Here is a 144,179-nt window from a genome sequence, read left to right on the forward strand (position 1 = left end):
GTGCCCACCCACTAACCAAGTCTTCCAAGACCGAACGAAGTCTCAGTGGGATGTGTATGGGAGGAGTTGCCAGATTGGGGAGGCAGTGAATATGATCAGAACACATTGTATGACATTCCCAAAGAACTAATAAAAATGAGATGTAAAAAGGAACACACACACACACACACACAAACCCTATACTGCTTACCCAGTAACTATACTAGCACATAGACATGGAAATGAACTGGGGTTTACAAGTTGCTAACATTGACATTTTGTTATTCCTTTCATTTTAAACTCGATTTTGGTCTTGCTTTGCTTTCAGCCCCCAGCAGGCAGTGACCATCTGAGCTGACTTCTCTTCCAATTGTGAAGACCCCATTGCTTACTTGTCTCTATTGAGGACCACTCTGGCTGTTTGGTCAGGAAAGAGCTGGCTTATGTGAGTCACAGTTACTCTGTTTTTCCAAATCAAGTGTGTTCTGCCCCCATACACACAGCCCTAAGACAAAATTAGGTTGATGCCTCAATTGCTTTGAGTCTTGGGTCTTCATCTCTTATAAATGAAAATTACCTATTCTTTTTGAATGTTTGAAATATGTCACCCAATCTTTTAAAAGATAGAAATTTCAAGCTTTCGTTGATAAAATTTAAAGCTATCATTGACCTCCACGGGTCTCTCTAGTCCCAGCTTACATTTGCATGTAGTAAACTCATGGGTGTCCCATTACCAGTGTTTCACATTTCCATCATTGCTCTCTGATTTTCTCCCTAAACTTGTTTGTTTGGTAATTCTCTTAGCTCTTGAAATGTGTCTCATTTTGTTTTTCAAATTAAGACGATTCAAATATCTTCTTGATGAATTGTTCTTGCTGTAATGAAAGGTAATTCTTTTAATTTTAATTATTATTTTCTCTGTATCACTAGTGTCTCTTCTCTTTCATTTATATCTTTACATGTATTTATTAAGGATGCTTTTGGGTCTCTCTGTTTTGGGTGTATTTTTATAAGAAGCATGTGATGTTTAAATGCTATTGATTTTCTGACTTTAATATATCTTTATTACATTCAGTAATGTACATCTTTAGAGTAAGGACTACCTAATTTCCTGTACTCCATTTATCAGCACCTTCCTTTGTGTGTTTTCTTCTTCCATGTTCTCTAAGAGAACACTGTCCTTCTTTCTTCTTTTCATTCCTCCCTGTTCCCTCCTCCCTCTCCCTCTTCCTTAGTCCCCCACTCCCTCCCTCTCTCATTCTTCTTTTTGTCTTGCATCCTTCATAGTTTTCTCTAGGCATCTGGGGGATTAGATTGTATTCCTTATTCAGTTGGTTAACTGAAAGTATTTACCTTTTGTTTCAGAATAATAAATATGAAGCCAAGCCTGGTGTTGTGAGCCTGGAATCCTAGGTACTTAAGATTCTCTGCAGAGTAAGTTCAAGGCCATCCTAGAGAACTTAGTGAGACCACACCTCAAAATAAAACAATTGAATGCATTGGAGATTCAGCTTCGTGGGAGACATGTGTCAAGCAAGCAAGAGGAACAAGATTCAAACCCCAGAACGGCTATAAAATAACAAAATAACCAGTCCTCACATCTCTGTCTTATTTCTGCACAAAACCAGGGCTCTGGCTAATTTAACCACAAACAAAATGACTCTCTGCCTCACCCCATCTTTCATGTTACTCTTTTCTTGGGTTGAGTTCATTGTATAAAGCACACAAATTAATTATGAGTGCTTATCGTCAATAATTAATTAAATCTACTAACGTATTTCATCAATATCTGTTGCAACCCCTTTCCCCTCTGAGCTTGATTTCATTCTTGCTGAAGTAAGTCTGTAAGGCTTCTTTCGGTGAAGATCTTCAGGCAGCAAATGTTTACTCTTTGTTTATTATCTGAAATTAGCTTCAACTTTCTCCTCCTCTTTCTTCTCCTCTTCTTCTCTGAGTCTCCATTGCCCCAGGCTACCCATGAACTGCTCATCCTGCTTCTATCTCCCAAGTACTGCGTTATTTCCTTTATTTTTTATTCTTTTTGTTTTTTTCTGCTTCTAAATAATAGTCATCTAAGTACAGCATTCAAAACATGATAATGTTTCCCTCTCATAACTTTGAGCTACTCAAGACTGTTCTCAAGGCTGGGCTTGTTTTCTCCGACGGAGCCCTCTTCTGTCCCTCAGCCTTTCTCGTATGAAGGCTGTCTCAAAGCTCTCTGGGCTGTCTAACTTTGCTGGTGTTCTGTGGTTTTTCCTACAGTGTATTACTGATTTTTGTTCTAATAAATTCCCAAACCACCCTTTCCATCTGAGGACTTCTTTGTGCCTTCAGTCTGACGTGGTTCTTAGATATTATTATCATCAGATAACGATTGCCTACTGTGGCCCTTTTCTCAGCTTTTGGGATTTCAAATAACATTGATGTTTAGTGACTCCAGAAGAGTCTGGGAATGTCTTCCTGCCTGTTTTTGCCCCTTGCTGTAACCCATGCTTTCTTAATGCTGTTTGTGGGATGTTCTTGTTCTGCCTTCTGGGCTTACTTCTGTTGGCATGTTCAACTGAGTATGATTTCAAATTGGTTCATCAACAATTTCCATTCTGATTTACATTTTTCAAAGTCCCTTCTGGTCCTATTTCACCATGGCCACTTTGACCTTCTGCTTCTTTGTGTCCCAGTTCCTTGTTTTTTAAAAATAGATGTGTCTTTTAAAATAAGTAAATGACTGAGGTATAACTGTGGTCTAGTACTTGCTGTAGAATCCTTTTCTCCTCTGAGGATTTTAGAAATGCTATTTTTACTTCCTTTGGAGCAAGTGCATTTTCTGGTGACTGTGGCATGTTTGCTCAACACCCAGTCACTACTGACTCCTGGGCTTGCTGTATTTCTAGTCTGCAGAGAGGTGAGTCCTTGAGCCCCTTTCTACTTCCAACCTGACTTAACTGATCGTCTCTTACCATATGACTCCTCTGTGCTGTGTTAAACTAAAATCCCATCACTAAGAGTTGCTACTGATACTGTGGGTTCCTTAACTGTTGTAATTGTGGGTGGCCTTGGGCACGAGGGTGTCTCATTTGTCTCATTCTCTCCAGAAAGACAGCTTCTACTGAAGAGCAAACATCTGTGGCCTAGGTGTCACCTTTCAGACATGGGAACACATAGGCCTCCTGTAGGCAGAGGCTCTACAGGAGGCCTATGTGTCCCACAGAACACGGGTAGAGTGGCCACTGGGTTCTGCAGTGTTTTCTATGGGCCTCACATGGACGCCTCAGGCTGGGCCCACTTTCTGTCTGTTGTCCTGACTCTCAGCATGCCTCGGTCTCTCTTCCTGTCAGTACTGAGGACTGAACAAAGGGGCTCACATATTCTAGAGCAAGTACTGTACCATTGAGCTACATCCCCAGGCATTAAAAATATTTCTCTTGATAACTGGTCGCATTGAACTTAAACTTACAATCTTTTTAAAAATATGTATTTATTTATGATGTATTTATTTATTTATTTATGTGTGTTTCTGCATATGCACACCACATGCCTGTAGGTATCCAAGGATGTAAGATGGTTCCAGATCCCCTGGACCTGGAGTAAGATGATTGTAGGCCACCATAAGGGTTCTGGGAACTGAACTTCTTCAAGAGCACTATTATTCTTTACCACTGGGCCATCTTTCCAATCCTCCTAAGCTGACAGTTTTCAGACCTCAGCCTCCCAAATACTGAAAGCATAATTTCTAACACTTACAGACTATTTGGATATAAAACAACCGTTTCTTATTTGTTATTTTGTTTAATTGTTTATCCCTTCCAATTACAAATAACTGTAAATCCATTAAACAGAGTTTATGGTCCTATCTGCAGCCTAGCTTAGATTCCTGTGATGATCTATATATGCTTGGCCCAGGGAGTGGCATTACTAGAAGTTGTGACCCTGTCAGACTAGGTGTGTCACTGTGGGTGTGGGCTATAAGACCCTCACCCTAGCTGCCTGGAAGCCAGTCTTCCACCAGCAGCCTTCAGATGAAGAAGTAGAGCTCTCAGCTCCACCTATACCATGCACCTGCCTGGATGTTGCCTTGATCCTGCCTTGATAATAATGGACTAAACCTTTGAACCTGTAATCCAGCCCCAATTAAATGATGTCCTTGTAAGAGTTGCCTTGGTCATGGTGTCTGTTCACATCAGTAAAACCCTAACTGAGACAATTCCCCAGAATAGAGGGATCTGGGTCAAAAGTCTAAGTGAAGCTATTATGATATGTTAATGGTTACTAGTTTTTTTCCATAATGATTAATTGTTTTCTGTCTACCTGTTGTGGATGTGGTGCAGGTGTGGAACTGGTTAGAGGGCTGTGGTCACAGGTATGAGTGTGGATATAGGTTTGGAGATATAGATACAAATGTGGAGATGAATGTGAATATGAATATCAGAAACAGGGGTGTGGGCAGAGCAGGGATGTTGCTGGAGAGTGGAGCATGTAAAGGTGAGATGATAGCCTACATTATACTGGTGAGCAGGAATTAGGAAGGGATGGTGTAGAACTGCCTCCTCTCCTTCCTCCCTCTCTTCCTCTGGCCCTTCCTCCATTCTCCTCTTCTTTCTTCTTTTCCTCATTCTTTCTCCCCTATATCTACTTCTGTCTTTTTCTCCCCTTTCTTCTTTCAATGCATTGCTATATAGAGTAGGTTGGCCTTGAACTCTTAATTCTCCTGCCTCACTCAGCCTCCAAAGTGGTGCTGGCTAGATATCTAAGACTAGAACTATCTATGATCATTATAAAGCACTGGAATGACACAGAAAATCATAAAGAAAATCAAAAACTTAAGTTTCTTTATATATATATATATACATATATATATATATAGCAACTGTCATATACTTATTTTACATTAATGTGATAAATACAATATTGAATGTAATTGTTTTTTTTAATTTTATCTTCCCCCTCAACATATGGTTATCTCTCTAGCCACTAAATTTCTCTGCAAACCAATCTCCTGTGTTTATTATTTGTCCACATTTCAATGTCTGTCTCCTAATTTGGTCAGTCTTACCCCTGTGTAAGTCACATCCAGTCTTAAGACTGAAAAATAGCGCAGTGATTCTTTGAGGTCCTGTGGTAGTCCTCTGTCATCAGCCCTCACTCCCTGTCCAGCTATGCACCTGTGTCAGACCAAACTGATACCTGCACAATTGAGCCTGGGAAGGGGCCTGATTGGGGAAGCCTGCATCTATTTATTGGCTGACAGGGCTGACAGGAGACAAGTTGTACACATGGACAGGGTGACCACACAAGCTCCAAAAGCCTTGTCTTGGGAATGTTTCTCTCAGAGAAAAGGACACTCATGAAAGGGTTTCCAGAAAATACAGGGTATCTGTGAGTATGGATCTGTAAAAAGGAGTCAGGAGAAGGCAGGCCAAACGTGGAGACTCAGTGAATCAGCTCCATGAGAGGCAGAGGTGCTCAACAGGAGGGTGGGAACGTGAGTGACCAGAAAAGCATCTGGTCTACAGATGAGTAGCCAATTTCCCAGGGTGCAGGGTGCATTTTCTGATTACAGGCCACAAGAAGGAAGGAAGTATTGTGGACTCTATGAAACACTGAGGTCAAATCAACTCTTTCTCACTTGAGTTGCTTTCGTCAGAGTTCCTTCATATATATATATATAATCATATCGATGAGAAAGTAACTATGATATGGGGTGATGAACAATGTCAGAGAAGCTATGAGAGCCAGGGGTAGGAGGTCACCTTTGCCATGAGAGCAAAGGACAGTGGAAAAGAAAGTGATATGGGAAGATTAGAATTCTTCCTAAGACATGTGACATTGGGCCTGGCTAGCCCAATGGCTAGCCCTAGACATAGGGTCTGGTTAATTCCACAAGTCCAGACTTCATAAGAGAATCCCAGGCTGAAGATATGTGGCTTTCAAAGCCTTGCATTACAGTGGCTGAGAGGAAAGAGTAAGGAGGCTAGAGTCAGCCCTCAGGGACTCATGGGAATATCAGGATGAGATCTGTGGCACTGGACTGGAGAGCACACAACGGGTGCAGAGTGGGACCCAGAGCTGATAAAGATCTCAACAAATCAGAGAACACAATCCAGACAGGCGTGGGCTGAAAAGAGGATCGAGAGGGAGATGGAGATGTGAGGTACAAAGTCCCAGAGTGGGACTCCACACCCCAGCCAGAGCCCTCCATGTCTCAGCACTGCAGCAGGAGATCAGCTTGCATGGGTCGTGGTAGGGTCTGGGAACACCTGTGCTGCTCAGGCCCAGGGACTCCAGGCAGCTGGTTCAATGACATCATCTAAGCCCTTTAAGCCTCGACAGGAACCCACACAGATTGCAGCAATGTTGACACCATTGTGTGGGTCCCTCATCAGTCCCGGGGTTAGAGTAGCTCTCCTCCTTGGAGAGCATGCATGCCTATCGGAGCAAAGTCTGGAACCAGAAGGAACTGCACTCAGTGCAGTAAAGCCAGCTGGCATCTAACAGCAGGTGCCACCCTGGGGTGGGTGGCAGATGGAAGGCAGAGCCCAGGTGTCCCATTGTGCCTTCCTGATGGAGGCCTTAGACGTGTATACAAAGGAATTCAAATTAGTAGTAGAGGAAAAAAATCACTGGGGACTAGCAGGTGTCCAGTGTTCCAGTGAGCACCCCAGTGTCACTAGGAGGCTCCTCAGGGCAGAGGAGCCATGCATTTGCCCCTTTTGCATTCCAGTGAATGGTCTCAGCATCACACACCACAGCCAAGAATGGATGCAAGCTGTAAATCAAAAGCATAAAATATATGAATGGAGAGAAAATGCATTCTGGCTGTAAGAAGAGACATCTGTTGGGCTCCATATAATATAATTAACAACTGGAACCAAGTGGAAGCAGAGGATTGCCCTGAGCCCCCTGGGAAGAAGCCTGTTTATTGTGATGACCTCATGAGGCCCAGGAAGAAATTGACAGGGTCATCTGAGACCACCAGGAGGGAAATGCTTATGTTGGTAAAAGGGATGTTCCCTGTTTAAAAATGTGTGTACACCACTCAGAAACAAGGAGTAGCTGGGCCAGCTTGTATAGTAACATCATTCTGCTTCCTGACACTTTTAGTGATGGAGCATTAATGTCTCTGTTGCCTCTTCCTTTCCAGGATGTCCATGCTCACTGGTCCACTCCCTGAAGGCCCCCCAGTCTATGACAAGATACCATGAGTTCTCTCCTTCTGTTAAGTCAGACCACATGTGACACCGAGAGACAGGAGCAACTTTCAACTGCCCTTTCTTTTTGTTGGGATAAAGAAACAGCTTGAGAAGCTGTGACAGTGGCAAAGTTCCTCACTGATTATGCAGGTTTCACAAGCTATGCCTAGGTCCCAGCCCTGAGCACACCATGGCTCAGTGCAGTAGCCATTGTCCTTGGAGGCGACCGGATCAGATGACTGTCTTAAGGAAGCACATTTATTGTCTCTTTTACTGAAAAATAACTTAGAATCAAAGGACTGGACTGCACACTTAATGCTAGGAAGTCTATGTGGGGTTTGAGACAACTCAGAGCAAGAGGCTTTGACCATTGGTTTGTGGCAGTGAGCTCCTGGTAAATGAACCAAACATGTAAACAAGTTTAATTAATATTTTTCTTTCAAGTGTGTCTTGGATGAATGTACTTAGGAAGGAGGAAGGAGGGTTCATTGTGAATTGTCTTTCAATCTCCAACTTCTTCCAACCAACCATCAAGCATCCAGATGACAATGCTGGGCAAGTGCCAGGGTTTCTGGAGTGTTCCTGACTGCTCATCTTTAGATGGCTTGAGCTTCTTCTGCTGAACTCTAACAGACTTGTAGTCCTTTCTTCTCAAGAGTTTGAGGCAGGGTGTCTTTGAATTCTCTCTCTCTCTCTCTCTCTCTCTTTCTTACACACACACACACACACACACACAACTAATATTCAATTATAGGAAACCTGTATAATTCACAGAATTGCTATAACTGTAGCCTGCGGCAACCATAGCACATGTGTAGTAGTAGATGGCCATTGTTGACTAACCACACTAAATGTCTGGCTGTGCCACAACAGTGGTTTCCCTTGAAGGTCTGCCATACCTGCATATCCTTTGCACCAACACAATTCTTCCATGCATAAGGTTTCAAGCAGCTATAATCCATTACATTGGTTAGATAACTTGCTCCTTTGGCTTCAACAGCCTTTATTTTTTTCCTGCCATCTCAAAGATCTTACTTCACAAGCTTTGGTTTGTACCTCTTGGTAAGAGATCATATATGTATCTGAAGGCCCAGATGACTCTCTGCATTCCTATGTGTACCCTGGGTCTCTTTCTCTGCAAATGTCATTATTCGTGATAGTAGTCACCAATGAAGCCCTGATTCCCCTACTTCCACCTCTGAGGTATCTATACCCACTTGGAGGTTACTCTCTAGGTAGGTGATTCATCTGCAGCATGACATCTTCACCCTCTTTCATACTTTTATCCTCTGAGTGAGTGGGATCACCCACATCCATCCTCCAATTTAGGAATCCTAGAGTCATCCTTGGTTTCTACCCTTCAGTGATTAGACATGTCCACCCTCCATTTCCCCACATCCTGTGAAAGCCCCTCCCCAAACTGCAGCTGCCAATGGCTTGTGTCTGCTTGGCCACTGCTCCACTTTCTTGTTGTTCCCCTTTCACTCACTTACCTTCTAAAAGTTCAACCTCTTCTTCCTCAACAGCTGTCCTGGGTCTAGATGATATGAAGTTCTGGCATAAAATATGAATCTGATTTCTGTTGCTATAATACTATGTCTAGGACTAGGTACTAGACAGTTCAACGAGATTGGGTAGTTATTGCTATAACAGAATGCCTGAGGCTAGGTGAGTAAAAGAGAATGGATAGCTATTTGGTTCATGCTTCTGGAAGCAGATAAACTCAAGAGCATGGCTTTAGCATGTTCATGAAGATAGGAGCTTCACCCGATTTTCATAGCATTTTCATCCCTTTGGGAGCCAACCTAACTAAGCATCCTTCCTAGTAAGGTCCGTATTCATTCTCAAAGACATAGACCCTGTAGCATAACACTTGTCTTCAGATCATACCTCCCAATGTCACCTCACTGGACTGGGATTTGAAACATGTAAGATATGAACTTTGAGATGCACAGTCAAATAGATGCGCACATCATAGCATTTTTTAAATCCCGTAATGACACCTTACCATAACCTGGAGCCTGTAATTGGCTCTTCTCTGTGTCCTGCTGTCCCTCCAAGTCACCATCTCTTGGTCCTTTTCTTTAGCCTCCTTTCTTGTCACATGCTGCTTCCATAGAAGTTTCTATTTTTCCCAAGCTGCACTGCTTTCCACACTGTCTCCCAGACTTGTGCTGTCTGGACCACACACCATACCACCCAACAAACTCCAAGTAGTCATGTCATATCTTGATGTCACCCCAATGCCATCTCTCTCTCATCAGAGAAATGTACTGTTCAGTGCATGTCTTAGACCTCCATCTCCTGCTTTGGATCATGCATGTTTCTTTTGTTTCTTGTTTTCTCCAAAACAAACAGTGTTTTATGCATCCAAGACAGCAAGATGCACACCAAGTCTTGCCATTTAGGAAGCATCAATAGATATCCATTGTATGAGCCAGTGGAGACTCTGTGTCTTTGAATATGGACCCTCTAGGTACCTCACTTATCCCTGGATGTGTCTCACTCCTATGGTCTTCTCCCCTGAGATTCACATTTGTGTGCCAATTACTTTTTCTGAATTCTTGTTACTAAAATTACAAGTGACTGGGTCTCAGCCACCATCTTTTCCCAGGGCTAGTAGCAATCATTCCCAGAGGCCTTTCTTCTGGTTTCTCTCTTGACTTTCCAACCCATCACTGGCTCTGAAGGGACTGTTGCCACGAGTCCTCCAGATGTTTGAAAGAAACCAGCTATGTGTTGAGTTTCTCAGCCATCAGTGATGAGCAAAATTCCTCATCAAAAACAGTTGCCAAGGAGAAAACAGCCTAGAAAGAACTTTGTGATAGATACTCTGACTACAATAAAGTAAGAATCGAAAGAGATGGGGATAGCATGGTAAAAACTCTTAAATGAAAATGTTCATACTCTCTTTTTTTCTGATAAAATAATCTGACTTGGAGGAAATCATGTCCACCAAAATCAAAACAAACCAAGAAATAGGATGAGACTTGTCTTCTCTGGCACCTGCCCTGAAGGGTGGTCTTGAGACACAGCTCTGGTGGGTGAGATAGAGAGGGGGTTTTCTGAGGGACACTGATTCTTCAGGTGCCTCCTAGCTCTTCAGTTCTTCCATCTAGCTTTCTGAGATGTGAACAGGAGGCTTAAGTAGCCTGTGATTGCCATAAATATCCAATGGAATGGAAGTTCTAATAAGGGTGACAGCAAAGGGAAGATCTGAATTGCAAGCACCGAGCACCCCCTGAACCCAGGTTCTATCTTTTCTGCTTTGTGAGGAGAACTCAACCTCATAAAGCTCCTTTCTGCCATAGGCCCTGTCATATCCTGTAGTGCTGGGAATGGTGATGCAAAGCCCTCTTTCCAGTATTCCCTTCTCCATGCAGGCAGCACACTACTGTGCAGCACAGCAGTACTGTGAAATCCCTGCCTGGTCTGCTGTTCCACATTAACTACCCATAACAGTCTCTGGCTCATTGCACCAAGTCCTGTGGTGTCTGTTTGCCCTTGTTTGAGTGACATCATTTGAGTGTGGGATTGGAAGCTCTTTTAGTTCTGATCAGAGCCCAGCAATTGAGTATGCTCTCCAGTATCCTGATTATTTTGGCTCTTTTACATAATCTCCCTCTTCTGCCATTTTTTTTTCTTCTGAAGAACTAAAACTTATACTTACCATCTCAAAGAAGGAATATAGTCTGTCTCAACAGATAGAGTGTGCTGATGTTTATTGGTACTATCTGGTCCAGGGCATGATATGAACGCTTTATAAATCCTGGCCACCATCAGCAGTTACCACCTTCCCTTTGGGTCCATTCACTGGAAAGTATTTAGGTCTTTCTGAGTTTGTGTTTCTCAAACCCCTGGTTTATAGACATCCATCCTCACACATTTTAAGGAATGTTGATAGAGGCATACTGTCCAACCATTGGATGGTAAGCTCTACATCAAGAATGTTCTAAAACATCGTTGAGACTCAATAAGTTTGGCTAAGAAGAAACCTACATTTGAAAATGATGAATACCAGTAAGTGAGAAATGTTGGGATCAGAGATAGACTCAACTCATGCTCTGGTCTTTCTCCAGTCTCCAGGATTTACAACTTATTGAGGAATGACAGTGACCAAGTCAATTGAAGAAGTTGACATGAAAATCTCCATCTTTGTTTTATCTGCCAGTAAGATCATGATGGGGCTGGTTTTACTCTTGGTAACCTCAATAATTTTTAATATTTCAGAGATTCAAATTTTGTTTTCCCAGTGGTATCAGTTTGGTTAGAATACTTTTAGAGTAGTCTCAAAAGTATTCTAAAGTATGTGATACAAAAGAAGGCACAAAATCCACATGCACCATTGTTCCTCTTATTTCTATCAACTGATGAGTACCTCTCAGCCAACAGAAATGCAGCTAATGGAATTCGGGGGGTGGGGGTGGGTTGAGGAATGAGGCCACCTGACAGAGCAGCCTTTCCTGGCCTGTGGGCACCATGGAGACTCACAGGGCCATGTTGAGCCAACATTGCATCTCCGCTGCCGGCACCAGTTAGAACAGCTTATTCCTGTTTCCCAATGAGTTCTGACTGAACGCCATCAACCATATGACAGGGTCTAACAAATATCAGCACTCTGCCAGGTTCAATAAACACCCTTTTCAGGGTAATGGTCTTTAATGAGGACACCAGCCATCAGCTAGGTTGGGAACACACTGTAATTATTACTGGGCAAAGATGTCTGGAAGGAGACCTGTAAGAATAAGGATCAGGACAATGCAGGGGGGAGGGAAGCTCATAAAGAAAAACTACACGAGCTCTAAACTTTGTGCAGGCAATAGGAAAAAAAATAACTCAAGTTTTAGGAATCATTTCCAAAACAATGTCAACAATTTATCTAGGGATCTAGGGGTTAAATAGTCACTCATGTAATCCGTGCCAAATTTTATACGTCTATAATTAAGTCAATGAGAGAATTGGTAACTTGCTTGATGGAGCACTTGGCTAAATTGGATCTATTACATGGAGCGAGGAGCACCTTCCATCAAAATAATCCTTTAGGGTCTGCCGGGAATGTCATGGATGCTTCCATCATAGCAGCTGAGACAGCCTTTGCCCCCAAGGAGCTCAATATATTATGGCTGTGTTTGTGTATGGCTCATCTTCCCAATTAAAAGACCGAAAGGTTAGACATCACCTTAGACACAGCCCATGAGCACAGAGGAAGGGGGGCTGCTTCACGTTGGGATGGGGATGTAGACTTGGCTCATTGAAGGAGATGTATTGTATTGCATTTATTCATGGAAGACTAATTTGTTGATTGCATGCACTGTTCAGGAGCTGAAGTGGCCCCGGGGAGGCAGGAGTGACTGAGACTCAACCCTGTCCACTTGATGACAAAGTCAAGTGTGGGAGACTTAATAGGTCTAGAGGACAGGGAAGATTTTGACAGGTAAGAGAAGGCAAGGGAAGGGTGCTTTATAAATTGACACAGTACAAGTGACTGAGATGGTGATTTGCACAGAGGAAACAGTCAATATGGAGAAAGGGCTCAATTGTCACTGAGTACCTAGTGTGTATCCCAAACAAAGTGACCAGGGCTTTGCAAATTTTGTACTAAGAAGAGCTCACAGCAACTAGAGAGTATTTTTTATTATAATTTAATAGATGCAGAGATAAAAGCTGGAGATACTTAATAAATCTCCTAGATGCATGTGTCAGGTAAGGAGCAGATCAGAATCCACCTACAAGTCTTTCTGGTAGGGTTTCTACATGGGTCATGGCTAGCTCTCCAATCTGCCTATAATATGGGTTGTATACAAAGAGAAAGGACAATCAATCAGGAGCCATTAGAAGCAGGACTAAATAGGGCCACCAATACTGAACATATCTACTCAGATAAGTGACATGTTTGGTAGAATGAATGATCAGGCAGTATGTCCTGTCAATGGCTTAAGGTTGAAGAATGCAATCAGGAAGGTTAGAGAGGTCAGCTGGGAAGGTGAATGCTGAGTGTTTCTGTTGGTCCCATGGAGGCACTAGAATGGCTGGGGAAGCGAGATGGAATGGCTAGGGATTCAGTCGTGGCAAGGAGATGAGGGAAGGCATCTCATGTAGGAGCTGGCTCTCTTCCAGGGTCCTATCAGCAAACTGTTTAAGTCAATTGGTGCCCCAGGGAGACAAGTACTCTCTTTCCCCACTTGCCTTCAAATAGGTTAATAGGCTGTTTTCAATCCCAGCCTAAATATATAGACAACAGTAAATGAAAACTAGAAAACAAAAATGGGCTTTAACAGTGTACAGGATGACTCCAAAACAAGAGGAAGTGGGAAGCCTGGGTACCTGTTGAAACCATTGAAATGACAAGTAACACTTGCTATGAAAGTGTGCAAAGAGGACACCCTGGGGGGCCTGTGGTCAGCATGGTTTTTGCAAATGGGCAACAAATTTTGGGAAGTTATGTGGCCACCCTAGGTGAAGCAGATGGCCCAGACTTCCTCTGTTTCTGGAACTGTGATAGTCAAATCAAACAACTGTTTCTGAATATGGCATCATCCCTCAGATAGCAAGAGTTTTCTGGGTCTCCTTCCAGTATAGTGTGCACTGAGGAGAAGGAAGCATGTCATTGAGTAATACTACTCAAAGACAACTGTAATTAGAATATTAAACCTGCTATAGACAAATATACTCCAAGCTCAAACAGAATGCACAGGCAAGCCCTTCTTTGTTACTTTGTTATCAAGTAAGCGGAAGAGACCTAGCAGCTAAATAGATCCTGGTTTTAGGCTGTACAACTTGGCCTTGCAAGATTTGTTCCCCAACACTGCCTCTTTCCTCCCTCCCAGAAACAGACCATAATGCAATGCTTAGGGCATGGGTTGATTCGTTTTTATCTTGGTATTTTAAAAATGCAGATATTTTAAATGAGGGCACACATTAGCAGCAGAGTCTTCTGGAGATTGCTAAGTACAATGGTTTGTGCTGGCAATCCCAGCACTTAGGAGGCTAAGGCAAGAAGATTGCCAGTTCCAGGAGCGTCTGGGCTACATAGCTACATAGTGATATCCTGTGTTAAATAAATAAATAAATAAATAAATAAATAAAATTAATACATAAACAATAACAGTAGGCAGTGATTTGAATACTCTTTATGAAGGAGATACTTCTACAGAAAGTACCATATAGGCTGTAACATGAGTCTCTACCAAATCAATTAAGGATACCCGGGGCAAAGGCATTAAGGAATCTTTCCCTTATCCACATGACAACTGAACATTGAAATCAGCATATTTCTTGGAATATATAGATTTATTTTTTTCTGAAAGAGGTACTCTGACTTTTAAAAGAATCTTAGCCTGGCAGTTAGTTCATAAAGTTCTTGGTTTCCCCAAGTTCATCAATGAAAAAAGGGAATCTACAAGTAATCTATATTCCAGGAACTATTTTTAATAGGTGATATATTGGTTTTTCTCCTTTTATTTTGGATACTGTAGGTGATTTTAATTGTAGTTACACTGAGAAACTAATTTTCTTTTTGCCTTCCAGAAGAAGTACCCTCTTCATTCTCATAATTATTTACTATTACATATTTGTGACTTACTATTATTATTATACATTAGAGAGTAAACTAAGTTCCTGCCCCCCAAATGAATTGGTTGATGTAACAGTAATGTAAGTGCATTGTTCAGCTCTAAGCTGCTAGATTATCAGATAGTAAAGTAAATTTTTAACAACATAAGGGAAAATATATTTAATTATCAAGATTTTTGAAACAGATGACATGTTCAGTTCAACACAAGAATCATGGCGATTGATTCGTCTGGAAGCAGACAGCCGAGCCTAAACATCTAGGAACAATTAAAAAGTGGTGGTTTTTGAAAATTACTCCCAGAAGTTTCAAAAATCTTTCGTTTTAGTCATTGTGGTCCAGTGAACCATAAAGCCATTATGGAGGAACCAGAGTACTAGGGAGGAAATTGAAACACAGCAGTAATTAACAGTAGGGATATGTCAAAATAAAAATGAATTGGGAAGAGGATGGCCATTGCGTGTTCAGCATAGGAGAGGAACATTTACATATCCTCAAAACCAAGCAGAAGAGTCGTCGACACTCAGCATGCACACAGGTTCAGCCCGTCATCTGCAGGCTTGACAGGAAGAGCTAGGTACTGTTTTTTAAAATGTGTAGGAAAGTGTCTTCAAAGGCTTACTTGTCACTTAAACAAAACTAGTCTATTCTTTTTCTAAAATACTTTAATTAGCATTAATGCACATTTCTATTTGTTTTAGGATTGAATTAACAACCTCCATTTTAGATCTCTGCCTCTTACTTCTGTATGCTTAATGCCAATGAAGAATAATTGAGAAAACACCAGAAAAGGAGCCCCCATTGCAAACACAGATTTCCCTGTGGGTTCCCGAATACTTTACAGCAAATGTTAAAGATTTATTGCACATGAACATCAAACATGGTTTTACTACAATTCTCATTTGGATCAAATTGACACATTTTACACTCATTTTAGCCTAATGAGATTCTTTCTCTACACATTATATTCCAAGTGACCCTGTACATGAAATCTGTAACATGGAGCAAACCCATTGATAGAACAAAGTCCTACTCTTACTGGTTTCTTAATTTACTAAAGAGAAAAAAAAAAGCAGTTAAGCAAAATCATCAGTCTTCAACAAATGAACATTTTAATCGATGCTCAATAGAGGATTCAGACGCAGTGAGCACTGTTATATTTGAGGTCTAAATGCAGCATTGGCAGCTAAATTCGCCTCTGCTAAGATTATAATCTGAATATCCAATGGTTCAGGCGTATTTCATAATTCAAATTGAGGGACTTAGTCATGACAAAGCTACAATCTGAACAGGCATAGGAAATTAGATTTGTGGTTCATTTTTAAGTCTTTGCTAACAGGCTGCCAGGATTCAATATTTACTCTTGAGCACAATTGCTTATTCTCAAAGTCAGTCTTAGAAAATGTTCTTGCTGCTTAATCCTGAGGATGAGGCATGGGATGACGGAGGGCTGTATACAACAGCTGCCAAGCCTTCCGAGAAGCACAGTAGGTGACCTTGAAGTGAGGTGAAAGGAAACCAGAAAATGTTAATTAAAATTATTAGCTCTGTTTGAGGTGCTTATCTTGTTTACTGCTAAGGTGTTGCTCCCTTCTGCATAATCAGGGGTAATTTCCCTTACTTTCAAGTCTGTAATTTTAAATATCACAAAGTTTTATCTTCTAGATGAAGTAGTTCATTATTGGTCTGTACATAACTGCTTGATGTTTTAATATATGTGACTTCCACGACTCTTACAATTTATCTACAAGTTTTGTATATATTTGTAGTGGTGGATTGTGAGTGGCACATGAATTAAAATCTTTTCTTTTTTTTTTTTTTAAAAAAAACTTTTGTTGGGATTTCAACATTGCTCTGGGTTTTTGATGTGGGGACAGAAATTGTATTGATCTGCCCACTCATATTTCTTTCTATGTAAGACTTTGCAGGCCAGCAGTACTGGCAAGAGAAACTTCTCTGAAGTCTCTTCTATTTGGAAACAAAATACTCCTGTCACTTAATCCAAACAAAAACAAAGTATATTTTCTCAAGTTGTCAAATAAACAAAGAAATGAGTCTTTTATGCTATCAAGTATTCCTAATGTAAGCAGTCCATTCTGATGGATATTGGTAAAAAAGAAGACCATATCACAGCTTTTTTTTTAAATGTCATATTAACCTTAGCTATCAGAGGTCTGAATGCTTAGCTATAATTGTGTAACCTTCAGATTCAGTTTCCTATAAAACCATCCCTTTCAAAAAAGTTTTCTCATTGGAAAACACAGACAAGTCTAAGGTAGAATTGCTTTTTCCTTGTTTATATAAACAGATTGTGGTGTTTTTTTTTTCTCTTAAGCAACCTGATAAGAGACTATAAAAGCTGATTCTTTTTGCAGAAAATCAGTGATTAGGTTAAGGCATCCCAGGATACATGATTTAAATTATAGCAAAACAGTGCCCAGCATCAATACCAAAGTGCCTCTTCAGTCTGTTTCTCAGTGCTGACTGTCTGGAGGCCTGGCTGTTTGCAAAACAAGGCAAGAACTATGAAGCAGCAACTGTACAGAGTACAGCTTGTGTCCCTGAGACCATCAATGACTTCTACTTAGAAGAGCCTGACACCAAAATTACGAAAATGGAATATTCTAGAACAGGTTAGAGTTTAACTTTCCTCAGTTCTTTAGGGAATGCTGAAAGAAGACTCCTGGAGGAGAAATTAGATCAGTATGGAGTTCGTTACAGATGTTCCCTGAAGGATACTGAACTGCCTCTTGAGAGTTGACAACCTCCCAGAGAATGTCCTCAACTGCCCAAGATTAAGACCCTACTCCAATGCTGCTTTCTCTCACATTCAGTAATTGGGAGGCTCTGCATCCCCCACATTGGGATCCCTTCAAAGTCTCTAATGAAAAAAATGACAGGGGCCTAATAAAGAATGTCTGAGAGATCCACTCATCCACTGACCAATCCAGAGATGGGGCTGCTCTGCTTGGGCACAAAGCATCCTCAGGTGGCCTTACTTGTCTCCTTGAAGGTGCCAGTCCCCACTTGCTGCTAAAATCAACCAGGATGACTCCTTAGCCAAACCCCATCTTCTGTCTTTCAAATGTCCCTCAGACCTCAACATGCCAACTTAAAATCTCACCTCAGCTTTCTCTGTGCTCTCAGTGGATGCAAATACTTGCACAGGTCTCTCTTCAGACTCTTGACCCACCACACAGCCCCTGCAGACCCTCTTACTTGTATCCTTCTAGCCACTCACACAGTCAGCCTATACCACTGCCCTTTATGTCTGTTCCATAAGACATACTCCTGGTCATCTGTCTACACAGGGTCCTCCCCAACTCTCTGGCACCTCAGCCTTCTAATGTGCTTAGTTTCTTGGTTACCCAGTCTTCATGTTTAAGGGAAACAGAGTCATTCTGGTTTTTTGGTTTTTGTTTTTGTTTTTGTTTTTGTTTTTGGTTTTGGTTTTGGTTTTGATTTTTATTAGTCTCTAGGCTTTCCTCTGGAAAAGCCTAGGATCTTGCTCTCTTCTCTATTTCTAACACTAGGAAGGGACTTTCTAGAATCCATATGAGCAAGGTGCATGTGTGAGAGGTGTGTTGTAGTTTGTGTCAGCAAAGGAGATGGGGTCTGGCCAACTCCAGCTGCTCTTTCTCAGATCAATCTCTTTCCTTCCTATCAAGGCCTTGCCCCTCATCTGCCTAATAGATCTTGTGATGGCTTTCCCATCTTCTCAGAAGCATCTGGAACGGTTAAGTCCTGTAAAGACACTGCTTGTGGCTTTGCTCAACCATGGCCTTGTCAGCTTAGTTACCTTGGTCATTATCCAGTGGATGGGTGAGCTCCACACAGTATCATCCTATGACAAGACAGGGGTTCTACAAAGACTTAGTGCACTCAAACTGTATACAGGCTAGAAAAGGATCATTCTGGGGAAAGGGGCAGTGATCACAACCCCTTTCGATGGGTGGGGACAGTATGGCCTTCCTATACTTACTTTGTGTCCCTGACCCCAGGGTTTCCTTGATTCCATGTACTGATGCCCATCAACCAACGAGGCCTTTCTCATACCATGGCTTTCAATGAGCCTGTCTGTGGACTATTTCTCCTTATTTAGAGAACTCCCTTTTTGATTAAAGTAACCACAGATCACCATGAGAGAGGCCCTTCTATATCCCTCATTCAGTGACAGCTGTTGTCCACTCGATGGTACACATCACTGGGGCCCTTCCTGCTTCTGCTCTCAGCCCTTTCTCACCGCCAACTACTACTCTTGGGACAATATTGATTGTGAAGAAACTGCCAGGAAAGCTACTCATTATATTTCATAAACAAATGGACATTTTAGTTTCAGGCTGGAGAGTTCTGAGGATTCTAGCTGCCATGACCAATAATAAAAATTAGTCCCAAGAAATCTGAGACTTAGAGGGGAAAAATGAGTTCCCTCAAGAGCTTGGGGGCAGGCGTCCCATCTCATAGATCAGCAGCCAAGCTGGGAGAGGGGCGCTGGCTTATTCGCTCAAGGATCCCCTTGAGCCATAGCTTTGTGACTTTCTCTTAGCCCAATGCAAATACTATGTTGTCAAGAACTATCAGATGCTACCTAAGAAAATGTTTTTAGGGAGAAACAAGGACCACTTTGATCTGGGGCAGTTTCTCTTTCTGCTTTTTAAGCCTTCTTCATATTGACCACTCATCACTGAGATGGCAAGAATTCCTGGGTAGCTTACAACCCAGTTCATTATCTTATGGGTTCACTGTTAATGGTTCCAGGGGAAGCCAGAAAGATTGAAGAATGGCTGTGGGTGGAGGAGACTGAAGGGAAGTTTTAGAAAAAGACAATGATGACCCAGAACTCAAACCACTAAAAACCTCTTTGAGAAGGTACATTTGGAGACCTTATTCTCTCCCATCTCACTTTCCCCACTCCCATTTTCACAACCACAGCCTCGGGAGTCTCTGAAAACCAGAGGAAAAAAAATTGTTCTCCTGCAAGAATACTGGCTTCCTCAACTCCGCAGTGATAAGCTCTGTCAGAGGGGAGTTCCGAGGGTGACCGTGTGTGGCTCCACAGTGGCGCCTTTGAGTGTGTGAAAGATGAGGCTCTTGGAAGGAGACTAAAGAAGAGAACTTGGCTGCCTCAGCTAGAGAGATTCTTGGCTGTGGTCGGGGGCAGCCTCCTTCCTCTCCAGATGGAAGGCATGGTTGGGACTTACCCAGGACTGTAGGCTGAGGTACCCTGATTCCTACCCTTAATCATACATAGTCTTTTCCTAAGAAGTTCCTTCCAATCTAGGACTTCAGACAATCGTGTTCCGTGGCATCTAAGACGCTCATGCAGTGTTGACTCCTTTGCCTGTCAGGGGACTCTTCAGCCTGTGTGCAGATCCACACTCTCAGGTGGAGTGTCCGGCAGGCAATCCAACCCTCACAAACAGAAGTCCTGCCTTCACTTGTACAAACTTCTTCATCTCCTTCCCCTCTGGAAGCCAGAGTTAGCTCTTTTTTTTTTTTTTTTTTTTTTTTTTTTGTGCTGCTGCTCAGACCTGAGACCTGGATGCACATTGCTTCATAGCCATCCATACATAGTTCATGTTCACTTGTTTCCTCTAGCCTCTGTACCATCGACCTGATGCTGGTCACCCATTTGGGAGACTTCGAAGAACCTTCAACACACCCTTCCTTCCATAATAGCACCCTTGTTGTCACTATGGCTAGAACAATCTGTCCCAGTACAGTTTACATCCTCTGAACTCTTGCCCACCCTCTCCCTTCAGCCCTGTGCAGGCTGCAGGCCCAGTTCCTGCCCATCCCTAACCTAGGCTGCCTCACCGACTTGTTATATTCCTGCATTATAGAAGGAGGCTACCCTTCTGTCTTCCACATACATGTGCTTTGCTTTCAGGCTCTGTCGATGCTTCTTGTGCTCATAGTACCACTCTGGTGAGCTTTTCAAGTGGACTGGTTGTCCCTCCTTCTCACTCATGTCTAAGACAGGCAACATCTCCCAAGCAGGGGCCTCCAAGAATCCTAACTGAAATCACATCGCCTGATCACTTGGCCTCTGCTTTTCTCCTTCTTATTCTTATTGGTGAATATTCATCAATCATTGTCCACATGGTATGTTATAAATGTATTTTCCTTTAAGAACATAGTGGACTTTGACCATATGTTCTCTCCCTGCCACTCTTAACCCTCAACACCCTGGCTAGTCTCCCTTTCCCCAAGACTACAAGACTTCTATTTTTATGTCTTATAGGCACAGAATTTGTAGCACACAAAAGTAGAAATGGGATTACTAAAGAGGAAGAGACCTGAAGGGATACATAGAGACAGACAGAAGGGGAATCTAGTTAGTTAGAGGAAGGTGTTCAGCAAGAGGGGTTAAGAAGGGCAGCATTAAACCAAATAAACAAAAATTTTGGAAACTCTCTGCAGCCACACATACCAAGACACCCATACCAACCCCAGTACTGTCAGGTGAACAGAAAGAGAAAATACTGTGCATGTGTACAACTGAGAGGAATCTGTCACAATGAAGAGTGGAATCCTGTCTTTTACAATAACATGCATAACCCCTCCTCCTCAAGGGGGACATCATGTTAAGTGAAAGGAGCCAGGAACAGAATCAGAGCAGCTCAGGAACTCCCTCACATGTGGATGCTAGAGGGGTTTGTAGAGGAGCTAAGGACAGAATGGTTGTGTTCATGGGTCAGAAGGAAAGACTCTGCTAATGGGACAGTGTCCCATTTGGGAAGGAGAAGTAAGCCCATTCTAGTCAGGCCACTGCGGCTATCAGCAATGCACTGTGCATTTCCAATAGCCAGGAGAAAGGATTGTCAATTTTCTCCAAGTTAAAAAAAGAGATAGAACATTTTAAGATAGCGGATCTGCCAATCACTCCAATGTCTTTAGTGTCCTGTATCCACACATTGAATCATTTCCTTGTCTGATGTGGTTGTTTGAGCCTGTGATTTTAGCACCAGGAAGGGTGGGGCAGGATTGAGTGTGAGTCCAGCCTGGGATACATAGTGAGTTCTTGGGCATCCTGGACAGTGTATGAAATGCTGTCTAAAAATAAAATAAAATTAAATTAAATTAAATCAGGCCAAGGATCATTTAGCAGAGTGTGTTTTTAGCACACATGAAGTCTTGCGATCCATCTCTATCATTGCACATAGCAGTGATACAAGCTTTTGGAAGGCAGAGTTAAGTTATTTCAGGACTAGCCTGAGATATATGAGACTTCTATTTCATCGAGAAAGGGAGAGACAGGGGGGGGGCATTATGAATATTTGAAGGAAAAGAAGAAAATATTGGTTATACTTTTAAAAATAAACAAAAGATAAAGCATCCCACCATACTACATAAGCATATTGATTATTAAAGGTCATAAAAGTAACAGGAATGGGAAAGTCCCTACAGAAGCCAGCCTACCTGAAGGCTGGAGGTGTGGCTACTGCTATATGGCTTGAGTAGTGTGGAGAGTGTCTGGGTTTGATCTCCAGAAACAAAAGGACGGCTTAAATAAATAAAATATCTCTTAGTCAAAGAAACCCACGGGTATCTATGAATTTACCAGAAGACAGGGCCCTGACTGTTTTACTGCTCAAACTCAGGACCAAGTGTCAGCCCGTCACAGTGCCTGAAATCATTAGTAAAAGTAGCAAGATGTACACCGAAGTGAGAGTGCCCATTGCCACTGAATTGCGCATTTGAAAACTGTGACAGCTTCCACACACCCTATACATATATGCATGCAATAACAGCTAATGAAAAGGGGGGGTCTTGGATTTGAAAAGGAGCTGTGAGGGCTATAAGAGAGGGTTTAGAGAAAGAAAAGGAAAGGAGACATGTTGTAATTATAGTCTCAAAAATAAAACCAAATAACGAAATTCATGACAGCTCAAACAAGTCCCATTTGAACTCATTGGGACCAAGTCTTGTCATGAGAAGGGAAGCAGACACAGGTCCTGCCCTAGCTGAGGACCTATTAGCAGCCTGATAGTGGCCAGGAGAGGGAGAGTCAGGTTATTTTGAGAGTATAGACCCTAGCAGTTTGCTATGCTCCAATGGAAGGCCACACCTCCAAGAATGTATACAGGCAATTCAAATTGTCCTTGATGGATATAAAACAAAAGAGGAAGACACAATGTCGGGTGGGCAGGGAAGTGGGTGGTGGACATGGGTGGACTTGGGAGAGAAGCAAATATACTTAAAAGACAGGGGCCGGGCGGTGGTGGTGCACGCCTGCAATCCCAGCACTTGGGAGGCAGAGGCATATATATGGATTTCTGAATTTGAGGCCAACCTGACATGGGAAAATATCTCAAATAATTAACACAAAATTAAAAATTTTTTAGTGCAGGTGTTGGGTGGCCATAGCACACACCTTTAGTCCCAGCATTCCAGAGGCAACGGCAGGCAGATGTTTGAGTTCGAGACCAGTCTGGTCTACAGAGTGAGTTCCAGGGCAGCCAGGAGGGCTACAAAGAGAAACCTGTCTTGAACCCCACCTCTCCCCCAGAAAAGCTCAAATACCAATTGTTACATTACGCTCATTATGTTCCAGTAAATAAACTTCGTTCCATGCATTTGATCATAGCTTCCCCTCCCCCCAGTAAGTTGATGCTGAAACCACAAAAGGAAGCAGCAGGGCGTCTGCCTCTGGGCTGGGGCCTTCCTCAGGGCAAAACCTAGCCAACACTGGAACAAGACTAGGTGTTCAACTCTATACTCAGACAGCAGGCACGTAGATCTTCGCACTTAGGAGGTTTTCCCGCACCATTGGAGGATTACACAGTTAGTTCTCATAGATTTAGCTGAGACCCAAAGCCTAACAATGGCTTCCAAGCCAGCGGGTTTTGCAGGTTGCCTGATAGATTACGCTGTCGTCTTATGTTCTTAGTGGGAAATACCTTCGCATGAGAACGAAATGCCCTGCTGACCGGGGAAGGAATAATCAGGGCTAAGCCTGCACAGCCTGCAACTGAGACCATGGCTGGTGGGACCATCTCTTCCTCCTGCCATCTGCTCCGTGTACCGCCTCCATCATTCCAGCTCTGTCCTGAACTTCCTATAGGTGTCTTTGAAGCAGAGGGGAGCCATGCGCTCTTAAGTTATTCTTAATTTGTTTTTCGCATGCTTAAAAAAAATGTCGAGAGTTGAGCATGCCGCAGTTTTAGAGAGAGTTCTGCGCAGTCCCAGTGGGCATAAGATTAAAACCAGCAGTTGGTCTCTCAAGCTAAGTAGCAGAGAGAAGACTTTCCCAAGGATATTTTTCATGTTCACAGCAGTTTTCCCATTTAGAAACACAGAGCTCAGACTTAAAACAGCAATCGGAAAATAAGCAAAGTTACAGGTGACGGAGAAACCAGGATAATTCATGAGTTTCATAAGAGACACAATTAGAATTCTTCCCTCCAGCCACAGCCCTGTGCTGCTAGAGAAAGAAAATGCCTTAGACCTGGGAGTTTCTCATCTGCATATGATCCTTCTCAAATTGGGTTAAAGTTGGGGGCACCTAATCAGATATCTGTTAGAAATATCTCAAAAGTGAGTCCCATTGAGGTTGAACTATGACTGTGCCTAGCTAGGTGCATCTGGAAAAATGCTAGATCTTTCATTTGGCTACACAGCACAGACAGAGAGCATGGCTCAGTGTGTGCTTGCCATTGCAAAATCCTGGGCTTTCCATTGAAATCATAACATCCAACACTTTAATCATGACAGAGTCTTTTCTTTATCCTCTCTCTCTCTCCTCTCTCTCTCTCTCTCTCTCTCTCTCTCTCTCTCTCTCTCTCTCTCTCTCTCCTCTCTCTCTCTCTCTCTCTCTCCTCTCTCTCTCCCTCTCCCTCTCCCTCTCCCTCTCTCTCTCTCTCTCTCTCTCTCTCTCTCTGTGTACATGCACATGTGTGTGGGTGGATGGAGAGCAGAGGATGTTAGGACATCCTCTTCTATTTTCTTCTCTGTCTTATTTTTTTGAGACAGGTTCTCTCCTTGGCTTGCAGCTCACCATTTTGGCTAGAATGACTGGCTGGTAAGTTCTGGGGTTCCACCTGTCTCTGCTGCCCCCTCCCCCCACTGTGTTCTTGGGTTACCTACACCTGAGCTTTTACATTTAATTCGACATAGGCCTTCTTGACTCAGCTGACCTCTGTCCTCTGATTGTCCTGTGGTGGGGGTGCGTGCATATCTGGGCATTTGCAGTTGGTATTCTCTTTGTTCCTTGGTTCTTGAACTGTTACTTGAAATGCTGAGACTTTGTATGCAAATTTATTCAACATATACAACTGGCTTCCTTGAGCGAAGTGAGGTGAGGGTTTTCTCAGGTCAGGAGTCAGAAGAGCTGGCTAATCAAGGGCTTTTCATTTAGGCAAAGGAGATTGCTGCAGAAGGCAGAGAAGGGTTAAGATCAAAGGGAAGGAGCACTCATTTACAGCATGTTTTCATGGCTCAAACCACCTCACACCATCCATGGCATTTGGCCACAATGGAGAGAATTTGGAGAGCAAGTGAGGTCAGGTGGGAGTCTTGGAAGAAAAATACAGAGAAATGCCATAACATCTGTGCAGTTCAGTAAAAAGGTCAGCACCTGCCATCTTTTTGTTTTCTCTCTTGTGTGTGTGTGTGTGTGTGTGTGTATTCATAGGAAATGGTGTGTACATGTGTATGCATGTGCATATGTATGTGCATATGTATGTGTATGTGTGTGCATCTGTGTGTGTCTTCAGCAGCTCTGAAAGTGTGAAGAAAGACAGAAAACAAACAGAAGCCCTCACAAGGGAGCTGGGGATTAGTTCATCTAAATAAAGCACCTCTTCCTACGCACAGATGCAAGGAGACAGGAGCCTCATTTCAAGGTGAAATTGTTTTTTATTGTGTTTTGTTTTGTTTTGAGCCCCTTCTATGAATTGGTTTGCAAAAACAAAAACAAAAAAAAACCCAAAAAGCAAAAAAGAGAAAAGAAAGAAAGAAGGAAGGAAGGAAGGAAGGAAGGAAGGAAGGAAGGAAGGAAGGAAGGAAGGAAGGAAGGAAGACAGCACAACTCATGAGAGGCCACCCTTTCAATACAATGAGCTTCAAGGAAACTCCAGGACACAGACCTTAAGAATTGTCAAGCCCTCTAATAAGGTGTGTACTGCAAATCTGGTCCTCGGCATTGGCCTCTCTTCTCTCTCCTCAGTTTGTAGACAGGCATCTTTGCTGTAGCCTCACATCTTCCTCATCTGCCCCATCTGTCCTTATGAAAGCCCTGTCCTGCTGCCATAGCATGCCAGGCTCCTCTGGGCCCTATCTGATTACCTCTCCCTTCTGTCCTTCTGGGACGCGGTTTGATTAGGAATCCTGCCTCGTCAGATAGAAAAGATGTCCCACTCTTGCTGTTCAGGAACCTAGGTTATCTTGTCCCCTTGAGCTGCTTCCTTTTGTAATGTCAGTCTGCCTGGTGCCCCTTCGCCATCCTTAACACTTCATCCTTGTGGACCTCTGTTCACTGATCCGCACTCTATTCTTTGCTTGTAAATTGCCCCCACGTGTCCTTTTGGAATCAGTGGTGAGTTGTAACCCAGTACCCTGCACTTTCCCAGCTCCCCTTGAACGGAGTCCACCTTCACTGCCTTTAACAGGCATTGGATGAATGTTTGCATCAGCCCGGCCTCTGGATCTATTTCTTCTTCTTAGACTGACACTAGCCACATTGGAAAACCTTACCACCACCCTTTCGGGAAGACCTTCTCCAAATGCAGCTTCACCAAAATACCTGGAGTTAGACCTTCAGCATTTGGCATATGGAATCAGGGGACTCATCTTAGCACAGATGCCCTTCAGGCCCCCACTGTTGACTTCTGCGCTGTCATTTATATGGGCTACAGGGGACATGAGTGTCCTATTCAGCATCCATTTCTCATCCTCCCCCTTTCTTTTCCTGCTAAGCATTTGGTTCCTCTTCCAGCTGCCTCCTCACTTTGCGCTCTCTCCTAAAGAGCATTGCAGTCCAGTTAGGGAGGGTTGGGGACATACCTCCAATGCCACTTTGACAGAATTTCCTAAATGGTTTGTATCGCCAGTCATAAATATAACTGATTTATCTTTCTAATTTTAATTGAAAATTAATATATGTACTTACTAAAAAAGTGTCAATCAGCAAGAGTAGAGCAACAGTAAATCAGGGGGGTAGAAATCACTATGCACATGGGAGGGAAATAGGGCCATTGTCCCGTGTCAGAACTCAAAGTGACAGGCAGAGAAACTCTAGAGTCAAAAGGTGATTTCAGATCCTGGCGATCTGGTCTTGTCTTCCCTGAGCATCTCAGTCTACACCTGGTGAACATCTGTGCCTTCTTCATTTGACTATGCCAGTTACCTGTAATAGCTAGGTGCAAGCACACATCTGAGCTCTTCCAACCTGAGAACAAAACTGCAGCCTCCCCTGTGAAGGTCATCTGCTCTGCTCCATTCACACTCTGTCTGCCAGCTCCCTTGGGATGTTCTCTGTAAAGCCGAGCAAAGGGCAGAAAGAGAGATGGGTGCTGTGGCAGCTCCCGCACTGCTCTGTCTCTTCAGTGCTTGCTGCCGTCTCCTGCTCTGGGCTCCCTTACATTTCCCATGAGTTATTGTTACTACTACCTTCATTTTGTATGCATTTTGGAGATAATTTCCTAAATGGTTTCTATCACCAGTCATAAATATTGCAGATTAATCTTTATAATTTTAATTGAAAAATTAATATATGCACAAGCAAAGAAGAAGTGAGACCCAGCAGAGGGCATAGCCATACCCCAAACTCTAAGAAGTCTCCTGTCGCTTTCAGTCTTTATCCAGAACTTTCTGGAAGAGAACCTACTTTCTCGAAAATGCAAAGAGGTTCCTTAGCTCTCTAGGAATTCTTATTGTGATTAGCTAAACCCTCCAAGTATTGTACCTTGGCAGTGGAATAAGAGGTTCTTAGTTCACATATAGAATGCCATAGATGGTTCTCCTTTGTTTTCCTTCTGTCTAGGGCCTGGCAGACCTTCCATGGCTACATTGTTCTACCTCTTATTATTCTGTTCCAGTCACCTTTGTCTTACATGGCTTAGCTTTGTTCAAGAAGTAATTGCTGCCCCTACTTGCTGTAGACAAGGAAGTTTTTTTTCCATTCCTTCCATTCCTTTTCTTTCCCTTTCCCTTCCTTCCCTTTCATTTTCTTTCCTATCTCCTGTCTACTTAGACCCCCAATGCAAGAGATGATGTCATTCAGACTCAGGGTGGTTCTTAGCTCCTCAGTTAATCCTCTCTGACTATAGCTTCAAAGACACCCCTACCCCAGAAGTTTCCTAGGTGATTCCAAATCCAGTCAAGTTGGCAATAAAGACTGATCACCACAGAGGGTAAGCGGAACCTCAACTATTCAGTGAGGTGAGGCGAGCCAAGGCAGGATCCAGTGTGGTTTCCACTGGTACGAAAAGAGCTTTTACATACCAGCTTCTGGCAGAGTAGTACTAAGTGAGGATCACAGAATAATAGGAGGAAGGGGCAACAGAATGATATTTATTTCAATGACCTTCAGAGGGAGTAAACAGAGAGTAATAGAAAAGGAAGATGTGATTGATTGCTTGATTAATTGATTGACTGATTGATTTAGTCAGCAACATAATTAGAAGAAATGAGTAAATAGTCAACATCTACTTGGACTTTCAAATCCTTTTACCAAATTACATGTTGGAGTAATCTGAACAAGCAATACCCTAAGGATTCATGCTTTGACAAGCTCAAGGGTTGAAGAGCTGCTTCAGAGTTAAGGTCCTTCTGACTTTATTGTATTTCCCTGCCAAGGAATGGGGAGGCTCTCTGAAAGTCCCTTATCTCACCAAAGGCAGACATGCTATGGTCCTGACCCCTCTCTGGGAATCACAGCAAGGACCATGAAAGAAGAAAGATGATTAAGCAAGATCTCATCCCAAGACCCTTGTCCTTAGGAACAGAGCCCATTTTGCTAGTGAGGAAGCCGGAATCTGTGAATCCCATACTTCAGAGCAGGACACCTCAATTTCCTTCCCCTGTTCCTAACTGCAACCACCTAAGGCACCTCAAAGGCCTCCCTCTCTAGCTATTGTTCCTCTTTACAGCTTGGGTAGTATCTGAATCCCACTGCCTGGACTTCTAGGGCATTACACTTTGTATCTGGGCTCAGGAGTCACTCCTGTCCCTTTCTTTCCTATAATTTTGCCCACCTGCTCCTCTCAGAAAGTATTGAGAGAATGAACAGGAGTCTTCAGTTCCCTGTGCTGTGTTGTGGCTCCTCAGAGCCTCCAATACAACATAGTGATCTTGCAACAGTGGAGGAGCAGAGTGGGGGAAGGATGGAGGCTGGAAGGATAGGAGATCTTGCTTCCCTTTGATCTACCAACACAATCAGTGGTGGGAGAAATGTCAGAACCTTATGTGGTCACTCTCTAGCCTTAGAGTTTAAGGTATCGCTTAGGGAACATTGGAAGTAGAGGAAGTGTAAAGACCACATAAGCCAGAGAAGCTGCTGCAAACATCTTTTGGAGACAACATGCAATTGCATTCACGAGCACCCTGCAGCCTTTGTTATCTGTACAAGTCCTTCACCACAGGTAGCCCTCCACCTTTCATCATGGAAGGGAGAAGAGTTCTCAAGGCTCCACTCATCCATAGGGAACTAATGACAGCAGTGGCTAGGGAGCAGTGTGTCACTTGATTCAGCGGTAGAGGCTCTGCTAAGTTGCCTGTGCTTCACAAAAGAACCTTCCACCTGCACTCCTGTAGGCAGCCCTACTTCAACTCAGTGGGTCACACACATAAAAGACAAAATATGTAGCGATGTAGTTTCTTACTAAGGAGAAGTGCTCAGTGTCAGAAAGAGAGGTGGGGAGATGGGACCAAGGAACAGACTCGAAGAGACGACAAGTCATTATGAACATGGACAAAACTATCAATAAAAATAAATCAACTGTGGCTTTTCAGAAGATGGGGGTGAAACCGAAGTGAGGCTGGGACCCTTCCTCACGTTTCTTTGTTTGATGGGTCTGATAAATGAGGGTAGCTCTGCCCTAGCTGCCCCTTGATCCTAAGAAAATGGTGGCCTGTGAGAAAAATGAAGTAGAAGGGACGAATTAGGTGGTAGAGAAGGGAGGCAGGAAAGGGGGCTTTTTCTGCCCCTTGTCCCACTTAGTAGATTTAGCACAGAACCACCATGGAGAATTCTCTAGAAGTGTATGTTCTCCAGCATGGCCCCTGGGTCTGCAGAGGGCAGCAGTGCCCACTTACCTCCAGAAGCCCAAGCCTTCAGCCTATCACTTCCCAGGGCAGCATCTTTAGGGAATGTTCTGACTTACAGGATTAATGCCATGTTCTTCCAAGCAATTCTGGATCCCAAGGATCCAGGATGGGTAGAGGGCTACAGACCCAGCTTGCAATCCTCCAACACATAACCACCCCACCCCCCACGCCAACCCATCTCGTGCAAGACACAGGATGCTCTGCAAGCTCCAACTGTTCTTTCCAGTCATGCCTGGTCAGTGTGGCGACTTGGCAAAAGTGTGTCAGGGCTGGAGCCAAGTACGAGTCCACGTGCTCTGAAAATCGCAACCTTTAAAATCCTCTCTGAGGTGGGGATCTAATTAAACGCTGTGTGCTTGAAACTGGTTCAAATTAGTTTATCCATTTCTGACTGTTGTTTCCCACGTGAGCACACACACTAACAATGTGGAATGTACCACGACTTCTAGCATGGTCTAAAATAAAATACTCTTACACTATTTAGGATTGTTTTTTTTAAAAAAGTAAATAAATGGAATGATTGCCCTTAAATTGGTAAACCAATTCCAGCCACCATAAAGTCTTAAAAAGCCAGGCGTCTTCTAAAACTCCTTTATGAGCACACATGGAGAGACCGCTGCAAATGTTATTGTTTGCGAATAAGATGTAAATTAGGGCTCTTGTGTTCACCTGCGAGTTTTTCTCCAAAGCCAGTGATCGCATTTGAAAACTGCAATTCTCAACAGAAAGAGAAAAGTTCAGTGCTGATTGCTGGATATTTGGACCTCCCAGTGCAAACATTAACTGGCTGAGAGGCCCTCTGGAATGTAATGAAGGGAACAATGTTGGGCTAAGAGCCAAAGCCCGCAACACTGGCGCCTGGAACCGAGGGATTTGCCTCCTGGTAATAGGAGCTGAGCGAGGCCCGGCACTTCTGTTAGACTGGAAATGACATACTGTGATCCTTGACTTAGCCAAAGGGATTTTAAATGGAGGGGAGAGCTGGCAAGACACAATCTCCTGCACATTTCAGTGTTTTCTAAAACAAGCAGAGGAAATTGGGAGAGGAGAACGAGTCTATTACATCTGATCCAGTTTGGGTCGAGAGTGGAGCTTTTTAACTGCTGTTATTATTTTTCTTTCCGGTTCTTTTTCATTGTGCCCCACCACCCAGAAGCACAGACATAAAGCAGAAACTCGAGCCGGCTTTCATTCAAGCAGAAGGGCACCCCAACATCGCGTTATTGACAGGAGTTCTGAAAACCCTGACAGCTGCAGAAATTGTGCTGTTGAAGCTCAATTCCCCGGAGTTGGGAATAATATACTGATGGTATTAATTCTGTTTGGAATTGTTAAAATAAGAAAAGGTTACGGGGCTGAGGAAGGGACCTGCCTTTTTCTTCCTGCGAACAAAGGCATACCTTGTGTCTTCCCTGGCGTCCTTGGAATGTCATTTCCAACCTTCTGAAACTGTATCTGATTATCCATGTGGCAATTAATCATAATTAAGCAGGCCTGAGGTTTGGAGAGGTACAAAGGAGATGGCTAAGAGCTGGCTCTGGCTCGGAACAGCCCCCTTTTCCATTGGCCCACACAACCTCTGCTTCAGAAGCCCAGAGAAAAGGTGGCACAGAGAATCGAGGTGAGGGGGACACCCTGCATAAAATTTCCAGGGGGTGGGGTGCTCAGGGCAGATCACAAGCTTCCTTCTTGTCCCTTCCCTGGGTGACCGCCATTCCCTCCAGGTTCCAGCATGCTGGAAGCCAGGTAACGAATTCCTTTTTTAATGCCAAGTGATTTGGAGCCATTCATACAAGCCAGATTTTTCCCATTTATTACAGGAAAACATTCAATCATTATATGCTGGCACAGGATCAGGGGCACATGGAATTCTCTTCTGCCCGCTCCACCCCCAATGAGCATTTTAAAAGCTTAGCAAGCCCAGAATGCCTTCTTATTAAAAATTTTTATATATTTATAATTAAAATACAGGGCTGGCATTGGAATCGTTTTAACAGATGTAATCGGACACGCAAGGCTTTCCCAAGCCCAGGTCAGGCGAGAAACAATGGCTGCTTTAACGCTAGCCTCGGCTCAGGTTTCTGTTTGCACATGGGCCCAATTTGTACCATTTATGATTAGGTTTAAGTGAGTTGATGTGCGATTTACTTAGGAGAATTGCCATTTCAGAATACATTACGATAGTCCCCATATAGCCTTGTGGCTGAAGCTTGTCGCTTGTCCTTCCTGCAACTGGACTTTTACTTTGCTGACTGTGGCCTTTCATCGTGGCAGCCAGCCCCTGCCCTCCGGCTGGGTTTCCCCTTAGCATACAAAGTGTTGAGGCATTGTTTAAGCAGAGGATGCTGTGACACCAATGGCTGGCCCTGAGATTTAAGCCTACCTGGCCAGCAGAAAGAAGTGATGTTCCAACAGAGGTTCCAGTCTCTCAAAGCCTGCACTTTCTCTCTGTTGGTGCTCACAGAAGGCGCAGTTCCCAGAGAGCCTTTGTAGTCCAGGCTGTAGTCTGCTATCCTGCAGGGGAAGAAGGCCTACCCAGCGGTAGGGAGTTTGCTTGTCACCATTTTTCCACTGTCCATGATGGTCTATTGAACTGGGGAGTCTTTTAATATCACAGTGCAAACAAGTGGCAAATGCCCTGCACTTCCTTTTCAATAAGCAAGTCACTTGTGGTAAATTTTACTGTAAAAGGCAATGATCCCAACTTTCTGTCCCCAGGGTGTACATTCCTACCACAATGGGTGACCATCTCCACCATACCAGTACTCCTCTGGAAGAAGAGTCCTTTCTCTAGGATCTCAGTAGTAGCTACTCCCCACCCCAGTCACTTCTAGTGTCCTTGGTACCTGCACTGATAGGCAAGTGTTTCATGGACCACATTATAAAAGCCTTGTGGTCTGAGTGCCAATACTCCATATGTTTGGAGGGGGGGTCATCATTTCTTGTGCCCCCAGACACAGACAGCTCATACCTTCCAGTGGTCCCTTGGACATATTCATTATGCTCCCGATCTCAAAGCAGCTATGACCTTCCCCAGGTTTTGAAACTCCTTCATCCAATCTTGACCCTTAGAGGTAGTGAAGCTTCACTTTGGCTTTTGTGGATATTTCTAAAAGGATATTCAAACTTTTTTTTTCTTTTATGTGATGAGGTGAAGTGTGTGGAAGGTTCTTATCCCCACTGGTTGGCAAACTCTGTACTTTGATTTTGTCAAGAGGTTTGCTCAGGCTAGCTAAGAAAGGTGACTTTTGGGGTCTTCAGAAACCAGTTCTCAGTTGTTCCACAGTAGATCACCTTCTCTTCCTGGGTTAGGCATCTGTAGAGGTTAGAACCTACACTGTGCTGGCTTATCTGGTGTCTTTAAGCTGGACCATGCCGGTCAAGAGAACAGATGTCAGGTGCTATGCCCCTTGTCTCCCCAACATATTCACACCAGAGCTGACCCCATGGTATTCAGCTGCCCTGGCCCCTTTCCCACTTTCCAGCCCATTACTCTTCTCAAGTGGTAAGCACAAGGCGCCTCCTGAGGAAAGGACATATACCCAAGGGATGTAGGTACCAGGGCTCGGGAACTTGAAACCTGCCTTTCACTGGAGAAAAGCCCTGCCCTCTAGTCTTCACTTCTTCCCATTTGTATCTGGTTTGACATGTGACCAGCAGCTGGAAATCCCATAAAGAGAAATTAATAACTTCAACTCCAGTGCCTTCCAAAATCAACAGTTATGAGAGGAGAAGAAGATAGACACCTGACCCATTCACAGGGTTTCTCCTACTTCCTCAGCCTTCGAAGATAATCACAGTCTGAAGAACAGATAAGATAAACAATGTAAAGGATGGGGAGAGGATCAGAATTTGAAATGCAGCTTGGGGATCTGGTTATTGCCACAGTCCTCTGGAAACCAAATTATTGTGTGGTGAATTTAACAGCATCATGCAAATGATTGCCCTGAGAGATGGTTTGAATGAGGAATAGCCCCTCCAGGTTGAATACTTGGCCTCCCAGTGAGTGGTGCTGTTGGGGAGGTTTAGGAAGTAGAGCCTGGCTGGAGGAAGTTTGTCACTGAAAGTGGGTTTGAGTGTTTATATGTTCTCCCCACTTCCTGTTTGCTATCTCTGCTTTATGCTTGTGGTTAAAATGCGGCATCTCAAGATCCTGCTCAGTCACTATGCCTACTGTCTGCTGCCATAGTTTTGCACTACAATGGACTCTTATTCCTCTGGAACCACGAGGCAAAATAAAATCTCTTCTCCTAAGCATCTGCAGTCACAACAATAGAGAAGTAGCTAATAGATTCTACCAGGGCCATGTGTTTGGAAGTCTGGGGACACAGAACTAGGGACCCCAGGTCCTCATGTTTGGTACCCCGAGAATGAATAGAGTTTCATATGACTAAAGAGATGCTATAAAGGATGAGTGACAAGCCATGAATAAATGTGTCCCAGGTTATTTAGTGCTTGACTCCATGGACCAGCCTTTAAACAGAGGATCCTGGGATCCTGGTGTAAGCTAAAGTGACCTTCTCAACTCATAACTGAGGAAGAGTCAGGAACTAAGTAATTGTTATTTTCATTAGAAATTTTACTCCCCAAATAAGAGGTGTCTGCAGAGTCTAGATGGTCCATACCTTTCCAGCCTCAGTTCGCTAGGAGATGGATGAAGAAACGGGGGTTAGGGCATGGTCATTGGCTTGCCATTAAGTTCTTCTCACTATACTTTGAGAACAATTTTCTCTTAGGAACGGAGACAAGGAAGGTAGCCTCTTCTGTCTAGATCTTTCTGCCTCTCCTCTCCAGGATGAGAATCAGCATGCTGTACAGAAATCACAATGGGAGGCAGGAACTCATGGAAGGGTTTGACTGGGTAGGTATGTGACTCTGCCTGGTATTTTCCTTTGAAGTTGCCTGAGTTAATATCAGAACTAGAAGGCTACTTAATAGAAGCTCTCTCTTCTTTAGAGCCCAGTGCCATTGGGACGGGAGAACCTAGTGTCATTGGAACAGGCTCTTGTGTCAGCCCAGTTCCACCTTCATGCTGCCCCATTTCCTAACTGGAAGCTGCCAATTTAGGAAAGAATATATGGTGACTTTCCAGGGACACAACCATGCCCCTCTCCCAGGCATGGGTTACCAAAGATCTTTAAACTGTGCTAGTCCTAACTACTTATCTCTAGGGCCTCTGGGGCTCCTCAGGTGCTGACAATGTCTTCACCTCATTCATTCAGCAGGTGCCAGGAAAGTCTGGCCCTTGTAGTAACATGAGTGACACATAGAGCATATGAACCTCCAAGAATGGGAAGATTACAGCCCCCACAAGACAGAGTGACTTGGCCCTTTTGAGTGATGCAGTCACTATAGGACAAAAACTTTATGCCCTGGGGTTACTAGTTGAAGAGACTGAGGCAGTCAGTGCTTAACTGGGACCTGAGCCCTGGGAAGGGGGAGTCTAGTCCAATGCCTAGCTACTATCTGTTATGTTCTGCTACTCCACAGGATGGAAAATTTTCACTGGTTCACACAGTGGCTTTTATGAGTTTTATCAAAATGTTTTTCTGTATCAGCTGGAAATTTTTAGATTATCTGCATTAATTTTAAATAAAATATATCTAAACTGATTGCAAAGAATAAATATATTACCAGCAGGGTCAGAATTAGTAAGAAACAATTGGGAAAATAGGCAAGATATGGTTGGAGGAACATAAGACTATATTGGCGTCCCATTTTTCTCTTCGCCAATTGCTTTCCTTCCTCCAATTTTATTTTTAGATTTTATATATATTATACATATAAGTATATATAATATATATATAAAGTGTTTATATATATATATAAAGTGTTTTGTCTACTTTCATAATATGTACCATGTGCATGCATGGTGCTTGAAGAAGTCAGAAGAGGATGTCTGATTCCCTGAATTAAAATTGATGACCCACCATGTAGGTGCTGGTAACTAAACCTGGGTTTTCTGCAAAAGCAGCAGGTGCTCTTAACTGCTGAGCCATTTTGGAAGCCTTCTCCTACCCCCTTTTTTGTGGGAAAACAGGATATCATTTTGCATGGTCTGACATTCAGTTCTGGAGTTCACCGTATAGCTAAGGATCACCTTGAACATCTGATGCTCCTGCATCTACTTCATAAGCACCAAGATCACAAGAATACTGTAGCACACAGTTTATGCTGTGCTGGGGATGGAACCCTAGGCTTTGTGCATGCCAGGTGATGTTAGGTCATGGGAGTTACCAGAGAGACAGTGGAACAGAGTGATTTGGGGGAGGTAGCGAGAGCCCTCGATGGACTTTGTTGTGGAATCCTGGCAGGTGTCTTTGTTTCATATGTGCCCATTCTGGTTATTCTTTCTACAGACTCTGAGACAGAGCTAATTATGTGGCCTGGAACTTCCTCCCTGGGTGCCCACATCAGAGAGGATGCTAGCAGAAGATATGGAATTTTGGCCACACACACACACACATAGTTCCATACCCGATTCCACTGCACCCAGCAAGAACCCCAAGCAACTTGTAGGGTAGTACTTGAGCTGTGTGAGAAAAACCGAACACTTAGCCTTCATATATTTTTAATCAGAACACCAGAATTTTGGCACTTGAAACTTTTTTCCTCCCCCTGAAAGCTTCTAATATGTAGTAACAGGGACCTCCTGTCCCTCCACTAGGGGTGACCCACCTGTGGTCATGATTTGCATCATTACAGAATTGCTCTAAACATAGGCCCAAACATTTGTGGAAATATCAGGTCATAATGTCAAAAGGTTGGCCATTTCTGGGTTTTCAAGTTCATCAGACTTTGAAAAAAAAAGGACATTTTGTAAAGGAAGAAAGCCAGGAGGTGGTGGCGCAAGCCTGTAATCCCAGCACTCTGGGAGGCAGAGGCAGGCGGATTTATGAGTTTGAGGCCAGCCTGGTCTACAGAATGAGTTCCAGGACAGTCAGAGCTATACAGAGAAAGCCTATTTCGAAAAAAAAAAACAAAAAAACAAAAAAAAAGAAAGAAAGAAAGGAAGGAAGGAAGGAAGGAAGGAAGGAAGGAAGGAAGGAAGGAAGGAAAAAATGTAGGCTTTAATTGTTTCGTGGAAAAGACTCAGAAATACTCTGAAAATGCCCAGGAGTAATTGTGAACACCATGTTGATATGACCATATTAAGCATGAGCTCTTCAACTTAGGAGCACAATTCTTAACTCAGGTCCACCCTCTGTAGAGTCCTGTGGCTTTCTGTCATGTCCTGCATATGTGAACCACCTTGCTATTTTGAGAGTTGAGGCACAGAGCAAGTCACTTTGATGACTGACACTATGCACCCCGTAATGGCCATTTTGCCAAGAAGTTCAGTTTCCAGCACAACATGGAGTTGTGCTCCTGTGCTCAAGCCTGTCTCTGTCTGCTGTTCCCCACCTTCGCCAACATTTAGTAATGTCAGTCTTTCCAACTTTGGGTGCTCTGGTGACTCATGGGATGCAACACCTTCTCATGTGCCTCTTTCCTGTTTTTATAACTTTTTCATTTGTGAGGCATTTAATGTGTTTTGCCCACATTTTAAAAGTAAGCTGTCTTTTTCTTAGTGAATTTCAATAGTCCTTTCTGCATGGTGGAGATAAGATTTTAACCAATCTGCATGTCCATCACAAATACTTTCCCCAGATTGTGGCTTGACTTCTCATTTTCTTAGTAGAGTTGGCTGGTGTTGTGGTTGCAGATACATCTTGTTGATGTTCAATTAAGAGATCAAAAAGCAGATGCTCTTGCCATGTAGCCCCAGCTAGTCTGGAACATATGTCCAGTTCCCTGCCCTTTCTGAATGCCACACCCTGGTTTTTTATGACTGTTTTGTATAGAACCTTTGCACACTCTCCTCTAAATTCTTCCCTGACTCAATCTTGTGGAAACAGGACATTTTTTCTTTTTCTTCCTGACATTTCATAGTTTAAATTTTCATTTTTAGACCTGTAAGCCACCTCAGACACATATTTTTTGGCATAGGACGTGGGGGGTTAAAGTTGACTTTTTCTATGATACTTTCCTGGCTGCCCCAACACCGCTAGATGAAAAAATGAGACTTCCTTACTGAATTTCTTTGGGCTTTTATCAAAAGTCGCTTGACCATACATATGTAAGGCTATTCCTGGGTTTCTAGCTGTGCCTCTTTGATCTGTTTATCAGCCTGTACATCAAAGCCACTCCAGCTCTCTAGCTGCAGCTGACAGAGCTTGATATCGGGGAGAGAGAATTCTCCCTGCTCGTTTTCAAGATTGTTTCAGCAACCCTAGATGATTTTGATTACAGTGTAAATGTTAGCAATATCATGTTAATGTTTCAGAAATATTTACAGGCATTTCAGTTTGGAGCATGTTGAATATATAGATTGATTTGGGGGTGGGGGTTTGTGACACTGAATTTAAAGTCCACAAACTGTATTTCTCCATTTATTTAGCTGATAAAAATTTCTTTCACAAACTGTCCTTTTAGTTTTCTGTATAAATGTCTAGAATGGATCATAGGTTTTTATTAAAGTCATTGCTAAATATTTTGTGTTTTTTTTTTCAGTGCTACCGTGAATGGGTCTGATTATTGGGATGGAGGCGTACTTTGTATGTGGCCCTGAGCAGTTGCGCATTCTGTCCATCTTGTTTATAATCTTGCTCAGTTACTTACCAGTTCCAGCATGTTTTGCGTCCCCTATGGAATCCCAGAGTACTACCAGGTTACCAAAGTCAAATCACTTATACCTTTTATGAGTTTGTGGCTTCTATATCTTAACTTTGTATTGCTCTGTTCACTGGAAGTGTTAAGAACAAGTACATCACATTACAACAGGCTTAGAGGGAAAGCGGCTTCATCATGGGCCCAGGTGGTAGGTGTGTTTTATGGATGCTCTATCTAAAGGAGCAAGCACATCACTGCTCTTTATAGCCCAGGGGCTCTGTTTCACTTGCTCATCAGCAACTGCCTTTGAGCTTCAACAGATGCCTTTGTCTGTTTATAATGAAATGGTCATTTCCCCCCTTTATTTTTGGAAAACTGGGAAGAGTTAAATTTGCAGATATTTGAATCTTCCATTGGCCATGAATTCCAGAGATCAAAATCTCTTTCGAGGGATGTCATGAATCGATTGGAGATTTTTCCCCAAAGGTTCGGGTGCTTGAATACTTGCTCCCTGGCTGGTGGTGCTGCTTGAGAAGTTCTCAGAACCTCAAGAAGGTGGGAGTGGTGAAGCTAATAGAAAAGAAACTGGGGAAGACCCTAGAGGACATGGGCACGGGGGAAAAGTTCCTGAACAGATCACCAATAGCTTATGCTCTAAGATCAAGAATTGACAAATGGGACCTCATAAAATTACAAAGTTTCTGAAAGGCAAGGGACAGTGTTAAAAGGACAAAACGGCAACCATCAAATTGGGAAAGGGTATTCACCAACCCTACATCTGATAGAGGGCTAATATCCAATATATACAAAGAACTCAAGAAGTTAGACCCCAGGGAACCAAATAACCCTATTAAAAAAATGGGGCACAGATCTAAACAAAGAATTTTCACCTGAAGAAATTCGGATGGCAGAGAGGCACCTTAAGAAGTGCTCAACATCATTAGTCATTAGGGAAATGCAAATCAAAACAACCCTGAGATTTCACCTTACACCAGTCAGAATGGCTAAGGTCAAAAACTCAGGAGACAGCAGGTGTTGGCAAGGATGTGGAGAAAGAGGAACACTCCTCCACTGCTGGTGGGGCTGTAAGATGGTACAACCACTTTGGAAATCAGTCTGGCAGTTCCTCAGAAAACTGGACATGAGACTTCCAGAGGATCCTGCTATACCTCCCCTGGGCATATACCCAAAGGATTACCTGGCATGCAATAAAGGCACATGCTCCATTATGTTCATAGCAGCCTTATTTATAATAGCCAGAAGCTGGAAAGAACCCAGATGTCCCTCAAAGGAGGAATGGATACAGAAAATGTGGTATATTTACACAATGGAGTACTACTCAGCAATTAGAAACAATGAATTCACAAAATTTTTAGGCAAATGGTTTGATCTGGAAAATATCATCCTAAGTGAGGTAACCCAGTCACAAAAGAATACACATGGAATGCAATCTCTGATAAGTGGATATTAATTAGCCCAGAAGCCCTGAATACCCAAGGCACAAATCGCATAACAAATGGCTCCCATGAAGAAGTATGGAGAAGGTCCTGATCCTGGAAAGGATTGATCTAGCATTGGAGGGAAATATAAGGACAGAGGAAAAAAAGGAGGGAGGTGATTAGAGAATGGGTGGAGAGAAGAAGGTTTATGGGACATATGGGGAGGGAGGATCCGGGAAAGGGGAAATCATTTGGAATGTCAACAAAGATATAGAAAATAAAAATATTAAAAAAAGGTGGGAGTGGGGTCTCTGTGTGGGGGTGCATTTCTTTCTTTTCATGAGACAAGGATCTCAGTTAGAATTGTATCAATTCTCAAAATAATCAACAGTAAGTCAAATTACAGAATCAGACATGTTTTTACCATTCATTTGAAGAAAACTAATACTCAACTTCTGTTGTCAGACTTCAAAGAAAATACATATCTATTTAAGGGATGAATACTACTTTGGTACTCTACACTACATGTAAAACTAATAAAAATCCCAACACTTTTATTTATTTTTCACTTTCTCCAGTCCTAAAGTTAAAAAAAACATGGCATTCTGGTAAATAACAAGAAAAAAGTCTGAAGGTAAAAATAAATGTAGTCGAGCAGAAGCCTTCTGAAATGCTGCATGCACTGCATAGCTGGAATAGATTAAGAAAATAGTGGTTGGCTTAATGCAGCTAGTAAGGGAGGCTATCGGTAATTTCTGGTGCACAGATAAATTTAGTATATAACACATGTGGCATTGAGGGCAGCGAGAATGCCAGGATTGTGCCATTCAACAGAAGCTTGGTTGAAATCAGTAAATTGTTTGTCAAGAACTTTAATTGGGAACCTCAACTACTGCGTTACAAACCACTGTACGTGTTACTCAAAAGTGCATAAAGGAGTTGAAGGTGAAAATTTCAATGTAAAAAATAATTGGAGCAGAAAATGAGAGAATTTTATTCATATAATTTCAGAGTGAGAAAGAACTAAACAGACGTGGGGGGGGGGGACGGAGAATTGCCATGCAGTACTGAACAGCCTTCTTGTTTTGAAATGAAAGACTGCTCAAAAAAAGGGGGGGCAGGGATATAGTTTGGCCACTTACAAATAAAAACCTTCCTGTCCTGGTTCATCATGTTCTCTTGAAGTCAAGCCTAAAGTCAGTCCATATGAAATTCTGCAAAAGACTGGAGTGAATCACATGCATAGACAAATACAAGCAGTTGTGAACCCATGGGAAAACACCCACCTCGTTCCTTATTAAATACATTAAGTGGAGAAATGAGAAGATGCTGTTCTGGGCCACTTTGTGTTTCTCTAACAGAACACCACACCTGGAAATTTATAAAGAAAATGACTCACTGTCGAGGGGTTCAGAAAGTTCGGTGTGCACCACAGGGGCTGTGCCTGGTGATGGGGCTTCTTTCTGCGTTTTACCTGGCAGAGGACCCCAAAGCACTGGCAGAGACAGACACTCCATGCAGGGCATGTGTAGGGGAAACTGAGGAAGTGCTAGTGCTTTGAGACATGCTCTGGCTATGTAGCTCTGGCTGGCCTTGAGCTCCTGGTCTTCTTGCCTCAGTCTCCCGAGTGGAGTGCTAAGACTTACGAGGAGACAACGCTGTACTCCATACCCCGACTTGCTTTCATCATTCTCCATATTCTTGATAACTCACTTTGATGCCTCATGACTACACACTTCCTAAGGCCCCACTTCCTGACAGAATCTAGAAATGGATTCTGGAAGGGTCATCCAAGTCCCAGCAGATGTTCTATGAGGCTAATAAAAAAATAGTCCTCAATAAAAAAAATGGGTCTTAGTTTTATTTAAGTTGGGTAAAAATGGGTGTTTTGTGTAACTCTAAGTCTGGGCTTTTTTTTTTTTCACCCTAGAAAGGCAGATTGATGATTGCCCGTGTGTGTGTCTCTTTATCCAGGAACTCACTTTAGACAGTCATTTTATAAAGATGTATGCACACACTTATTTTAATAACAATAAAAGAACAGAAGAATAATTGTTCAACAGTAAGGAACTCATTAAATAATTGTTGGTCTATTCACAGAATAGAATACAAAATCAAACATTAAGAGAATGAGCTCTGCCCTGATACAAAACCAATCTCCAAGTTACATTTTTAATTGAAACAATCAAGACGTGCTAAAATATGCATACTATACACACACACAGACTCACATTCATTTGCATGTGTTTAAAGACTGTAAGACACTCTTAGTGATGGCTCCAGCTGCCTGTGTGGTTTGATGATTGGGGAGGAGGGAGGCTTCCTCTCCTTGTGTATTCTATCTAATCTGTTCTCCAGTTTAATTTTTGGTAATGAGCATAAATTACTTTTTTATTAAGTATTTTAAAGCGTTATTTATAGACCTTTAGGGTTGACATTCGAAGAAACATGGGCTTGTAAAAAATACTGCTGAGGCACCAAGATTAGATCTCCTCGTGACTTTAATTGTGTTAGAACCTAGAAGGGGGACGGCGCGCTCAGTGGGTAAAATGGAGACATGATTTTGGATCTTCCTCAGCCACATAAATAGCCAGGCATGGTGGCACATGCCTGTGATCCCAGCTCTGGGAAGCAGAGACATGAGGATCCCCTGGGCTCACCAGCCAGCCAATGTAGCCAAGTCGTCAGCTCCATCTCAAATTCTAAGATGGACACCTGGTGTTGACCTCTGACCTCCACAAGTGCATTCATTAATACAAACACACATGCGCATTTGAGCACACACAGAACATACTTGCACAAAAAATAAATTTAAAGGAGAAAGTGTTCACAGAGTGCTTACCATGACTATGTAGGATAAGTCTCTAGTTCTTATCACACAGAATCTATCTCTTGTTAAAAAGTACAGAAGTGCACTGTAGACTGCATGCTGCTATTTTTGTGTTTGCTGGTTCTTTTCTGGCATCAAGGCACTGTTGCAAGTCTGTACACTGTTTGGAACCTTTCATGCAGTCCTTCTCCCCTCGTATACATATTGATAAAATATTGCTGACACAGTCTGGCTCTTGGCTTCCTTCTCCTGCTAGACTTTGATTTTCTTTAGCAGAGGACATTATTTCTAGCTGGACTGCTGGAATGTTAGCAATGTATTTGCATGATCAGACCCACAAATTAAAAGACACCAAATGTAAGGCAATGCTTATTAATTTGGAGAAACTGAACCAATCTTTATTTTGGACAAGCAGGGCTCATTCCGTGGCACCCAGGTATGGCTCCAAGATCTGAGCTAAACAGTATATAGCCTGTGGCATTCTGGCTTTTGCTCCTGCCTTGCATTTTTAGGACTCTCTTGTATGAGCTGTCAAAACCACTCAGAGCTCCTCCCCAGCCCATCATTTTGAGTGAGAGAGGTAACGAATGGCCAACTTCAATTTACCAACCTATCAATACAGATGGTATGCCCTCCTGGATACCAGGGTCTATGAGATGCACACAGATGTAGGATATAAGGTTCTGCTCTCAGGGAGGTAACAGCTCAGTGGGAAACAGTGAGGAAGAACAATCAAACAAAACCACAGACATGAAGCAAAGCTTAAAACCAGGATAGCCGTGAAGTCTGTCGTAGGAAGGAACTATGGCTAATGGTAGCCTAGGAGGAATGCTTGAGAACAATTGAACTTAGCCTAAGCCTCTGCAACCTTAGCCTGCTGTGAGCTCACTCTCAGATGACAGGTGTACTGGCAGAGCTCTCTGTGGGAAACCTGGCATGTGGTGGCTTTGGAGATCCACAAGCCTGTCCTGGGTTGAGAAGGGGTTCTCCAGCTGCTCTTCTCTGAGCACCTAGGCTGGTTATTCTGAGAAAGTACCTCAGGATGCTACATTTGAGGTTCTGGACTTAGGCACAAGATAGCATCTCAGAGACCCAAGTGAGGGCTGTAGAGATGGACTGATAATTAAAAGCACTTACTACTCTTATAGGACACTGGTTCTGATCCCAGACCTCATGTCCTGTGGCTCAAAATGCCTATAACTCCAGTTCCAGGGTTATCTGTTACTCGATTCTGCCCTTTTAGTGCCTGCACACACATGGTACACTTAAACTCAGGAAGATACTCATACATACATAAAAAATAATAAATAAATCTTCAGGGCCTAAGTGAGCCAAGTCTGAGATCTCATACATCAGGGTCAATGAGAGTGATTTACTGCAGCCAGGAATCTGGTTTCCTGGGACTTCTACCAACATGTTAGCACCTACTCTTCCAATGAAATTCTTCCTTCAGAGAGAGAAACCACAGCATTAAATCAGCTGAGAGCTGTGGTTGTTTCTATATGGGAAGTCACACGGGTAAGCTGAGTTCCTTTGTTGATGACTTGAGCCCTGTTTAGATGAGACAGTGGCTTAATCTGGAATAATCTCAGTGTCACTAGAAGATTCCTAGAGCAGAAGGCAGAGAATGATGTAGGGAAGTCTGAGGCTGAATGTGCATTCCCACCACAGATGCCAACAGTGCACATGCTATGTGCCAGGCAGCTTTGACATAGCCAAGAGCACACCTCCAGGAAGAACAGAACCCCTGGGTGCCGTGCTCGGTCCTAGCAGTGATGCAGTAAACATGACTGACCACCTTGTCCTTGCAGGGCTGTTCCCTTGGTTCATGGAGCAGGGCTGAGTAGCAAGGTCAACTTGCCTTCTGCCCCCTTGCTCTGCTCATATGCCCTCTCTTGTTGCTCCTGAGCAGAGCTTGGACTATAAAGATCCAAGTCCCTTTTCATTTAGGATTTCTTCCAGGTCGTTTGGAATTCATTCCTGGGACATGCTCCAGACAGATTCCCATTTCGCTCAGTGCTACAAACATGGAGAACACACTGGAAAGCTCGCTGACTTTCCTGTTTAAACTGTCATCTGCAAACTTAATGTTACCTAGGTCAGCCAGGGCTCAGAGGTGTATACATGTCTCGTTTGGGTAGCAGTGAGTTTTACAGAAAAGACGCAGAACAAAAGCAGACACGCTCTTCTTGTATTTGCCTGTAGATTTGTGCCCAGCTCTCATGGAATATGGTGCCTTGAGTGCCATTTGTTTGCAAATGTCTCCAATGTGGCCCAGCATCACAAGGCTGCTCCCAGCACACAGATATATGAATGAACCTTCTCCAGTTCTCAGGCTCTGGAGGTGGAGGTAGTCCTACCTCCCATCAAACTAGCCTACAGAGACACAAGCTGACATTGCCTGGCTACTTCCACTCCTGGCTGGGTTCTTGGTGCTCACACTGGCTTTGTTCTCTCCATGATGGTTCCAGCTTCAATGTTTCCAATTACACTTGGCCCATCCACACTGGCTGTGCTGACGTAAGCCTGTCATTGGCGTCACCATCACCATCCGGGGACATTTCCTGTGGCCCTCTTGCCAACTGTTGCTAGTTCCACTAATGGTCCTCTACTGTCTGTCATGTGCCAGGCCTAGTGCTAAATGCTGGGCAGACAGCCATGTACACAGCATCTTGGCTTCAGGGGCCCATGCTATAAGAGAGCAGAGAAGCATTGTTCAAAACAGTGTAAGCCAAGATGTGCTGCACAGGGGACTTCCAGACCGGGCAGAAGCATCAAGAAAGATGTTTAGTGCCACAGTATCCTAGAGGGTGAGTCATACTGAACCATGAAAAAAGAAAGCCAGGAGTTCAGGAAGTTCTCCAAAGGAACCTGAACTTGAGCCCAAAGCCATGATCAGCTGTTGGAAGGAAGTCCGGTTGAATATCTACCTCAGGTCAGCATTACAGCTGCTACCTGGCTGGAGCTTGGAAGACCTTCCTATGGGAGTCAGTAGAAATGAAGGAACATTCCCTGTCTCTTCTCACTGGGCTGGCTACTCTTTGTTGAATTCTCAGCGGTCTCTCAAAGAACAGCCTTTTGGCTCTTCATTCTATCCTGCTCTATCCAAAGACTTCGGAATCCAGGCCCAGAAAAATCACTCTGTGTCTATCAATGAGGTCCCAAGGATCCAGACTAATACTCTTTATGTTTGGCTTGGCATGGGTGAACAACTGGAGTCTTTGAATATTCACTTATCTTAATTTCTTCTATTGACACATTTACCATTTATTGAATACTGATTGGTATCGTCCAGTGGGCGGGCTGATAGACACACATCATAAATAAACATATTAGCAGGCTACTGTGCGGGACACAAACCCAATCTGTGAAGCACTGAGGCCTTGAGGGGGGTTGAGTGACTTTTATACACAGTTGGACAATGGAGAAGCTGAACCTTCATCCAAGACAGCCATAATGGTAGGGCCTTACCTCTAGAAAGGTAGAAGGCAAGCCTTTACAAGGATGGAGAGTGTCAACGTGCAGAAGCACACATTGAACTTGGAGGAATGGTAAGTGGTCCTGCATGATTGGCCATAGAGCACTCAGGAGTAAAGTCAATGGCTTAGAACGTCTGCTTTGAGACAGAAGAGGTTGGGTAGCAATTCTAGAGTAAGCACTCATATTATGCAAGGTCAGCACCAAGAACAATGATACAGTTTAGAAAGATTAGTATTGGAGAACAGTAACATGGTGGGATTTTGTTAAGGCTTTAATCTTAGGAATAGTTCACACGCTTGATGAGGATACCTCAACATGCTGACTGCATGGTCCATGATCTCCTCTGCCCTTAAGAGGATGTCTACCCTTCAGAGGAGCCTTTACTTCTACAGCCAAGGTCTTGCCAGCCATTAATCTAACAGTGAGCACAACCTCTCAGTCAGGCTTCACTGTGACTTGATATTACAAAACTTGTTCCTTGGCAGTGCATAGTCTGACATTGAGCATGCATCCTCCTGCACCCTGGCCTTCCAAGGGTCACTTTGTGGGACTTGAGTCACTCATTCCTATTTAATGACTTGGTGACCCTTTTTTGAACTTTGGAATATAATGATTACCCATGCACTTGTCATGTGCCTTTGGTCACTGACCATATATGCTATGTCCACTTTGTCCCATAGAACAAGACACACCAGTAAGAAAGTCCAACAATTAGGAAATGTCTTTCTCAGAAGACCCTAGCCTAGGAAAATGAGCAATAATTTCAAGTTCACCAACTGTTTAGTGCTCAGTTCACTTTCCCACTAGTTTCTCCAGTGTCTTAAAAGTATCCATTTTCTGGAAGAACTTAATTAGGGATTATCATGGCTGTGGTTGCTGTAACTTCTTTGTGGTTTTTAATTATTAATGACTCCTAATTTTCTTTTTGTTTTACATTAATTTTATTAAAAATGTGATTATTGCCTTGAGGATAGGTCCATACTTAGGGTCAATCTCATGTTTTATCTGTGTTGATATTTAAAATGTCCCTCTGTTCCCCTGCATTTCCTATGACTTGATCAAGGCCCTAAGACTTGATCAAGCTACAAACATTTGGTAAAATACCTCAACTGTATTTGTTTGTCTATCATGGGCACCTGATAGGTTTTTCCACCAATACTGATGTTGCTGAAGATAATAACTGCATATCTTTCCATGATGAAGGTATATTGTCCCCTCATCAAATAGCAAGTCATTAAAAGCATAATAGCTGACAACTGATTGATGGTTTTAGCATCAACTGATTGTCCTAAGCTGATGAGTTTATATATAATGTATATATACATATATATGTATATACATAAACCTAATCAATTGTATACATAATTAATCATATACATAATCAATCATATACATAATCATATACATAATCATATATATCATATACATCATATATATCATATACACATACACATACACATACACATATGTGTTTATAGACTAAGGTGATGGATCAGTAAGGAAAATGCTTACCCTGAAAGCAAGAGGACTTGTGTTTGGATCCCCAGAGCCCAGTTAAAGTTGAACATGCTAACTCATCTGTAGTCCCAACTTTCCTCCTACAAGCTGGGAGGCAGAGATGGGAAAGATTCTGAAAACAGGAGACCAAATAGCCTGATGCATGCAGTGCTAAATGCTTCCATACACATGCTGTGGAACGCTCACCTTTTTCTCATCCCATGGAAATTTTCTCATACACTTAGTCCAATATCCCCGAAGGGACAAATGCTAAAAACAGAGATCTCATTTCTCATGCAAAAAAGTTTGATACAGTTGGCAAGCCTCTCCCCAGAATGCCAGATCCCGCTCTATATCCCCATTATGGTATGGCATGTGGTGTGCCTTCTTCTGGGCCTACCTAGTGTGAGAGAAAGACCTTTCTCCAAAGGCTCAGTGGACAATTCCAAAACACTAGTGGGCATATGAGGAATATAGAGAGAAATTGAAAAGGAAGGCGAAAGTAGATGTTCCAGAGAACCTCACAATTTACAGGATCAAGATCTTCAAAATCTTTCTAGCTTGTGTTCCTCTGTAAAGAGTACGTTATATGGTATCTAGTGCTTAGCTCTACTTCCTTCTTCAGAAACTATAGGTCTTTCTAAAAAGACAGTAATGTGTTTCTTAATGAACATTTTCCCTGGTCTGTATTTTTCTATCAATGTCTCTTGCTGTCTCTGTCTTTTTCTGTGCCTCTGTCACTGTTTCTCAGTCTCAGTCTCTCTGTCTCTCTGTCTCTGTCTCTGTCTCTGTCTCTCTCCCTCTCCCTCTCCCTCTCCTCCTTTCTCTCTCTCTCTCTCTCTCTCTCTCTCTCTCTCTCTCTCTCTCTCTCTCTGTGTGTGTGTGTGTGTGTGTGTGTTCCTCTCTCTCTTTCACATGCACATAGAGTCCCCATCTAGATTTATGGATTATCATTATTTCCACAATCAATTACAGTCATCACCCCTTTCAGTGCTCACACAGCTATCTCCAAGGTAGCTGGTGGGACGTCCTTCCAGCTCATTCCCTGCTGACACCACCATTTATTTTTGATGCCTCCTTTATTTTTAATTAAAAAGTGTGCTTTTCCCTCTCTCTGGCATGACTAGATATTCCAGGATCTCCTAAGCATTTCCCTTACCCCAGAAGTGGAAGGATCTGTTTGTACCCTGGGGTCTTTACAGTCCGGGGAATGGTGCTCAGAAAGCAGAAGGCTGCTGTGTGTTGAGTGCCGCTGACAGTTCTTGTCTTGAGGGCCTGTGAGTGGATGTGTTGCGGTTCATGCTACCTCACTTTAGATGTAGCTTTTGACTCCTTTGACATTTTAATTATATGTGTTTGTTCTTACATGGAAAAATTGAACTTTGTTTTCATTTTATTCTCCCATAATTACATTATTTCTGATTTCAACATGGGCATCAGTACTGGCTGCCACACTATAAGGAAGTTTGGCATTTATTCTCTTCAGATGAACCTCTCCAGGAGCTCATGGATATTCCACAAAATATCTATCCTGTGTGATTTGTAGCTAAGTTTATTAGTTTGGATTTATATGCAGTTATGATTATTTTATGCCTAAATATGTAAAAGGTATTTATAATTCAGAATTCAAAACATGACAAGGCCCTTCAGAGGGTGTCTCACAGTCATTTTTCCTCATTTGCTACCTGGTTACTCTAAGCCTAAGAGAAGGGTCTAATTTATTTATTTATTTTCTGGTGTAGTGTGTGTGTGTGTGTGTGTGTGTGTGTGTAAAATATACATGAACACATTATTTACCTGTATTTTCAAAAGACAGATAGATAGATAGATAGATAGATAGATAGATAGATAGATAGATAGAAAGATAGATGATAGATTTTGGAAGTTGTTGTAAGATAATGATATTTTTCAATGACTTTAAAGGATGGTATAGATACCCATTGAATAGATGTACCACAGGTTTCCCCATTTAATGCAATTTTTTATAAATAGAATACTGTAAAATTAACTCCATTTTTGTTTGGTTGTTTTATTGTTTTGTTTTGTTTTGCTTTACATTCATCTCCCAGATGACTAAGTAGTGTGTATATGTGGCATGATTATTTTCCATAAGCAGCATATGTACATGCTGGTATAGTTTGATAAATATTGCTCATTTTCCTGTCTGCCAAGCTGTAGCATTCTGTGTTCACATAGAAAAATGCATCAGCATGCATGTTTCCTGCAGGGTCCCCAAACTAAGTGAGCCAACAGACTTCCAAGTCTTGGCCCATCTGAGTGATGGAAAATACTATGTCAAACGTGGTTTGCTCTGTCATGATTTCCTATAACGCTGGCAGACTAGCCACTCGAGGTTTTTTTCTCACTTTTCTATGCCAGTTTTGGTCATTTCTTGCCTCTGTTTAAGAACAGGTTAGGGAAATTGCCTGTTTGAGATATGAGTCATGTTGTCTGCGGTCTCTCACTTGTTAGAGTTTTCCATTCCATTTTAAAACCAAAGTGGGCACTGTTGGTCAAAATGCTATTCTCCAACAAGTTGTCTTAAAACATTACACCTTGTAAAAGAACAAATGTTAGAAATAAAACCCTCTGACGGTTTTGAAGTTGGTCAAGTGGATGGTTCGAATGTTTCAAAACTCCATCTTGTCTTCATGGATGGATTCCAGATTACATCAAGGATTCTAGGCTTATCCTATAGTAAGATTAATGAATGACCCTGGAGTGCTGTTCCAGGCTCTGTCTGTTAAAGAGGAATTTTGGTAGACAACTATGAATCTATCAATTCTGCCCTGGGAATATGGCCACAGTGTCCTCAAATGGGTTGTTGCATAAGCTGCTAGCTCATCAATTAAAAGAGAGACTGTGAGAATTTTCAAAAGTTATAGGAAGGATTTTCTAGATGTCTGTTCTCATATGTTTATTTGGTGAATAAAGGTGTTGCTGTATCAAGCTTCCTCCCAGCCAAAACAGATGCCACACAGCTAATAACAGAGTAGAGGAGGGTGCACTTAGGGAGGAGAAGCAGAAAGTAGTGTCCAAGGGCCAGAGTCAGACACATAGTGACCCCTGTTAACTCAAGGTGATAATGGGGAAGAAAAGGTCCCAGAAAGAGAATGTAAGAAAGTCACCAAAAAGAGGAGGTCATTTACAGAGCAGCTAAAACCTTTAGTCATGGGACAAAGTCAGCTCAAAGTGACTTCTGTGTGTTTTGACTTCACCCCTTCAGACCACACATCCCCACCCAACTATCTAGGTGCTTAACACAACCCCTTTACCCTACTGATGTGGCCCATAGCTATGAGTTTCCTGGAAACAGTATGGAAGTAGCAGACTGTATTGACTGTCCTCATGAATTTGGAGCTTCCCAGAGTACTGCCCATTACCCTTCTACAAGGACCATAGGCTCTGACAAGATCAAGTTCTCAGGTCCCATTTGTGACACCCAGTTGCCAGGGTGTGGGGAGACTGGGAGTGGGCATGGATCGTGAGGCTCTACAGTGGGATTCTTATAGGCTCAGGCAAGAAGGACCAGCATGCACTTCCTTTTCTCACTGGTAAAAAGGCCAGAGGGATAGTGAAGCTCAACTTGGAGAACCTGATAAGGCTGCTGGCACCTTGCTGCTTCTGAGGCCGAGGCCAGGACTCCACTAGACAAATATGCAAATGGAGAAGACAAGGCCAAGGGCTCACTGCATCCTGGTCTCATTCACCCACAGGAGGCAAGGGAAGCCTAATTGGTTTGGATGGTTTTGTTTGCTTCTTTGTTCAAAGTCCTAGGTTAGACATAAATTCTTAAATCCCAGTACTTTCCATTCAATACTTGTTTAACTTTCAGAATGGCAGTTTCCAAAATGCAGTTTTCAATTAAAACCAAACCACAGTTATTTTGTTTCTACTTAGTGGTCGTCATTCCCATTCTCCTCAAAGTCACTCCTATTCAAGGTAGAAGGCATCGCTCCACTGGTGCCTTCCAGCCATGGGAGGTAGAAAAGTAAGTAGAATTTGCATAGCATTTCTAAAGTCAGTAGAAAGGGTCCCACACAGATTCAAGGAGACTTAGACACCTTAATCAGCAACCAAATTCCTGGGAAACTTTGGCTAGAGCCCTCCCAGGGCTCACCCCAGCCCCTTTGCAATAATGTTAGAAGCAACTTGGAAACACTTGGGAATCTGTCACTGAATCTTTCCTCTACTCTTGCCCCTCTGCCTTTCCTTGTTTGAGAATTCTTTTTATGCCAATCTGCAGTCAGGACTTAAAATTAAATTCTTCTACATTATTAAATTGGGTATTTGGCTTAATATTTTAAAATCTGAGACCAGTTGAAGCCCAAAAGCACTCTATCAGTGCCTTACATTCCCCATTGAAATTAAAAGCTTGCCGAGAACGAAAGTCAGTTGATGGATGGCAGTGAAGAGATCCCTGGTGGTGCTGGTCTGTTCATGGGACTCTGAGCATCTCTCTCCACGTTCACGTTCTAAGTTCTCTCAAGCCTCCAGAGGGTATCTGCCAAGATGGAAGTGCAATATGGCCCAAAAGGAATCTATGTTCTGATTTTCTTCCCTTCCTTAATATCCCCCGACTCTTCAGATGGTGCCATGTGCATCCCTCAGTCTCCCCCAGCACCTCCAAAAAGGAAAAGAAAAAGAATAGCAGCGTAAAGTCAGACCACTGCAAACACATTTGCTTTGTGTTTAAGCAGCTCATTCTATATTCAGCCATGAAAATGTGCAAATTTCCTGTTGGCATGACTCTTTTAATTTTTTTCTCTCCTACTTTTTTGTCTCTTCCAAGACAAACCAAATGAGACCATTCAGGTTGTCTTAGACATGGAAGTTTGGGCTCGGAGCTTACAACACTTCACTTGGTTTTTCTAGTGATGCTTTTGATTCATGTAAAACTACAACAGAACCTGGCAACCCAGCCCCTGTGTAGAGTTCCTGGGAAATGGGTCAGTTTTATGACTAATTTTAACAACAAGGATTTGAGTGATTTAAGTGCAGGATATAAGCCCATCCACTTGTCTGCTTGCTGGAGATGTTTTCTTCTGAGTCTTCCAGAATAGCTTTTTGATCTCACCCCTCTATTCTAACAGTGTATATTTAAGTTTACAACTAAAGTCTGCATCCTTAGTGCTGCTGTGAATAAGAAGGCTGGATGCCCTCTGAACCATGCCACAGCCTGCCGAGGCACTCTCTAGTGAGCAGATATGATTTCTGGTTTGGTGCATACCACACTTATATCTAGATATATCTTGGATGGAGCTGCAGAGAATTTTTCATGAGTTCTAAGCATTCATCCCAGGGTAGGGGAGGTGGCCAGCTGGTAAAGTACACACAGGTATGAGGATGTAAGTCTTACCTCCAGAATGAAGGGAAAGAAGACAGACATGGGGAAGTGTCCAAGACAACAATACATTCTCAAAGACAAAACAAAACAAAACAAAACAAAACAAAAAAAACCAAAGCAATGACAATGGCAACAACAAACAAACAAACAAATAAACAAAGGTCCAAAAAGTTTGAAGGGAATCAAAGATAGAACTAGGTCTAGTGGTTTCAGCCCATCATTCATTTACTGGTGAAATTAACCTGGGGGGATCATATGTTCAAGGTCAGCCTAGATACAGAGTGAGTTCAAGACCATCCTGAACAACTCAGTAAGGATTATTCTCAACATTTAAAAAGGAGGGCTGAGGGGCAGGGTAGCACATCAGTAGAGCACAGTCTAGCATGTGTAAAACACTGAACTTGACCCCCAGGAACTCAAAAAGGGGGAAAAATGTACATAGCAGCAGTAGGGCTTGGAGCTGCTTCTGGCTCCTGCATTTATCCCGAAGATGTGATTTTTAAGTTCCTTTCCGATGTGCCTACTATCTACATTTATCCAGAACCCTAGGAAGTTGTTGTGTATACTAGATAGTATTTTCAGTATGTTGTCCTCTGGAGTTATCATTTCCATATCCTGTTCACTGCTGAGGTACATTTAGGATGCTTCCCACTCTTGCTGTTATAAAGAAATCTTCCTTAACTATTCTAAACCTGAGCCCTCAATCCCAATTCGAACTGAAACCTCCAAGGAGAACTATTCTATTAGATGTAATAAACACTTGCCTTTACATTTCACTGTCAAACTGACTTCTACCTGTGAGATAGCCTCTTTCAACCTCACTGCGAAAGGAACTAAGCATGCGTCTAAAAAATTTACAAAACTAGTGACCAAAACTCTGATAGACTCCATTCGCTTATTCTTATTGCTTCATAGTGTTTTTACATCATTATTTAATGCCCTCCAACAATTCCTTCCATATCTATGCCTTATTCCTTCTCTGCCCAGCTTTATGTCTATGGGTTTTTTTTTAAACTCATTAAGTCCATTTACAAATCATACACTTGTGGGTGTGTGGCTTTCCACTGGAGTGTGGTCAGCCTAGCAGGGGCCACACTTATGAAGAACACTGTATCTCCCTCTCCCGGAAGCTGTCACTTGCATTGTTCCTTGGCTAGGGGTGGGGTATCACACCCTCCTCCATGCTGGGATTATGCCGTTTATAGATCCCACTTCCTTCACCAAGACTGTTTAAACATTCATGTAATATTTTATTGCTACCTGTGGTTCTTACATGTGAATCAACTATTCATTTTTTCCATCAAGTTATCTATCTCTTTGCTATTAACTTGAGATAAATCTTACACTAACACCTCTAGTATGTTAATCTCTAAGGTAATGAGAAACTGTTATCTTAGAATACTATTCTCACTAAGGACCTAGTATGTTGGTCACCTATTATAATTATGAAAAGAATAAGTAGAAATTTAGAGAAAGAAGGATTCGTGTTGGCTCACGGTGTCTGGCGTTTCAGTCCATGGTTAGCATGTTCCATTGCTTCATCTGTAAGCGAAGGAGGAACATCTTGGGGGAGAGGCTATGATAAAGCAGGGCTGCTCACTGATGGCAGCAGGCAGCAGGGAGAAGGGAAGGTTCCCAACACAATTAATCCCCTCCAAAGTATGCCTCCAATGATGTGCTTCTGCCAAACATGGTCCTCTACCATCTCCTGACAATGCCATAAGATAAGTTTGATTGGATGATGTACCTATTATTATGATAAATAATTTTAACACAATAAAATCAATATGAAGACAACTGTAATTTTAGCGTGGCTCAATAGAACTAAACCTCTTACAACTGTAGCATCAGGACCAGGTTCTCCAATTTATAGACTTTCTGGAGGACTCTTAGAAGATAAAAGGTGATGGAAACTGAACAACATTCTACTCAACGATAACTTGGTCAAGGAAGAAATAAATAAAAGAGTTTTTAGAATTTAATGAAAACAAAGGCACAACATATACAAGCTTATGGAACACAATGAAAGCATTGCTAAGAGGAAAACTCATAGCTCTGAGTGCCTCCAAAATGAAACTGGAAAGAGCATACACTAACAGCTTGACAGCACATCTGAAGGCCCTAGAACAAAAAGATGCAAATACACCCAAGAGGAGTAGATGGCAGGAAATAATCAAACTCAGGGCTAAAACCAACCAAGTAGAAACAAACGGCAACAACAACAACAAAAAAAAAACTATACAAAGAATCAACCAAACCAGGAGATGGTTCTTTGAAAAAGCCAACAAGACAGATAAACCCTTACCTAAATTAACCAGAGGGCACAGAGACAGTATCCAAATCATCAAAATCAGAAATGAAAAGGGAGACATAACAACATATACTGAGGAAATCCAAAACATCATCAGATCTTGCTACAAAAGCCTATACTCAACAAAACTGGAAAACCTAGATGAAATCTAGACAGATACCAGGTACCAAAGTTAAATCAGGATGAGATAAATGATCTAAACAATCCCATAACCCCTAAAGAAATAGAAGCAGTCATTAATAGTCTCCCATCCAAAGAAAGCCAAGGACCAAATGGGTTTAATGCAGAGTTCTATCAGACCTTCAAAAAAGACCTAATATGAATACTCTTCAAACTTGTTCTATGAGGCCACAATTATTCTGATACCCAAACCACACAAAGACCCAACAAAGAAAGAGAACTTTAGACCAAATTCCCTTATGAATATCAATGCAAAAATATGCAATAAAATTCTTGCCAACTGAATCCAAGAACATGTCAAATTGATCATCCACCATGATCAAGTAGACTTCATCTCAGGGATGCAGGGATAGTTCAATATATAGAAATCCATCGATATAATCCACTATGTAAACAAACTCAAAGAAAAAAACCAACATGATCATTTCATTAGATGCTGAGAAAGCATTTGACAACATCCAACACCTCTTCATGATAAAAGTCTTGGAAAGACCAGGAATTCAAGGCCCATACCTAAACATAGTAAAAGCAATATGCAGCAAACCAGTAGCCAATATCAAACTAAATTGAGAGAAACTTGAAGCAATCCCACTGAAATCAGGGACTAGACAATGTTGTCCATTCTCTCCCTACCTGTTCAATATACTACTCAAAAGTCCTAGCCAGAGCAATTAGACAACAAAAGGAGGTCAAAGGGATACAAATTGGAAAGGAAGAAGTCAAAGTATCACTATTTGCAGATGTCTACTTAAGCGACCCAAAAATTCCCACCAGAGAACTCCTTAGACTGATAAACAACTTCAGCAAAGTGGCTGGATATAAGATTAACTCAAACAAATCAGTAACCTTCGTATACCCAAAGGATAAAGAGTCTGGGAAAGAAATTAGGGAAATGACACCCTTCACAATAGTCACATATAATAAAAAATACCTTGGTGTGATTCTAACCATGCAAGTGAAAGATCTGTATGACAAGAACTTCAAGACTCTGAAGAAAGAAATTGAAGATGATCTCAGAAGACGGAAAGATCTCCCATGTTCATGGATTGGCAGGATTAATATAGTAAAAATGGTCATCTTGCTAAAAGCAATATACAGATTCAATGCAATCCCCCATCAAAATTCCAATTCAATTCTTCATAGAGTTAGAAAGATCAATTTGTAAATTCATCTGGAATAACAACAACAACAACAACAACAAAAAAAAAAAAAACCAGGGACTAGATATCGAAAATTATTCTTGACAATAGAAGAACTTATGGGGGAAATCATCATCGCTGACCTCAAGCTGTATTACAGAGTAGTAGTGATTAAAAACTGCATGGTATTGGTATAGAGACAGGCAGGTAGATCAATGAAACAGAATCCAAGACCTAGAAATGGACCCACATACCTATGGTCACTTGATCTTTAATAAAGGAGCTAAAAACCACCCAGTGGAAAAAAGACAGCATTTTCAACAAATGGTGCTGGTTCAACTCAAGGTCAACATGTAGAAGAATACAAATTGATCCGTTCTTATCTCCTTGTACAAAGCTCAAGTCCAAGTAGAACAAGGACCTCCACATAAAACCAGATACACTGATACTAATAGAAAAGAAAATGGGGAACAGCCTTGAACGCCTGGACATGGGGAAAATTTTCCTGAACAGAATACCAACAGCTTATACTTTAAGATCAAGAACTGACAAATTGGACCTCATAAAATTGCAAAGCTTCTGTAAGGCAAAGGACACTGTCAGTAGGATAAAATGGCAACCAATAGGTTGGGAAAAGATCTTTACCAATCCCACATCCAATAGAGGGCTAATATCCAATATATACAAAGAACTCAAGAAGTTAGACTCCAAAGAACCAAAGAACCCTATTTAAAATGGGGTACAGAGCTAAACAAATAATTCTCAACTGAGGAATACCAGATGGCCGAGAAACACCTAAAGAAATGTTCAACATCTTTAATCATCAGGGAAATGTCAATCAAAACAACCCTGAGATTCCACCTCACACCATTCAGAACGGGCAAGATCAAAAACACAGGGGCCAGCAGATGCTGAAGAGGATGTGGAAAAAGAGGAACACTCCATGACATTCCAGGGGGGAGGGATTGCAAGCTGGTAAAACCACTCTGGAAATCAGTTTGTCAGTTCTTCAGAAAATTAGACATAGCACTACCTGAGGATCCAGCTATACTCCTGGGCATATACCCAAAAGATGTTCCAACATGCAATAAGTACACATGTTCCACTATGTTCATAGCAGCCTTATTTATAATATCCAGAAGCTGGAAAGAACTCAGATGTCCCTCAACAGAGGAATGGATACAGAAAATGTGATGCATTTACACAATGGAGTACTACTCAGCTATTAAAAACAATGAATTAATGAAATTCGTAGGCAAATGGATGGAGCTAGAAAATATCATCCTGAGTGAGGTAACTCAATCACAAAAGAACACACAAGGTATGCACTCTTTGATAAGTGGATATTAGCCTAAAAATTCGAAATGCCCAAGATACAACTCATAAACAACATGAAGCTCAAGAAGAAGGAAGACCAAAGTGTGGATATTTTGATCTTTTTTGGAAGGTGGGTCAAATTACCTGTGGCCCACAACTAACCAATAGACTGAGTATAGGGTCCCCAATGGAGCAGCTAGAGAAAGGACCCAAGGAGCTGAAGAGGTTTGCAGCCCTGCAGGAGGAACAATAATATGTACCAACTAGTACCCCCGAACTCCCAGGGACTAAACTACCAACCAAAGTGTACAAATGGAGGGACCCATGGCTCCAGCTACATATGTTGCAGAAGGTGACCATTTCAGATATCAATGAGAGGAGAGGCCATTGGTCCTGTGAAGGCCCGAAGCCCCAGAATAAGGGAATGCCAGTTAGGAATGGGGGGTGAGCAGGGGGAAGGGAGATGGGATAGGGAGTTTTCAGAGGGGTAATGAGGAAAGGGCATAGCATTTGAAATGTGAATAAAGCAAGTGTCTAATTTTAAAAAAGAAGATAAAAGGTGGGTTGAACCACAGGGAAGTCTAGTAACTGATTTCTACTTGTGTCAATAAAATATCTATTAATTTTTGTTCCCATATTTTTAGTCGGATCTTTGTTAAGTAATGGTTCAATTGATTTACAGTGATATAAAGTGTCTAAGAGGTCAGTGTTCAGCCATTCTTGTATGATACATATTCCTTCAGATTCCTTACAATCCCATCACTTTTCTGAATTCCAACTCTGAACACTGCATCTGGGCAAAGCCTGAAAGGATATTTTGTACCCAAACAATAGTGCCATTGGATAATGCACTATGAGATATCAACATATTTGTGCTTAAATCTTTAAAACCAAAAAAAAGAACACTTTATCTTGACCCTTATCCAATTGGGGGTTTTGAATTTGTTCATAATTTCTTTTTTTTATCCATCTGAAATGCTGATGTGATGCTGTGGGGTGATTGCTCATCAGAATGCTAAGAACATCAGTTCAGAGAAGGGATTGGTTGCTATATTAACCCTGGAATGTTCTACCTTGAAAGTTTTATGGTATGAAAAAATAGAATCCCTATTCTATTTTCTTTTGTATGGTTTTTTAGAAACAGATAAATGTATTTTGTAATAGCATATTCCAACATGCTGCCAATTAATAGACCCTATGACAGCCAGACATCTATTACTACAAGACAATCATTTTTGTTTGTTTGTTTGTTTGTTTGTGTTTTAGTTTTTCTGAGACAAGTTCTCATCATGTAGCGCTGGTTGTTCTAGAACTCACTATATAAACCAGGCTGGCCTTGAACATACCAAGCTCCATCTGTCTGTATCACCCAAGTTCTAGGATTAAAGATTCTACTATGCCCTGATATCACAAATCCTTGAAACAATCAACTTGAAAAGAGAAAAAGTTTATTTTACATCAGAGTTTCAGACATTTCAGCTCATGATTCTTTGGGTCATTAGGGACCATGGTAAGGTAGAATATCATGGCAGTTGGGTAGAGCAATGCTTCTCAATCCATGATCAGGGACCAAAGAGGAACAGGAAGAGACTGGAACCACTCTATCTCTTTGAAGGATATGTTCCCAATTATCTAAAGGGATGTCAACATTTTGACAAGGTTGTAAGTGATGCATTTTTAGAATTTATACATGATGGAAAGTTGGTATCTGAGAAATCTGTACTTCCATTTATTACCGAGAACATATAGAAACATACGTTCTTCCCCTCAGTCATTCTTAAAAGAAGATATTATATGAGGCTTCCTTTCTCACACAGTGGGCTTTTGTAGGAATATCTGAATCTCCACTCCAGCCTCTTGGACATTTCAAATCATTGTAAATCAATTGAACCATTAATTAACAAAGACCTTACTGAAGATATTGGAAGAGAAAAAAATAGATATTTTATTGATACATATAGAAATCAATCACTGAACATTCCTAGGGTTCCGCCTAACTTTTATCCTCTAATAGTCCTTTCAAAAGTCTATGAACTGGAGGACCTGGTTCTGACATTAGTTATGAGTGGTTTAGTTCTATTGAGCCACCCTAAAATTAAAACTGTCTTCATATAAATTTTAGTTTATTAAGATAGTTTGTCATAGGGACATTATCCGAGGACTTATACTGTTCACTCCATGTGATGTTAGGATATATTAATAACTGTGGTAATTTGATTGAGATGTCCCTTATAAGTCTCTGGAGTTTGAATACTTGGTCCCCAGTTGGTGGCTGATTGGGGAAGATGAGGAGGTATGGCCTTTCTGGAGGAAGTATGTCACTGGGGGTGAGTTTCTAAATGCCTTCTACCATTTCCAGTGTGTTCTGCTTCCTATTTGTGCTTCAAGATGTGAGCTCTCCATTGTTCCAGTTGTCTTCCACCTACTCCCTCCATTCCATCATCATGAGCTATCATCCCTCTGGAAGAGTAAGGACCAAATAAACACTTCCTTTTATACGTTATCTTTATCATGGTGTTTAAAACACAACAACATTAATGCACAAGGATTATGCCTTCTCTCTCTCTCTTTTATTTTGGAACTTCATGGGTGACCTTTGGTCCTCCTCTTATGCCTGTATTCCCCCATCTTCCATCAGACTTAATGATGTCACCCTGAGTGTTAGGCTTGTGTTCTGCTGGTTTTGTCCTTCCCTCTGGAGTACTGGACCATGCAAATACAGTCTCCAGCTGTAGCTTTGCAGACTGGTCACATGGCTGTTCCTCTCTGAAGATTTGGTTCAATAGTAGAATGCCAGGCTTTGTTTCCTTCCCTGTTCCATTTCCTACAGGCAGAACTTGGCATGAACAAGATCTGTTTTGGCCTCCATCCAGGTAATTTACTAGCTTGAGTGTCTCATTATGAAGTGGGCTCACCTGTAGGATGGTCCCATGGTCTGGACACCAAGGCTGACATTATTATTATTAAGATGATGCTTCTGTACAACATATGTTTTCAGTAGCGACTGTTAATTTCCCCAAATACCAGCCTAGAGAGGTTCCTGGAGGGCTGGCGCTTTTTTGTTCTTTCTGGGAATTGGGAGAGAAGCTAACTAAATTCCAGCTGTCCTCTTCACATGACTATTTAAAATCAGAGATGACAAAGACAGCAATTAGGAAAACATGTTGCCAGCGCATCTCTTTATGGACACGAAGAAGGGTCTTTCCTTTGCTCTGAATCTTGGAGCAAGCATTTTAATTTGGGTCACTAAGGACCCCTGAGGATGGTACGTGTAATTGTCCTTTTGTTTTAAAGAAGTGTGTGTTCCTTTAGCGTATTTGTAGTGACTCCTACAAGGCTGATCTTTTCTGGGGTTAAAAGAGAAAGATTATGCACCAGGGTTACTCTGCAAATGTTTTGCGTTAGAGCAGAAATTGCCTTCATGTACCAAGTCATTTAAGCATCTATGACAATGTCGCCAGCCATCTGGGCTGCTGGGAACACTAAATCAACCTGTTGTATGCACAAAACCAAGTAATTTATCTGTCAGGTACTATTTCATTTAAAACATATTTCGGTGCAAAATGAAATTCGTAAAATCGTCCATTTCCATACCCAAGTCTAGCACTTCCCATTATTTCTCAGATAAAAATTGTCTTTTTAATGGAGCAAGAAGGTCCTTAGGCACACTGGCCTACCACTCCAAGGAGGACCTTCTATTTGCATTATGTAAATGCCCACTGACAGTCGGGAGAACTGAGAGATTATTTCCAATGATTGTGCCTCTCCCAACCTACTTTTGAGTATTGCTTCCCTGCATGCCAGAGTCAGGAGGTCAGCTGAGATTTTCCATGATGGCCTCATGACGAAGTATCAGTCCATTATCCAATTTGATGCAATAAGAAGCCAGAACTGTATTTCATAGTCTTATACTGGGGGCTGAGCAAGCTTTATGAAGCTTGAGCTTAATCTCCATCTCAGATTTATGCTCCCAACTCTCCAAATGTACAAGTGTCTTCTAGCATTCCCTCTTTGTCAGATGTGCGTGGTGGGAAGGTTGTCTGCATTGCCATGTGTATTCCGGCTCTGCTGAATGACTTCCATTTTTTCTGATCAGAAAAGCCAAGCTGAAGTAGGATGAGAAACAACTGGCTCTCTTCCACCATCTTTGCGCTTTTTCCCCCCTATAAGAAAATGAATCATTCATAACTTGGTGCATTTAATATGGGACCCCAGTCTAGTGTAATTTCTCCAGACTTAGAATCTGATTAATGACAGTGTTTCAGTTGGATTTATATACACTGCTCACCTGGGGGAAATGCAGTTTGATCTTTCTTCACAAACAGAAAGGAAATGTATGGTAGTCAGGTTTCTCATACCCGATCATGCCAGGGGAAGCAGAAGATGGCTACAGAGTGGGTCTCAGGAAAGACTGCTTGGAAAGCAAGAAACATATCTGTAGATTTAAGAATATTAGCATTCACGGCCTTGAATCCTATACTGGGTGAGTTTTCCCAGACTGTACTGAATTCAGTGTATTGTCTATGAATACTTAAGGATGCTGTGTATACCAAAAGGTCTACGTGTCTGTCTGCTGAGCTGCTAGGCTAGCCTGGACATGATCATCAACTTCTCAGTTTTTGTCTCACCCTGGTCCAGGCACAGTTAGAAGAGTTTCATTTTTGAAGAACTGGAAATGACTAGTGATTGTACTACTTGACTAATTAAAAAGGCAGATCCCATGCAAACCAGTGCTAGATCCCCATTCTTTACAGAAACTGTCATTTGGGAGCTTTATCCAATCACAATTTATTACCTGACTCTCCTATGTGACCAGAAGACTCTACAAATGATCTGATACTTCCATTTTCCTGCATAATGAATTTGATGATGGCAACACTCCATGACTACTAAGTGTCATAAGCCCCTTGAGGAAATAAGGCATCCACACAGAAAAGTGATCCAAATGCTTGGCCAAGGTCTTTGGCAAGCTACGCTGTCATAGGTGAGAGGAGAAAAATGTCCTGCTTCCTTCTCTCAGCACTGTCTTCCTGCCTTTTCAAGATCCCCATGACAACTGCCTCACATCCCAACAGCCAGTGTCATCGTGTATCTGTGACTACTCTGCCTTCCCATCCTATATTGTTCAGTCTCCTGACGTACCTGACTAGCCATCAGTAGTAGTCTCCCCTGCCCTGAAGAAGGGAGAGGTTTGTCCTCAGCCTCTCTTTGCCTGATTATTAACTTTCCTGCTACACAACAGCTCCCCCAATCCCCAGATATGCCCTCGTGGGCATACACATTCCCAAGTTGTAACTTGGCATATCAGTCTCCATCTTGGTGCCATGGAATCCTCAGGTGTCAGATCACTTGGTCATTCCCATGTATGAACTGGGGACTCAGTGTTTCAGTACCTGACTCCTTGTGTCCTTCTCTAAAATATAATTGTTTCTATCCAAGGGTGATCCTGAGAACAGGCAGCAAGATAAAAATGTAATGTGGTCTAGAGGCCTGGAATGTCCCAGTCCCACAGCCCAGGGAATGGAACTGTTTTCTCTTGGAGCAAACACAAAACAGAACTCTGTACTACTTGCTTGTCATGTGCTTTACTGAAGCTGTCCCCCAAGACCCTGTTAGTGGGAAATAGCCAAATCAAGCCAGCTCTGACCACCTGGGAACACAGGCTGGGAGGTCTGCCCTCCTTGGTTTTCATTCTGTGGTAATGGTCCTCTAAATAGTGGCAAGGCCACTCATTGGAACTGACACCCATGATGGGTTCAGACAAACACTGGGACCTGGAAGGCCTCCTGGAGCTGGGTGATGGAGAGTGACCCAATGTGGTTATCATTTGATTGAAACCATCAGCTTATTTCCCATAGGTCGGGGGATATCAACAAGCCTCAAATCAGAACAGACTGGGCCTCATTGTCTGATTACCACAGCAGCCCCAGCTGACTCTTGGTACATGGACAGTAAGGGGAATGGAGGTCAGGATGTATCCAGGAAGTCCTCCCTTTTCTATCTGCTCACTGTACACCTGAGAATCAGAGGTGGTCCTGGAATGCAGGGTGCCCTGTTAAAGTGCAGTGGGGCTGTCGATATAGACCACACCACCTTGTATAAATGCTGGGCTAGGGCCTGAATGTTAGAGAGTTCCCTTTGTCTTCAGTTTTGTCAAGAAACAGATAATAAAGAAACCCAGCAGCCCATGACAAATCCTTTTTTGAGATCCTCACATGAAATTTGGGTTTAAATGAACATAAGAGGTAGTCTTCTGTAAGCTGATTTGGTCAGGGTGTGGTCCCACCCCGTTAGCCCAGGACCATTATCTAGACTCCAGTTTCTTCTACAAGGTGATCTGAAAAGTTGCTAAAAAGATGTAGACTCTCTTTCTGGGAGACCAGTTCAGACCAGTTCCTCCTCTGACCACAGACTCCAGCCTTTTTCTTCTCTGACATAAAAGCTCCTGGGGGAACTTCCAATTTTTCCCTTCTTCTTCTAATAATGATGTTCATTCTATTTAATTAAAAATTAAACTCTATTATTAAAAAACTTTGCAGAAAGATCACATCCTGATTTTAACCAGACCCAACTGGTACAGTTCCGTGGATTTCTAAGCAGTTGAGTAGTCATTTGGAAAGGAAACTGTAGTTTCAGGCTGGATTTTATACTTCTACTATCCATTGTGTATTTGTGTTCAAATCTACCACCCAAACTGAAAAGCACAAGACAGTTAAAACTAGAAAACCAATTAGCTTCATATCATTTATTTATAACTTGTGACTATCTTCTGCAGTCCTAGATATTTGCCTTCCTTTCTCTCTATAGCATCATTGATTGTGATGATACTGATTCAGCTTTGTTCATCTACTCACACCTTTATTATACAGCAGCTGTTGTCTACTTATAGCCATGTCATCATTTATCTATCTATATACCTACCACTGAAGTCACCATAGAAGGTGACTTCTATGTCACCTGTATTATCTACCAACTTAATGTCTATTAATTGCCTCTTATCTATCTTATAGTATCTATTCATCCACCCAACTATTCTGATCTACCATTCATTCATTCTTTCATTCATTCACTCATCTATCTTATCTATATACTTCTCAATTAATTATCTATCTCATCTATCCATCTCTATTGTCTTTATTATTTACCCTATTTATTCAACCACCTACCATCTGTCTAATCTGTCTGTCTTTACTCATTTCTTTATCTAATATCTCTATGTCCATCTACATAAACATTTATCTTCTCTGCATCTGCAAATATCTCAGTTTATTTCATATGCCCATCTATACATTTTTGAACATCTCATTGTATAAGTCCTATAGAGTCTACATTCCTGGAGCCTCAAAGCTTGAGCCAGATGTCATGACTGCCTTCTCCTTTCTAAGGAACACTGTCCATCACCTCTTCTCTTCCATCTGATCCTTCCTGGGCCAGTGTATGGTGGCCCTGTCACTGTGGTGACTAAGCCCTTTTTGCTCAGTCTCCAGAACCATTGATTGCGCTGCATGGGAGTCTCAGGGCTGACTTCCTAAGAACAGGGTGAGACAACTTCATCTGTTGGCAAAGTGTCTGGCCTTTCACTACCTGTACTTTATTTTGGAGTCTCTCTCCCTCTCCCTCTTCCTCTCTCTCTCCCTCCCTCTCTCCCTTTCCCTCTCCCTCTCTCTCTCCCTCCCTCTCTCCCTCTCCCTCTCCATCTCTCTCTTTAAAGTCATTAGGATACTGAAACTATCCCCTGAAGTGCGAACTCTGCCTTCACAGAGCTCTGTACTTGTGGGGAACCCTGGAACAATACCCTGCCGCAAGTGGTCTAGGTCAGAGGTCAGACACCCAGTTGCCCAGACACGAATACTCATGGGGCAGCCTGGTACTTCTATGACTTCTGTAAACCCATGGCATCCTCCAAAAGCCTTTTTCTACAGTGGCTGACCTCTGGCTTCTCTTTCTTACCTGCTACTCAGATCAAGTGCAACTGTGGAGCACAGCATCCCCAAGGTGGAGTTTGCTATGTTCCATTTTTGGTGAAAGTGAGTGCCTGTGTCCCAAGGCATGGATAGGGCATGGAAAACAGTTTCAGTAAATTTTTTCTGTGAACATGTGAGCAGCATCTCTGTGAGAGGCAGAGGAGAGGAGGAATGGAGGAGAAGGCAGAAACATGGCAGAGTTGTGGCCTATGATTCATAGAAAAAGTACTTTCTCATTGGGAGAAAGATGGATATAAAAGAAAAGTCTGTGTGACTAGAGCCTTTCAGAGAGGCCACTGAGGTATTTGTTGACCTGGAATGGTCCCTTATAGGCTGGCATGGGAGCAGCTCTGGGCTGGAGCAATGATGACACTGGCACTGTGAACGTGGCATTCCTCCTGTTCCATGCCTTTTTTTTTTTCTGTCCAGGAGAGATTCATCTTCAGGCTCTTTATGTTCTAGAAGTTATAGCATGCTCCTAAACATAAGGAGTCAGAGCTTATCAGTTACTTGTATGGTTTCCTTGACAAAATACTTGAAAGAGACCAACTTAAGACAGAAAGGGTTTACTTAAAGTTCAAGGGCACATCCATGATGGTGGGCAGGCATGATAGCAGGAACTCGAAGCAACTGGTTACACTGCTTTCAGACTCAGAAAGCAGGAGACAGGTACTGCCTCCTACTTGCTTTCTTTCTTCTATTCAGTCTCAGACTACAACCCATGGAAGGGTACAGTCCACAGTTGGGAGGGCTTTTCTAATCCCTAAGTAACCCAGTCTGGAAACCCTCATGACCACACATCCAGAATGCTGTTTCAATGGTAACTCTAAATCTCATTATATTAACAATCAGGAGTAACTCTCACAGGAATTAGCGTGGGGTGTGAAGAGTGACCCCTATGGGTGTCATGATTCCTGAGAGCTCTGTGCATGATCAAAGACTGTCTTGAAAGGTATCCTGTGAGAATAGACCTTAGGCATGGGAGGAAAACCTTGTTTCCATAAATGGTTCATAGACGCTGTAACCCAGAGTTCAAATGACCTGGGTGTGTTTATATGACCATAAATTAACACTGAAAACGTTTGTCAAACTTCCTGTTTCATTTGCTATAATTCCTGTTCTGTTTGTGATGTTCAAATACTCAATGTAACTGCCTTTATACAATTTTTAAGTTAGCATATGACGTGATAATTGATTTCACTGTGGCAGTTTTATTACATGGTGCTCTCATTACTCTTTCTCCCTGTTTTCTGTCCTTATCCCTCACCCATTATTGCACAGTCCTTGCTCCCCAAGACCAATGCTCACATGGGTGCCACCCAGAGTCACGATGGGTCTCTCTGTCTTCATGTCAGATATAATCCTTCATTCTCTCGAATTTTTCTTCCCCCTCTTAGGATCTCTTTTTCCTCTATCCTGGTCAATCTCAGAAAATTGTTCAATGGTTTTAACCACTGGAAAAATACAAAATCAAAATGCTTCTAGATTCTACCATACAAGTCAAAAGGATTGTCACGTGGAAAACAAATGGTAAGAAGTGGTGGCGAGGATGTGAGAGTAGAGAGTTCAGCTGGGGCTGGTAGGAAAGGAAAGTCGTGCGCATACTGTATGGGGGGTTCTCAACTAGTAAAACTAGAACTGCTATTTGACCCAGCTATTCCATTCCCATGTGTAGACGCAAAGGATCTCCTGTACCACAGAGATACTTGTATCTTTTTGCTCATCGATGAGTTATTCACAATAGCCAAGAAATGGAGTCAGCCTAGACCACTGTCAAACCGTGAAGGGTAGAGTAAATGCGCACACAGCCTGGTTTCGTTCATCTGTGAAGAAGAATGAGATGACATTTCCAGGAGAACAAAGACACAATGTCACTAACAGGAACATGCCCATTGCTGCTACAGAGACAATAGACAATAGGCTTTGGACATCACCTGGCTGTGCAGGACAGGGAAACCTCAACAGGGTCTCATGTAGCAAGTTTATCCACAACATTTCTATTATCATGAAGACACTGGCAGGAGGAAGAAACTGAAAATGGAGAGTCATCGACACAGATAAGGGAAGTCATGGAAAACTCTATATATGCTTCCCACTAGAAGAGAGCCTTCACCCCAAATTGCAGCCAAAAGTCAAGGCTTGCTCACAGCTGTATTCTCATGTCAGGAACACACAAAGCAGCAAGCTTCTTACTGTGTCAACTTTTAGGGTCTAGACCTATGCCCTAACAATTTCAGTCTTCCTTTAGCCATGGGATGTTCATGGTACAGGAGTTCTCTCAGCTATCCTCAGACATCTTCAAATGAGAAATCTTCAAGCTCCTGTTCTAGAGAGAACCTGGCTCAACTCCCACCACACAGTTTACAATGGAATTCATTTTGCTCAGTGTTTACTTCACCTGTGACCAGGGACCATAGAGGTAGCTATAGCACCTTTCTTCTATAGCAGTTAAAACAATTATTTCAAACATTCTTAAATGTGGGAAGATGACAAAGAGGCGGGCACAGGAACACCTGTAATCCTAGCAATTAAGAAGCAATTGAGAAGTGTGGGCATATGGGAACACAGTTCAAGGTCATCTTCAGCTATACTGGGTTACATGAGATGCAGTTTCAAAACAATGAAAGGGACAAAATATGGGGAAGAGAAGAGGTAGAGGGAGAGAAGGAGGGAAAGGGGAAGGAGGAGGTGGAGGGAGGAAGGGAGGGAGGGAAGGAGAGAGAGAGAAAGAGAGAAAAAGAGAGAGAGAGAGAGAGAGAGAGAGAGAGAGAGAGAGAGAGAGAGAGAGAACAAGAGTCTACATGGATATTGACACATCAAAAGACTCTGTGAGTGATAGCTGTGGGCAGTGTCACTCAGAACAATTAGGGGCAATGTAAGATTGACAGCAGCACCAGCAGCAGAGACATTGCTCTTAGTGTCTCCATCCTGAGCCATTCAGCTATGGAATACCAGAGTGATACCTTTTGTGTACAAAGAGGCAGAGGTACGCATTCAAAGGAAAGAGCTAAACTTGAAATTGCTGGCATGCATACACTGCTTCTCTATACTGAGCTGGATTAGGGGCACAACTTAAGATGACTGCACAAATTCTTTGCTTCTGTTTAACTGAACCAGGTCCCAAGGTGTGCTTCCCGAGGATAAGTGGCACACATGCACTCACTCAGGGGACTCCTGTCTATTGGTTTAAGTATGAGGGGGTATGTGGCCTGATATCTTGGGACCAGACCATCATACAAACATGTCTGTCTTCCTCCACCCATCTTTTGCTTTCTCTGCTGGCTATCAGCAGATGTTGAAGATGGTCCTTGGAATGTGTGACAGCTGCCAAATGGCTTCCTCTCCTTCCTGCTTCTTGTTCCTGGAATCAAATCAACAGATCCCAAAATTTAGAAAAGGGAGTTTTCACAACCTATCCGGAGCCGCAGCACACTGCTGTTGTAAAATGCCTGTGACCCTGAACTGTGGCACTAAGGTACAGCCTAGGTGTCCCGAAAAGCCACCCTGGGAATTATTTTACCGGTCTCCCACAACTCAAAACACAGCTGAAACCCACATGCAGAAGAGCTGTGTCGTGACACAAAATGACTGTTAAATTCAGTTCACCCAGCGGACTATGGGGCTTTGGAAAACCCAGCTCTGGTTCCTGTGAGCAGGAGCATGGTGACAGGGTGATTCTGCCCATTAGGCCATTTCATTTCCCTCATGGTTCAGCCCTAAAGCCACCTTTGTTTCCAAATACTATAGTGGAACCCTGGAAAATAATAAAAGTATTTTGTGGAAAATTCCTTAGTCTGTGGGATAAACCCGGAGCACTGACATGTATAGCTGGAGGCTTATTTTTAGATCCTCTGGAGAGTGAATGTGTGTGAGGGGAAGTCGGGTAGGATAGCAGAGAGAGAATGGTTTAAATCATAATAACTTCATAAAACAGAGTTTTCTTGTAATATTCTTTGGTAATGTTGAGCTGAAAATAGATTTACAATCAAAATGGGCTTAATCTGATATTAAAGAATTCTTTTAAAATCCCCTAATCAATTGAGATTCTTCCCCCCTTTGGTTTGTTTTGCTTTAGCTCCTCCAAGAGGCTGTGGGTGTAAAGAAATATATTGACATTAATTAAGGTGAGTTTTCTGTTGCTTAGCAGGGCCTGCATAGCAAATAAACCCCCGTTAGCAGGGATGTCGATCCTGGGGGGCACAGGATTCAGCATGGCATGAGGGCTTTGTGGTGGCAACACATAGGCATATGAATGTTCCCTTAGCTGATCTGCATTTCTGAGGCCAGACCCAGTGCATGCAAAGGACTGCAGTCTAAGCCTTCCCCAGGAGCCAGGCTCTTCGATGTACTTCATATCTCAGCTCAATCCTCAGATCAGACACTAGGAATCGAGAAGGTGTTGGGAAGGGTCTCCTCCAGGGCCAGGACCCTTCTCCAGTCCTGAATGGACAGCTTGGCATCAACCTTTTAGGTATTAAAAGTAGATCATTTTTGCTTGGCATTTTGTCTTAATAAAGACCCTCATTACTTGAGTTGATGAAGTCTAATAAAAATTCTTAATTAAACATAATTTGTATTAATGGTAATATTATAAGCCTAGCCACAGTTTCTTTTTTTTTTTTCATCATATGACATCATTCAATTTTGACACAAATTGCTGGCTTATTCTTACTTGTCATCTTATTAACCAGAAGAGTGACATTGTGGAGGTATTATAGAACCAGAATTTGCTCTGGTCTCCGGACCCGGCTGTGTTAGATGCTGTCAGTTCTCATGGATACTTTCCATGTACCACAGTTCAAGTCACATTAAGCCTATGTTGTTGGAACATAGTTAATAGCCACATATATTTCTTGTTAGACTCCACACTGATCCACCAGAGCTGTAGCATGTCTTCCAGCTCCTCTCTGTATCTTCCCACTCAGATCATGCCCATGCATCAGGCAATAAACTACACAATTCAGTGAGTACAACCATGAACTCACAGTTAGAAAACCTTACTGCTTCCCAAGATGCTTCACTCTTCAATTTCCTTGGTCTGTGCCTGAGGAATCATGGGATAAGCGAGGCTGCAAAAAGAGACCCAAGCAGGATCACTGGTGACCCACATGTCCCCACACTTGGCCCTAGTGACAGCTCTGGAATGAGAAGTCTGTAGTACACCCACTCAAGGTTCTTAAAAGGAGGCTCTCAGCCTGGCAGATCCTAAGTCACATGCACAGTGCCTGCTCTAGTGGTTTTCAAAGTAAATCATGACTTCAGATGAGTGTCACACATGATTGATGAACCTGGGAAGTGAAAGGCGAACAGGCAATGGATGATAAGTTGAATACACCAGACAGAATCCTGAAATTTTTTTTTAACTCTAATGATTTCATATAGAATCTGTCCTGGCTGTAAAGGATATTGAATAAACTCAGGGCCAAATTCTGAGTTCATAAGCCTTTTGTTTTCAAATATGGAGGGAAAGGTGACTGACTTAAAGATACATGACTTGTATCCGCTGCCTGGCCTTACTGTGATTAGTTGGTGACAGTGGACAGCAGTGGCTGGAGCTGCTGTACACATGCACACAGACCAGACTGATGGCGTTTGCTGTGGGAGAGCTGAGAAGCCTGCTTGTTTTTGATAGAGTTTGTTGACTACCTGCACACATGAAAATAAGTAAGACCAACACAAAAAGCTGAAGAGGGTAGAAATGGAAAAAGTCAGTCTAGGCTCAGGAAATCCAGACATTTTTAGCGTGGTTTCCAGTAATACTGCCCAGATCACCAAGGTGAAAGCAATGGCTAGTCACACCAGGGTCAGGAACTTGTGTCTCTTAGAAGCCCTAGAAGGAGGTCTTGGGAAAAATGTGAGCTCAGCCCAGCTCTGACCAGGTAGATGGTGAAGGTTACCTAAGTGTAACAATTGCTCAGATTTCAGAAAACAAAGTAGGCAGAGAATCCAGAACAGTTCAAGAAAGGCCTAGTACTTGCCCTTCATTATGGTTAGGCGCAAATCCTCAGCACAGCCAATAATGTGAGGCTGAGCCCATGTTCTGTCAGTTATTGAGCCAAGTGCATCCAGACCAAAGAAGGGGTCCGGTGAAGGTAAGGTACCTAAGAGGTGACCTTTCTTCAAATCTAGACTATGCAGTAAATAACATCTTTGAAGGTAGTGAGGGCAATTGGCACATAGATAACACCACAATCAGGTCACCATCTTCCCCCCTTTTCCCCAGCCTCCAGTTTCTAGGGAGAATCAATCTTCTCTGTACTGCCCTGCATGAGGGATATGCTTCTGTGTATGTTTTTATCCTTAAAACAAATTTGTGAAAAGTAAATTGGATTAGATCCACATCCTTAGGAAGTTTGTATTTCTTAGAACAACAAGAAATGGCCCCTTCTGCCATGCTTTCTGATTTCTGCCCTCTAGGGGTAAAAGGGAGCACTCATACTAGGACCACTGCAGTTGTTTAAGTGTGAGGGACTCGGGCCAGACAGAGTTGACCCACGTGGCTGAGAAGAAATAAGAAACAGCATATGCCTTTGGTGCAAGCTCAGTTGGCAACTTCCAAGAAGTCTAAGATTTCAGGACGTCCTTCGCTTATATGCATGTATACTTGGTACTCTCCCTTCTCCGAAAACATTAACTGGGGAAGCCTGTTTTAGGAAGCAGTTAAGCCTGCTACCAAAAGGTTCCACCCACTTTGGGGTGGGGCTTCCCACATTAATTAAGGAAATCAGGACAATTCCTCAGTTAAGTTTCCTTACCAAGGTTCTAACTGGACATGAAAATCAAGCATCGTAGATAGATAGATAGATAGATAGATAGATAGATAGATAGACAGACAAGACATGGATAAAAGTCTATTTCCATATCCCAGAGAAATGGATCTCATAATCTTCCAATATGCATGTATTTGGAAGCTGTGATCAAAAAAGTATTCATGGTGTTTTGGGTCTCAGTCCTGAGGGTTCCGCTGGGGTCCCCATCTGTTTGATCAAGCTTTTGACATAATCAGACTTTTAATTAATTGGTTGTACAGAGTCCATACACAGTAGAGTGGACAATTGGCATAGCTCAGCATTCACTGAATTAAATGTTGACCTCATCCAAAAGCCCTGGTAGAGTGAGATGCCATCCACCATCCAAGCCATTAAGCCTACCGCCCAACAAAGTCCCATCATGAACAGGGATGCCCTTCTCAGAGCATGCAGACATCACATATTTTCTGCAAACCAGGCCGGGGAGCATATGGCAAGCTAAAGTAAAGTCTACGTGACAGGACTAAGTGCCAAGAGTCCACTGTCATGCCAGGATCCTGAGCAATGGGCTTTCTGTCCACAACAGATCACACTAGACTTTCCACTAAGACCTGCCATACAGCAACATGACCAACAAGAAATCGAAAGGTCAAGCAGTCTTCTAGAAGACTCATTAGCATCATTTGCCATCTTGGCCTGACAATTATCAATGAACTTGGTGACATAATAGACAAATGTCTGGATGTCTCCACTGAGTCACTGAACTGCCTACATGATTTAAAGTCAGGGCCATGTTAACAGCACTTTCCTGAAGCCTATCAATGGAGTCATTTTTTGAGAGTCTCATGAGCTGATGTTGACTACAGAATGGGGTAACTTTCATGAAAGTTGGATTTCAGTTTATCTTTATTCTTCTCTACCCTCAAGGAACAGAGGACCCCAGGCTAGGCATTCTGATGACCTTAACACAGGGCTTGTGAGCACCAGGTTAGCCAATGAAAGCCTAGGTAAGCCCAGGTTCTCCTGCAGGCTGCCTCTGAGAGTCAGTCAGAACCATCAGGTCAGGAGATGGCTGATACGCCTGTGCTCCTTACCTGTTTGTGTGGTGGCCCTTCCACACCTCTAGACCAAAATTCAAAGAAAGTGCCAAGTCCCTCAGCAGAGGGCACTGGCTGGCATCCCTGTAATACGCGGTTTGTAGAGAATGAAAGAGATTTGGTTTCCTTTTGAACGCGCGCACCCTGTTACCGACACGACACTGTGGTTTCCTCGCTTGGCTTTGAAATACCGTAAACTCACAAAAGCTACTGTCGAGTTCAGAACAAACACAGGGGGTATGTTTAGTTATTTGTTTTTGTAGTAAAATAAAATATTTATTATCCGCAGACACCCACTGTGAACAGAGGGGGAGGCCACTGCGTTTCATCTTGCTGGTGTCATGTTTGACTTCCATTAGGGATGGATTACAGACCTGTGGGTTTTCATGAATTCAGGAAGTCCACTTTGAACACTGATTTCAAAGCCTACAGGGTATGGGAAGCATGTAAGAACACAGCTCTGGAGGAAGGAACCTGTTGCATCTCGCTTGCACCTCGTGTTTGATAAGGCAGAATGGGGTTCCCTTCGAGAGAGAAGCCAGGACGCGTTTCCCTTAATAAGATGACTTTAAAGAAAGCCTGCCTATTGTTTCCTCTACACATTCCTTGAGGTGTACACAATTAATTCAGTCTTGGAATCTGGGAAAAAAAATAAGCATTGTACCAGATCGCTTTGCCTCGACTGTGTCTCCAGCTTATCACAGGGAATGAGAAAGTGGGCGAGTCACCAGGGGCCACTGCCTTAACTTTGTTTACTCAAGAGGCTGGCTGGGCACAGTCTTCTGTGTACGTACCCATACTCACACCTACCATTCACAATTTGAACTTAGATGAAAGGAGACCTAAGAGGCGATGCTGATTACCCTACCTGTGCATCTAATCTAGGCACACTGGAGTCCAGTTCTGGGTGCCTCACTCCAGGCTCCTGGACTCACTTGCTTCTGCTTGAGGGAGTGAGGGAGTCTTAGACTGGAGACGGGGGTGAGCAGTGCTCCAAGATGCTTTCCTGGAAAAGACAAGGGTAGAGATGAGGCCAGTTGATGTCCTCAGTGAGTAAGAGTAGTGTTTCACGAGAGACATATTTGAATTCTTCTATCTAAGAAAGCCAAGAAAGTAATAGCCAAGACTCATGGGAGATAAATGTATGAAGTCAGGCTAGAGATCTTTGGGGCGGAAGTTCTACTGATGCCTCAGGAGGCCAGAAACTCCATATTAATGTGAAATCTGGAGAGCTAGCTGTGGAATGTGGAAACATGAATTGATATGCAAGCACAATGACAGTGCTAAGGTTCCCTGGTCTGCACTTAAAGAGCATGCAGAATGACAACTATTAACCTTTTGCTTGCTTGAGTTTCTGTCTTGCCTCCTTGGCCTTCCCCCTTGGTGATGAGATAATTTACGCTATTGCTGCAGCTGCTGATTCTGTAGATAATCTCTGAACTAGTGAATCTAAGCTTCCATCATTGACTAAGGGCCATCAGCTCTCCAGAAACTATAAGAACCCCCTAAGTTTTCAACGCCAGATTTAGACAGCTGAGGCATGAGTTCACGAGTCCAATCCCACGGATTGAACAACTATGGAGATGGCAACTTCTCCAGTTTGAGACAGTCACCAAGGGGCTACTGCAAGGACCGAGCAACCAATAGGTTCTCAGCCTCTCAGGTGTGAAACAACTCTTACTCACACACACACACACACACACACACACACACACACACGAGAAAGAGAGAGAGAGAGGGAGAGGGAGAGGGAGAGAGGGAAAGGGAGAGGGAGACAGAGAGAGAGAGAGAGAGAGAGAGAGAGAGAGAGAGAGAGAGAGAGAGAGAGAGAGAATTTTATTTCTTTTTCCTGACAACCCTGACTCATCCAATCTCATACCCAAACATGATGCTATCCAATGATAAAAGCAGGATAGCTTGTCTTTAGGGTGACTTGGTCCTACTGGACCCAAACATCTGAGAGCCGAAGAAAAACCAGCACATTTCAACTCAGAAGAACTCCATGTATCCATGTGACACCTGCCATTATCACAGATAAGGCACGGGGGTATTATTTCTGATTATTTTCAATCAGCCACCATCAACACTGATAACTTCCTGACTTACCATCTCTTTTAAAAATCTCATCACAGGAAAATAAGAATGTTCATATCACTTGAGAAGAAGAGCACATAAACTGTTGTGCTTTGTCACTCTGGTTTTCCTGGGCCCCAACTTCAGACCTGGCAGCAAATGCCTTGTCTTCTCTTTCCCTTGTCATCTTTTCTGTCTCATCCTACCTCAGTGTGGCTGGACATCAGAGTGGGAAAATAGGGATGATGCTAAACATCTTCCCATCATCCTTCTCAGTTCTTCTTGCTCTCTGTTCCTTGGATTTAACCCACTGAAGAAAGAGGAAGGTCATTAGAGGTATTATCAATGAGTTTATCAACCCCAAATGTCTTTGACAGGCTATATCTCTGGGAAGATTATCTCTTCTTCCTTCATGTTAGAGTTGCTTGTCTCTCCTCTCTCTGTCCTCCATTTTGGCCACCAATCTCTCACCTTGTTCCTCTGGGACTAAGAGTAGTAATGGGTCTTTGTGAGTCCCACGACACTGTCTCTTGTGGTTTCTAGTTACCTCTGCATGCACCCCTGTAATTACATCCTTTTTAAATGAGCTCTCCTTGAGTTATTCTTTTGAGTGAGCCATCTGTTTTCTACTGGGACCTTGACTAGTACCCATTGGGAATTCTTTTGTTTTTAATATGTGAGGATTTTTGTTTGTTCATACGTATGTATGACTAGGAAATGATTTTGGGTTGAGGCATTAAGCACTGACAGTATAAATCCTGCCGGGAGGAAACTGGTGGTGGTCTAAATGAGCTGGGCAGGCTTCAGGAGGAAGCTGGAACTGTGTACCCTGTGAATAAATTAATATAGCTTATGCAAAGTGCCAAGGGGGGACAAGAGGGGTGAGGCCTGGCTTTTGACCTCCTGCCTTCAGGCATAAGCCTCTGTTCTGTGGTGACTATCAACCTCAAGGAGTTCCAGAATTGGAACAACTCAACACATTACCCTCTCTATTCTCTGTGTGTGTGTGTGTGTGTGTGTGTGTGTGTGTGTGTGTGTGTGTGTGTGGGCAGAGTAGGCAGAACTCCTTACTGTGTGTGTGTGTATATGCAGGCACATATACACACAGAAAGGACTTGGGAAGATAAAGTTTAGCAGCCAAGAGTAAGAAGGGGAAATCCACAGATGTTCATATATAAACCCAAGAATCTCAGTGGCAACTGTGTCATATATCAGTGAGGGAAAAAGACCAGGAGAGTATTGCTATTTGATTAATAGTCTGTACCAAATGTCATCAGCTCTAGGAAGTTTGTCCTCATGCCCCAGGTGATCAAACCCATGGAAGACACTAGCTGGAGCATCCTTGTGGGCCCCACTGTGGTGACTTAGAAGCTGTTTTATGGATGACCTCACTCCTTACCTTAGCCTAGGAAGGGATCTAAAAGACTCTTCCCTTCAGGTATGTTCCATGTTCTACAGGGCCAAGCCTGTTCCCTTCTCAGTATCTTAGCTCACACCATTCCCTGTCAGGAAGAAAGGAGGCCCAGTTCATACGGCACCTTTACCACCATGAGCCATTGAGGACTGCTCATTGCCCTCAAGACAGAACCAAGCAAAGAAAAGCCTAAGAAGCACACGTTGATGTATGTGCACATGTGTGTGTGCTTCTGGAAGAGACTGTAACCAATGATAACAGGGTGACACTTACAAACTCAGAAATGAGACCTGTCAAGTTCTGAAGGTCAGAAGTAGAAAGCCAGCATCGATGACCCAAGGCCAACCTGCCCCAGGCCAGCCTGACTTTGAGAACACCAGAAGCTATTAAATGCTCTTTCTGCTCTGAAGCTTAGCATAGCTTGGCTCCAGCTTCTTGTTTGGCCACATAGCTCTCCTGTCTTCTGTATGTCAACTCTCCTTATAATTCCTTCTTAGAAAGACCCAGTTTATGGTCTCTCTAGATCTCTCAGAACAGTCTTCCTCCTTCAAAAGCCTAAATAAACTTCTACTAACTTTGCCATATTTAGTATCATTCACAGGCATGGAAATTAGAATCTGGTCGATTTAGTAACCACTGTTCTGCCCTCTCCCACCCCATACACATTCACAGAGCATTCTAAATGCCATCAGAATAAGTAGCACATAGACACTGAGTTTCATGGATGTTTTACATATGCATAGACCCTCTGTAGTTATTGTCTTCTTAAAATGAGCTTCTCTGGAGGACTCTCTCTCTCTTTTTGCTTCAGGGACACTGTGTCATGACCTCTGTCCTCTGACACCTGTGATTGAGCCAGGACATTGTAAAGCTTTCATGGACTTGGTGAAACTCCCACTACCTTTCATCTTTCTAACTTTCTGACTCTCTTTCTTATGACTGTGTAGTGGCCCTTTGAGGCCCTGCAGAGTTCACTTCCATATTTTCCATATTTGCTGCTAGAAGCTCCTGGTCTGAGCTCCATCTAGTGGGGTTCCATGTGGCTGCATGGTGGTGCAATCCCACTATCATGATCTGTAGCAGAATAGCAAACAGAGGATGGAAAATTGGTCCCTGAGACCTCTGAGGAGTGAAGTCCTGTCCACACACAGTTGTGAACCCCAGCCTCAGAACTGTAAGAGACTGCACATTTGTTCTCTTGATCCATCTTGTCGGAACTGTCCCAGTAGTTGTATTCTGACCCTGGGAGGTGGGCTGACAGCTCGGTTGGCATATTTGGACCTCACATGGGTAGCCAGGGACCTTGGAGGAGTCTGTTGGTTAGAGTTTGGAAAATATCTCAGTCCATGGCACTGCACAGGCAGAGTCAAAGGAGGCTGCAGACCCTATCTGTGTACATGCATGTGTTCTGTACCCACACTCACCCACTGGGGGAAGAGTGTATTTAGGGAGCCCTTCTTGATCGTTCTCCATATGGTTCTGCAGGGGGCCTTATCTCATAGTTCTTTATATGGCTGCCCCATACTGCTCTTTAAATAGTTCCCCATGTGGTTCTCAGCATAGTTCTTTACACGACTTTACATGTGGTTCTATAAGTTTATTGATGTTTCTCTGTATGGTTCTCTGCATCTTTCTCTACATGACTCTTCACATGATTCAAACAAAAAGCCCTTCTTAAAGTGGCTTCTGTTGGAAAGAGAGTGATCCTGATGGCATTCCTGCTGTGGAAGTCCTAGCTCAAGGTTTGAGTCTCCAGAAAAGTATTTGATGACCCAGTGTTGGCTCTGGTGTGGAGCTGGACTGGACACCAGCTCTGTTCCTCCTTTGTTTTGGTGACTTTGCAGTGGTCACAGGAACTGCATAAGTCTTCTATTCAGTCTTGCCTACCTGTCCAGACTATGGGTTTTGTTAAAAATCAGACCCTAACTACCCTTTTAGTGCAATTTGGGAAACTTTTTCATGTGTTTGAGTACTTTATATCATTCATACTGTACTAAAATTTAAATGTGCTTTTCTAAAAAAAATTGTCATGTAAATTTTTGTAAGCTCCAGGCTTATTTTATGATCCATAAACTTAGACAATATATTAAAATCTTGGAAGAATTTAATATCAGCAGCAGATTATCTTTAAAAAAAAACCACCCACACCTAATTCTTGGGTATTATAGAGACAGGCATATCAAGTATGTTAAAAGGTTTAATGGCTGTTAGTAAATTTTACTGCTGCTGTCAATAATTCCATAATATATTAGGCCAGTTAATAGGTCAATGGAATGTATTTATATCATGCTATAAACTGTTTACCAAGAACAAACTAATTTCTAATGATAATGAAACATGGAGTCAATAAATATTAATTTTAGCATTTCTAATTTAAATACAATTTTTCACATCTGCCATAAATGTTGGACTGGCAGCATTAAAGCCCACAGTATTGGCCTTGTACACCAAGGACAACTGTGTGAAGAACAAACTGTGGCAGTTGCCCTGCATAGCAATGCCTGGAAGTGAGGGAATCTTCAAGGCGTATGATCCTTTAGTTTATTTTATTCAAGCTGTAAGCGTACTGAGCCTGTCACCTGAAGTGTTTGTTCAGTCTCTGACATGTCAATACGCTTCTTAAAAATAAATCTTCTTAAAATTCATCTTTAAAAAAATATACCTTTGAAAAACTCAGGGCAAGTTTTTATATTAATATATTTTGAGTTCTAAGACCTATTCGTGTTCTTCACTTTTCAGGTCTCTCCTTGGTCGCTTGGGAGCTCAGTCACTTAGATCAGTTGCCATGGAGTGCTCGCTGCCTTCCCCCTTTAGAACTCACACAAGTTCTCGTCACAGCCTGCGTGCACCAGGTAGGACAAGGCGAGGTGAATACAAGGCAAGCATGCCGGTTCCCAGGAGAGCTGCCAGCAGACCTAAATTCTGCTTCCCCATATTGGTGTTTTCCTCAGGGAAAGGATCACAACACGGACAGCCTGTGCTTTCCAGTGCATTTGAGGGTTGAGGACTGTCACTGGAGCATCATTTGTAAAGCAATGACACTTGGGAAATGTTTGATGTGCTTTGCATGGTATCCCCTTTGAAAGATTGTGCATACACATATACACACATAAAAAAGCACAGAGATGTAGCCTTAGCCTCATCATGTCTAAGTGGTAAAGATGCCACAGTCTATCACTTCTTCACGGACCAGTGTTTTGAGTATCTCTGCACAGCTCTTTACTGGCTGTAGCATCCCTCTGTCCTTACATCTCCTATTTCCCACACCAAATGCTCTATCCTCCCTCCATCTAAGCACCGATCCATCCATCCATCCATCCATCCATCCATCCATCCATCCATCCATCCATCCATCTATCCATCTATACATCCATACATCCATCCACCCATCCATCTACTCATTCATCCATCTACCCATCTATCAATCCATCCATGCACCCACCCATCCGTCCATCTACTCAAACATCCATCTATGCATTCATCCATCCATCCGCCTACCCACCCATCCATCAATCCATCCATCCATCTGTCTTCCATCTATCCACCTATCCATCCACCTATCCATTCATCAGTCCATCAATATATCCATTCCACCCGCCCACCCATCCATCCATCCATCCATCCCTCCATGTATCAATACATACATACATACATACATGCCTATCCCTCCATGTATCAATACATACATACATACATGCATACATACATACATCCCTTCACCTCTCTTCACAATCCTTTCCTCAGTTTTTCTTTGCATCAATTCCTATTTGACTTTCTCTCCCTCTTGTTACCCACTCCTCTGGTCATTAACTTCTTTATACATCTGTCCATGTTTATCTCTATCTCTCTCATTATCTCTCCACCTATTCTTCCCTCCACCAATCCCTCCCTTCAATCATTTTCTTGTTTCCCAATCCCCTCCTCTGCTCATCCCTCCTTCTTTCTACGCACCCTTGCTCCTCTGTCCCTGTATTCACTTCCTCCTCCATTCCCCATCCTTCCCTGTATTTTCCCATTATTCTTTATATCTGTATCCCTTCTCCCATCTACCCATCACCTTTGCTCATCACTGAGTTGCCACTATAGCCAAGACTCCTGAGCTGGGTTTTCCCTTCTATTATTTATTCCCCTAATGTCACTTACTATTATGGACAATGTGCTGTTCTCCCACAATCCATGATGTGAAGTCCTTGCCTTCAGTACTCCAGAATGTGACTATGTTTGAAGAGAAGGCTTTTTAAAAAGTAAGTGAAGAGAGCGGCAGCAGCGGCAGCTCCAGCTGAAGGGCCATCAGCAGTGGCACCAAGGCAACAGGGTCCTGGCAGGCCCTGTGCTCGCTACCACTGACCATCGCTGGCCAGCCAGGCTGCAAGCGGTGGCAGATTTACAGCGCCTTTCACCGCACTGAAGCTACATCAGAAATCTGCCTCCCGCCAGTCAGTTATGAGAGACTCTCCACCATCTTGGCTCTCTGATGCCAGAGAGAACCAACAGCCTGAGGTACGCAGACTTAGCCCAAGGCCAACATCGCGGGGGTCTAAGCCCGACAGGCGTTGGCCTGCACCCAGGCCCTGGGCTGCTCGGTGGGCCATCTGTGTGCCAACCCTGCCAGGAGGTTGTTAGCTGGGCAGACTCTCCCTGCACTTTCAGGGAGCATGTGCACGCAGCCATCTTGGCTACCTGACAGAACCAATTAATAGTCATAGCCCGAGGGGAACATTGCTCAGGCCTAAGCCGGCCAGGCTTTTGCCTAAACTCAGGGCCTGAGCAACTAGGCTAGCCTTGTGTGCACCAACCTAGTTGGGGGTGCTGCTGTGGAGCAGAGAGAACTCAGCTGATCCCTGCAGAAAAGGTCCCCACAGTATACACCATCAGCACCACCTGGTTCACAGACACAATCTGGGGCAAGGCACACTAGGGCTCCAAGGGCACCCAAGAGGAGGGCAGCACATCAGCAATCTGTGACAGTGGAAACCCAGCCATCCAGTGTTATGGAAATAGCCCTACAGCCTCACAGGAGGCTCAAACATCAGCCAGAGACAAGACCAACTAACACCAGAGCTAACAAGATGGCAAAGGGCAAACATAGAAACGCTACTAACAGAAATCTAGGCAATATGGCAGCATCTGAACTAAACTCTCCAACATCAGCAAGTCCTGGATATGCCAACACTCCAGAAAAACAAGATTTGGATTTGAAATCACGGGTCATGATGCTGCTAGAAGAACATAAAAAGGACATAAATGAACCTCTTAAAGAAATACAGGGGAACATGAATAAGCTAGAAACTCATATAATGGAAACACAAAAATCACTTAAAGAAATTAAGCTAAAGGAAAATAAGGCTCAAGAGATAGAAGCCAATAAAGAAATGCAAAACAAAAAACAAAACAAAAAACAAAAACAAAAACAAAACTTAAAGAAATGCAGGAGAAAGTGAGTCAAATGGCAGAAGTCATGAAAGAGGAAATGCAAAAATCTCTTAAAGAATTAAAGGAAAACACAAACAAACAAATGATGGAACTGAGCAAAACCATCCTGGATCAAAAAACAGAAGTAGAAACAACTAAGAAATCACAAAAGGAAACAACTTTGGAGATAGAAAACCTTAGGAAGAAATCAGGGGCCATAGATGCAAATATCAACAACAGAATACAAGAGATGGAAGAAAGAATCTCAGATGCCGAAGATCCCATAGAAACCATTGACTCAACAGTCAAAGAAAATGCAAAATGCAAAAAGCTTGTATCCCAGAACATCCAGGAAATCCAGGACACAATGAGAAGACCAAACCTAAGGATTATAGGTATAGATGAGAGATATAGATTTACATTGAAAGGGCCAGCAAATATCTTCAACAAAATTATGGAAGAAAACTTCCCTAACTTAAAGAGAGAGAGATGTCAATGAATATACAAGAAGCCTACAGAACTCCAAACAGACTGGACCTGAGCAGAAATACCTCCTGTAACATAATAATCAAAACCCAAAATGTACCAAACAAAGAAAGAATATTAAAGGCAGTAAGAGAAAAAGGCCAAGTAACATATAAAGGAAGACCTATCATAATCACACCAGACTTCTCACCAGAGACCATGAAAGCTAGAAGATCCTGGGCAGATCTCATGCAAACTCTAAGAGAACACAAATGTCAGCCAAGACTACTATACCTAGCAAAACTTTCAATCACCATAGATGGAGAAAGCAAGATATTCCATGACAAAACCAAATTTACACAATATTTTTCCACAAACCCAGCTCTACAAAGAATAATAGGAGGAAAACTCCAATACAAGGAGGGAAACTATACCCTGGAGAAAGCAAGACAGTAACCTTCTTTCATCAAACCCAAAACACTCCACTATCCTCAATGGACCAATCAGAAAAACAGAAAATAAGCAGGGACACAATAAAACTAATTGAAGCTTTGGACTAATTGGATTTGACTGATATTTATAGAACATTTTATCCTAAAACAAAAGAATATACCTTTTTCTCATCACCTCATGGTACCTTCTCCAAAATCGACCATATAATTGGTCACAAGACAGACCTCAACAAATATAAGAAGATCAAACTAATCCCATGCTTCCTATCAGATCACTGTGGAATAAGAGTGGTCTTCAATAGCAACAAAAACAATAGAAAGCCCACATACACATGGAGGCTGAACAACACTCTACTCAATGACACCTTGGCCAAAGAAGAAATAAAGAAAAAAATCAGAGACTTTTTAGAATTTAATGAAAATGAAGGCACAACATACCCAAATCTTTGGGACACAATGAAAGCAGTGCTAAGAGGAAAACTGAATGCCTCCAAAAAGAAATGGGAGAGAGCATACACTAGCAGCTCAATGGTACATGTGAAAGCTCTGGAACAAAAAGAAGCTATTTCACTCAGGAGGAGAAGAAGACAGGAAATCATCAAACTCAGGGCTGAAATCAATCAAGTGGAAACAAAGACAACCATACAAAGAATCAACCAATCCAGGAGCTGGTTCTTTGAGAAAATCAACAAGATAGATAGACCCTTAGCCGGACTGACCAAAGGGCACAGAGAAAGTATCCAAATTACAAAATTTGAAATGAAAAGGGGGATATAACAACAGAAACTGAGGAAATTCAAAAAATCATCAGATCCTACTACAAAAGCCTATACTCAACACAACTGAAGAATCTAGAGGAAATGGGTAATTGCCTAGACAGATACCAAATACCAAAATTAAATCAGGACCAAATAGATCATCTAAACAGTCCCATAACCCCTAAAGAAATAGAAGGGGTCATAGAAAGTCTTCCAACCAAAAAAAGCACAGGACCAGACGGTTTCAGTGCAGAATTCTATTAGTCCTTCAAAGAAGACCTAGCACCAATACTCTTCAAACTATTCCACAAAATAGAAACAAAAGGAACACTACCCAACTCCTTCTACAAAGCCACAATTACGCTGTTACCAAAACCACAAAAAGATCCAACAAAGAAAGAGAACTTCAGACCAATTTCCCCTATGAACATCAATGCAAAAATACTCAATAAAATTCTTGCCAACCGAATCCAAGAACACATCAAAACGATCATTCACCATGATAAAGTAGGCTTTATCCCAGGGATGCAGGGTTGGTTCAATATATGGAAATCCATCAGTGCAATCCACTACATAAACAAACTCAAAGAAAAAAAACACATGATCATTTCATTGGATGCTGAAAAAGCATTCGACAAAATTCAGCATCCTTTCATGCTTAAAGTCTTGGAAAGAACAGGAATTCAAGGCCCATATCTAAACATACTAAAAGCAATATACAGCAAACCGGTAGCCAGCATCAAACTAAATGGAGAGAAACTTGAAGCAATCCCCCTAAAATCAGGGACTAGACAGGGCTGCCCCCTTTCTCCTTATCTTTTCAATATTGTACTTGAGATACTAGCTCGGGCAATTAGACAACATAAGGAGGTCAAAGGGATACAAATTGGAAAGGAAGAAGTCAAACTATCATTATTTGCAGATGATATGATAGTCTATCTAAGTGACCCAAAAAACTCCACTAGAGAACTCCTACAGCTGATAAACAGCTTTAGCAAAGTGGTAGGTTATAAAATCAACTCAAGCAAATCAGTAGCCTTCCTATACTCAAAGGATAAGCAGGCTGAGAAAGAAATTAGGGAAATGACACCCTTCACAATAGTCACAAACAGTATAAAGTACCTTTGGGTGACTCTTACCAAACATGTGAAAGATCTGTATGACAAAAACTTCAAGACTCTGAACAAGGAAATAGAAGAAGACTTCAAAAAATGGAAAAATCTCCCATGCTCATGGATCGGCAGGATTAATATAGTTAAAATGGCCATTTTGCCAAAAGCAATATACAGATTCAACGCAATACCCATCAAAATCCCAACTCAGTTCTTCATAGAGCTAGAAAGAGCAATTCTCAAATTCATCTGGAATAACAAAAAACCCAGGATAACTAAAACTATTCTCAACAACAAAAGAAATTCTGGGGGAATCAGTATCCCTGACCTCAAGCAATACTACAGAGCAATAGTGTTAAAAACTGCATGCTATTGGTACAGTGACAGGCAGGTGGATCAATGGAACAGGATTGAAGATCCAGAAATGAACCCACACACCTATGGCCACTTGATCCTCCAATGGAAAAAAGATAGCCTTTTCAACAAATGGTGCTGGTTCAACTGGAGGTCAGCATGCAGAAGAATGCAAATTGATCCATCCTTGTTTCCTTGTACTAAGCTCAACTCCAAATGGATCAAGGACCTCCACATAAAGCCAGACACTCTGAAGCTTCCCCTTTGGGGAAGTCCCTTGAGGACATCGCTACAGGGGGAAAGTTCCTGAACAGAACACCAATAGAGTATGCTCTAAGATCAAGAATTGACAAATGGCGCCTCATAAAATTACAAAGTTTCTGTAAGGCAAAGGACACCATCAGAAGGACAAATCAACAACCAACAAATTGGGAAAAGATCTTCACCATCCCTATGCCAGATAGAGGGCTAATATCCAATATATATAAAGAACTCAAGAAGTTAGACTCCAGAAAACCAAATAACCCTATTAAAAATGGGGTACAGAGCTAAACAAAGAATTTTCACCTAAAGAACTTCTCATGGCTGAGAAGCATCTTAAAAAATGCTCAACTTCATTAGTCATTAGGGAAATGCAAATCAAAACAACCCTGAGATTTCACCTTACACCAGTCAGAATGGCTAAGATTAAAAACTCAGGAGACAGCAGTTGTTGGCGAGGATGTGGAGAAAGAGGTACACTCCTCCACTGCTGGTGCGGTTGCAAATTGGTGCAACCACTCTGGAAATCAGTCTGGCGGTTCCTCATAAAACTGGGCACGTCACTTCCGGAGGATCCTGCTATACTACTCCTGGGCATATACCCAGAGGATTCCCCAGCATGTAATAAGGATATGTGCTCCACTATGTTCATAGCAGCCCTATTTATAATAGCCATAAACTGGAAAGAACCCAGGTATCCTTCAACTGAAAATGGATGCAAAAAGTGTAGTATATATACACAATGGAGTACTATTTAGCCATTAGAAACAATGAATTCATGAAATTCTTAGACAAATGGATGGAGCTGGAGAACATCATACTAAGTGAGGTAACCCAGTCTCAAAAGATCAATCATGGTATGCACTCACTAATAAGTGGATATTAGCCTAGAAAACTGGAATACCCAAAACCTAATCTACACATTAAATGAGGTACAAGAAGAACGGAGGAGTGGCCCCTCATTCTGAAAAGACTCAGTGTAACAGTATAGGGCTAAATCAGAACAGGGAAGTGGGAAGGGGTGGATGGGAGAACAGGGGGAGGGAAGGGGGCTTATGTGACTTTCAGGGAGTGGGGGACCAGAAAAGGGGAAATCATTTGAAATGTAAATAAAAATATATCGAATAACAAAAGGTTAAATCCCCCCCAAAAAGTAAGTGAAGAAAAATGAAGTCATTAAAGTAGTTCTAATCCAATTACCAGTAGGATTTACTACTACAGAGCATTGTAGTCTTGAAATGCTAATGTACATGTATATGCACACACACACATACACACACACACACACATACACACACACCACAAAGCCCCTGTTAAGACACAGGAAAGAGTAAGGACACCGCATCTGTACACAGGGGAACAGGGAGACAGATAATGTACCTTTGATGGTAGACTTGCAGCCTCTAGAACTTGAGAAAATAAATTATCATTAAGACTTCTGGGAGACTGACAATCTATTAGACCAATGCTAGAGTTCTAATTTTTTATATTAAAACTCTGTCATCCTGCTTAGCCTGGTAGATCACACATATAATTCAAGCACATAGGAGGCTGAGGCAGGAGGTTCATGACTTGGAGGGCAGCCTGGGCTCCATTGTAAGTGCCAAGCAAGCCTGGGTCAATTTATTTCACATTTACATCTTACCAGATTTGAGGATTCAAAATGAGTATTTTAAAAACATTTTTAAAAAGTACTTACATATGGAAACCAAGATTCTTAGCCCCAGAGTTTCTGACATTAGGGTAGAGGCTGAAGAATGTTTGTGGGAAGCTGTTTAGTGCATTATTAGATGCTTGACAACATTTCTGGCCTCCACCCACTGAATGCCAACACAAATTCAGTCTGAGCAAATCAAACATCGCCAAATACCATCCAGCGCCACCTAGGGTGGAGGTGGAGAACAGCTACTCTGCATCTGTATTTACCTTGTGCTCTGCCTGTATTTGTGTGTGCCCACCTGTGAACATACATATAGAGTATATGCACATTTTCCACAAAGACACAGTATCACCCATATACCCCAGGTAACAGGGAAAAAAAGCAGAGCAAAGCAGTCTATGCAACCAGTTGAGATCTGCATTTTTTTCAGCAGGGATTGCAGAACCAGCAGGAAAGGCCTTTCCCTACCACACTGGGCACTGAGGACAGGGCCAGCACCAAAGAAAGGACAGGGTGGACAGAAACTGGTGGGCCCAACCACTTCTAACAGGACTACGATCATCAGAGGAACCACTGGTTCCATGACTCCTCCAGCCTAAGGAGGCTCATCTGTTTCCCCAGGACTCTTTCCTCTACAGGGTGCTTTTATACAGTGCTCTACTGCAATAATAGCAACTGGCCCCAGTGTTGGTATAAGCATGCGCAGTCCGCTTGGCATTCATAAGTACTGAGGGCCAGCACTCTGGACCTCAGAAGGGCAGGGAGTGTGCCCAGGGGTGGGAATGGAATGGAGTCCTTTCCTAGCTGATTCTCACATGCAGTTCTCCAGAAGAGGCTCTCTGACCTTGGAGCTCTGATTCTTGGCTTCTGCCTTGCTCTCCCTTGCCCTTGGATTCCCTCCGAAGTGTGGTAAAGGAAGGTTCTGTCCAGAGCGCTGAAAGGGGGCAGAGAACAAGGGATAGATTCTCCTTTGCCTTTTTTGTGAGACAGTGGATGAACTACAAATTCCCTAAAGTCTTTGTCTGTGGCCCAAACTTCCATTGTTTGGGCTCCACAACTCTTCTTCCCTGTGGTGGACAGGAAGAACACAGGTGAACACAGCTTCCCACTGCCTGGCCTCTCTGTGACTTTCTGACTTCAGTTCTTTCCATTTCTTAGAAAACATACTTTTGACTAAAGCTTTTGCCTGAACCACTGGTGTCTGCTGGACCTGCTGGAAAGGCCCCTCTGTGACTTTATTGAGCAGAGCCACAAGCTGGTGAGTACTGTCACCCCACTCTGCACAGCCTACTGGCAACTTTCATTTTTATGTTTAATATTTAAACTGACACAGCTCTCCCAATTAATGCATTATATTAAATATTAGGCTTTAGTAATCTAGTATTTTATTAATATATTTTAATATTTAATGCTAACATTTTATGTGACGTTCTCAGTTGTATTAATCTAGTAAATTTTGCCAATAAAATTAAATTATTTTCCTATTTTTTACTTCTTGAGTAGAAACGATTACAGGAAAGTCAAAATAATTAGATTTCATTGGGGATAAGTAACGACGGGATTTATTTCCCTGAAGATGAGACTTTTCTCATCCTCTTCTAATTTTCTGACTCACGTAGATACCTCATGTGATCCAGACTTAAGCCAGCGTGCAGGTGTGTGGGCACTTGCCAAGTGTTTTTCTACCAAAGCTTAGGTTTTTAGACTTGGGGAAAGCTGTGGAGAAAAGGATCTAGCAACCCGTTAGACTTACAGACAAGAAGAATGGAGGGGCTGTCCTTGTTGCACAGTTCCATCCACAGCATCTACATAAAAAGCCAGCTCTGGTGACACACATTCAGAAGCCCAAGGCTGGGGACATGGAGCCAGGTGGATCCCCGGGGCTTCAGAGCCAGACAGTCTAGCTGCATCAGCAAGCCCCTTTTCCAAGTCGAGGTCCTGTCTCAAAACCATGGCAGGCTGCTCCTAAGGAATATCCCCCAGGATTGACTGTGGCCTCCATGGACAAGCACATCCTATCACACTCATCTGCATACATATGAATACCCATATGAATACACACACATATGGAAATACACTCCCACGTGCATACACATAAAATAAAAAGGGACCCCCATCATTCCATAGGTAAGAACTTCCTGGGTAGAAAAATCCATTTCCCTCCTAGAATTCAGTACACATATACACTGGTGACATGAATGTTTATTTTATCTGACTGTTCAGTCAGCAGTTGATTTTCACCTTGGGATGGCATAGATAGATCATTCCCTTCTTGAGGGGTGGCCAGTGCCTTCTCTGCCCCTGTAGTTTGTCATATTATAAACTTCTTCTTCCTTCCAGGAGACTTCCTAGGCTCTGGACATGGAGACGTCAGATATCTCAGCTAGATCTGGACCTGCTGCAGATTACGTTATCACAGGGCCTTATCCCTGAGACCCCACCATCCCACTGTCCCCCCAAATACTCAGAGCACTTCCTATTCTGAAGCCTTCCTTAGGTCAGCCTGGGGTATCAATCCTAACTGATCTGGAATTGTCCTGTTTTGTCTGCTTCAATGCTTTCTTTCCCCAGGGACCAAGTTCTCATTTTCACTGTCCTTTGAAGTAGTTCCACCTCTAGTGACGTTTGGACTAGTCACCAATGAACACCCACGCGGGATAACCCTCTGCCAGGCTCCTTACAGTGATACAGCTCAGACTTCTAGAATCTAACCAGGAACCGTCTGCGGCCCTGTTCCCACATCCTCTCACACCTTAGACTCTACACATTCATCCTCCACCTTGCTCTAGCCATCTCCCCTCAGCCCTTGCTGTTCTGTGACTGGCCCCCAGGTTTGCCTTTTGTATCTTTAAAACCCAGCTCTCCCTGTCTTCTCTCTGCCTACCTTTCTCTCTGAATTCCCCATTCTCCCGCCCAACTTTGCTTCATTTAAAAGTTGCTTCTGTTTCAATTAATGAATCCTAACAAGGGGAAGACAATTAGCAACTGTATTGCAGCGCCCAAAGTTCCCAACGTGTGCCTTTGTCTCCTGGCCTTTTCTGTTGCCACATACATTCTCTTGTAGTTTTTGTCAGACTTCATAATTTAGTATTCCAAGTTGGCCTCCACGAAACAAACGAAGCTTAAACCTCAGAGCTCCCAACCTACATGTGGCTCCTCCCTCCACCAGTGATTTTTAGCCTCTCTGAGGCCACACAAGTTGTACAATCTTCAGGCCCCTCGGAACCTGGATCTGCCCTGTTCTCATGATTCACGAGTTTCCCACGGTCCTGAAAGTGCTTTGTGCTCAGGATCTGGTAGATGGAGGGTTGGTCATAGGGGACAAATCAGTTCACTCCCTCAGTGTGGGACCTTAGGTGAGCCAATATTTTGCTATTACAAATCACAGAGCTAGCAGCCTGTTTGCGCATTAATCTTGGTCCACATTTCTTGTTATGTCCTTGAAATGGATTTACAGGAGGAGAGGGGCTACATGAAAGGCAGAGACATAGTCAGTGGCAGTCCCTTCCCCAGTCTGACAATGCCACAGGCAGTCATGTTCATCCCCATTACCCTGTGCTTTAAAAGTAAGCATTTGAAAATCCCCACCCTTTAGATGGGTGACACATGGCATCTCCCCTCTTTGCACTTGCTTGCAAGGTTGAGCCTTTGAACCTTGGCTATCCTTATAAATTCCCTGGTTAATGTCCTTGAGTGTTGTCCCATTCAAGATCTATAGTTATCATTTGATGTTATTTAATAATTTCAATGAAACATTTAAATATTAAAATATCATGAGACCTGTGTGCCAGATTGCCTTGGAATATACTTTTCCAAGTTCAATGCATACTCTTTAAAGATTTGTTTTCATGATTTTTAATTAAGTATTTGCATGCATGCCGTGTATAGATATGTACACATGAGTCCAGGTGCCCTCAGAGGCAAGGGACCATGAATCACCTGGAGCTGGAGTTACAGCTCCCAGGTCACAAGGCTCTCAGCTGGCACTGGAAACTTAACTCAGAGGAAACTGAACTTGGGTCTCCCGCAAGAATAGCAAGCGCTCAGCTGCGGCACTGTCTCCACACACATGACATAGACCTTTAAACATTTACTGTTGGAGTGTTTGATGTCACACTTTTGAAAGCATTTGTGGTTATTTTCCTGCTGCTACTGCTTTGTTGTTTTGGTTTCCTTTTTCACCTAGAGTGCTGCCCCACATCCAGATGCCAGATTGCACCGTTATTGTCTTGTTCTTACAGTTAAGGTGTTATTTTGTGTAGGGTTTGTTTTTTAATAGGATGCCAGAGGTGTAGGTAGGGTCTATATTTTTTCTACTTGGCTCACCAGTTGTCTTGGTGCTATTTATTAAATGGCCCACTGCTCCCTCCTGGGTTTGGAAAGAGTCCTTTATCACACCTTAAGTGCCTGCACAGCTGAGACATGGCTGTGGAATGACCCGTTCTGTCCCACTGACGGAGCCATCTGTTCCTGGACACTGTTTTCATTACTGCAGATTTATTATGGACATTAATATGTGGGAGGGCAGGAGCTTACTCATTACTCTTATCTTGACAAATTTATTATTTTCTAAAATTTCTCATTTTCCTAAAACATCTTATTATGAAATATAATTCATGTATTAAAAATGCACGGAACCATAAATGTAGAACTTAACAAATTATCAAAAAGCAAACACCTATGTAAATACCACCCAAGTCAGAAGCACAGAAGTCTCGGAGGGTCCTCACAGGCCTACTCCCAGCTGCCCATAGAGGGGATTGCCCTGGTGATATAGTAAGGGCTCAGAAAAGCTGAACTTATCCTAGTCTGAATTCAGAAACTCCCTCTATAACTTGCACACTTTGACCTTAATATAAATGAATTTCTATATAAATGGAATGTGTATAAAAGGACTTAAGTGTTCTTTTATAAACTAGTTTTTAAAAAGAATAGATTATTTATTTTATGTATATGAGTACCCTGTTGCTTTCTTCAGACACACCAGAAGAAGGCATCAGAGCCATCATGTGGTTGCTAGGAATTGAACTCAGGACCTCTGAAAGAGCAGCAGTTAATGCTCTTAACTGCTAAGCCATCTCCCTAGCCTCTTTATACCAGTTTTTAAATATCTGTATTGTTTTCAATTCTGCGTCTCCACGTGTATCTGTGTGAGACTACATGCACAAGAGTGCAGGTTTGCCCAGAGACCACAAAAGCGTGTTGGATTCCCTGGAGCTGAATGAGCAGGCAGACAGCTGTGCTTGAATTGGGTGCTGAGAACCAAACCCGAGTCCCTTGTGAATGCAGCAAGTGCTATAATTTGTTGAGCGATCTCTCCAGCTCCTTAAATTCTCTCTTGCATCTGGTCTTTTTTGGTCAGTGTTTTGTTTCCAATGCCCAGCCATACCACTGAGTATAATTTTTGGTTCATTTACTAAAGCAACCAAACAAAACCAAAAAACATTCCAAGATATTCAGCTCCCCGGATATAAGTGTTTATTCTCTCCTGCTGAACCCTTGGGCTGCTGTTGCTTGGGTCTTCTGTGAAAAGTGCTACAGTGAATTCCTACACATGTCTGACAGCACGCATGCACACCTATGCTACATTACATACACCGGAGATTGCACACCATGATATTTCATGTTGATGCATCGTTCAAAGTAGCCCTGAACATGTCTGACAATTAATACTGCCACCATCAGGGTATACAGATTTCTATCCTACAGTGGTTTACCACTCCACTGTTTTGGTAATCATTATCATTTCAGCCTTTCAGGTACTCATGCTATAGCATCTCTTAATAGTTTTAATCATGCATTCCCCATGGACACTAAAGTTTAATGCCTAAGTATGCTTATTAGAAATGTGGATTCCCCTGCCTTAAGTCTCTGCCCATGTCTTTTGTGCACTTTTATTCAGGTTCCCTGTCTTCTTAATGTGGTTTGATGCAGACTGAGCCTTCTCTTGGTATATGAATTGTAGTCCTCGCCTCTGGTTTCTTTGTCTGGCCACTTGGATTCTTAGCACCTGCTGACTGTTTCCAGGTGTGAATTTAGTAGACAGACAGCATCCACTCAGAACCTCCCACACAGCCAGATAGTGAAGCCTTGAGGCTTCACTAGCTCCAGTTCATGAACATTGCTCATGCCTTTCTTACTGCCTCATGTGTCTAATTCCTCTAACGAGATTTACTCCATAGTTTTCTGTGTTAAACCTTCCTTGTTTTATGTGCAGTGTATGTACCTATATGCTTTAAATATATATACTGTAAATGATACCTCCCATATTTTATTTCACTTCATGAGGCTATATAAACAGGATACAATCTATCTACTAACGTCATATCTAGAAAAGCTTGTGAATCACTTACAAGTGTATTAATTAGTCTGGAAAGCATTTGGTCTCATTACTACACGCAATTCTTTATTTTAGCTTTTTATCATTTCAAAATGGAAACTTTGCTTATTCCTTGTCAATCAATCTCTCAGCTTCCCCTTGACTGTCTTGCAAACTGCACCATGGAGACCTTCCTGAAAATCCCAAAGAGAGATGGGCACTGTGGACGCGCCGCTCTGTCTTTACATTCAGTCCCTGCGGGGGAGTGCTATGCTACATTTTTTCCCAAGCTAAATAAAGTTGCATGGGGATTTTACTTGAAGTTGCACTTTGGCACCAGGGTCCTATCAATCTTCATCTCCAGGATGCAGGATTTCTACTTATTTATGTCTTTGGGGGAATATTAGAACATTTCGTTTTTATGGGACCCATACATTGCCTTTAGCTGCGATCCCAGATGCTCATTTTGACTTTGCTTTTTAAAGTGGTAGGGACATCAATTCCTAAATATCTAGCCAGTCATGAGACATCCAGTAGCTGATTCACTTGCCCCTCTGTTTGTGTTACCACTTATAGCTGATTCTTTGGAGGTGCCAAGCCAATACATAACTTTAAGCAATTGTTGCTTACTTGTATTCTTTTTTAAATATTTCATTTGTTAATTTTGAGTGAGTTGGGACAAGTTAATTTGTAAACTTTGCGGTGATGATTTTGGCTTATACTATTTCCACATTTAGAAATTTTAATGTTAGTTTTGTATTTGATTATATTTTATTGAGTTTTTATTTATATTTTATTGCAAATATAAAGCAGCTCCATTATATTTGGTTTAAAGTTTGCTCTATGACTTTGTGCATAGTCTATGGTAATCTAGCCAACACTGACTGGTCATTTGAAAACAGGTGAACTCGTCACTTACATTAAGCACAAATCTGTGCCACGTGTGCACACGTCTGTGCATGTGTACATGCTCTTACACAGGTGCACTCCTCTTTGCAATCATGAGGGTTAGTGTTAGTGTTAGTGTTAGTGTTAGGGTTAGGGTTAGGGTTAGGGTTAGGGTTAGGGTTAGGGTTAGGGTTAGAATCAAAACTTCTCTGGACTCAAGTTTGTATTTATGTTTGACTTTCTGATGCCAGAGATAGTCCAAAGTCCATGGCTGTGTGTTTCATTAAGTCATGTTACATTCATAATTCCTTCTCCTTATTCATTCATTTATTCATTCATTCATTCATTCATTTATTTATTTGAGTACACCTTAGCTATCTCAGATGCACCAGGAGAGGGCATTGGATCCCATTATAGATGGTTGTGAGCCACCATGTGGTTACTGGGAATTGAACTCAGGATCCTCTGTAAAAGCAGTTAGTGCTCTTAACTGCTGAGCCACATCTCTAGCCCCCATAATTCTTCTTCTTTTTTTTTTTTTTGATACAGCTTGATTTACTCTGCTCCTGTGGTTTAAGGCTCTTATTTCTTTTAGGGTTGTTAAAATTTTCACCAATATAAAATGTTCTCTTCTTTGTCCTACTTAAATATTCTGCCTGGAATCCTGCTCAGCCTGTTTTGAACATCGAGTCTTCCTTTTGTTCCTTAGCTTCCTGTTGCCCACTGAATTAGCTGTGTGTCATTAGGTAGAATGCATGCATCGCAAAGCTGAACTCTGTGTTATTTATATCCATTCCTCTTCTAAGCAGTTTTCTTTCTTTTGTTTTATGAGACAGGGGTTTCTCCAAGTATCCCTGGCTGTCCTGAACTCCCTCTGTAGACCAGGCTGGCCTTAAACTCAGAGCTACACTTTCCTCTGCCTCTCAAGTGCTGGGATTAAAAGCATGTGCCACCACAATCCAGCATTTGCAAATCACTTAATATAATAGAGTCCACCCCAGTCCTTGTCTCTGCTGATATGCATTGATTTCATTTCTGTCCTCCATCTTTGGCTTTGCTTTCCATGTGGTATTAGACCTGAAGTTTAATACCTTTGGTTAAATGTGATTTCCTTGGGGCCTGAAGTGGTCCCACCTCAGAGTTACTCCATACTCATGCTGAGGGGAGATGCTGATGCCAGCAGCCTGCAGTGGATAGCAGCCCTGTGACAGACAGGAGTAAGGTTCCGCTCTAGAACTCCTTTAGCACTTGTTCCTAGCACAGACCTATGGTTCCAGCTCTTCCCCATCACCTGGTTGCTTCTGTACAACTGGGGAAAAGTGTCATTTATTTTTAATGTGCCTAGCAAATACAACATGAAAAGGCAAACACTGTCTGAGGACTTCAGTTACCCGACAGAGGTGGTCAGAAACCTGCAGGGGTGAAACAGAATACAGAGCCCAGCTGCCACCCTGGGCCTTGTGTGATGCCACTGTCCAGCTCCAGAGGGTCCTCCGTCTGATTATTCTCCATCTGGCGGAGATATGTGGGCTGTGCTACTCAACTGGGAAGAGCATTCCAGCCATGCCCACTATTACTCATACATCAGGCTGTGATAACGAAATGTTCTCCACTCCAGTTCCCTTTCTCCCATGAGTATACCCACAAGGAACAAATGCCTAGTGTCAAAAGACCAGGAATTAACTCTCATCCCCTTGCTGGTCAAGTAGGCACTGTTGTCCTGCGCTCCTGAGCACTGGGGACTTGGAATGAGTGTGGGAGTGTTTTGTTCTTATTGCTAAGTTGGGTTGTATAGGTTTGTAGTGGTTTTATTTGTTTGTTTGGCTGGTTGTTTGGTTGCTGTTGTTTTTGGTGACGGTGGGGGTGTGTGTTTGTAGTATTGTATGATAGATGCCAGCCTTGCTTTTGAACATATATTTAGAAATGGTCAACCTGTTGGCTGACCTCAGACAGTTCAGTCCTGTACTATGAGCACTTGAAACACCTTATTGTCATTAAAAATACTCAGCTGATTATGTTAAAGATCATAAAATACATGCATGGTACATATCAACAAAAACAGCATAGATTTCTATCTAATGTGCATGGATAAAGAGAATGTACTAAAAATATATAAAGTAAGATGAAAATAGGCAAATATCATCAATGCAGATAAGATGGGACTGGAATTCTAATCTTCCTTTGTAATGAGATATACTGGCTGGTTTTGTGATGCAAGCTAGAGTCATCAGAAAGGAAAGATCCACAGTTGAGGAAATACCTCATGAGATACAACTGTAAGGCATTGTCTCAATTAGTGATTAATGAGGGAGGGGCCAGCCTATTGTGGGAGGTGCCATCCCTGGGCTACTGGCTCTGGGTTATATAAAAAAGCAAGCTGAGCAAGTCAGTAAGCAGCACCCCTTCGTGGCTTCTTCATCAGCTCCTGGCTGCCTCCAGGATCATGCCCTGGTTAGGTTCCTGTCATTCAATGATGCACAGTGCTGTGGAAGTAAGTGTAAGCCCAACACGCCCTTCACCCCCAGCTTGCTTTTGATCATGGCATTTTTGATGCAGCAATAAAAGCCCTAACAAAGACAAGGATACTGGAAATGAGGGAGCAACGTGGGCCAAAAGATAATAACTGTGTGCTGTGACTTCCGCACTTATCTAGATTGTCGTTCAGAACTGGAGACAAGAGAAATGCACCTTCCACTTTGAAAGAAAAAAAATGTTCACTGCTCTTTTGTAAGTGATCTTCAAGCATGCTCTCAAACAACATGAAAGTGTGAATTTGATAAAGACAAACACGAGATAAGAGGTGCAGCGATGAACAAAAGTGCTGTCAAGCAACCACAGCTAATGACAATGACTTTCTGATAATGGGATTCAAAAACTTTCATGTGTTTCATGTGTTACTATTAAAGAAGAATAAAGATTTTTTTTCTAAGAGCTGCAGAGATGGCTTATCAGTTAAGAGCACTTGCTCCTCTAGCAGAAGAATATTCACACACACACACACATACATACATACATATATATATGTGTGTGTGTGTGTATGTGTGTGTGTATGAATAATTAACATATGTGAGGGAAGATAAATTATAGTTAGCCATGTTTAACATTTTGTAAGGAAAACGAAAGCTGTGATAAAAGGTAGTATATTTAAATTCTAAAGATTTCAAACAAATAGTTAAAGGAAAAGGGAATCTTAGTTATATCCATATAAAGAATATTAAAGAGGAAAGAGCAAAATAAATAGATAGATAGATAGATAGATAGATAGATAGATAGATAGATGATAGATAGATAGATACTAACCCAACTTAGCTGACACAGGCTCACAGAGCAATTCCAGATAGTAAAGAATAAGGAACAGGGAATGAGCTAGCTCAACAGGCACTGGCTGGTCTTGGAACTGACACAGGTTAAGTTCTAAGCACTGACATGGCAGCACACAAGCATTTGTAATTCCAGTTCCAGAGTACCTGATGCCCCCTTCTGGATGCTGTCAGCACTGTATGCACATGGAGCCCAGACCAACACAGGCAAAATGACACGTCAAATAAATAAGTCCAAGTATTTTTTGTTTGTTTGTTTGCTGTTGTTTTATGGTTTATTTTTTATTTGATATATCTTTTATTTACATTTCAAATGATTTCCCCTTTCCTGGCTCTCCACTCCCCAAAAGTCCCATAGCCCTCTTCCCTTCCCCTGTTCCCCCATCCACCCCTTCCCACTTCCCTGTTCTGTTATTGCCCTGCACTGCTGCACCGAGCCTTTCCAGAACTAGGGGCCACTCCTTCCTTCTTCTTGGACATCATTTGATATGTGGATTATGTCTTGGATATTCCAAGTCTCTAGGCTAATATCCACTTATCATTGAGTGCATACCATGACTGATCTTTTGAGACTGGGTTACCTCAGTTAGTATGATGCTCTCCAGCTCCATCCATTTGTCTAAGAATTTCATGAATTCATTGTTTCTAATGGCTGAATAGTACTCCATTGTGTATATATACCGCATTTTTTTGTATGCAGTCCTCCGTTGAGGGACATCTGGGTTCTTTCCAGCTTCTGGCTATTATAAATAGAGCTGCTATGAACATAGTGGAGCATGTATCCTTATTATATGCTGGGGAATCCTCTGAGTATATGCCCAGGAGTGGTATAGCAAGGTACTCCGGAAGTGGATCTGATACCCTCTTCTGGTATGTCTGAAGAGAACAACAATATACTCACATAAAATAAATAAGTCCAAGTATTTTTAAAGCATAAGAAACAGGTTTGCCGAAAAGAGTCATTAAATGGTACTCAATGAACAAGAAATATAGGTGCAGTCATGTGAAGTAGAAAACTGGAAAACTGGGAGATAAAGAAAGGAATAGGTTGTGATAAATTTTGGAAAAGATATAAAAATAAATGTGAACAGAAAAAGAAGAAGAAAGGGGAAAAAGATAACTCACTGACAAGCACAATGTGGGTCTATTCTTTGTGGTGCTGGGGTTGGCACCCAGGTTTCTACACCACTAGGCCTCAACCCTCACACTTAATTTTATTTTTATTTGGAGACAAAACCATGCTAAGTTGCCCATGCTGCCCTTGAACTCACTCTCTAGCCCAAGCTGTCTTTGAACTCACAATCCTTCTGCCTCGACCTTCTTAGTCGATGGGAGTACAGGGGTGTGTCTTTGTTTCAATATAGATATATTTTTATGTGGTCCTGAGAACAGAATACAGGAAATTGTATATACTAAAGAAGAGATCTATTTACAAACTGCACCTTCAGCCCGTGGGTTTCCTTTTGACTCCTAAGTAGGGAGTGTATTGAAGCTATCACAAAGAGGAGGCGCTCTTTTGAACTACTTCAGTGTCCTGTTGGGGGAGGGAGAGCAAGGGTGGGGAGCAGTAGGCTGGTTTACACATTCCCTGTAAGTTACTGCATGCTCTTGCTAGAGTATCCATAGAGAGCCATACAGCAGCCAGTGTCATAATTCATGCTGTGCATATCTTGTCAGCAAGAACTTCCCAGGGAACTTTCCAGTAAAAATATTCATGCAATTACGTAAAGCTGCAAGTACATAGGTAGTAACTGCATGCAGCACTATTGATAACAGCTCTGGAACCAGCTTCCACGTTCAACAGTTGTACAATGACTAAGCGCCTGCTTCACTCCATGCTATAGAGGCCCTGCAAGTGTTAAAAAATAACACTGTCGAAAAATCATTCCATGAAGAATCAAAATCATACTATTCCATAATAAAGTCAGGCATGGTTGTACACGCCTATCATCCTAGCACTTGGTGGACAGAGATGGGAGGATGAGGAATTCAAGGACATCCTCAACTACATAGAAAGCTTAAAGGCTGCTGCCACCACGCCTGATGATATGAGTTCCACTCCTGAGTTGTGTATGGTGAAAGGAGAAAAACCATGTCTCTCACACTGTTCTTGACCTCCACACAAGTGCTGTGTGTGGCCCATATGTGGTACTTTGAATGAGAAATGTTCTTTTCTCATTCAGGCTTTTAAGTACTTGGTGCCTAGCTGGTGGTGCTATTTTGGGAGATCTTATTGGGCATGGGCTTTGAGAGCAAATGACCTTGCCAACATAGTTATCTCTACTACTTCATGCCTTGAGGTTGAGAGATGTCATCTCTCAGCTTTCTAAGGGAGATGCCCTGTGACCATGTCTCCCCACCACAATGGACTCAACCTTTTAGAACTATAAACACAAACTCTTTGCCATAAATTGGTCATGGTATTTTGTGACAGCAACAGAAAAAGCAACTAATATAATACAGATGCCTACACACACACACACACACACACACACACACACACATGCACACACACACACACACAGGAGAAAATGAAATGCAATTTTTAAATTCAAAGTAAGAAAACCAGTGCAGTGGTTAGTGCTCATTGAGTCTGTGGTAGTAATACTGGAACTGTTATTATCCCCTCTCAGCAGGGTTAAGTATATAGACATAGATGATATAGTTATAGATATATAGCTATAGCTATAGATATTCAATAAGTTAAGTATATTAACCCATCTAGACACACTAAGATGCACAATACAATGAAAATATAATGCTCACAAAACACAAGAACTTTGCACTAACCAGTATGCCTTGTCCAGCTGCTGTAACAATCTCTAGACTGTCTTCCCTACAGACCTCAAATTGCTGGCAACATAGCTGTAGAGTCTGCTAGTATCCTAGAAGAAGAAAAGGGGGAAGCCAGAGGCCCCTGACTGCTCTAATGAAACCTTCTCAGGAGTGGCAAGTATAACTTCTACTTGCGCTTCATTGATTTGAAAAGGTCGTGTGACTAGTCTATTGCCAATCCCAGACACTCAGCTTCCTGGGGCTATATTCAACAGTTTGGGCACTAGCAAAAGTTTGGGTGCTGCACCTTGACTGTCCCAGCCACACAGATGAATATGACTCATAGGAAGAAAAATGTTATGAGTATTATTTGGTCAACTCAGAACAAAATATAGAAAAACATAGAAACTGTTCATCAGATTATACTCTGAGGAAAATGAAATTCTGATCCAGGAAGACATCAGAAGACACTGTGATGAGGACTGTCAATGACAAGGGTACAATTGTGGTCTTGTGACAGTACAGATGGACGCTCTCAACTTTGACTACTGAGGAACTTACACAGGCTGTACATGCACAAATCACAGGTATGGAGATCTCTCTCTCTCTCTCTCTCTCTCTCTCTCTCTCTCTCTCTCTCTGTGTGTGTGTGTGTGTGTGTGTTTGTGTATGTGTGTGTGTGTATTTGTGTTAAACTCATTTGGAGTCTTCCTGATGTTACATCCTGGCAGCACCCACATGAAGCCTATAGCCTGGTTACCTTCCTCATCCAGATCTCCTACCATTTCCTAAAAATGCACTCCTCCATGGTCAAGACACTCAGGGATGTCCCCTCAGCATAGCTGTCTGAAGACAGCAGTCTTCTTTTCCTCTTGCCAGAAATATTCAATGTTTATCCACCCACTGATGGGCAAGGAACAAAAGAGAACCAAGAGGAAAAGGTAAAACCATGAAACCCTGGAAGGCTGGGGAAGCAGCTGGGCTCACATACCAACAGTATGAGCCCTCTATGGTTGCTCCCACAGAAAAAACTGGAACCATCTGGCTTTCTTCTTTTCTTGCTATGGGAGTCTTAAAACTGTGAGGAAAGATGCAGAGAGCTGTGAACTGTGAGCTGTGACCCCAAAGAGTAGGCACTAACAAGGGACAGGGATGGGAGCAGCAGAAAGCATTGGAGTCAGAGGGAGTAAAACAAAAAAATTATCTGGCATGTTCAGAAAGTTGACACATCTATTTAAAGAGTATTTTCCTTGTATCCTGCAGTCTCAGAAGGAGAGATCTGGAAGGTTCTTCTGCAATGCTGCACCTTGGAAATGATCTCCAGAAAAGGCTAACATAGTACTTCTTTCTGCTCACAAGCTCCAGCTGGGGACTGCAAGCCCACAAATAAGTGATGGAAAGCACACTTACACATCTACAGTGTGCAGTACAGAATCACTGGTGTTCCTGTTGTGCACGAAGACTCCTCGTTAGCACAGTGCTCATCCTTAGTTCGAGGCTGGCATATCTTGGCTTCAGGGTTTGCTAATGGATCCAGCTTTAGCCCTGCCTGTTAACTGGACATAAGTTTTTTTCCCCTCTTGTTTGACTCAAATTCTATTTCTACACTGGCTAAATTGAAAACATCAGCTGACCCTCCAGAGCTAACCCACTTTATCATGATTTATTCCTGTGAACTTGGGGCTTGCCAAGAAGTGCAGGACCTCTGCCCGACATTAATAATTGCAGTATGGAGAAGCCCATTACATAAGATAATTCTGCACAGGTCTGAATGTATTTAAAGAGGAGGAAAGCTCAGAATGATGAGACTCTTGTTTCCCACAGACAGGAATGAAGGAACACGAGCTGACAGATGTGGATGGGCTACAGAGTTCAGAAAGGGTGTGAGTGATGCAACCCTTTCCAAAGATCCCCACAATCAGAATTATTGCACAGCCGAGGAGGCAGGATGCTGATTTAACACCAGCTCTCTGAGCCCTGAATTACAGTATTTGCTAATTTCAGCAGCAGCAGTATTGCCACCAGGTAACACACTAATCTACCATCTTTTTATACTACAGGCAAAATTGGTAAAATTAGCCTCAAGAGCACAAAAATCTAATAAAATCATTAGAAAATGATTTGTCTGGGGGGGCCTTGGTTGCTTTTTTAATCATATAGTTTTGTGGTTTTAGGTACAAGTGGCTCAATATTTAATAGCATCTGTGTTTAAACAACTGGTTCTCAAATTCTTAAAACTCTAACAGGTGCCTCTCATGAACCAGCCAAGACAGCCCAAGTGTGATACTGCACTGTGGGCAGAGATACACATGCATCATATGTTTTAAAAACATATCATCTCTAGGCTGAAGCATGTTGCTTAGTGCCACATAGTTTTTCATCTGCTTTACCTTTCCTGGGATCTGGTTACAGCTTTGGACTATGCTCAAAGGAGCAGTCCCCAGGGCAGCCAGGCTTTCAAGCATGAGCCAAAATTCCAGGTATGTGCCCTGGGCTGACTCCTCAGAAGTTCCTCCATCTATTGGGTATATTTCTGAAAGTCACTTTGTCATGCACATTTTCTCAGACTTTAAGATGGTCTTGTTTTGGGGTAAGATGGAGTGATCCAGAAGGTTCCATTGCTTTACCCCCTTTAGAGAACCCAGAAGTTAGGGCTCTTAGACTTGTGTGTAAGACAGTTGTTTCTCACATGTTGGATCTCCTGGAGATGAAGGAAGGGAAGATTAAGCATGACACAGCCTCCACAAAGCCAGCAGTAGCTTAGAAGGAATGGCCAGGAAAATATGGTCAGGGACATTCCTATGTCTGCAAACTGATGGAGTGTGAGGGAAAGGGGTGTGGCTGGTGCCTTGCAATCTACTGTCTGGTCTACTCATTCCCCAGAACCTAAATGCAGCCATTTAGAGAGTCTGTCATCTGACTGGAAAGGGCACAGTGAATGGCTGTTTCTTGTGATAGTTAATAATGATGGCCAACTCGAAAAGAACTGGAATCACTTATGGGACAAGTCTCCATGAAACACCTATGAGGAATTATTTAAATTAGGATAGTCTCTGAGAGTTCCTAGGAGGGATTCTCTATATTGGTTGATTGAATTGAGAAGATTTATCCTAAAAGTTGGTGGTACCATTCATTCCCTGGGTGGGGGAAACACTGGCTGAGTACCAACCTTCATCTCCCTCTGCTTCACTACTGCTCATATGATGTGGCCAGCTGACCCAGGCTCCTGCTTCCTTGTCTTTCCCACCCACTGACATGGAAACTTCTGGTTTCTTTGGAAAGTCAGTTATGTCAAATGACCTTTGTTCTGGAGCACACGGATGAAATAATGTTTTGCTAAAGTAGACACGTGAAGGACACTTGATGTTTAGAAGGAATATAAATATAACCCAACAGACAGTGGATGAGGCTGGATGGTATTGGTATGCCTTACCATTGTTTATTGGTCATCTTTTGTCATGACGTCACAGAGAGAAATGCACCAAAAAACTTCTGGTGGTGTTCTGGTGGCTTCTTGCTGTTTCTGCAGACTTGGGTCAATTGGCAAAGTGAAGGGAAGTTTCTGGATATATCATTTGATACAAACTCACATGGAGTTTTCTTAAGACAGGTTCAAGTAGAGTTCTGTTAGGACAGACTCACATGTTTTGCTGAGGCAAGGGCTGTGGGAGGATACATGATGTTTGAAGGGAGTTTAAATAGGACTCAATAGACAGTGACAGCTTTGCAACATTTCCTCATTGGTCTCACGTCTTCATCTTCACTGACCTTCACTTCAGTTGAGAGAAGCTCAGCAGAGAACTTCTCCTGGTGTCCCTGATGGTCCTGGTCACTCTTTCTGACTCCTGCCGATTCTGAGGAGGCCTGGCTCTTTCTACTAGACCATGCTACTGCTATTGATTCATGTTTGTTATCCTGACAGGACTGAACTGGACTGCTGATATCCTGACAATTGGAGATGGAAATCTCCCCCAAGGAACTACTTCTAAACAGCATACAGCAAAGCCTGCCTCTCGGCTTTTTCAGGATCTAGCTGCCACTGCTGATTTGAATGAATTAAACTTCTGCTATCCTGACAATACAGATTGGATTTGTTCCAAAGAACTATTTCTAAACAGGTCCACTTCTCCTATACCCTAATAACCTTTCTTTTCCACTACCTGTGGTGAGTAGTGGGATAGAAGGGAGGTTAAAGCATTTAAGAACCCTTATTAAAAGTAGGTTTTGAAATATCTAAGCCTGCAGCCCATCACTATGATGGACTATATCATACCTCCAACCATGAGCCCAAATAAACACTTTCTCCCTGAAACCGCTTTTGCCAGGATGTCTTATTACAGCAATAGGGGAAAAGAAATTACTGCAGTGCTTATGTGTGGGAGGGAACTTACTAGTCAGGGGTCCACTTCTTCACATTAGGAAAAGGGCATACCAGGTCAATGTCTGAGCTCCAATTCTCCGCATTCAAGATGGCAGTTTGAAGCAATTCAAAGCTCATAGCCTGATTTTTGCAGATGGCAGGAAGTGGTTGTGGAGTGATCAGGACACAGAACTCACATTTAGAAAGTATGGGAGGCAGAGTCCTTTACAGACAGCTCTCTCAGACATACTACCTTACACGTTGACCACAGCATGTGAACTAGAGTAGAGGGAAGCTATCTTGTCGGGGGATCTGGAAATTTCAAGTCCAAAGCTCTAGATGGCCAGCCCCAAGAAAGTCTACACTGTTGCATGGTGAAGCCAATGTTGTCTTTCATCTGTGTGCAGATGTTGTCAAGATCTAGGTGTCTAAGGTGTTGCACTACTGTCAATAAGTGTAAGAAGTAGCCAGATAATCAGTGGAATGTAAAGGGGGCTTCTGGTTTCTGGGGAATGTGGGAACCTCAGATAAGGTATAGGGTGTTCTGATGAGGATATTCTAAAACGACCAGAAGGTCCCAGAAACATCCTTCTTTTTTGTTGCATATGTTTAGAATGTGATAAAAAAATTCCTTTAAATTCATTTCTCTCCCTCTCCCCCCCTCTCTCATACACACACACACACACACACACACACACACACACACACACACACACACTGTCTCTCTGTGTAGGGGTCAAACTTTAGCCATCTACAAGTCTATAAACATTGTATGTTTTTTGTGGCTAATGTTATCCTGGCTATTGTGGCTAATGTTACCATAAATACAGGACACTTTGAGAAATGCTGAGTTCATTTTTGGGGGGATACCACCAATCCCAAAGAGGGATACCAAGTCCTGTGATATTCCTGTTTAATTGTTTTTAAGGCATGGCTCCCCTCAGCTTGTGTCATGCGTGTTAGGAGACATCGTCCCCAGAGCTTGTCCCATGCATGGGATATGTCTAAAGTTCCTGCCTTGGCTCGGCAGTGTAGAAGTGACTGGCTTCGCAGTGGAAGGTTCTGGCGGCGCAGAGGCAGCTGGGAATGCAGTCCCCGCTTTCTGCAGGCACACAGCAGAGCCTGTAGGAAGACATGAGATCAATGCAGGGACAGCAGAGAGCGCGGGTCCGATTGACCCGCTCAGTGACAAGGAAAAGTGCTCACGCGGTAGAAGAATGGCAAAAAGTCAATTCCATTTTTGAAAAATCTGTCAGATTAATTAAAATACAGTGTAGTACAGGAGAGCTAATTAATATCCCCTCAGCCTCTCTCTCCTTATCTCCTCCAGCTTGCCTCTCTCCAGCCCCTCCTTCGCCCAGCGGCAGGGACTGCTGGCTTTGCCTGATGAGAAAGTTAAGCGCTGGGTAACAGTGAGGTAAACTGACACAAGCAATTAGTGTCTGTTTCTAGAACAAATAGAAACCAACTGGCTATTAACGCTGTCGTTTTTAATCCTCTTAAATTATTTGATTAAAATAAAAACACGGAAGCCCGGAGATGAGAACACTTTATGGCATAATGGACCTTTAAGAATTGTCTAATTTTATTTTGCATATCGTCGAAAACAAAAGCAGCTCCTGGGCCTCGCATGAAGACACTTGTAGAAATTACTAAAGCTCTGACACCAAATTACCTGAGCGATTACGCGGGGACATTTGACTGGCTCTCCTGTCAACACGTAGGAAGCATCTACTAGGGTTATTAACCATTCTTGATTGGTTCAGACAGCCCTGCTTCCCAGGGGAAAGCTTTTAGGATGAAAAAAAAAACATAATCAGAGGGGACCCAGAGAAGACAGAAGCCAAAGGATTCCAAAATGGTCTACCGTGGGTGGGATTGTTTGGGGTCTGCTCGGAGCCTGCAAATCATCTGTCTGAAGCAATTACTGTGACACATGTGCCACTTGGTTGCGTCCTAGCACTTGCAGTATTCCCAACTGCCAACAGGAACACAATCTCTATTTGGGATTGGTGTTAATGTGGCTGAATAAGAGAAACACATGGCTTTTCCATCATAAGGCCTGTTTGAGAAAATCCTCCTAACATTTGCCATACTTTCTCCCATGGATCATGGGATTTCATCTGTTGCTCTACAGGAAGGTTATCTCTACTTTCTTTTTTTTTTTAAAAAAGCAACTATTTGTCATTTTTCTGTCCTTGATAAAAGAATATCCCTGTGGTGACCTTTGCCAGTGTAAAGCAACTTTATCAACATGGTAACTTGGACCAACAGGAGTCATCATCATCACCTTGGGGACTGTCTTAGGGACTTTTCTGTTGCTGTGATAAAGCACTATGAAACAAGACAACTAGTAGAAGAGTTTATCTTGGTTTTTGGTTCCAGAAGTTCAGAGTTGCTAATGACAGGGACATCATGGCAGCAAGTGTCAGGCATGGCCCCTGGAACAGGACGCTGGGAGCTCACATCCTCAATCCTCTCTGCACAAAGCAGAGAGAGGAAACCGGAAATGGCTAGAGGCTTTTCATCTCAAAGCTTGTTCCTGTGATGAACTTCCTTTAGTACAGTGGTACCTTCTAAACCTTCCCACAGAGTGCCACCAACTGGGGACCAAGTGCTTATGCACTTGAGCCTATAGGGGACAGTTCCCATTTAAGCCACCACAACAACTAACTTTAACTAACGGAAAGAAGAATCTTTATCTTGGTGAGCTTGGCCAATAAGAAGCATCTACACCTTCACCAATAGCTAGTATTGTCATATATTCAACAAAGTGAAGCATCGTCTCCATGGTGACCTCCATCAGTATGAAGAATATCACCATGGTGACCTCCACCAGCTGCAGCATCTTCAGCAAGCACAGTAGACGCTGCTTAAAAGTGTATGTCAGTTTCAGATGGTAAATTAGAACAAAAATTGTAAAGCATTTTCCTTTTCAAATAGTGGACGGCATTATTTACATTTAAAGGGCCCAGTTAAGATTTAGATGAAGAGAATAATGAGTTGACTGAATTGAAAACAGGAAAGGAGGAAGCTCCACCACTGAGGAAACATGCCAGCTAAGTTTACAACTCTAGTGCAGCCTGGAAGCGATCTAGATCCACCAATGATGAGGGCATGATATTGCATCAAACACCTTGTGTAATACAGAATTTTGTAGAATCTGTGTTAAGTCTTGTATAGGAATTTTTTAAACCTAAATACACTTAAGCTTGCTAAATATAATAAGTCCCTAAATGGAAGCGGCTTTAAGTGCAAGGCTCTACTAGTCTCCTGATAAACCCTCAATGACAACACAGAGCACCTGCTGAGAAATAGCAAGGAAGGTCCTTGCTCAGATACAGCTCCCTCTGCAGTGGCCTGTCTCATAACGCTGAAGAGGTTAAACATACACGGTGAGAGTATCTGAAAGCCAGCGAAACCGGAGACTTCGTACAGTAACTTCAGGACATTTGGGGGGCATGAACAGAAGAAGCACTGGCAGCTGTCTGTCTCAGGCTGTTACAATCTGTGTGTGTGTCCTTGAGCAAGGTACTTAAGCTGGTGTCTCAGTATTCCTCTCTGTAAACTGGACAAAATAATGAATACTTGGAAGACGTGTTAAGAGCATCAAGCCAATTAATGGCTGGGAACCACTTAGATCGGAGCAGCTAGAGACAGGAGTCATTTACTAGCAATGGTAACAAAGGTGCTAAGTGCTCAGGTAAGGAGGGCAGTGAGCTTCAAGGACAGATTGACTAGATGCCCATCCATAGTTCACTTGGCCAGGTGGCCACTGCAGTTGGCGTGTGCCTCAGCAGTCGTACGTAGCTTAGGTGCCTTCCTTGCTCAGCTGCTCTGTGAGGTCATGTGTCCAGGATGGCTGACCTCGACACCAGCAGGCCCACCTGGTACAAAGTCATGCAGCACTCAGTGGTGCCAGGTGGGTGTGGTCTTGCCATTAAAATGCAGGAATGAATCCTGTTGCAGACTCTGTTGGCACAGCCATGGTCTCTCTACCCATCCTGAATGAAGCCTCTGGCCTTGTCCTGGACCCACTAGCTCTTGGCTCTGGCTTTCTTCTTGTTGTGTCTGTGGTCAGTTTTCAGCCTTCTGCTTCTTACCATCTGGGAACACTGTATCCTTCCCGAGGGATACTCCCCAGGCTCCCTTTAGTGCCTGAGCCTGCTGACTTGGGCAACTGAGCTGGGGGACGAGAACTCCTGGACTCTTTGTCCTGCTGTCTTTCCTTTTTCAAGAGTGTGCATCCCAGGCATGCTGCTGCTGCTAGGAGTTGAGTTGACATTGGTCCTGCTTACTGTGAGAACTTCTAAGAAGATTTGCTTCTGGATGAAGACAAGTTCCACCCTATCCAATTATGCTGTAACAGCAAAGCTCTGCATAGGCTGCGTAGGCAAAGATGGATGTTTGGTGTGGGCTCCTCACAGTCCCAGAGTAAAACATGTTCTGGGTTTCTAAGAGTAGAGAACTACCATGGCATTGATCATGGCTAGGGTTCTAGTCTAGCCTCAGAGAGTCCCATGGGCCCTCCAGAAAGAACAGGACATCCACAGGAAACTAAATGACTACTGTAATAAGTCAGGCTAAATGCATTGTGCCAGAATCTGGGGGATATGGGGTGGGTAGGGTGTCACTGGCCACCATGCAGGAGGACTCAAGCCTGGAAGGCAGTTGGGGAAACTGCCTGCCAGGCTTTTGTCTCCACAAGGCCTGGAGCTCTGAAGCACCCTTCCCATGCTTGTCACCTCCCCATTCCCAGCAACACAAACTTCACTTGTTAGCGTTCACTTTCCAAATGAAACTCTGCCTCTCTTTCTGACTTTGCCTAGGAGGTAGCAGAGGGTGTTCCTCACGGTGCCAGCTTTTTAACCTTCTGTCAGAGAGTGTGAAGGACGTGAAGGTATGTTCCCACAGTGTCTGGAGAAGAGCCGGAAGCCTGCAGAATGTGAACCTGTGGCAACAGTCTGAGTTTGGGGATGCTACACCAGTAGAAAAGCTGTCCTTCCCCAGAATTCTTTTGGCTTCTGACCTTGGCTTTTTTAAGCTGCAGACTGAGTGTGTGTGTGCTTGTCAGTGTGATGCAAGCATCTGTGGGTGGAGTCTGGTGCTCTGGTCTCTTTGTGATGTTAGCTTCTTCATCCATGCAGTGGAGGGGGCTTTGCCCTTCCTGCCCAACGCCTCTGCACGTGGTTATTCCTGTCTCATGAAGCCTCTTCCCTCTCCAGTAGCTCTTCAAGGGCAGAGGTATGAGTATGAGTTTGCCTTTGCTTCCCACTTCCTTCAGGGGTTGAGCACACAAACTACACATGCTTGTCAAAAGGTTAGAAGGGTGTCTAGATACACTTGAATTTGGAGATTGAATGAGGGATCTTCAAGCAGAGAACAAAATAACAATATTAATAAAAACAACGACAACAAAAGCTTCCCCATGTGGGATTAGGTCATTCAGGAAAAGACACTTGTAAAGGAGACCAATGCTTTCAGTGAAGAGAAAAGCTACTGGGAACTTCTTCCAGCTAGCCAGGACACATGGAGTAAGCGTCCTCCTATGAGACACACCAGGTAGGCAATATCCAAAGACTGAGGTCTTGTCCAAGCCAGTTTCTCTGTGTTTCTATTCTTGTAAAGCAACATTTTAGTTTCTTTATGTTTTTTTTTCTCTGAAGACAATCAACAGTCAATTCTTAGGTACGGAGCATGGCTAAAGCCTGCAGGGCATGAAGTGGGTAGTTTCCAGCCTCTGCCACTCAGAAACTGTGATAGAGCACTTGCAGGCTAGGCTCTCGCCATAGGAGAGAGGAGATTCCATGCATGGTGTGGCTGTGCAGGACCAGAGAGAAAACTGTCCAGCCCTGTGCTTCACGGGGATGTTGACTTAATCCTAGTGTTTCTAGCAATTAAAGCAGTATATTTGGGTAGGGAATTTTAATTGAAGAAATATAAAATGTTCATTGGTATAATGTGCACATTAATTTAATATAATGTGAATAAGAAGTCACTGGAGACGAGAGCTGCAAACAGCCCCCGAAGGGCTATTGCTGTGACGGGCGACAGAAGCAGAGCCTTGTTAACCCAGTGGAAGGAAGATCCCTATTGCAGCTGCAAAAAGGCACAGGCAGCTGGGTGGCTAGCCAGGACCTCCTGCATTCCAGTTAAGGACGGTGTCCAGTCACAAAAATAGTCATGGTACAACTAAGGTACACCCAAGGGGAGAGATGAACCACAGCTGATTCTCACCCTAGCACTGAAGGCAGCGAAGATGATGGAAGATTCTGGTTATGTTGGCCTTTGCCTACACTGTAGAAACCACTTGGCAATACTAATATTGAGAAAATAAAGCCTTGTAGCCCAGTAAAGAGAAATCCAGGTAGTCTGTCTTGACAGATAAAACCATGTATATGTGAACCACCAGTTTTGTGAACACTGAAAGAAAAATCGAATGCCCTTACTGCAAAGGGGTGATCACCAGACCTTGTTCTAGAAGTCTCTTAAAGCTATAGTAGACTCTTCAGGCCCCAGCTGTGTTGAGCTAGTAGAGGCTGACAACCTTGAATTCCTTACCTCAGAGGAGCATGTGACAAGGCTGTTGGGCTCCTTTCCATTCTAGATCAACAAGTGCTAACAACCACAACCCACTGTTAACACCAAAAATAGATAGCGTGGTTTCAGGTGAGTTCCTCTCCAGAGCTCATTTCCAGTGATTAAATCGGCTTTTCCTAGAAACATTTGGCTTGTTCCCATTTTGACATTCAAAGTTGCCAGAAATGAGACATTTAACTCAGTTTTCGAGCTTTCCCAACCATGCATCCATCACATGTGTCTGCCAACAAATGAATAAAGTAATCAGTATGTTAACCTAGTGGGTTATTCAGAATGCCTCACAAAACACAAACTCCACTTTCCCGGGGGTGTTTTACAGGAGGGTCTGTGCCAGTGCCTGAAAGTCTCCTAATGGTGATACTGAAACAATGTCCTTGTGTTTGGGGTTCCAACTGAACCCTGCTATGGCTAGTGTTGGAAATAAGGTTATTGTGTCTTCATGGCCTTGAAGAGGAGTTTTTGTCTTTGACCTGTTGAGGCTTACTTTGCAGCTCCCCAGCCTCTGGGTCCCACCTTCTCTTCCCTTGTACATATTGAACTTTTCTCCCTCCTTCATGGGCTTTCCTCCCACACATATGTCTTAAATCCAGGAGTATTCCTTCATTGATTAGTGAAGGCCATGGGAACACATGGATCCAACCCACCACATGTCTCTCCATCCCTCACCTCCACCTCAGCATGGCATCCTCTGGTCACACAGGACTGGGCCCTGGGATTTCAGATCCTGAAAGCAAGAGGGTTGCAGTGCTATGAGATGTGGGTGGCTACGTGGAGCAGTCTAAGACAGACAGGTGATGAGGGTGAGAACATAGGTAATAGGGAGTTCCAGTGATGTAAGAAGCCCCTTAGCCATCTGGTAAAAGAAATGCCCAAGGGTCCCAAATTCTTGTCCTGGCTGCTTCACAGGCTAGACAGTTTCTCTGCCTGTCTTTTCTTTTACCTAGGCAACTGTTCCTGGGTTCTACACAGACCTCCTGCTTTTCACTGTTGAAATTAGATCATTCTGACAACACTTCTGCTTTTGGATGCTGAACCCTTCCAGCTTTCTCTCTCTCTCTCTCTCTCTCTCTCTCTCTCTCTCTCTCTCTCTCTCTCTCTCTGGCTCTCTCTCTAGCTCTCTCTGGCTCTCTCTCTCCCCTTCCCTCTCTCTTTGCCTCCCCTCCCTTTTTTTCCTATCTCTCTGTCTTTCTCCCTCCCCTGCCTCCCTCCCCTCCTATCTCTGTCTCTCTCTGTCTCTTCTCTCCTTTCCTCACCTTCTTTTCCCCTATCCTCCCTCCCTTCTCTCCTCTCTCTCTTTATCTTTCTCCTCTCTCTGTCCCTCTCTCCTCTCTCTGTCCCTCCCTCCCCCTCTTCCTTCCTCTCCCTCCCCCTTCCTCTTTGTTTCTTCTCCCTCTCTCCCCCTCCCCCTCCGCCTCTGTCTCTCTCTGTCTCTGTCTCTCTCTCTCTCTTTCTCTCTCTCTCTCCCATGTGACCATGCATGGGCACACATGTGAGCACTCACCCTTCAATCTCTGTAAGACAGTTGTACTCCTTACCTTTAATGGTTCATTTGAAACATACCAGAGCCACCTATGAAGAAGGTAGCTAGGTTGAAGAATTGCTGGGATCAGATTGACCTGTGAGATACTCTTTTGATTATTGATTGATGTGGGAAGACCCAGACCCCTCTGGGCTGTACCATCTCTAGGCAAGAGGTCCAATCCTGGATTGTATAAGAAAGCTAACTGACATGAGCCAGAGAGTGAGCCAACAAGTAATGTTCCGTCATAGTTCTTGCTTGAGCTCCTTCCCTGACTTTCCTCGGGGTGGACTATAATCTGGGCATGTAAACCAAATAATTCTTTTCTCCACAAATCACTTTTGGCCTGAGTATTTTATCACAGCAACAAAAAACTGACAAGACCACCAGCTGAAGCGGTGCTGGAAAACAGCTCCTGGGGGGAAAGAAGCAGGCTTTGGAGTATCCTCTACCAGGGCCCAGCCGTGTGCCATGCCGTGTGCCATGCCTCTCCTCTGTGCCAGTCACTTGCTGTCCCCTAGAGAGCTAGACAACCACACCAGACAAAGAGGGCTTTGCTAAAAAGTCTGACCTGCCTCTTTCAGAGATCCACCTTCAGGGAGAGACACCCTTTCCAATGACAAGGAAGGCAGGCACTGAGGGCCTGCATAAAGACCCCGTCTGCCTGTTCAGATGGCAGATGTGGCCCTTGCTCTGCTGGGCACAGCTGAGGGTGCTTTGCAATGGAAATGGGTCCCAGACAAAGCTGGAGGAATAAATGAGCCTAGGCCATATCTGAAGATACCCTGTGGCAACATGGACATATTTCCAAACACTTCCTGAAAGGTGACCTCTTCAGCATGTAATGAGATTAATTTTCTCATTATTTGTTTTTTTTTTTTTCTTCAAGAAAACTGGCAACATGGTAAGGGTCCGACCATTACACATTCAGCCGGTATTCATGGAAATAGTAGCAATCATAATGAATTCATTTGGTATTCATGCGGCTGTCATATGCACTTGCATAAAGATACTTTTGTAATGCAGCCTTCCTTTGGCTGGATGCCTTTGTAGGACTCCAGCTATTTCATCTCATCTGATTTCACAGCCTCCGGGAGGGAGTTTCTCTCAGTATCTGGGGCTTTGTTTCTACTCTGCCAAGGTGCTTAGCAAACATCTCACGCCTCACAGATTCACCCCTACTTGAATCATGCAAGGCCCATGGCCTCCTGTTCCCCCTCTCCCTAGTCCAGCACCCCAATTGGCTCATTGAGCATGACACAATCCCCAAGTATTGATTGGATCATTGCATTGTTAGAGACAGACCAGGGATGTTCTCAACTGGGCATGCTCAAGCCATTTTGGACAAGAAATGCAAGGTGAGTTCCTGCTCTTTGCCCTGCACGTGATTTCAACAGCTCTTTTTGTTTTTTTTTTTTTGTTTTTTTTTGTTTTTTTTTTTTGACAAGGCCCTACCATTCAGGTGTCTAGTTTCCATATCAATGCCTACCAGCATTTACTTAATGAGGAATATAACCAGCAATTACTGAATTTACTTAGAAATTCAACTTTTTCCTCTCTCTTGTTTTTTGAGACGGGGTCTTGCTATGTAGCCATGGCTGGCCTGAAACTGATTATGTAGATCAGACTGGCATGGATCTTGCAAAGATCTGCCTGCCTCTGCCCCCATGCTGGGATTAAAGATATATGCCAACATGCCCTGCTAGAAATGTAAAACACAACTGTCTGTGTTGTGTATTGTGAGTGACACAAAGCCCCACGACACCTCGGGCTTTCTAATGTGTGGCCTTTTCACTTTTACTGATACAATTAAGTGACTGGAAAATAGAGTTTTACAGGTGGCTTGGAGTCCGGTGAAGAAAAGTTTGAGGGTAATTGATATATACTCATACCATCTGACAGGAAAAAATGGTTATTGGAATTGATTCTTTGTCCCACTTGACTGTCCAAAGAAATGGCAAATGCCCCTCACTTCATGGGTAGGAAACGTTAGGCTCGAACAAGCTAAGTACCAGGGCTGAAGATGCAGCTCAAATGCTCTAGTGCTTGCCCTGTGTGCTCGGGGGCCCTGCTTCCACCTCTAGTGCCACATAAATGGGGAATGGTGGCTCATGGCTGTGATCGCAGCACTTGGGAGGGGAGAGGCAGAAGGAACTTAAGTTTAAGGTCACTCTCAGCTACAAGCCAGCAGAAGATATGTGAGTCTCTGTTGAAGGAACAGGAGAGGGAGGGAAAGAGGGAGGATGGATGGTTGGAAGGAAAGAAGAAAGGAAAGGGGAAGGAGATAGAAGATTAGTTGATGACCTCAGAATTAGTCTTAGTTTGCATCTGCTGGCTTGGTAAGGATACCTGCTGCATCTACCTCACCTGCCCCACAAGGGAGTGGAAGCTCTGTATTCGATGAAGAAGGCCACTGTAGAGTGCTGTCTCACTCCCCAGAAATCAGAAGAGGCAGAGTGGTCTCTTGCTGCAGCAACGTTAGTGGGAGCACCTGGAGCGTGAGCTCGGAACGAGAATCCAGGAGTTGTAAGAAAACAGCAGAGAAGCCGGACACGAGGGAAATAGCCAGCTTCGATAAGGCCAAGCTGAAGAAAACAGAGACGCAGGAGAACACTCTGCTAGACAAAGTGACCATTGAACAGGAAAAGAGGAGCGAAATCTCCTAAAAGCCTAGGAAGATTCCCTACCCACCCCACCCTGTCATCTCCAAGCACCCACCCCTAGTGATGTGGAGGAAGTCACCTGCAAGATGGACATGAGCCACAAGCTGTACTGTGAACCCGGGCACTCCGAGCTGATGCCTCCAGCCTGCGGGTCTCTGAAGGGGACCCTTCAACTAATCGGACTGCCACATTTCACCGGTTTGCCCTGGGATATTATAGAAAATTATTTGTGTGATTGATGAAAATAAAACACATCTCGTGGCAAAAAAAAAAAAAAAAAAAAGAGGCTGAGATACAGGGGAGTTGCCCCTACCTCCCGACCTCTGTACTGCAGGGAGAGCACTCCTTAGAAACCCCTATAGACACCCCAAAGTTAGTGAAAGGATAAATTTCCTTTAAGTGCGTCTCAGAGACTCACCTCTTGAAGCATCAATGAAGCCATAGTTTCAGGGCTCGGCAGTTCAAGTGTCTTGAATCTCGAAGCCAGGTCTTCAGAGAACCTCTCAGATGAGGCAGCGGCGGTGGGAAGGAGACTGAGTACACAGGGGACTCCCTGCCAGCCCCATCGCGTAGGTCTCTCATGTTTTCCCTTCCCTAATCAGATGCATTACCACATATTTAGTTTAATTACCATATCAGATGGAAATTCACTTTTACTGATACAATTAAAAGACTGGAAAATAGCATATTACAAGAGGCTTAGAGTCAGGTGAACAAAAATTTGAAGGTAATTGACATGATACTCACACCCTCTGATAGAAAAATTGATTATTTCAATAGTCTCAATGGGCATTTCTTTGCTTGCTTCTTCTATGCAGCACCTCCACCCCCCCACCCCCCACCCCCGGCCCAGCAACCGAGTGACAGGAATGACAGGCAGCAATTGCTCTGTTATCATGTCTGAAGCTCAACAGGAATCAGGCTAGGGCCTGCTCAGCTCCAGGGAAGGGGTGTGTGCCCAGTGTCCCCTTGGAGTTACTCCATATTCTCTGGCAGACATGACTGCTCACAGAAAACATTGCACTCCGATTAAATTGTAACAAGTCCATTGCACAGACCTTACACAGACCTCAACACGTCTGGACTGTTTGCCCTTCACCATAGTAGCTACTGAGTGATGTCTAGTTTTTCACATCTTTACGAATTAAGTCTTTTCCTCTTTCCACACATTCCAATGAAAAGCTGTTCAAATATGTACCAAATATCTTCACATGACACTGAAATGGGCCGTCTCTCCACCAGGTGAGTGTGTTATTAATTTCTTCACAAAATATCTGAACAAGCCTTTTCAATTAATTTTTTTGTTGGCCTGTTGTGTTTGCTTCCACCTGACACCACAGATGTGATGTTGTCTTTTTCACAGCTGGAGAGCAACTAAAATGGCCTCTGGGATAATTCGAATATGTCAAGGACTAGAAATGTGGCATTTAAAGCCCGAGAATTCCTAGATTTGGGCGGGAGCTCTGCCCTTTCCTGACGCTTCTATCCTAGCTCACTCCGACAAGGTCTGCAGTTTCCTGACCTACCAATTAGTGCTTGAGAGAGCAGGTTGGAAAACAAGCCCAAGTGCCCTCTGTGGCTAATACCTTCATTTACAGGACCTTGACCTCAGCTAGCCAGCCTTCCCATGCCACACTGTGTGACTGAGGAATCCCACAAAGGCTTAATTGTAGTGTTATGGTAATCCTGTCAGAAGAGAGTTCTCTTTCTGCTTCTGTACCTAATCTTAAACCATGATCACAACCCTCCTGAATGGCATGTCCTCATGCCTTATATTCATGCCAGTGTGTGCATATACAGGACACACGTATGTGAAACCAGTATTGATACTTCCCCATTATCATGGGGCTAGTAACAATAGCACAGACTGTGCATTTATCTATTGTATCTTGTAATACATAAATACATGGAAACATTACACAAAGTAGTAATAAAATAACTCCACTCAGACTGATGACTGTGCCATACCAAGGCCGGCAGAGCCACTAGTCTGAGTTTAAAATATTTAGAAATGAGGTTTAATCTAGGGTCCAGAGCCTTCAGCTTTTGCAATCCTGAAGGAAGGAAATTAAGACAGAGGGCCCTGGCAAAGCTGTCAATAGTTAAGTTTTCTAAACGTGCAACAACAAAAATTAACTCCAAGTCCAACGAGTTGTGAACCTGAGGGGTTTGTAGACCCAAACCCTCGGTTCGGTAGGGTCGACTTGTGCATCTTCACGGAAGCCCTGGTGCTGAACAAATGACATGCCCAGTGTGTACTACGCATACCACACAAAGCCAACCAATGCTGCCTGAAACCCACAGCTCAGATCTGAGACTGTTATGAACTGCAGCTTTGACTATACATACAGAATACTCTGTTCTTACATAGATCACTGGCAACAAGGATGTTGGTATTACTATGTAAGTGTCAAGTCTATGCATGCTTGTACTGTATTGTATTAGAGTGTTTGATTTTAAAGTTTGCTGTTTGAGGGGCTGGAGAGATGGCTCAGAGGTTAAGAAAATTGACTTCCCTTCCAAAGGTCCTGGGTTTAAGTCCAAGTACCCACATTGTTGCTCACAAAAATCTTTAATTCCAGTCCTAGGGGATCCAATGCCCTCTTGTACCCTCTGTGGGTACATATGTGATGCGTTTGTGCAAGCAAAACATCCAGACACATTTTTTCAAAGTTCTTTGAGTTACTGACCTGAGATTCATTTTTTAAAAGCATTCAATAAATTTTGGTGTAGGATTAAGACAGAATTTCAAAGAATTTATTAAATGGCCTAGACATTCCTGTGCCATTTTGTACTATGTACTTATGCAAAACAGTGTTTTCCGCACTGATTATTGTAAAATCAAAATATCAGTCAACTCCGAAGAACACTGAAGATGCTCTTGGTCCTGTAGGATCAAATATTCAGCCAGGATTGAATTATTTATGTAAAATAAACAAGCACATCATCTCATTAGCATGCAAATTAGCTTTCATCTTTAATAAGTGATAAAATTATGTGTGTACCAAAGAATTGTTTTAAAATAAATTTCTTCGTGATTTACAACCAATAAAGATTTGATGACTGTACCTATTTTATATGCTTCTATACCCAGGGTCACAAATTTTTCTCTAGTGAAAAGGGATCACGGATGGAGCTTAAGAAACTCTGGTGTCCTGGGACTTGTGTAAACAGCTAGCAGTGCTGACCTGACTTGGCTTTGCCAGCACAGGAAACCTTGACTTTCAAGTTGTTTTCTGCAGACTCCCAGGCAGGCTCAGGCATGCTGGTCTTTAATGGAATCTGTTCAAGTGTACTGGCCAAACACAGTGAAATGTATGACACGCTGAGACTTTTCTCTCTTCTGTGCTTGAGTTTTGCCTTCACTCAATCTAAGAAGGCTCTCTGGTCAACCTTTGAACTATGTACTTAGTTAAAATAATGCATTGAGAGGCCACTAGGAGTAACAACCCCCAATTTTTCATTTATTCACTCAGTCATTCAAAAACCAGTCCACTGGCTTTTTATAGGAAGCTCTAGCAATCCTCTAAAAGAGAGAAATGCATACCTCTTTAAGCCCTCAGATTGTTACTCCACATAAGACCACAAATGAAAACCACAAAGTTGGATGCTCCTGCTGCCAGGATCTCATGCTTCATAGCAGAGTAGCACTCATTCACCAGCCTCAGAACTAGGGCAACATGAACTTTAACCTTCTAAATGACTTGATAAATAACTTGCTGGTGGTTAAAACAGCAAGTCTGACCCCCAGAATGGCCGTCATTGCAGGAAGCATGCTTTGTGTTCTGTCAGACACAATATTGAACTTTTCCTCCCAACCCTCTTTAATTGGGAGTCTGTTCCCACAAGCTCTCAGCCGAGAGCCTGCGGTTCATCTACTTATCTGTCCACTCACAATGCCTCTTCTACTACATGAGAGACTCATGGGAATCCAAGGACAATATAGCCATGAGGAGTCTATTCAATACGAGTCATGCTTCCTAAATATCCATGGTGATCCAGGTGGCTCTGTACATGAAGGCCCTTACATTCACAGGCAAAGCCACAGCAGTTCCAACGGGTAGAGAAAAAGACTCTCAAGGCTCTCCCTTAAGCCAGAATGGAAGTCAACCCAAATCTACCACAGCAGGATTGACATCCTGGCAACCGAAGCGAGTCCACTTTCTAAAATCTGAAACTCTTTTGGACTCTGCAGAACCAGGATGTGAATACCGTGGTGAGTTTGAGTGGTTTCCTGTTGGTTTAACACATACACTGACTTTCTCACTGTGGCTCTTAGTTCTCTTGAGACAACTCCTGACCAATTACAACCATAGGTTGTGACACAGATGCAGCCAGCCATAGCCTGTGCTGCTGATCTACATACAGGAGAGAAGGTCTGGGTCTGAGACCTGGGGTTTTGAGTTCAAGCCTTTGCCTTGATATCATTCCTGCTGTGTGGAGTCTGCCAACCTTTGTATATTGAAGGAAGCCCAGTGGTATCTAAAAAAGAGGCAAAAACTTAGTGTCTCTGATTTTCCTATGCCATTCATGGGGGGGGGGGTGTTGGTTGCCACAATTCTCTTATTTGTAAATTTACTGCATTAATTTTATGTCCATGACTGTGATAAACACCATGATCAAAAGGGTAGCTTGTGGAAGAAAGTGTTTATTTTACTTACATTCCCAGGTAAAAGCCCATCCCTGAGAAAACCCAGGACAGGAACTCAAGCAAGAGTGGGGATGAGATTCATAGAGGAACACTGCTTTCTAGATTTCCCTAGGTTCATGTTCAGCTGCCTCTTTTACACAGGCCAGGGATACCTGTCTAGGGATGATAATGTCCATATTGGGCTGGGTCATCCTGCATCGTTTAGCAATCAAGAATCCTGTCCAGATATGCCATAGGCCAATCTGAGAAAACCAATTTTTCAACTGAAGTCTCTTCTTCCCAGATGTATCAAGATGGAAACCAAGATTAGCCATCACTATGCCTTTGCTCCCTGTCCCACCCCAGAAATGGATGCACTCATGTTTTGCATAACTTATTTTATTCAGATTCATATTAACATAAATAATAAAGTGTCTGATCATTGACAGTTGTTAGGTATATTTTCTGAAAAGTCTAGATTAGTGATTCTCAACCTGTGGAACACGATCCCTTTCGAGGCTGAATGACCCTTTCACAGGGGTCACCTAAGACTATTGAAAAACACAGATATTTACATTATGATTCATAACAGTATCAAAATTACAGTTATGAAGTGGCAGCAAAAATAACTTAATGGTTTGGTTCACCACAACATGAGGAACTGTATTAAAGGGTTGCAGCATTAGGAGTTGGAGAAGCACTGACTGGTCTAGATTTTTCTGTGATCCACAGGTCCAAAACATGGGGCTCAGCCAAGCCTCCACACCCAGTCCATCTGGAGAAAGAGCTTTAGTGTGTTGTCTTTCTTCTGTATTCAGTATTATGTCTTGAATAGAGTCATTGACTGACATGAAGCCATTTCCCTTATTGGAATATCACTAAGTATCACTGGATGGGGATGGATGAGCACACTGACCAAGCCCATGTCTGTGATGGGCCCTGACTTCTGTAGTCTCTTCCAGCACAGTCTTCCTCTGGCTTACTAGACACTCCTACTTTAGGAACCAGACTGACTGCTTTACTTCTTCAGGTTTTTCTTGATCTCATAGCAATGCTACAGGAGTTTTCTACCATCAGCGTTAAAAATACTATACCATGACCCTCTTCCTGGCTACTCTCCAGGTTAAGCTACAGTTTTCTGTCCTGCAATCTGCTTTTTCCCCTTTATTGAGAACAGATTTTTTCCCCTTATATAATATAGCATTATTAGAGTCCTCCCTCACCCCTCCCAGTTCCTTCTCATCTCTCCTCCCCTCTGAATCCACTTCTTTTTGTCATTTATTAAAAACAAAGAGGTTTCTAAGGATTGATATTAAAAAAATAATCAAGTAAAATTTAAAAAAAAACCTAGGAAATTGAAATTGAACAACAACAACAAAAAAAAAAAACAAAAACAAAACAAAAGAAAAAGAGTCTAAGAGAAGGAACAAAAATAGAGACTACTCATTCACTCAGGAATCCCATAAAAACACTAAACTGGAAGCCGTAATATATATGCAAAGGACTTTCAGACTAAAAGAGAGAATATGTGTGTGTGTGTGTGTGTGTAAAAAGAGTATATATATATATATACTCTTTTTACACACACACACACATATATATATATGCAGGTATATGTGTATATGTGTGTATAAAGTAAAATAAAAATTAAAAACAATAAGATTAAATTTTTTAAAAGTCCTGACACGTCAAAATTAGAGAAGGAATCTCCAAAGACACCATTGCATTCATTTTCTGTTGTCCATGTACTGCTAGGCACACAACTTAACTTTAAGAGTAGTTTGTTTTCCCAGTGAGACTTTCTTGGAGGAAACAATATTTTCATTTGCAAGTGGTTATCAGCAAATGGAGATAGCTTCTGGGTTAGCATGGGAGCATATGTCTACCTCACCTTCAGTACTAGGACCCCATCTAGAGCATACCTGTGTAGGACCTCAGCATACTGCCTGAATCTTTGTCAATTCGAATGTGCATCAATCATGTTGATTTAGAGGGCCTTTTCTATGGTGTCCTCCATGCCCTCCATGTGGATCTTATACTCTTTCTGTCCCTATTCTGCATGGTTTTCTGATCTCTTGGGAAAGAGACTAGAAGAAGAAATCCCATTTATGGATCAGTGTCCCAAGGTCTCTCACTCCTTCCATAGTGTCTGGCTGTGAGTCTCTATATTTGTTCCCATCTGCTGCAGGAAGAAACTTCTCTGAGGATAGCTGAGCAAGGCATTGGTCTATGAGTACAGCAGAGTGTCTGTCATTAGAAGTCCTTTTATTGCTGTTTGTTTTGTTTCTTTGGAAGTCAGATGTATTTTTCCTTAGGTCCCTGGGCTATCTAGTCTCAAATTCTCGGTCACCCAACCAGTATTGGATAAGAGTTCCATTTCATGGAGTGAGCCTTCAGCCAAATCAGTTATTGGTTGGTTGGTTACTCCCTCAAGCTTTTCGCTACCATTGCACTAGCATATCTTGCAGGCAGGACACCATTATAGATCAAAGGGGTTGTGGCTGGGTTGCTGTTTATGTTTCCTCCTTGGTGGCACACAGAGTATATTTCTGTATCGAATCACTAGCATGCAGGTGTGAGGGCTGTATGTGAACACCAGTTTGACTTTTGTGTGTTCAATGAGTTGTGTAAATGTTGTCTTTAACATTGGGATCTTGCTGTTAGTTTATCAAGAGCAACCTATATATAGCCTCAACCTATATATAGCCTGGGTCATTTAGGGATTCCCATGAGACCCTTGTGGCCAATAAAACAATTAAATATAACCCAACCTCAGTATCAGAGGCTTCACTTGGTGACGATAAATGGCCATCTGGGGATCTGTCTCCCCCATTATGTGGCTATTTCATTCAGATTTCTTGTGTGTGTGTGTGTGTGTGTGTGTGTGTAAGCTTCTATTGTATTGGGTTTCCATACTATCTTTTAAATGGCTCTTAATTGCCACTATCTCTCCCTCCCTTGTCTCCTTCTTCCCTCCTTATCACTACTCTTGATCCAATTTCCCCATCATCCATCCATAATTATTTACTCCATTTCCCTTTTCTAACAAGATCTTTCTGTCCTGCATAGCGCTTCCTCTGTGGTTCTATGGATTGTAGCTTGGAGTGACTCAACAGCTATTATTCACATACAAGCAAACATATAAAACATTTGTGTTTCTGTGTCTGGACTACCTCACTCAGGATGATTTTCTTTCTAGTTCCATTCATTTACCTGCTAATTTCATTTAAAACAAAAAAAATGGTTGAGTGATATTTTGTTTTATAAATGTACCACTTTTTTTTTACACATTTTTCTGCTGAGGGACATCTAGGTTGTTTGTAACTTCTGGCTAGTGTGACTAGAGCAACAATGAACATGGTTGGGTAAGTGTCTCTGTGACAAGATGAAGTGTCCTTTGGGTATAAGCTCAAGAGTGGTATAGCTGGATCTCGTGGAGGATTAATTCCCAGCTTCCTGAGGTACTGCTACACTGATTCCCGCAGTGGCTTTACAAGTGTGCACTCCCACCAGCAATGGATGAGTGTTCTTCTTGTTCCACAACCTCTGCAGCATGAGCAATCGCTTGCTTTATTGATCTTTGCTACTCTGACAGGTGTAAGATGGAATCTCAAAGAAGTTTTGATTTGCATTTCCCTGATGACTAAGGATGTTGAACATTTCTTTAAGTGTTTCTCAGCCCACTAAGTTTTCTCTGTTGAGAATTTTCTGTTTAGATCTGTACCCTATTTTAATTTGGTTATTTTGTCTTGATATCTAGTTTCTTGAGTTCTTTATATGTTTTGGATACTAGCCCTCTCTCATTTATGTAGCCTGTAAAAACAAAAAACAACCACCTTTCCCATTCTGTAGGCTGCTGCTTTATCTAAATGATAGTGTTCTTTGGCATGCAAAAGTTTCTCAATAGGCTGCCATTTGCTAACTATTGGCTTTTGTGGCTGTGCTAATAGTGTTCTGTTCAAAAACTCTTCTCCTGTGCCAATGAGGTCAAGGATATTTTCCACGTTCTCTTCTTAACACAGTTTGTATATCTGGTTTTATGTTGAGTCTACGATCCTTTGGAGTTGAGTTTTGTGCAGGGTGATAAATATGGATCAATTGTCATTCTTCTATATGCAGCCATTCGGTTTGATCAGCAAGCACCTTTGTTGAAAATGCTTGTCCTTTTTCCATTGTGTGTTTCTGGCTTCTTTGTCAAAAATCAGGTCCATAGGTATGGGCATATGTCTAAGTCTTCAATTCAATTCCACTGATCAACATTTCTGTTTTTGTTTTTTGTCAATACCACATGGTATAACTATAGTTCTGTAATACAACTTGAAATTGGGAATGGTGATACCTCCAGTAATTCATTCATTGTTCAGTGTTGATTTAACTATCCTGGAATTTTCTGTTTCCTTATGAAGCTGAATATTATCCTTTCAAGATCTATAAAGAATTGTGTAGGGATTCTAGTAGAGATTACATGGTTTTGTTGATTGCTTTTGGTAAGATGGCTATATTAACCCTACTGATTCTTGAGCATGGGAGATCTTCCCATCTGATATTTTCTTTAATTTCTTTCTTTAAAGTCTTAAAGTTTTTTATTGTACAAGCCTCTCACTTTCTTGGTTAGAGCTACCCCCAAGATATTTTATATTATTTGAGGTTATTATGAAAGATGTTGTTTCCTGATATTTTTCTCAGTTCATTTGTTGTTTGTATATAGGAAGGCTACTGATTTTTATGAGTTAATTTTGTATCCTGATACTTTGCTGAAAGTGTTTATCTACTGTGTTTTCCAGTGAAATTTTTAGGTTCACTTAAATATAGTACCATATGATCTACAAATAACAATACTTTGACTTCTTCCTTTTGAATTTTAACTCCTTGATATACTTCAGTTCTCTTATTACTCTAGCTGACAAAGTGGACAAACATATCTTGCTCCTGATTTTAGTGGAATAGCTTTAAGTTTCTCTCCATTTAAGTTGATGCTGCTTATGAGCTTGCTGTAAATCACTTTTATTATTTTGAGGTATGTCCTTTTTATCCCTAATCTCTCCAGGACTTCTATCATGAAGGTGTTAGATTTTGTCAAAGGTCTTTTCTGCATCTAATGAGATGATCATGTGGGGTTTTTCTTTTGTTGTTGTTGTTTTGTTTTCTTGCCTTCCAGTTTGTTTATATGGTGGATTACACTTACTAATTTACATACATTGAATCATCACTGAATCTCTCAGATGAGCCTACTTAATCATGGTGGATATTTTTTGATGTGTTATTGGATCTAAAATTTTATTGAAAAAAAAATTGAACCTACCTGAGAATCCTGTCTTTTCTTCTAGGTTTTTTTTGCTTTGTTTTGTTTTATTGTTGCCCTATTTATTAGAATCTTTGGCTTTGCTTTTGCCTGCCTGGTTCGAATTGCTTTGCTTTTCTTGTCTGGAAAGTTCCTCTTACTGTCAGTTCAACAGTGGGTATCCTGGCTGTAAAGACTGTCTCTGAGAGGCTCTTGTCCATTACTATTTTCTCTTCTGTATCCTGTCAATCAAGTGGCAGAAAAATGGGGAGGCTGCATTAGTTACCTTTCTGTTCCTGTGATAAACAGTATCACTAAGGCAACTTACGGTAGAGTTTATTTTGGTTGATGCTTATCCAGGGTTATGTTTGATAGAGCTCACTTCCTCAAACCACAACAGGCTGTAGACAGACCAAACTGGAAATGGCGTGTGTCTTTGTATCTCAAACTCCACCTCCAATAGCAAACCTCCTTCAACAACTCCACAAACTTCTCCAAACAACTGCCAGTAAGCTGGCCCCTCCCACATCAATCATCAATCAAGAAAATGTCCTAAAGGCTTGCCCCACGGACCAGTCTGGTGAGGAATTTTCTCAGCTTGGGGGGGGGGGGTCTCTCTTCCAAAATGATTCTAGTCTGCGTTGAGTCAACATAAAAACTAGTCCACACAGCAAGCAACTCTGCGCCCAGGTGAAGTACCTCAACAGGAAGAGGGCGATTGTTCTAGATATACACAGATGGTCTGCCATCATCTCTTTGGCATTTGACTTGACTTTTTGAGCAAGGCATTAGTTCTCAAGACAAGAAAGGTGTTTCCCATTTCCATTCATGGTGCAGTAAGTCAGGAAAATCAGAGGGAAAGGTTTTCACTGAATAGCAAGATAAGAAAAAAAAATTCCCAAGCACTTAGCACAGGTCCCCTTCAAACTGAGCATGAGTCTGTGTAAGGGAGGAATCCCCAGACCCAGAGGCCCTCCTGGCCCAGAGCTAAATATTGCTCAGCTCACTGAGAAACCTGACCTTGGTCATAGTCCAAGCTCATGGAATGGTCCACCATTCTGAAACTGAGCTTAGATTCTGGCCACCAAACCTGTTAACAGGGACTTCTTGTTATGCGTCCCACAAACACTCGTATCATTACTACAGAAGGGGTTGCTTGCCCCCAAGCTACCTGATGACAAGGAGCTATGAGCTTCTGACTGCAGGATGTTAGTATCAGCAGCCTGATAGCAGACATTCTGCAGAGTACAGCGGACTTTGCCTGTAATTTTCACAGGGCACATTTTACTAAAATAAGACTAATAATTCACTGCAATCTTTCCCTAAGCAGCCACAAACAGGACATGTGCTCCTTAATTTTTTTTCAATTTTATTCTTGTTTTCTTTTTTATCTTTTTTATACTTAAATATGTATGTTTTTATTTATTTAGTTATTCATTTATTGTGTGCATGTGATCAGGAAGCACATGTAGAGGGTCAGGAACAACTCCTCCTTCGCTTACTGATATGGTGTCTCTATTCTCTTGCTGGGATGCACACTTCAAGCTAGCTGGCTCACAGGCTTCTGGGTGAACCTCTCCTGTTCCTGTAGAAATGCTGGGATCGCTTACACTTTACGTTGCACGGAGCTTTTTGCCTGGAGTCTGGGAATCACACTTGTATCATCAGGCTCGTTCAGCTACACTTTAACCCACATACCCATCTACCCAGCCCTGGAATGGTTTTTTTGTATTTTGTTGTTTTTCTAAACCTGTCTTTCTATTTCTTTCTGTACAGTAGTATACATTGCCTATAGCTCCAACCCCAGGCTGCCTTCTTTGCTTTCATTTTCGGAACAGGTTAGCATGCAGGAACTTTGTGCTTTGGGAATGGACCCGTCATTTTGAAACCTCTTTGGAAGAGTCCCGCTTCGAAGGCAGATTATTTGTTGTCACTGATAAATCTCAAGTTTATCAGAACAGAAAGGCAGACTCTCTGAGCCCCCACAACCTTAGGTTATGATTGGGTGAACTGCAGCTCAACCTGTGAACCCTAGCTGGTCCATTCTGATTGTTTTGAGTTATATTTATCTAATACCTTCATGTTGACAATCTTTTCTTTTCTACCCCTAAATCATGTTTTGAAGAAAATATCAATTTTCCCCCTAGGAATTTATAGCAGCCATTGCCTAAGCTAGCCTCAAGTTTTACAGAACTGCGAAGCTGAGGTATCCTGGTCGCTCTGGGAATCTGGAGATTGCCACAGCTCCAGTTGCCGGCCTCAGCCAGCGCAGCTCCAGATCATGTTTTCTATTCTTGTGAGAGCCCTGCTCCCTCCTCCATTATTGTTGCTGTAATTACACAAATGATCTGATCTGCTGTCACTTCTAGTCAAAGGTGTCATCTGAAATTAAAAATTCATGTAAAATCCAGAGAATCAACTTTTAAGCAGACAGCAGAGACCTGACTGGGTTGCACAATGTTTTGCTTAACCCTTTTCATAACTCCTGGCTCGGATTGAGGTGGGGAGGGCAGTATCTAGGCCCTGATTGGTGCCACTAATCTGCCTGCAGGAGACATCTGCATCATCTGCCAGGGCTACCATAACAAGGTACCACAGGCTGGAGGATTAACAACCCAATGCCCATTCCCCCTTGGGACCAAAGTCACAGAGGAAGGCACCAGCAGTGGGAACAAGGTTGTGAGTTCTCTCTCCTGGACTACAGATGCTCCCCTCCTCCACTCCTCCCCTCCACCTGCTTGAGCCTCTTTCTACTTCTCTAAGAAATTGTTTGTATTCAACTCTCCACCCACAGGGGATCCAGCTGCTTTGTATCACGCCAGCCCCTGGTTTTGCCACACCCTGTGAATTTAGATCCTGTGGTAATATCTCTATGGCCTCCCTGGTGGGATGTGGGCTCAAATTATTTGCCCATCTCTTTTGTTGTTGTTTGTTTAAGTTGGTTTTTTTAAAAAATGTTTATTTTTTTGATGTGATTTTTTTGTTGGCAGATACCCCTATACACCATGCCAATATCAAGTGCCTGCCGAGGTCCAAAAATATAGGATCCCTTAGGGTCTGAGTCACAGATGTTGTGAGCCACTCTATGGGTGCTGGGAACTGAATCAGGGTCATGCACAAAAGCCTTAAGTGCTCTCAACCATGGTGCCATGTCTCCAGCCCCATTTTCTGTCTTTTAATTGTTTTAAATCTGTTCCTTATTATTGAGTTAGGATTCTCTTCTTACATGTTCTCCATACAACCCCTCTTTCTGTTTTGTGAATGATGGACAATCTTTCAACTTATCCCTTTCCTTTCTACAATGTTCTTTTAAAGCCCCCTGCCCTAACTGAAGTAGATGATGTCCACAGTTGTCTTCTCTTTCCTGAAAACTTTTGAGTTTTAACACTTTTAATTATTGGATTATTGGTCATGTATTCTGAGTTAGTTTGTGTGAAAAGTAGGAGAAAAACAATGAAATAATCCTTTGTGCAGGCATGTGTTGAAAAGAATTGCTTTGCATCTGTTCAAACATCAGTTGATCATACTTTGCTCCATCTGTCTGCAACTTTGTTCTACCCATGAACATAGCTTTCATTTCAGAAACAAAATCACACCATTTTGATTCTCGTAACTTATATAAAGTTTTAGAGTCATGGCCAAGTAAGAGCTTTGATTTTGCTCAGCTGTTTTGGCTATTTTAATCTCTTTATCTTTGAATACTTGAACAGGTGCTTCCTTATATCTTGCTGAGGTTTTACTGGAAGTGTGTGAAGCTATAAGTCACTGAGCTGGGAAGGTCATGATCCAGTGTTGTGTGTGCTCAACCAGTGTTGCTCATCCAGTGTTGTGTGTGCACAAGTGGACCCTTTGGGGCTATGCCTTTTCATCAGGATTTCATAGTTTTCATTGTCCGATCTTTTGCTAGAGTTACATCTGAACACTTGGGGGGCACTATTGTAATCATTAAAATGCTAGTGCCATATTATTAATTACTTGTACAAAAAGCATGACTGACAAAGGAAAGAGAGCTTCTAAGGGGGGAGGGCAATACATGTGATATGAGAGCGGAAGTGGGGACCATTTGAGGGGGAGGAGGAACAGCTTGATGGAAAAGAGGATGTGGGAGGGCTTTAGGACAGGGGGAGACATTAAAACACAGTAAATGGGGAGTGTGAATTTAAATGCTATAAATTACTTTTCTACTAACTTCAAAAAGTTTTTTTTTTAAATTAAGTCACGTGTTGCTCTGGACTCATCTGACCTTGCTACTATTCTAATAGTTTTCTGTAGATTTTGTGAGATTTACCACATAGCAATCAAATCTTCAGCAAATAAGGACAACCCCATTCATTCTGCCTTTCAACGTGGCTTTTAATTGATTTTCCTCATGACTGTGGCTGGATCTTCACCCTTATGTGCTGTGGTTTTCCGTTTTCTTAACAAATGGAGAAGTGTCCTTTGGAGCTCTGGAGGACTTATTCAAGGCCACATGCTCAGCCCTCGATAAGCACTGCTGGAATTCAAACCTTTGTTTTTGTTTCTGGCCTTTATTTGCTACCTGCACATGGTAACAGAAGCACAAGGCCATTGACCATACCCTTACAAACCTTTCTCTTTGTCTTTGTTATGTCAATTTATTGTCCTCAATAGATTGCTGAAGATACAGTGCCACTCACCAAAGGTTTTTTTTAGTTAACAGAATCTAGGATGACATTGGGACCTCAGCTTTGATAAAAGGGTCATGTCAGCCATGAGAACTTTTTGCAGCCACTGTGAGTTCTCAGGGTTGAAACAACAGCAACAACAGCAGCAGCAACAACAACAACCAACTCCAAAGCAAAAGCAAAAACAAAGACAAAAAACGTCCTGTGTTATTTGCAATGGTCAGAGTTATAGAGGGAACTTGCTGCCTGAGGGAACTTGCTTCTTCTCCAGCCAGTGCTACCTGGACAGCGAAGTCCTGCTCCAGCAAGGCTCCCCTGGACCAAGGATTCAGACACTGGGTGCTCAGCATCACCAGACTTTGACGTAGTTATCGCCTTCCTGAAAGGGAGCCTGGTGGCCTCCATCTTTCCTTGACACATACAATCTGTACTGCCTGCTTGTTTCAGTTTTGTCCATGAAGACAAAATGGAATATTATTCAGCTCTAAATAAAAAGGAAGTTTGTGGGGAAATGGCTGAGCTTGAAAAATATGATATTAATTGAGGTGAACCATATTCAGAAGACAAAACTCACAGGTTCTCTCTCATACTACAGGCCTAGCCTATAACATTCATATATATCACATGTGTAAGTGTGTGTAAAATCTACAATTTCAAAAGGAGACGAAGAGAGGGAAGGATTAGTTGATGAGGAAGGACTGGATGTAGGCTATAATACAAGAATCATGAAAGAAGATATAAGTTTTTTCCTTCTAATTTTGACTTAATCATAGTTTTTAATTAATTTATTTTATTTTCTTCCAGGATGGATAAGTGAACTCATCTTTTTAGTATGGCAAAGACACCATCAAAAGGACAAATCGGCAACCAACAAATTGGGAAAAGATCTTCACCAATCCTACATCAGATAGAGGGCTAATATCCAATATATATAAAGAACTTAAGAAGTTAGACTCCAGAAAACCAAACAACCCTATTAAAAAATGGGGTACAGAGTTAAACAGGGAATTCTCACCTGAAGAACTTCGGATGGCAGAGAAGCATCTTAAAAAATGCTCAACTTCATTAGTCATTAGGGAAATGCAAATCAAAACAACCCTAAGATTTCATCTTACACCAGTCAGAATGGCTAAGATTAAAAATTCAGGAGACAGCAGGTGTTGGAGAGGATGTGGAGAAAGAGGAACACTCCTCCACTGCTGGTGGGGTTGCAAATTGGTACAACCACTCTGGAAATCAGTCTGGCGGTTCCTCCGAAAACTGGGCACCTCACTTCCAGAAGATCCTGCTATACCACTCCTGGGCATATACCCAGAGGATTCCCCACCATGTAATAAGGATACATGCTCTACTATGTTCATAGCAGCCCTATTTATAATTGCCAGATGCTGGAAAGAACCCAGGTATCCCTCAACAGAAGAGTGGATGCAAAAAATGTGGTATATCTACACAATGGAGTACTATTCAGCCATTAGAAACAATGAATTCATGAAATTCTTAGGCAAATGGATGGAGCTAGAAAACATCATACTAAGTGAGGTAACCCAGACTCAAAAGGTGACTCATGGTATGCACTCACTAATAAGTGGATATTAACCCAGAAAACTGGAATACCCCAAACATAATCCACACATCAAATGAGGTACAAGAAGAAAGGAGGAGTGGCCCCTTGTTCTAGAAAGACTCAGTGAAGAAGTATAGGGCAAAACCAGAACGGGGAAGTGGGAAGGGGTGGGTGGGAGGACAGGGGGAGAAAAGGGGGCTTATGGGACTTTCGGGGAGTGGGGGGCTAGAAAAGGGGAAATCATTTGAAATGTAAATAAAAAATATATCGAATTAAAAAAAGACAAAAAAATAAAATAATAAGAACTAAATAAATAATTGAATAAATAAATAAACAAAATATTGATTGATTGATTGATTGACTGATTGATTGATAGTAAATTCATAAAACCCTAAACAAAGTTCCTGGGAGTCCCAGTAGCTGTTCTATTAACTGAGATGCATAGCATTCAGGATCAGGCAGGTGTTTGAATTTCCTTAATCCAGCTATGTATTGTTTTTATTTGTTAGTTAATTAGAATAAAGTGATTTTATTAATTTCAAAAAACATCTTAAAAATCATTGGGCCACATATGTCCTGTCTCCTAAAGTTTGCAGCCTCAAGTGCAGGTTAATGTAATTAATTCGTCTGATGACTGATATTGTAGGCACACAACTTCCTCTGCTGTGGAATAAGCCCTCAAACCTAAAAGAGGTTCTGAAAGGAACCCAGAGCCTGGAAGGGATGTGTCAATCTGTTAATCTTCCCTAAACGCCCTGGAAGCAGAAGCTCTCTGTGTATGACGGCAGGTGCCATTATTAAAGCACTGTTTGCCCTGACAGTGACAGGAACAGCTGCTCCCTGCCTGATCTTTTAGCTCTAAGACAGGAAGTTCTAGAATGCAGGGTGGCACTTGCCTGTAATATGAGGGAAAGGAAAGTGAGACCCCAGAACCGGACCCAGAAAGGGGGCAGAGATGCAGGGAAGAACAAACTGCAGTTCTGGTGTCAATGGGGACAAAGTCTGAGCTTGCTGAGGCTGAGGCAGCTCCTGGCTTCCTCCTCTCTAAGTGCCAATGGGGTCCCCTCTTTCCTGTTATCTGAGTTCCCTGATACTGGCTGTCAAAGGAGCCTTCAAAGTGGATCCAGCAGGGACACCCAGGGCAAACCTGTGTTGGCAGAATGATATGGCCAGGATGAGAATGGCACATCTGTCTAGCTGGGTGCAGGGACAGCAATAGGCACTGAGATATAAGTCATATCTATGTGGCTAAAGACAATAGAAGCACTCAGGACACAGAAGCATGGCTGACTCATAGGCAGGGCCAAGGTCAGGTTTATTTCATCATGGACTCCAGAAATTCTGTGAAGGGAAGAACCTGTTCTGACCTGGCTTACACTGATGGTGACACCACCGTGACTCCAATGTGGTCCAGAAACACTCAGAGCCCTGAGATGAAATGCAGAAGGTAGCCTTCTCCCTCCAAATGTGTAACAAAATGACCAGAGGTCACCCATTGCTGGGTTAAAAACAGCAGGATCAAGGAATATAAGTTAATTCTTATATTGGAGGAGGCTGAATTAGCCAAAGTCAAATTTACACCCATTTTAATTCAGAGTTTGGAAAGAACTCTCATACAAAGAAGTAAATTTCTAAAATTCAAAGCTGGACAGACATGTGAGCATCTACTGGATGAGGACTGGCAGCCAGCCAGAGTGGTATGGTATAAATCCTATCTTCACTACCCACTATGTGACCTGGGGCATGTTGTATACCATTTCTGGATTAAAAGATTGAAGAATTCTAGTTCAGGAGGTCACAAGAAAGTATTCAAGGCAACTGAAAGAGTTATGCAAATGTTCACCTAAGTACTATGCAGACAGATGCCAATTATTCAGCTAGTGTGCAGGTAGTAAGACCGAGTTAGAACAGAAGCCAGCATGATCCATGGTAGGTGCTGCCTGGGCACCTGATAACCTAGATCCTGCCATAAAATGAGTGTGTCTGGGTGGGGAAATATACAGTCAAAGATTGTTGCTGTCCAATCTGAACAAATGACATTGCGATGGGGTACAATTGGGTTCTGGGAAGATAGCTCAAGCCATTAAAATTATTTCCTGTGCACACACAAGGATCTAAGCTGGATCACCCACCCCGACTGCGTGAGTGCTGGGTGCTATGGTACCAGCTTGCAATTTTAGCACTGGGGAGGCAGAGATAAGACCCCTAGGGCTCACAGGTCACCCCAGCTATCTGAATCTGTAAGCTTCAGGTTAAATGACAGACTTGTCTCAAAAACAAAGATGAAGAAGAAAGATGTCACCCGCAGTTGACTTACAAACTTCTACATATGTATAGCATGTGTAGTTGCACACACATAAGTATATATATATGATATATATATATATCATATATATAAATGAGAGAACAAGGAAATACTGGAATCCCAGCTAGGTAGGCATCTAACATAAATAACATTACTCTATTGATTATTGATTCCAAATTAAAACAGTTGCATTTACAGTCTAGCAACACTTCCATGCATCCCTGCCAGCTGCACCATCAAGCTGATTATTGGACATGCATTCAATGATACCTAACTTAAAGGGAACTGGACAGGTCCCCCAGGCTGTGAGACCATTCGCTCCCTATTTAGTAGAACAGACAAGGAGCTCTAGTTGCTAGAAGATGCTACTACAGGCAGAAAAGCAGTAAAGTGGGACTCTGAATTGCGTCTCTGTGCAAGAGCCTGGCTGTACAGTTCCCTCAACTGACAACAACTGAGCCCATATTGATGTGTTCACTTGGATACGGTGGCTTGTCGATGGAAACCACAATTCTACCCCTCAACATCTACACAACTTCTTCCACACGTCACTCAGACAGTAGTGTTCAGCCTCATGCACCAGCATGCCTGTCACCTCACTGTCATGTTGCCCTTCTGTCAAAATGGATTTTCGGGTGAGAGCTCCAGTCGCTCCCCAGACATTACCATGTGCAATGCTATTGATTTGCTGTTGACTCTCAACCCTTGCTGAGGAATACATTCACACAGGTGGCCAGAAGACGGCACCTTCCCCAGAGGGTCAGGGGACACAAATGTGCAAGTGGCCTTTGGAAAAAAATCCTCTTAAAACAAACTTCTCAGGGTCATGTGTGATGACAAGGTAGCCTTTCAGCTGACCAGGGAGCCTTTTGTACAGAGAGAATAAGGAAATGGCTATCACAGAAGAATAGATTTCTGGAATTCATTCATCCCTTGATCCTAAGACTATCTCCAGTGTACCTCCCATTCTCCAGAGATGGTCTGTCTGCTTCTAAGTGTCTCCCCTTCTGAAAGTGGCCCTTGGTTTTCAGCTGGAAAAGTGTTTTAATTGGCCAGGAGCCTTATTTACTCTGAGTGGCTTCTGGTTCCTTCTCCAGCCCATAGGCAAAGTGCATGCTGGGTTTGCTGCTCTGCACAGAATCCAAAGCTTAGTGAACACTGACAGGGAACTGTCTCCTCCCAGCTGTGTCTGCTCTGACCCCTCTGTGGGCTTCCAGGCAAAGAGCAACCTAAACCATTTTCCCCCATTTAACACCTGATTCTTGTCAGTGCCCTGACAAATGGTAGGGAATGAGAGTCAGTACATATTTTGGAATCCTCAAATCATCCCCCTCTTTCTCCAGTTCACTTCCATTCCTCCGAAAGGGGTGGTGAAGAAAGAGTTCATGATGATAGTGTGTACTCTCTGTGGTCCCTGCTGCTACCAAACACATCACTAGCAACACCTTGCTGGAAATCTTGAGCACAAAACCTCCTGCAAATGTGTCATCGCGGTGTGCTGAATGAATAATACATTACACAAGCCATGCAATTGGGTGTCTGCTTTATAGTTTCCTGTGTAGTTTTGTAGCTAATTAATCAGGTGACCATCTTCACCGAAAAGCTATAGAACCATGAAAGTCAGTGGGAATATTCATACAGGGAAGTGTCAGAGGCAGGGAGTAAGAGATGTATAAGGATTTTTCTAGCAAACTAATGAAAACCCCAAGAGCTGGTGTGATTGGCTTTCTCCCCAACAATTGCTCTGAAGAGGAAAAGTTGCAGAATCTCATAATGAATCCTGGCTTTTTTAAAAATAGGGTCTCATGTTGCACAGGATTATCTCAAACTCTCTATAGTCAAGGGTGATCTTGAGCTCCTGTTCTTCTGGCCTCTGCCTCCTAAAGGCTGATAATACAGGAATAGACCAAACACATAGGGTATAATGTGGTTCTGGGGATCAAATCCAGGGCTTTGTGCATGCTAGACAAGAACTAAGATACATCTCCAAGCTTTCAATTATTAGACAAGATTTTGAAGAAAAGATTTGTGTAATTTGTGTGTGTGTGTGTGTGTGTGTGTACATGCTCATGTGATTTTGCTGATGTGTGTGGAGACCAGAGGTTAACACTGAGTATCTTCCTCAGTCAGTGTTTAGCTTAGACAGGATTTTTCACTGAAGCTGGATATTGTCTATTGGCTATATTGGCTGGAATTCTCCTGTCTCAGCTTCCCCAGTACTAGGATTACTCACTGGGAATTGCTGATTGGTTATATTGCCTGGAAATCTCCTCTCTCAACTTCCCGAGTGCTGGGATTACTGGTTCCTGCTTCCACACAGTGCTTTTTTGTGCTTCCTTTTATTGAAAACAGATTTTCCCCCTCACACAATCCTGATTATGATTTCTTCTCCCTTTGCTCCTCCTAGCTCCTTCTCACCTCTGATCTCATTAGAAAAGAGTTTTCTGTGTGACAATAATAGAATAAAATATAATGAGATAAATCAAAACCTAACAGACTACAACTGGACAAAACAAAAGGAAGGAAAAAACCCAAGAGAAGGCATAAGAAACAGATCCCACTCATTTGCATACTCAGGAATACCATCAAAACACTAAACTAGAAGCCAAAATATTTACACAAAGGGTAAAACAGAGAGGAGAATACACACACACACACACACACACACACACACACACACACACACTCTAAAGTAATAAGATAAAATTCTAAAACATAAAAGGAAGAGCCAAGGAACCTCCAAAGATGTCACTGACTTCCTTTCCTGTTGGCCATCAATTGCCAGGCAGGCAGCCTGCCCTTATGAGTAGTTGTTTCCCCAGTCAGACTCCCTGGGAGGAAACTAAATTTTTATTTGCAAATGGCTATCAATTGGAGATTGCTTCAGGGATCCTGGGTCAGGGTTGGTGACTTGTGTCCATTTCTCATTTTAAATCTAGTATTCCATCTGGTAGAGAGCCATGCAGACCCTGCACATGCCTGGGTCCCTGTGCTTTCGTATGAGTATCAATCATGTTGATTTAGATAAAAGGACTTGTTTCCTTGATGCCCTCCATCCCTCTGTCTCGTACACTCTTTTTATCTTCTTTTCTACAGGATTCTCCAAGCCCTGTGGGGAGGGATGTGATGAAAACATCATTTAGAGATAAGTGTTCCAAGGGCTCTCACTCTTAGAATAACATCTAGATCTCTGTAGTTTTTCCTATGTGCTGTAGGAGGAAATTTCTCTGGCGATGGCTGCACAAGGCTCTGATCTATGAGTATAACCGAGTATCATTACAAGTCCTTTTATAACTCTAACAACAGTTGTATGTGCTTTTAGCCTAGGCCCCTAGGCTATCTAGTCTCGGGTTCTTGGTTACCCAAGCAGTGCGAGAAATGGATTACATCTTGTGAATGGGTCTTCAGTCAAATAAGATACTGGTTGGTTACTCTCACCAGCTTTGTGGCACCATTGCAATAGCAGATCTAGTAGGTGGGACAACTTTGCAGATCAAAGCATTTATGCTTAACTTTTTCTTTTGGTAGCATGCAGAGTTGTTTCCTATACCAACTAGCTGGGATGTAGGTGTGAAGGCTCTGTGTAGACACCAGCTCGACTTCTCCACGTTAAATGAGTTGGATAGGTGTTGTTTTAGTGAATGGAACCTTGCAGTCAGTTTCATAGGCAACTTTTTCTTTTGTGGCTACTGGGGATCCAACTCAGGTCCTCATGCTTGTATAGCAAACACTTTATGAATTGAGCCATTGTCTCAGCCCAAGAACTTATAGAATTCTTTCAATACACAAATTTGCATGAGAAGAAGATAATAATTGGGTGAGGGTGTAGAGGTTACACCTTTAGTATTTTTAAAAATTACTCTAGCTAAGTTAGATCATTGAAAATTGTGAGAGTTAAGATTTCTGTTGGCTTTCCCGACAAACAGCACTGGTTTTATTCACAAGGTGCCTACACATAGCTGTGCACTTCTAGCACTTTCCATGTTGCTGTGTGAGTCCCTTGGCAGTCCATCTCAGAATCAGCCTGGCTCAGTCACTTTAGGATATTTTTTTAACCCCTTCTGATGCTCTAGGGGACTTTTCTGCACTGTCCTTTTCTCCTCCATGAGTGCCCTTAGCAGGCCCTGGACTCTGGCTCAAGCCTTTGGCGCCCTTCTTATGATCCATGGCCATTCTTCAGCACTCAGCCTATTTGGAGATGTCATAGTATCACTTCTATGATCTGCACTGTACCATAATAGCTTGCCAGGACCACCTTGTTCATTAGTATAGTAACCTCTATCACCTACAGGTCAAGTCTCACATCCTAGAGTTGCCATACCTCTCCTAATTTGTCTTAGCATGGCACTGCCTTTCCACTACAAAGATTCTCTGCAACAGCATGGATCCCAGGGCTGGCATACTTCCTAGACATGTTAAACCAATCCCTCTCTTTTTTAATTATTTTTCTGTTGTGGAAATTCCTTTATCTCCCACTCTTGACTCCTCCGTGGTTACTTTCTCTGACAGCCAAATAACCAGGTAGACCCACTGGCTATATAATTAATTTGAGGAGGTTACTTATCCCTCCATGCCTCAGTTTCCTCACCGCAGTAACACTTATGGCATCTGTATATGATCTGCTGTAACGGTTTCTGAGCTCCCAATACCACAAGGGAGCAGGGCCTACCCTGGCTAAATGTCCATTGATTTGCACAGTCGATAGAAAGCTGGACACAGGATTCAAAGCTCTCAGGTGTCATGTGACCTCCACTAGGTGGGTGGAACAAACTCCTTGACCACAGTTCCCAAGCATTGTGGAGCCAGTAAGGCTGTAAAAAGCATTATCACTTTTGCCAAGATGTGGAATAAAGGACATCGTGTCTTTTCTACGAAAAAGACTACTTAGTAACCCCAAGAGGCATAATTAGTTCACAAGGGTCTTCTGTCAGGCCTTGGAGTCAGCCATCTTCTGCTGCCTGAATTGAGTCAATTTCATCAAAATTGAAGAAGCAGTTGTGCATGTAGATACAGTCTCTGATGGCAAATTTAATAAAATCCAAATGTCACTTCTTATGGGACTCAGACCACACCAACAATTTTCTCTTTATTGCTGATTTAAGACTGGATTTTAAAAAAGAAAAAGAAAAAAGAAAAAAATGGAAGTCTTAGTTTATCTTCCTTGTCTTATGTAGCAAAGAAGTTAATTCTCCCCACCAAGGGTAAAGGTATAATCCCACCAACAGCCACACATGGACCATAGCTTCAAGGGGAGTAGTTCTCTCCCACTGTTAACCATCTAACCCTTCCATCTAACCCTTAATGAATACCAGTGTGTGAAGCTCTCTCTTAGGACAAGAGGAGTCATCACATAGGCAATTCAACATTTGCATGCCATTTAAGGTACAGAGCAGGACATTTCCCTAATGGGCCAGTAGAGCATGTAGAGAAATGAACTGACTGGTCTGTACTTCATCTTTGATGGAGATACCCCTTTGTCTCCAAGGACTCCCAGTTTCCTGATGCTTGACTGTCCTTCTTGCCAAGTATTCGGAAGAATATACAGGGTAGCCCAAAACACAGGGCCCAACTCCCTTACATGTGGATTCTGCCCACTGCCGGCTGCCGGCTGCCTGCAGCCTCTCTGAGTGCATAGCTGTGTGTCTACCATACCTGTTCCCTAGCAGCTGTGTCTTCAGAACATTTTCCCATGACACTGCATGCTTCCTCTCACTCTCTGAACAAGACTCATCCTTTGAACCATAATAGAGTTTCTGTGCTTTAAAGGCAGTGTTTCTATAGCATGAGTCTAGTGATCTTATCCTGGTTGCTTTTAGTATTTGTTGTTTCTAAACGAACTTGCTATGCTGCACAATGGAATTATTAGATCTGTATTAAATTGTAGCTCTGGGACCCATCACCATGTGGTGCTAGGTACTCCACTCTTGCTTTGTTTATCACAGAAAGGAAACCCGAATTAGCATAAAGTGGTCCCACCAAGGGAAAAGGATCCTCAAACACCCTACCTCTCTGAACTACTGATGACCTGATCTAATTTCATTTTTTCCTCTGAGATGTTCTTAAAAGATCATTTTACTTGTTAAAATAAGGTTACATTATAGAATTGTTACCAATCATTTCTTCTGCTTAGAAGACAGTCATTTTTTTTTCTTTTAACATAATAACCTTTGTCTGCCCTGTGGTCTTCCCTGTTCAGTAAGAACATAGGCATTCCTTTGCAACTACAGTGCTGCCTTTTGTAACTATGGTAATCAGCCAATGAGTATTTACTCGGTGCTGCCTTTCTCAGCCCTTGAGAGCAAGAATGGTCATTCGGAAATTGTCTATTGATTAGTCTCAACTGGATGGTAAACACAAATCTTTGAAAGGAATTATTAGAATTTGAGTAACAGTTGCACCAACACTTAGAAGTCTAAAGTACAGTATGCTGGCAGGCTTCAGGTTAACAATGCTTTTATGCACAGATCTGGGAAGGAGAGACATCAGGCCAGAGATGTCCCTAGCCTTCCTCTGGACACCACCGCACCTCAGTTTTATGAGAGACCTTTTTGAGGAATGAGATCGGCAAAATGGAAAAAGAGACTCATTAACATGATTTTATGATTTGACCAATGTTTAGACACTAGACAATTTTGTAGGTGATACAGTGTTTGATATAGCCTTTGTGGATATGTTTTGTTAAACATGGGTTGAGTCATTTTCCTGGAAGAAGTATACCTTTGACAGCATGGTTACATTTACTTCCTGTGTGTGTGTGTGTGTGTGTGTGTGTGCGTGCAGACAACACATGGCTAGGGCTTTTGAAATTAAAGGAAAAAAAAAAAAAAAACGCTCACAACTGCATGTGCTCTGTCAACCCCTGCGTTGATTAATTGCAACGCCAAACAGCTTTATTCTACTTAATAAGAAATTAGATCACAACGGGGATTTGCAGAAATTACCTTGAAATGTTTGTATGTTTGAGTGATTGAACAATTTGTGCTAAAAATTACATTACCCAGGTTTGAATCCTAAGCTTGTGAACAAATGCATGTTGGGTTAATCAGAATTCCAGAAGGAAAACCTTCCTATATCTTAGTCTGGGTAGATGACAGGGACAGGACAGTTGTCCGATCTCCTTCCTGAATGGCTGTCCTCTCCTGTCCTGTCCTGTCCTATCTAGAAGGCTCTTCTGTTCCCTGATCTGGAAGTACAGATACACAGTTAGTTTGAGACTAATCAAATACTAATACTCCCTCCTGGATAGACTCAGAGCCTGGGACAGCGTTGCACCCTTAATTATTCACCAGTAATTATTCTCTAGTATAAATGCATTTTGCAGGGCTGGTGTCAAAGACAGTGTCCAGCCCATTAAATAAAACACATGTGTTTTGAATACAGCTATGGCATTGGAAATTTAAGGGTGCCCACTCTGTTTCATTAGGAGACAGAGACCTAGACTCATGCCCAGCTCCTTGAGCAACTTCTAAAAATCTTTTAAGTCAACCTTGTGTTTTAGTCAACAGGGGAGGTTTGACCCCCTAACCCTCCAACAACCACTCGTTTCATTATTTATCTGAGGGAATCCGTCGGTTTTTGTTCTTCTACAAAAGTCCCTGACACTGGGATATTTTTAATAGCTGAAATTTTTCATTCTTGTCACTACGCCTTTTGAAAATACAGGTATTTTCATACATCGCGTGGCTAATGAGTGGAACTTCAGAACCCAACCTTTGCTCAGAACCGCAGTGCAAGCCTGCAGAAGGCGGCTGCTGAGGACCACAGAAATTAATTATTGAGTTCCTTGTTGTACGCTCCTTTCTGTTTGATATTCTCTGGCACAGAAGGAGTCAGACAATTAAATCACTCCTCCCTCTGCCGAGCCACAGTGCTCCCCCTCTCTTTCCACTCTGGAGGCTGGAGCCAGTCTGTCCACAAAGGGTCCTTGTGGAGAAATGGGGAGACCGAGACCATATCCAAAGAGACACAGTACTTCCTCAAAGGGAGGATTTTTAAAAATGCCTCCACAAATGTCCCTCTGGGTGGTTACTTTCTAAAATGACTTCCAGGCACATTTGTTGCCAGAGTCTCCCAGCGAGGAGCCCAAGGCTGAGGTTGTCTGCCCAGAGCCTCAGCTTGCCTACCATGGGGAGCTTTGAACCCTATTTTTTTCACCACCGCTTCCTATTTTTCAGATAAATATACGAAAGCTCATAGTTACTGGCAAGGGCAGCTAAGCCAATTAATTTGTTTTATTGAACAATAAAGCTGTCATTCTCTAAACTAGGGTGATTACATCTAAATCCAAGACAGTGTGTCAGCACATCTGATCACATGATCAGGAAGCAGCAAGTGTGTGCATGTGTGTGTGTGTGTGTGTGTGTGTGTATGCACACATTTGCCTTCACACTTTGGGCTGGGGCAGTTATTTTGTTTGAGGTGTACCAGAGAGAAGAGTAGGATGACTCTGTTAAGCTCAGAGAAAATGACACTTGAGTCCTTTCCCTCCAGGGTACATTGATCACTTCGTTTAGGGATCATGTGTTCTCTGGAAGACTCAGAAAAGCCAGTGTTGGCAGGTGCAGTCAGCCCTGAGGATTCATGGGCTGTGTGTCTGTGGTGTCAATATCTCAAAGCCCAGTGTCTGCACTGGGCATGTACACATCTTTCTGTTTGCATTATTCTCTAAACAAGTTAGTGTTACAACTACATGGAGCAAGGTATTGCAGAACAACCCGGGGTGACTTTGGACTTGTGGGAAAACCATGCACAGTGCATGCATATGTTTACATTAAGTTACACGTGTGGTTCCTGTTGCAGTCTGGGCCAACACCTATGTATATTGGGACTGGACACCTAAGAACTCCACTAGGAATAGTGAACTGACTTTGATCAGATGGAGAAAGGGGGCTGTGATTTCCCCCCCCCCAAGGCTTGAGGACCGTGGAACAGCCAGACTCCCCCCATCTTTGTAGTCTTCAGAGGACATTTAGTGCCAGATGCTGTTATAAGGGTCAGAAGTCAGAGGTCTGAGGTCAGAGACCAGCATGCTTTGCCACCCACGGGGTCTCCCCCAGGATGAGTAGATGCTGAACTTTCTGACTGGAAGACCAAATTTCTTCATAATTCCATCAGGATGTGCCAATCAAGCTGAGGGTTAGATTTCAGCTGAGTATTCCTTTTTCATACCCTGCTGCTGGGTTAGGAAGCTTCTCAGGTCCCTTCAATGGCACTACAGCCACAGCCACACCCATCAAGTAAGCACCACCATGTATAAATAACCTGGAGGAAAATGATCAGTTTCCTGAGTGAGTGAATGAAGACCCAAGCTGGGGGGTCCTGTCCACAAAGGGGGATCCCC

The 144,179-nt window shown here is 42.6% G+C and overlaps 1 long non-coding RNA gene across 1 annotated transcript; it reads left to right on the plus strand.

Annotated features, from left to right (window-relative positions):
- Window positions 1-2,721: 2,721 nt before the first annotated feature.
- On the plus strand, window positions 2,722-94,955 carry LOC127694768 (uncharacterized). Its single transcript, XR_007979855.1, has 4 exons — window positions 2,722-2,881; window positions 80,235-80,347; window positions 89,128-89,227; window positions 90,310-94,955. It is a non-coding gene; the product is annotated as an uncharacterized LOC127694768 (long non-coding RNA).
- Window positions 94,956-144,179: the final 49,224 nt, after the last annotated feature.

Source organism: Apodemus sylvaticus, chromosome 1 (assembly GCF_947179515.1).
Source record: "Apodemus sylvaticus chromosome 1, mApoSyl1.1, whole genome shotgun sequence".
NCBI lineage: Eukaryota > Metazoa > Chordata > Mammalia > Rodentia > Muridae > Apodemus > Apodemus sylvaticus.